Source organism: Dipteris shenzhenensis, chromosome 3, assembly GCF_047967505.1.
Source record: "Dipteris shenzhenensis isolate YYH24624 ecotype China chromosome 3, Dip_SZ_1.0, whole genome shotgun sequence".
Lineage (NCBI taxonomy): Eukaryota > Viridiplantae > Streptophyta > Polypodiopsida > Gleicheniales > Dipteridaceae > Dipteris > Dipteris shenzhenensis.
Window position 1 is genome coordinate 62,375,149 of NC_141598.1, and position 144,179 is coordinate 62,519,327.

Consider the following 144,179-nt stretch of genomic DNA (forward strand, 5'->3'; position numbering starts at 1 on the left):
TAGTTTAGATGAAGAGTAGAACTATAGTGATGGCTGTGGAAGGGCCTCGCAGAATAAAGATAGGAGATTTTCGAAATGCGGGATGCTTTTGGATAGGCAAGATCGAAGATGTCCAAAATGCGGGGATGCTTTTGGACAGGGAGGAGAAATAACAAAAGACATTCAGACAGGCATTGCGACTACAAAGAGTGGATGTTTTTTTGAATGTTTTCGGAATGAGATGCTTTGTAATTCTTGTGTACTGAATGAAGGGTGAGATTGAACTTACCGCACCTGGTTCTCTACTGAGGCTATGCCTAAAATGATTGTTGCACATACATACACTATGCACTCTGTAAGGCATCTGACTTTAGTCCGAGGATGTGCATGTGTGGTTCACACAATCCACCGTGAGTGCCATGTGTTATTGCATAACCATGCGGGTTAGCAGTAATGACCAGGGGTGTGCGAGGGTAGGTTAGCCGCATGGGTTGACAGTTCGGATCTCCAAGTGGTTGGGGTCTTCAACGACTGCTTCTCTAACCCCGTCAGATGGTTGTGTATGCATGCTATTACTAGCATTCCGCTATCATTCTATACACAAATGTTGTGCAAGCTATTGCTCTAGAATATAGAGTTCTTTGGTGTACTTTCATTCTCTTGCATATCTATATTCCATTCTCGTGGATGTTACACGTATCATTTGTCTGTTGTTCCTTCTAGAGTCTGTGCATATTTATGATGCTACAATTGGTGAAAGATACTATACGTTTTTAGGTTCACTTAAGCAAGAAAATAGAGGAATATCCCCCTTGAGAACTTTTACACTTGGGAATTTTTTACAATGTGCTACTTTCAAGATGTTCTTGGGCGATCTCCTTTATAGTTTGAGGCTGCTTCTTTAGGGAGCAAAGGAAATTACCTTGGAGAATTCATTTCAAATTCCATGCTTATATTTGGCACTCTTTTTTTTTTAATTTTACATGCTAGCATCTTATTGGCACTCTAGCACACTCTGAAACCCCTTGACTAACTCCCCTTTACTTTAACCCACATATGTGTGGTGTTAAGCTCTTTGCCTCATTTATTTACTACCTTTGCTATGGTCGATTTTAGTGTCACTGCTATGGTCGATTGCATGGTTTGGTGGGTAAAGGGTTCTACTATTCCTCAACACTGTGCACTCTCTCTTGCTACATGCTTGCACTTGGTGACCTCCTACTTATTAGACCAAGTATCCATCTGCTTTAAGTTAGTCTTCTTGGGCGTTAGAAAACCCCCGTATCTTGTTTAAACTCAACCTAACCCCCAAACCCCTACGCAAACTTAAAACTTTCCCATAAACTCTCCATCTCGGAAGTATGCCACCACCCATGTCACCTTATGGATGGATTCATAGTCACAACCTTGGCTGGTTCTATAGAGGGCTTGCCTACCTTCACAACCCGATAGGTATTCACTTTTTGCCTTGTTGTCTCCTTCATCTCCATAACTAGGTTGCCAAACTGCTAAGATGGCTTCAACATGCGTTCAGGTCACTATTTTCCTTCTTGTGTTTCTGTTGAGATTACATGTTTTCTTAGGTTTGCCTTGCAACTTTGGTTCTTATTGGCTCTTTCCCACGGCTTCCACAAAAAGAGCAGGGTATCCTCAGTATTATGCAGGGTTCCAAGGCTTTTTGTCACCTACATATATATCGGGGTTGTCATTTGTAGTATACGTGTAGCTTAGGACCTTGAGTTGTATTCTGATGAGAGACGTAGGCTTAAGTGTGGTAAGCAAACATAGTGCATGCATGTGTAAAAGGAACATGTATCATCATGATTGAGGTAATGAAGGCTTTTGCCTTCATTGGGGGTTGTAGGGTTTAGGAGGAGTTTCAGGGTTAGAAGGAGGTTCCAAGGTTAAGAAGGAGGTTCCAATGTTTAGAAGGAGTTTCCAAAGTTCAAAAGGAGGTTCCAAGGTTTAAAAGAAGTTCCAGGGTTAGAAGGAGGATCCAAGGTTCAGAATAGAGTACATGGTGGAGAACTCGTCTCCCTCATAGATCATAGAGGTTAAGGGTTGAGGAACTAAGGGTTTAGGGGAAGCATAGGAGTGGGAGAGGAAGAAGGTGTAAGAGCATGGGGGAAAGAAGAGAGAGGAGGGAGGAGGAGGAGGAGGAGGGAGGAGGAGGAGAAGCAGGGAGGAGGAGGAGGAGGAGGAGGGAGCAAGAGGAGAAGGAGGGAGGAGGAGGAGGGAGGAGGAGAAGGAGGGAGGAGGAGGAGGAGGAGGAGGAGGAGGAGGAGGGAGGAGGAGAAGGAGAAGAGGAGGAGAGAGGAGGAGAGGGAGAGGATGGGTTGCAAGGTTGGAGGAGAGGGGAGGAGGAATTGCAAGGTTAGGACATCTTTTTGGACATGGAGTGCAAGGAAGCATGGATACTTGAGACAATTGCTTGGAATACCAAAGTAGAACTCAACACAATGCCCCAAAGTGTGTGGGCTTCATTCCATTATGGGGTATTTATACAAGTTGGAGAGCTTCTCTCTTTGCATGTAGGAATTGTAAGACATTCTCTCTCTACATGTAGAACTTGCATATAGAAGTTGCATGTAGGAGTTGCAAGTTGCATGTTGCATGTAGGAGTTGCATGTAGAACTCGCATGTAGAACATGTATGTAGGAATCACATGTAGGAGTTGCATGTAGGAGTTGCTTCAAGGCTATACACCAATTGAAAAGGTGTGTTCCATGAACTGACCTTGAGTGTGGTTCTATATGCCCATAAGGCTGCATTCAATTTCTCTGCCCAATCAACACGCTGTGGTTCTACTACCTTGGTGAGGATAATGCATAATATTTTGTTGGTGGATTCAGCCTGTCCATTCCCTTGGGGTTAGTAGGGTGTGCTTTTTCTATGGATCACCATAAAGCCAAACAAGAGTTCTTAGATTATCTCATTGATAAAATGTGTGCCTCTATCCAACACAATTTCAATTGGACATCTGAATCGGGTGATCTTATGTTCGTATAGGAATCTTGCTATGCTTCTAGCATCTGCCTTTCTGAGTACTTTAGCTTAAGCCCATTTTGTAAAGTAATCAGTGGCCACAATGATGTAGCGTGCCTATGTATTTTTTGTTGCTGGATGGATGGGACCCACATAGTCAATACCCCATTTTTCAAATGGTTTTTGTGCAACAACTGTTGTTAGGGGATTGAAGTCTTTTTGTTGTGGTTTAGTAGTCTGTTGGCATACATCACAGCCTTTTACATATTCATAGGCATCTGCCCACAGTGTTGGCCACCAGTAGCCTATGAGGAGGACTTTTCTTGCAGTGGCTTCCCCTTGGAAGTGTCCTCCTGCAATGCCTTCATGGACTTCACTTAGGATTAGCATGATCTCATAAGGCATTACACATCTTCTTAATACGTGGTCCTTGTCCATCTTGTACACTTGTCCTACAATGAGTTGATAGGGTGTAGCCTTTAGAATTAGTTTCTGGCATCTACTGCTTTCATTTCATGGGGTGGTCTTCCTGCCATTAAGTACCCAATGATATCTCCACACCACTCTGGAACAGCATCTATTTGAAATAGTGTGGCATTTGGTAAGTCATCTTCTACTCCAATGGCTTCTTCTCCTGACTTGACCCGAGACATGTGATCGGCAATGTAGTGTTGGACACCTTTGCGGATCACTATTTTGAAGTTGAGTTCTTGAAGCAAGAGGAGCCATCTGGTTATTCTTCCTGTTGTACATGGATGGTTCACAAGATAAAGCAATGCTTGATGGTCAGGGTAGAAGACAAAATCATTTGCTAGTAGATAGTGCCGAAATCTCTTACTATACACCATTGCTAGGGCTTGTCTTTCTATGGTGGTATAGTTGATCTCTGCATCATTGCGTTGTCGACTGGTGAAGTAGAATGGGTAGTCTTTCTTATGTTCACTAGGTTGCCAAAGCACACTCCCAATTGCATACTTGGATCCATCAGTATGAACCTGAAAATCAGTATCCCAATTGGGAGATATAAGGATGGGTGTTGTGATTAGGTGCCACTTTAAAAGTTCAAAGGCTTGGTCACACTCTTCTGTCCATAAGAATTCCACTAATAATTTGTAAAGTAGTCTAGCTATCAGGAGACAATTCCATGATGATTTTGATTTTGTCCATGTCAGTTTTGCAATCCCATGTTGAGAAATGATGTGTCCTAAAACAACTTTGTGGGTGACCATGAACCGACATTTTGTTGGATTTAGGGAGATGCCATACTCCCTGCATTTGATTAGTACTGCCTCAAGACATTTAAAGTGATCTTTTTTGTTCAAATGGATGCACAAATCATCCAAGAATACTTGTATAAACTTATTCAGAAATGACTTGAAAGCTATGAACATGACTCGCTAGAATGTGGCCGGGGCATTACAAAGGCCGAATGGCATGACTCTATATGCAAAAATACCCCATTCTGTAGCAAATGTTATTTTTGATTGGTCTTTAGGAGCAATTTACACTTGGTTATAGCCACTGAAGCCATCCAAGAAGCTATATATTTCGAAGCTTGCCACCTTTTCCAACACTGTTTCTGTTAAGGGTAGGGGATATTGATCCCTAATTATGGCAACATTCACATTCTTTAAGTTTACGCATATTCTAAGCTTCTTGTTGTGCTTAGGTACAATGACAATGGGTGAAACCCAATCAGTGTGCTCTATCTCATAGATGATCCGGCATCTAGGAGTTTTTCTAGCTCGTCGTTTCATCATAAACCATGGTGCCATTCTTAGGATTTATGCGATAAGGTCCACATACCTTAGGGTGAGCACCTTCCCTTACAGGTATCATGTGTACTGCCACTTCTGGTGAAATTCCTTTCATCTCTTTGTATGACCATGCTAGGCAGTCATGGTATTCCATTAGGAGTGCTTTGAGTTTGGTTTCATCTTCTTGCCGAAGTTGTTTCCAAATAAAAGCCATTTTTTCTTCCTCTCCTTCAAGGGTGAGGTTTATTGTGCGTGTTTTTGCTGATCCCTCATATATTGGAGTTTCTCCAATGCTATCAATTTCTTGAACTTCAGATTCTCTTAGTGGTCTTGGCATTGCTATTGGGGCACTTCCACTTGTGTAATTCTTGAAGTACTGTGGCACTTCTCAAAGATCGGCTTCTAATGGTATTGAACTAGCCTAACATGTGCCATGTGTACTGGGTGGCATAGTTTCATTTACCAATTTGTTAGGCTCTTTCTGACTTTCTTTTTTTGAAGTCTCTTGATCGAGCTTCATCCGCACATGTGGCTTATATTTCCAAATTTTCTTACGTTGGGAACTGTGGGGTAACTTTTCCACTGGGTAAGGTGTTTCCCAGGTAAGGGTTTATTTGCTGCACATACTCCTTCCAATCCCTCAGGGGACCATTCAAGAGGTGGTGGTTTTGATTTTGAGGGAGCTAGCTTTGCAAGATACAATTCGACGATCCTTGTTTGGACTCATTTGAATTCGTTGAAGTGTTCGGTCTTGGCTTTTCTGCGATTTCCTCCAACTTTCTTGCGGGATCTTCTACTATTATTCAACTTTGGAGGTTCAATTTTTGGGAGCTTGACAGCCATTAGGGCATGCGAAATGGATGTGTCATTATCAAAGATTTGTTCTTCAATTTCAACATTCTTAGCCTTAGTTTCAAGGTCCCAAGGAAAATCTAATTCATCATTGGTATGGGACCATCCAGTCCCTCACGGGACCATTCAAGAGGCGGTGGTTTTAATTTCAAGGGAGCTAGCTTTGCAAGGTATAAGTCGACGATCCTTGTTTGGACTTGTTCAAATTCATTGAAGTGTTCAGCCTTGACTTTTTTGCGATTTCCTCCTTTAGCTTTCTTGCGGGATCTTCTGCTATTATTCAACTTTGGAGGTTTAACTTTTGGGAGCTCGACTACCATTAGGGCATGCAGAATGGCTGTGTCATTATCAAAGATTTGATCTTCAATTTCAACATTCTCAGCCTCAGTTTCAAGGTCCTAAGGAAAATCTGAGTCAGCATTGGTATGGGTACCTTCTTCAGGTTCATTATCCCACTCAAGGTTAGCATCCATAAAGAATGGCATCTCTAGATCGATTGGTTCTTCATGTTAAGTGGAGGATCTACCTGTAGTGCCTTAGCATCTCTCTGTGAGAAGATGGAGTCTAATGAATGGCAGTTGTTGATGGTTACCAATGTTTGTATCTAGTTATTGACATTGCTTTGTGAATCGCCCGCTATGGCATGCTGTTGCAGGGGAGCTGATCTGCTTGACATTATTGTTGAAGATGTGTCATCCATCACTCTAGACATAATTGGTTTTATATCTCCTGTCCCCACATTCACTCTGACTGTGGTGACGCAATTATGGATTGTTAGTTTATCAGTTTCCCAGTCATGGAGGACTAATGCTTCCCGTAACCAAGGATGTCCCAGTAAGATTTGATAGGATTTTTTGGGGAGATCCAAGATTGTAAATTGAAGGGAAAAGCGGGCTCCTGCGACCTTTGTTGACATACCATTCACTATTCCCAAGGGTTTAGTCTATGAATCATTGGCAAGGCATATGTATAAATTAGCCTTTTGCATTGGTGGGAAACCCCATTCATCGTAGAGCTCCTTTGATAGGACATTTGCACCTGCTCCACCATCCACTATGGCTTGGAGTTCATTTTAGGCCTTGTGGATCAAAGGCATAGTAATGTTGCATATGTCATCTCTCTCACCCATCTGCACAGGGATATCTTTGATGTCGTTCATAGGTGAAGAGGGATTTGCGAGTTCAATCGATCCTTTGAAACTCTCCTAGAGATTGGGGCAATTCCGTAGGAGGATTCCGATGGGAATTGACACATGGCAACTCAGGATGCTAGAGAGTGTGGCTCCTTCAAGTTGACGTGGCAGTACATTATGTTGTGGAGTCTGTTGTTGGAACAGAGGCTCAAGTACATTATCAATACTTTGTGGGCGGTACAGTTTGTTGTGGAGTCTGTTGTTGGAACAAAGGCTCGAGTATAGTATCAATACTTTGTGAGTCATGGATTGGGTCTTGAGCTTGTTTCTCAACCTCAAATTGAGCTTATTTCTCAGCCTCAAATTGAGCTTGTTCCTTATGTACCCATTGTTGAAGTGCTTGAAAATGAGCCTTCTCCACTTCTCCATTTGGGTATGGAGCTTCTTTTATTTGAGGCTCGAAAGCTGATGTGGATGAGCTTGGCTACTCATTGCTTGGTGGGGAGGTGGAGGCACTTGTGCTTTCTTTTTAAGAAGTTGCTTTGGTTGGATTGGAATGTTAGGGTTCTTGGTGGCCTCTTTCTGTTGGCATGTAATTACATTCACAGGTTGTGATATTATGCTTGCCGACCCCAAGCTTTGATGGTCCACCCCAATGATGCTGATTGGGACGTCAGGCTTAACCTCTGTTTTTTGATGTGGGACTTTATTTTTCATGGGACAATCCATACAAGCATGTCCTATGCCACAATCTCTGTAGAATGGTTGGAAAGTAGCAAGCTACCACGATGAGGGCACTCTACGATCTAGTGATTTTCTCCACAACCATAGCACTTGCTTGGTGTTCAATATGTGTTGGGATGTACTTGATTTCCATAAACTAGTATTAGTCCCTCTGCGCCTTCTACATAGTATACTGGGTACTCTGCTTCATACTCAAATGGTGAGTCTACTTCCTCGGCTTGTAATTGATGTATTAGAACTGCCTGAGGAGCAAGATTTGGTGCTCTTGGATATGGTCGTGGATTCGGATTCCCAAGTAATTGTGGGACTTGTGTCTGAATAGGAATATGATTTAGCCTCTCTGTTGGGGGCACTTGTGCAAGTGCCAGTTGCATGTACACTGGTATGGGTGATTGCTGAGGTCGAGGTAGGTCGTTACACATGTTGAAGATGCAATTGTTTTCATCATGGCCGTCGATGGTGCAAATATGGCACCACAACCTTGGCGGTGGATTTGCTTGTGTAGTGATCCTCGCTCTTAGGACCAAGCACTCATTTGCTATATGATTGGCCATGCAGTGTGGACACCAGACATTTTCTCGCCGTGGATATGTCTGAGTTGGTGATTGAGACAAGTTAAGTTTTTGTTCCATGGCCTGCATCATGTCTTCTTTCAACTTCATGGCCATGGCCTCTAGGCGATCTTCATCTAATGTTTTGGCAGTGGACTTGGATTTGCCCTCTAGGCGATCTTCATCTAATGTTTTGGCAGTGGACTTGGAGTGCTTATCTCATGCACTGGATCTGCCATCATCACTGCTAGTGTCAAAGTATGTCATGCCATCCTCGATGTCAATGGCTGCCACATGAGCAACACTGAACGCTTCATAGCTGCTAATCTTTTTCATATCCTTTCAGATTTTCTTTCTTAGTCCCACAATGAACGATGCCATGATGTACCTTGCATCGGGGTGTGGGTCACATTTGGTGATTAATCTTTTCATCTTGCCTAGATACATGCATACATCTTCTCAACGGCCTTGTTTGATCTTGCTTAGTTGGAGAGCGGGATCATCTTGTAGCCTCTCCATTTGAAAGCGTCTTTTAAATTCTATTTGAAGCAGGTCCCATGTGGCTCACTCTTTCACTAGAAGGTTTAGGTACCATTCAGATGCTTCACCAGTTAAGGCCATGGGAAACCAAGCCACCTTGGTTTCATGGGATTGATCTCCATCTACTCGGCATGCCGCATTGAAATGCTGGAGGAATCGGGTTGGATCTCCCCTACCATTATATTTGGGAAGTTCCAGTTTTCCCAAGGGGCATCTGCCTTGATTGTTATTATTTTTGCGATTAAAGAAATTATCAGCCTCTGCATTGAGGTCAATATCCCCATCATCCTCACGACGGCGTCCAGCCATGTTGTGGCATGGAGGAGTTAAAGAGATTTCTGGAATTTCAGGGGGGGATTTAGGGTATAGGATTGTCTGAGGCAGTGGTTCCAACAGAGTTGTATGTAGATTTGGCGAGCATTGGAGTCCGAGGCATTGGCTGGAGCATAGCTGCATGCAGATTAGGCGAGAGTTACAAAGGGTGCCTCTGTTGCAAGTGCGGGTGTTGTAGTTTTGTTTGGAGGGTTAGAGTGGTTTTAGTTTTATAGGGACGGTCATCTTAATAATGTGCATAAATTATCCCACATGTGTAGGGAAATGTGCCGATGCAAACGGATCGTCAATCGAAGGTCATGGCGTAAAGATATGAGCGAATTAGTGTGAAACGAGGCCCACACGGGGGCACGAATGAGCGAGTGCTAGGGATGCTGAAATGGTGTGTAATGGGTTGGAAATATGTTACGTAGTGTGGTGTTTTTGTGTGTAAAATTTTAGTTCAAACGGGGTCTAGTTTGGGTTTCAAACGGGCGCGATACGAAGTGTTGAAGTAGGGGTAAAATTGGCCTTTTGGGGGAGGGGGTTGCAGGGTCTTAAGGTTGGTGTGAATGGACTTTAAGTCTAACTGAGATGTAGTAACTAACCTAGCTCAATTGCCCTAACTAGCCCAGTTAGTCTAACTAACCTAACTATCCAGTTAGATGCCTAAAAGTTAGTCTAACCTAATCACTAGGTGTAAACTGATTACAGTTAACTAAACTAACCACTATTAGTTGAGCTAACCTAGTACACTCAAACTAACCTAATTGCCTACTTAGTCTAACTAGCTAACACTTAAACTAACCTAACTTTAAGTAACTATTCTAAAGTAAATTAACCTAAGTAGGGTTAGATATAGGGTTAGGTTAGGGTGTTTTTTTTTTAAATTAAAAATAAAATTAGGGGGGGTGGGGGGTCGCACGGCGGCCGCCAGGAGGGGGGTGGTGGCTGGAGGGGAATGGGGAGGGAGGTGTGGAGAGGATGATGGTGTTTGGGGGAGATGGAGGAGGATGAAGGGTGGAGGTTGGAGGGCGAGGCGAGGCTGGAGGAGTTCGGGGTGGGGCAAGGCTGGCAGGGCAGGCGTGCGCCGAGAGGAGGCGGGCATCAAGGGCTTATAAGCTCTTGCTAATATAGGTAAGGGCTAAAGCCCTTTAGGTCAATGTAAGGAGAGGAGCGGCCGGCGAGGGGGGGTAGAGAGAGAGAGAGAGAGAGAGAGAGAGAGAGAGAGAGAGAGAGAGAGAGAGAGAGAGAGAGAGAGAGAGAGAGGGAGGGGGAGGGAAAGAGAGAGAGAGGGGGGGAAAGAGAGAGAGAGAGAGAGAGAGAGAGAGAGAGAGAGAGAGAGAGAGAGAGGAGTAGAGCACCTCTACCATGTTGCTACACCCTTATGGCTATCCTTCCCTTGTGGCCAACTGCCTTCACGGTTCTCCACACCTTAGCCTTCAACAGTGTATTCAAAAAATTTGGACTTGTCTAAAGTCCAATTTCAAAACTAGACTAAAGAAAAGTCCAAAAATCTTGAATACACTCCTAATGCAGTTTTTAAAGAAAACTTTGAAAACCAACTACTTGATGATATTACCAACTAATTGAACATTAATAGATTGACCAATTCTCTTGCAAAGGTGGTATACATATATGACGATATCTTATGTAGAAATACACCCTACCATAAGAGCCACACATGATGCGAATTTGCCACCCAAAAACAAAATATTCTTGAATTTCTAATATGATATGCTTAGCCCCACCATGCTTGTTGCAGAGAATGCAAAATAAGATTAGCAACTATACTATTACAGACCACACAGGCCTAGACCACAAAGGTCGAGATATAAAAATTTTAGACCACAAAGGTTGAGATATAAATTTTTTGATATAATCTGCTCAACCCCACCAGGCTTATTGCAGAGAAGATTACCAACTATATTGTTACAGACCACATAGGCCGAGACCACAAAGGTCGAGATATAATGCCACACAAGTCGAGACCACATAGGTCGAGATATGCCACATAGGTCGAGACCACAAAGGTCGATATATATTTCCACACAGGCTGAGACCACACTAGTTGAGATATGGTGCTACACAGGATGAGACCACACAGATCATGATGGATTGCATAAAATAATAGGCTCATCACATAGATGAGTTATGAGTTTCTAAGGTGAAGCTACAACACATGCAACTAACATAAGAAGACCTATCAACAGATGGTGACACACTCCTTCTATACAGTAGCGTGTCATGAGCCAATCGATATCTTATGAAGACTAATAGATTTGATCATTAGTCTCTTTTATCTACTCAACAACCCACTCTTCCACTAACCCCACATCTGTATCCTCAATATAATTACAATGAAGAAAGAAATTCAATCAGTCACAAATTGTTTATTTCTTTGTGAGGCCATTATTGTTTCTTCAAGATTCGCATCAAATCGCCCATACCGAGTGCTACGATAACGAAGGTTACTTAAAAAGTCGAACAGATCTTGTCATGCTTTTATAATATTCCCTAAAGTATTTTGCTCTTTGCTATCTTCAAAGTCTCCTCCCTCTCTGCACGCCTTTGTGCATCAAATTCCTCTCTCTCCATGTATGTCAATGTAGAGCCTTGTCGAATTTTGGCCTCTCTCTTTTAGGATTGATCAGCAATCCACTCTATAAGACTATCAATTTTTGACTTTACATCTCCTACGATTTGGTATACATCCATAGGTGGGGGGATGGAAAAGGAAAGTGTTTGAAAAGGAATAGGATGGAGGAATACTTCTCTACCTCAATGTGGAGGTAGTGAAGTGGAGAGAATAAATAGAGAGAGGATGAGAGAATTGGTGAGCACTCAAGTGTATTCTCTACCTCAATGTGGAGGTAGTGAAGTGGAGAGAATAAATAGAGAGAGGATGAGAGAATTGGTGAGCACTCGACTGTATTTCCACTCAAGTGTATTCGCATAGAGGAGATGAGGATGGTTGAGTGTGAAGTGAAAGGTTCATAATAAAGTCAGTGGAGCTTTGGTAATTGATACTTGGAAATGAATGCTCTACTTTTAATAAATGGAGCATTGAGAATGCTCTACTTTCAGTGAGTGAAGCATTGGGAATCGATACTTGAAAGTGAATGCTCTACTTTTAGTGAGTAGAGCATTGGGAATCAATACTTGGAAGTGAAAGGTTACAAATATATTTTGCTCATTACACATTTAATATTTCCTCATAATCACATCATTGATCAAAGTAACTAATACAAAATAATATTTATTCTAAAATTTCTTTTACATTGAATATTTAAAGCTCTTGCTCTTAGTACCAAGCAAAGGCCCTATTTAAAGCTCTTGCTCTTGAGTACTAAGCACAGGCCCTTGACTACTAGGGTCCTGACTAATAGGCTGCTCTAGGTGCTCTAGAGGATTAGGATCCGTGCCACTCTTTAAGCTTTTAGGCTTAGGCTCTTTGTTTAGTATCCCACCTGTTCCACTTTCTTGACCTTGAGGGTTGGGATCCTTGCCAGTCTTCCCGCTTCTAGTTTCAGTCTCTTTGCTTAATATCCTAGCTGCTCCACTTCCCTGGCCTTCATCTAAGACAGTCTTCCTGCTTCCAGTTTGAGTCTCTTTGCTCAATATCCCAGCTGCTCCACTTCCCTGGCCTTCATCTAAGACTTTGGATGGCTTATAGGGTATTAATTTCTCTACACTTTCCACTTCTTTAGCCTTCCCTTTGCCTTTGATGTGGTGGACTACTTCTTGCCTCAGGCCCTCTTGTATGACAAGTGGAACCTCCTTTGCTCCCTCTGATACAAAATCACTCTTCCTCTTCATGCGTAGTTCAAGCATGTGATGCCCACCACTAGATGAAGAGCTATCCACCTCCTCATTACTTGCACTAGAGTCATCAATCTTTGAGTCACCTTCTTTGTCTCCTCTCTCTTCTTCGAAGGCCATAGTACAACTGTAAAAGTGCATCAAAATATTGTATTTGATGGGGCATATCAATGATATTTACATTAATACCTTAGCGTAGTAGTTTTTTAGCTACAAAACCCATTCAATACAATGCTACCATCCACCCATTCAATAGGTTGGATACCATCTCATCTATCAATTTAGGATGCTTTGGCTTAATTTACATTAATACCTTGGCGTAGCATTTTTTTAGCTACAAAACCCATTCGATACAATGCTACCATCCATCCATCATTCAATAGGTTGGATACCATCCCATCTGTCAATTCAGGGTGCTTTGGCTTTCGATAGTCCACCATTGATGCATCTAGTTTAGGCCTTTCTTCCTCGTTTTGTAATAAAGCTCTAGAGCATTTACAGGAAGTTGAATTAAAGGACTGCCACCCCTATTTAAGAAGCAAATCAAGTATGCATTCAAGACTTGAATACATGTGCCTTCTAGCATGATCAAGTCATAGTGCAACACCACCATGAAATATTTTTGTAAGTGGATATCCAATAGATGTCAACCTAGCAAAGAGGGGATCCCTTTGTGCTTTTGACACGAACATGACTAGTGTTGATCTTTTCTTGTCTTCCAAAGGGCCATGTATGATAAACTTTACAAGTGCAACTATCCACGCCACTCCAAAGTCTTGCAACTCATCCAAGATAAACACACACGGTTTATCCCAAGCATCACTGCTCATTGCCATGAAGCGCTCTGTATCAATGCCATTGACACGTACAGATTTTGTATCCTCCTTTGATAAGAGGATGTCATAAGAGAAGCTGAAGACTGAACCAGCTGCTGCTGCTACAATACTTTGCAAGTTTAGTGCCAAGGTATTCTTCTTGATCTCTGCATACTCCTTCTCTAAAATCTTTGGCATCTTTCCTCTTGCATCCTTTATTGGAGTGCCATTTACGTCTAATGAGCACACCCACTTTTTGGCCCACAACTTGTCAATCATTTGACCAACAAGACCAAGGATTTTTTTGCTTATCCACATTGGCAACTTTGCCAGCCAACTCTTGATCTGAATTTAATAAAAACATTACTGCCGAAAAAGCAACTTTGCTTCTAACCATTCTTGCGAATACTTCATCCAAGTGACTATGCTTGCTCTTCTTTCCAAAGAAGTAGTCACCATCAAGCAACTGTGGCATGGCATACATCTACCACATGCTCTGGTGCCTCGTAGGATATCTTTCCTGCTTTATATGCATTACAAACATCCAATATAATCTGAAAGATTGAATCTTCATGGAACACTATGCAGGTAAGGTCCTATACCTTTCAACTGCGGTCTTCAAATCCTACAAGGGTGACTATGTATCATTTACTATGCTTTTCAAGCATCTGTAAAAATGAGTCCGCTTCATATTGTATTCAGCGGTAGGTCTCCTTCCCTAATCGCATCCGATCCATAACTGCCTTGCCTTTGTTAGGATCTCGAAAAGAGTGGAGTTTTTCCTACTAGTCAATGGAACTAGATTCAACATTTCGGATTCAAGAATATATTTTGAGTCATCATTAATAAATAAGCATATGTAACAGATGACCCATTGAAACTTTTGTAGATACTTAATGTAATTCAAGTTTCCTTTTCGTCCCTCTCCAAGGGCGATTCTACAAGCTTCGCAAAAGTGCTGCCCATCAATGGGCTCAAACCTGCATCTATCAAGGAACCTGTTCTTTGCAAGCATATATCTCTTCTTGATGTCATTTCCATAGAATTTGGGCATTGGAAGAGGAGCGTACTAGTGCTCATCCCGATCCCCACCCATGTCTTTTTCATTACACGCTTGGAACACATTCACGAGAATGGTTCTCTGAGTAGTGTTCGACTCAACCGGCGAATAGATTGCCGATCATTGGGTGTGCCTTCTAGTTCTATAGGTCAACTCTTACAATTTTCTCATCCTTGCACAGATAAATTCTATTGGAGGCCCAATGCTAGGTCTACAGCATGCATAAAAGGTCTACCTAGGATGACATCATAGCCATCCGAGTTGCCTATGGGAAGTCCATCACCACAACCAAACATGGTAGGTGAGACAAAGTTTTGATCTTTATGTCCCTTAGGACTCCCACTGGCTAAGCTATCGCACCATCAGATAATTTTACAACAGATTGATGCTTTCCATTTTGGGCTTTTCCCATTTTGCCTAGCACTACTTCACGATGATGCTAACACCAACTCTGCCATCCAAGATACTATGGCCTTCTTATTTTGGCAAAATATCATAATTACAGCATTCGTGTCATCGCTCTTGAAGTATTGCTGCAGCTTATTGTCTAATATTTTTGGCACATTGGGCTCCTCGTGTGGAGCTTTGATGATCTCAATGTCCACTTCTTCAGGGTTGACCATTTGCCCATTCATCCAATCAAAGAGATCTCTCCAAAGGATGGGATTCGCTCTTTTTTTTTTTGGCAAAAAGGAGACTTCTATTAAGAAAGAAACTCGCTAGAGCAAGCTCTGTGCAAAAATACAACATGCTAAGCATGTAATGAAAACACCTCAAAGGAATGAGGTAGAAAATGCCAAGTCAACCCTGTAGAAGTCTCAACAAAGAAGGGAGAGTCTCTCTAATCTCTGAGAAAAGTAACTCTCCTGGAGGAGGCTGCTCGAGATGAGGGTTGCCCAAATGGCCATCAGAGTGTGTACCGTATCTGTCCAAGTACTGGCCAAGATCTGAGAAGGGTGAGCCTGAGAACCCTTCAGAGCCTCAGTGCATCTGGCTCTCCAAATGTGCCATGTTGCAATGCTAGCTAAGATCTCCCATGGAGAGTCAACCGAGGAATGAGCAGCTCTGAAGAGAGTGGTCGGAACATCCTCTAGAGAGCACGACTCCACAAGATGTCATCGGATGTGAAGAGCCCAAGAGGAGTCAAGTCTCTCAAAGAAGACCTGGGGCCCTGAAAGAGTGAGCCAAGCCACTGATCCCTAGGTCATGAAGAAGAGTAGGTGAACAAAAGTGTTGAAAAGTCTTGCAATACCCTTCCATATGATTCTCGCCTGTCTACAATCCCAAAGGCAGTGCTGTATTGTCTCCAAGGCAAGAAGGGTCAGCTTCGAACCTAGATCTACATTGGTTCACTGCTATCCAACCATGAATAGAAAGCCAAAAGAAGAGAGTGATTTTTCTATTCCGGTGGGATTTCCAGAGCCTTTGCCAAAAAAAATTTTGCAAGTCCGCAGAAATCTGAAAGTTCTCCCAATGATGAGCTCTGGTAGGCCTCCAACCCCTACAATTGAGCTAGAATTTCCTGGCATTATTGATCGTGTAATGAAAGAAGGGGATGCCCTTCTCTCCGTGCCCTTCATCTATCCATTACCATTCCCCAGGGTCCCACTGCAAAAACTTAATTGGGACACCTCCATAGAGCCACAACCTCCATAAACCCAGGGCGATGAGAAGCGGGTCAGGATCCCAAGTACCACTGTGAGAGAGAGCCATGCTCCATGAAGCCCGCTATCCTGACTGGCTGAAACGGTACCTCCAATAAGATATCATCTGGATAGCTTGCCCCCCGAAGAAACATCAAAGACTAAGGCATCCTCATGAGTGTCACGAAAAGCAATCACTTGTAAAGGAACTCCCAATCTAGAAAAAGCCCCCATCCAGGTGGAGCAAGTAATAGGCATATCATCTATGTCCACCCAATCCAAGGGCAAAGCTGCATCAATCTGTTGGACTCTCCTTGCACTCCCTCTAAGATTAAGAACCAATTGGGCCTGTCAATCTGCAAGAAGCTTCTTGAAGGCTTTCATCCACCTTGGCTCACTTTTCCTCTTAAAATGTAGGCCTTTTTTACACTCCACAAGGTCCAACACAATTAATAACAATATCCAATAGTATAACCCATTTGAAGTCAACTAATGCATGCATTCTAGTTCTTGCACTAAACCTAGTCATTGAGGGCACCCCCACAGTGCACAATAACCAATGCAACACAAAGGAAAGTAAGCTTGCTCTAGTTGACTAAAGTCAACTCTCTTTGGTCGGAGTCAAAAAAAGATTTCTCTTTTTTTCTTGGAATAAGTACAGTTTCGTGACACTCCAACAACCTTAAGATACACTTTGACCATGCCCTTGATGCAACTCATTCAAGCCACTAGTCTCGTGAGCTATCGACCTCCCTTGGAGATGATGCAATCTCACCCATGCCTTAGACAAATAGTCACAAATAGCACCTCATCCGGGAAATATGTGATGTGACACAAGATGTTTGAGAAAGACGCTACCTGGCCTCAAGCTGTAGATGAGGATTCTACATCATTGTAGGGGTTTAAAGAACCCCAGTCTGAGGGCCGAGAACCAGTGGGTCAATTGTGGGAAGTGGTTGTGGGCTCGTAACATTCTTGTCCACAGAGATAACAATGCCCATAGTTGCCCTACTAAGAGCGAATCCCCTACCATAGCCCACCTCAGATCTCCCTCTTCCCCTCTTATGGTTGCTATCCTGAAAGCATGGGCCATCTTCAGGAGTACTCTTCGCAGGATTCCCCCTTCCACCTGTGAAGAGATTGAAAGGCAGCCTATCATGTGGAACGAAAGTATTTTGGATGAGCATGGTAGACCACTGTTTAGGGAAAGGGCCCATATTGACATGTTCTAAATCTAGCTTTTATGGGTGCCTTTTTCTAAACATCACCTAACTAGAAATTTTGCAGGATGTCCATAATTGGTCCAAATAACCCACACAATTCCCAATAAATCGAGGCTCATTTGCACAGGGGATCCTTAAACTGGGACCCCTAGAAAAAGGTCGCACACTTTCACTGAGTGTCTAAAAATTCTTAGTGAAAGAGTGCATTTGAGATTTTTAAGGGGTCCATCAAGGGCATCCCTCCTACATAATACCCATTTTTTGGAACTATGTTGTATAAGGTGACTATGCATAAAGGCTATACATAATAATCTCTTATTTTTAGTATCTATGTATGAAATAAAGTCTTTGAAATAGAGTCAAATATATTACACTTTCACGCTTTTTTTCTGCCCCCATCAAGCTCTTCTCATTTTTGTGATGCTTTCCAAAGTCTTTGCATGCATGGTCTTGCTTCAATTGTCTACAACTTCAACTAGTATTTCATAACTTTGCAAGCGAGCGATCAGGATAAAATCTGAACTACTTTTCCTTATATACACGTTTGTGTAGTCACCCAACTACAGTCAGTTGGCTTTTCGTTTGCATGTCTTTCTATTAGAGCGCTTTTATGTGCCACATCATCTTTTATTGGATCCTTTTATTGCGACTCTTTGTGATCATGACTCCTTATATTCATGACAGATACATTGTAATCATGAAGGATACATGTGCCTCATCATTCATGACCAATACATGCTCTAAATCACATGAACATTCTTGCCATATTTTTATTTTATCTATGCTAATTCCACTTATAGTTGTCCCAATTCTTCTTCCATTGTAGAGTTTGGACTCTTAATCCTTTTTTTTAATTCACTCTGTGATGTAAACTTTTGCCATATCCCAAAACACACCACTATGGGTGCACGTGCATGCGTGTGTGTGTGTGTGTGTGAGTGTGTGTGTGAGAGAGAGAGAGATACAAATATGTAGATATGCATGTGCACGCACACCTACACAAGTGCGCACTAACATAATGGTTTTCTAAAAATGCTTTTAGTTTTAAAAATGAAGGTGAAAACAAACACACACATAGACACATATAGTATGTATTCCATGCATGTGTATGCATGCTATGCTATGGAAAACATTTTTCTTTACTAAAAGCAATGCTAAGGTTTAACCAAGAACCAATTTGAAAATTCCCTAAAAAACATGCTTGAGATTCAAAACCTAAAATTTAATTCTTTGAAATTAAAGGCAACCTATGATCCCAATGTTGAGACCTGATAGAGGTGGATCATCCCTAACCCATCGTAGGGTAAGTCCCAAATATGAGTTGTTTATTTTTTTTTCACAAAAACAAGACTGATATTATTGATAAGGGATGGTCAGTCCCAAAAAAAGACTAGTACAACCAAAAATCGGCTACCAACTTGGGCACAGTACTCATAGCCTTCCCTACAAAGCAATAACCAGAAAACTATATCTGACAACAAACATTCAAAAGGAAGTTTGGCAATTACATCCTCCTTTTTACTGATCAAGACCCCTACATACTGCAGATTTTCCTTAGCTTCATTCATTATCAAAGACAATCTTGCACCGAGTGGCATAGAGCTACGAAAAACTAAACAGTTCCGAGTTGTCCACACAACCATGAGCAACACTGCTCAAAGGTATGGCCACACAATTTTTCCAAGCAACACCAACCGCCATTTGGAAGATATAGAGAATCCACTCATTGACCCAGCAAAATGAATCGCATACTCCATCCTCCTCCACAGTTCTTTGATCCTAGGGCACTCCTAGAAAGTGCCGAACCCGTTCCCACAAAAGGCACACAATGGATTGATTTGCATCCACTTGGCTAATCTGCTCTGAACAGAGACCCAGTTATGTATCATCTTCCATAGTAAAAGCTTGAATTTCTTGAGCAAATCATTCACCCAAATCTTCCTTAAGCATACTCTCCACCAACCTGGACTCCTACAAACCGCCCACTTTCCATCTAAATTATCCACCACAGATTCAATCTTAGTAGCTCCGGTAGGTGACCCTATCTGCTGCTGCGATCTTGCACAGCTTCATGTGGCCTATCAACCATTGGTTCACCCTCCATTGCTGAGAGGGAAAGGGGTTATTGGCCATTGCATTGGACAAAAAGGCCGCCTCTGCATTTGACAGCCCAAATTCCTACACAGCACAACTTAACAGCTTCCAGAACAATTGTTTCAGATCCCATACATTCAACCAATAGTAGAAGGCTCGAATCTCCTCTCAGACCATCTCTTCCCTTCCATCTCAAAATTGGGATACACTGTTTCTAGGCCTCCACAAGCCCAGCAATTAACTCAGAACCCCTCACTTTTAGTGGAAACCATGAAACCAGCTTATCGTACCACCAAGAAAGACCCGGGCTTCCAATAGCCTTCCCAGCACTCTTGTCCACAAATTCACAAATCACTTTTGACCAATGAGCTGCACAACTCAATAGTTTAGGCAACCACTTGGACAATAAAGACAACTTCTTGAGGCAAATATCCAGTACAACAAAGCCTCCCAAATTGTTCAAACTTTTCAAGAACTCCCATGGTATGTAATGCAGACGTCTAACACCAGAAATGACCATAACTACTTCTCAATCTCCATCCAGTGAGAATGCTTGAAGTGCCACACTGATGCAACATACGTGGTCGAGGCAGCTAGGACATGCTTTATTACCAGAATCCAAGCATTCCATCCAAGCTTCAGACCACCCCACCCATGCAATTTCATTTTGATGCTATTATTTACCCAGTTGAAATGTTGTCTGAGACTGAGCCCTAGGCGCAACGGTGCCCCATGATAACACACAATTTGTCTAGAGACAATTTGTCCTCTAAAGACCCACTTGATTGGCATAGAGGCCGCCCACTCTGATATTTCACTTAGCAAGACCCACAAAGCATAAGTTTTATTGATATCGCAAACAGAGCCAGACACATTGCAAAAGCATTGAAGCACTTGAAAAAGAACATCCACACTTTGTTTGGACCCCTCCACAGAAGTGACAAGATCATCTGCAAACATTGTAAACTAAACTGCTTGCCAGAAGGTAAACTAACCCCTTTAAAAGAGCCCATTTCTAACCCCCTCTTGATGAAACCAATTAGTGGCATAGTGCAAATGGGAAACAGGATAGGGGCCAAAGGGCACCCCTGCCTTATCAACCTGCATAACCCAAATCTCCCTCCTACTACCCCATTAATGCACAATATTGTAGACGCACTGCCAAACAACGTGCTGACCATTTTGACCAACATAGGACCAAAACCCATATGTTCCAGCACTACCTTAATACATTCCCACCATGAGACCTGGTCATAAGCCTTATTGAAATCTATACCCACCAGCATACACTTCTGTCCCGATGCCATAACACAGAGGAGACATTCAGAATATTTTCTAAGATATCCCGGTCCCTTCTGAAACCATTATGCTCTTTATCAACAAGCTGTGTGCAAATGCTTTGAATTTTGACTGCCACCGCCTTAGCATATAGTTTAAGTTGGCATTCATATCCTCTGAGACAAACACCCTCTTTTCACTGCCTCATTGGCCATCCTTACCAAGTCAAGTTTTAGCAAATCCCGAAATTGCAAAAAAACTGTGAACCCATCAGGGCTAGGCAACTTATCTTTCTTTGTCTACTTTAAAGCCTCCTCCAATTCTTTCATAGAAAATAGATGAGCCAGCCAGGTTTTCTGATTGGCAGGAACCGTCAATTTAACTGGAGAGAGAAGTTTGTTGAGGTTTTCTCTCCAATTATTGCCCAATGGGTTACCACAATAGCTACCTTCTTGAACACTCCAGCCACATGCCAGAACTCTGTCACTAAATTCCCATTGCAATCCTGAACCCCATCAATGGTTTGCGGACATGCTTTCTTTTCACCGATTGAAATAAAAGTTTTGAAGGGTAGTCTCCAACCTTGAGCTAAAGCTGCCTGCTCAGAATTTTGGCCTTTTCTACTTTGCAATTCTCCACTTGCTTGATAGCATCCTCACATTCCACTAATAAGGTGAGATAAAATCACATCCCGAGGAGCATCTACCAAGGCTCTATTCAAGCAACCTTGCACTATGGATAAATGAATGTCCTCATTGCAGAGTCTAGTCCTAGTTTAGCAAACATATGAATCCCCCAAATGCCAGCATCCCATCTCAAGCATGGGTCCACCACACTATCAGTGCATTCGTTCCACTTAGCTTTAACCTGCTGCAGAAATCCTTATTCAATAACCAAGAATTTACGAACTTGAAAGGTACATCAAGGGACCACCCTATCCAAGAGGCAGAGAGAAACTCCAAGACACAGGCATGGTCAGAAACACTAGTACACCAGATATATTCCCCGCTCATTGGTCCCTTCATCCACCATTCCTACCCAAAACTATAAAATCTATCTAATCGTCCAGCCCTAAAATCTGCCCCCTTTCTTCACTCTAACCCTTTTGGATCAAACTCCATGCAGTCTGTCAGGACCTAGGCTAGAGTCAAGTTCTCCCAGAATTATAGCACTGGAATGAGATTGATCCCCTTGGTCCACAACCATATTCTAATCACCTCCCAGTAACCAATAGCTCGGCTTTAAGGGCATTCATACGCAGACCAGAATGCATTCGAAGCATAGACACTACCCACACAGAATGAGAAGCCTTTGATCAAAACTTTAGCGGCAATAAACCAGCCTTGGGCATTGTAGCAGAGCTCCTGCAACCCGATGCCAACCCTAGCCAGAATTGTTGTACCCCCCTCTAATGGGGCAGTTGGTCAGCACCGAGGGTGGACATGTCAGGTTGTATGAAAGAAGAATGAGAAGACCGGGCTCAATGAACTCTCCCCCTATTTAAGTGCAGTGCAGACACAACTAAGAGCCCGTTATGAAATCTAGCCCCGAAACTCTATACAATCCACCTACTGTAAATCTATGGCATACCCAAAAGACTTTGGAATGCTCATGTTCTATCTGAGAACAATGTTGGATGACCAGCCCTGCTTGTTTGAAAGAAAACCAGAGAGCATCATCAACACCACACTTACACTCCCAGAGGAGCACTATATCCAATCTTTTCTTGATCACCAGTGCCAAGCACTGTCTTTGCTTCAGCTTACTGCAGTGGCCTCTCAAATTCCAACAGACTAAATTCACCTTGGTTAGCTTGTCATCCATTTCATTGTGCGAGGGCCTTGACTGCATTACATAGATAATGCAAGCACTTCCCCTTGCCCCTAATTGACCCCTTGCAGCATCCTTGATTCTCTTGGAGAAGTTACACACCTTTTGCTTTGCATCACTTGCCGCATTCTTATTTTGGACTTCCAGAACCCTTATGCGATTCTTAGCTTCCAACATTTGAACATCATTAATTCCAGCATCTCCAACATCCAAATCCACTTCAATGGGAACATCAGCCCGAGCATACATCCCAAAATTAATGGCCTCACCATACACAGGCATAACTCGACACTTCTTGGAAGCATCACCACCCTCTTGCCTTTGAGCGTTCTCGCTCCCAGACTGCAAAGCATCCGAACCTTGGCCAGGTCTCTCATGCATGTTTCATTGCAACCTCGAGTGCTGTGCATGGTTACCACTACACAACCAATGTTGGTAGACAACTCCTTAGAGAAGGGTTGGCCGCTATAGATCTCCACCACCCTACCCTTCTTCGTGACAAATTTCAAAGTGTTGATGAATCTTGATGGATCCAACTTCTGTGCATCCTTCAGCGATGCAACCATCTGGTTAAGCTAATTCACCTGCTCCTTAAGACCCGCTCCCCCCTTATCTTCAAGCCCCTTAGAAGCCAGCCCGAGAACCTCGTGCTGGGTTACCTCTTTCGTAGATGACACCGGAGCATCCTCAGCATTCTCAATCTTATCAGAATGATGAAGGAGGGGGTTTCTGACTTCCCCATCCAGAGGCCCTCTTGCTAGCCGAGTATCATCCACCTTTTGGGGGCATTCCTTGGCAAAATGACTAGTCTGCTTGCACATGTAGCAAGCATCCGGATAGGGGCCGAATCGCACCCGTTGACAAAGGGAATCACCGTCAGGGAAGGCAATACGCACGAAGTCAGGACTTCAAGACTTTTGCCCCACGTAATCCACGCTTTTTGCAAACCATCATCTCTCCTTCAGAGAGATGGAACCAACAACATCCTACCTAGCGTAGCAGCCACCCAATCCACCGCTCTTCCTGGCCACGGCGCCAGCCTGGGGAACTCAAGCCATACAGGGATTTCGTGGAAAAGAAATTCCTGAAGATTAAATGTTGGACTCCAAGGAACCACCAACACCATCCTCAAGGACAAAAGACTTAGCAATAATATCTTTACGCACCGATTCCCACATACATCGCAAGAGAAAGAAGCCTTTCCCCACAAAACAAGCTATGAACTGGGAAGCATGCAGGTCACACTCAGAAAGCAAGAACTGGTTAAGCTCCCCTAGCATGGGAACTCTCCCAATGAGAAGAGGTATATCTCCCCTCTAGCCATACGCTCAAACTCCCATCACATGCACTTTACCACTCTAATAGATCCTTTCTCTGGGCTTCACTGCTCTCAACGGAAGCAAAATGGAAGAGGGAGAGAGAGAAACAGACAGCCACACAAGTTTTTGGTGGGTGCAAAACACCTTAATCTTCTTTTTCATTCATTTATATATGTGTTTGAGTATTGTACATAACCGTGGTAAAAGCACGGTGACCTTTAATCCCCACAACCTCCCACTTAAAGGATAATGTGCCTTTAAGGGAGAACAACTAGTGAGCATACTATCCAATGCCCATCAATATACGACAATACTCAAACCGCTATCTAGGTAGACTCTTCGTTAGCATATCTGCAGGGTTATCATTTATATGAACCTTGACAAGCTCTATGCGCTTGTCCTCAAGTACCTCCCTGATGAAATGGTATTGACCTCAATGTGTTTGGTCTTTGCATGAAAGACTGGATTCCGTGTTAGCTGAATAGCACTCAAGGAATCACTATGTAATGTCGGTACATTTGTATGAGTCCCCAAATCTCCCACTAGCCGATCAAGCCATATAGCCTCCTTGCAACCCTCTGTGGCTGCAACATACTCAGCCTCTCTGGTAGACAAAGCAACACACTTCTGTGCACGAGACATCCACGACACTACACCACCTGCAAAGGTGAACACATAACCAAAAGTGGATCTCCTACTATCCACATGCCCTACATAGTCTGAATCTGTGTATCCAAGTACATGCATGTCTTCTCTACCAACGCAGATGCACATCTCCTTGGTACCCTTCATGTACCTCATGATGTACTTAACTGCCTCCCAATGCCTCTTTCCTGGATTAGCCATATACCGGCTAACAACTCCCACTGCAAATGCAATGCCTGGTCTAGTAGCTATCATAGCATACATAAGACTCCCAACCGCTGATGCATAAAGAACCTTGGCCATCATGACCCTCTTCTCATCTAATTTGGGACTATTTGTATGTCTCAGTTTCACATATGGAGGCAATGGAGTACTCACTGCCTTCCCCCCCTCCATATTGAAACGCTGCAATACTTTTGTAACATGCTCCTTCTGTGAAAGCCAAAGGAGTTTCCTACTCTGATCACGCATGATGCGCATACCAAGAATATGACCTGCAAGTCCTAAATCCTTCATATCAAAGGCCTCATGCAACTTGGCCTTTAATGTATCTAGCTCATAAGTATTCTTGCTAGCCAATAGCATATCATCCACATATAGTGCCAGGAGTATCAGGCTATTATCCTTAGCCCTTTCAGTGTAGAGGTAGCGATCAATTTCACTCCTTCTAAAACCCTGGGACTGAATGAAAGCATCAAACTTCTAATACCATTCTCTAGGGGCTTGCTTAAGACCATAGAGACTCTTCTTCAGCTTGCAAACTAAACGCACTTTGCCCTTTTCTTCAAAGCCTTCCGACTACACCATGTAAATTTTCTCATGCAGATCCCCATGCAAGAAAGCTATCTTGACATCCATCTGCATAAGCTCTGTCACTAGGCCAAGCATGCATCTAAGTGTGGTCATCTTCACAACTGGAGAGAATATCTCATCAAAGTCCACACCCCTCTCTTGCTTGAACCCTTTAGCGACCACACGGGCCTTATATACCTAGGCACATCATCACCTGTGACCTTCATCTTGTAGACCCATTTACATGGCAATGCTTTCTTTCCATGTGGCAAAGAAACCAAGTCCCAATTCTTATTCTTCATAAGTGAACTCATATCTAATTGCATAGCATACTCCCACTTGCATTGATCCTCGCGCATCATAGCCTCTTTGTAGCAAGAAGGCTCCCCGTAATTAGTAAGCATCACATAGTCTACCCTTGGAACAAACCTATCAGGCGGTCTAGACACTCTAGATGATCTTCTCAAGGGCATTTTAGCTTGCTGTCCCACCTGCATTTCAGCCACATTTGGCTCATCATTTCCACCAATAGATGATCCATCATCTACCCTTGTATACCCATGGGAGTACTTGGTGGTACCATTTCTTGTACATTTGGTGCATGGACAACTTGTTGTCTATCAACATATGCAGGTGGATTCACATCCTGGAAAGTGATTCTCCTCATTTCCACATCCCTCATGAGTGCCTTATGCATCTTCTTCTCATTCAAGGCTACATCATGGCTGTGTATGATCTTCTTTGCTTCTGGATCCTAGAGATGATAGCCCATCTCTCCACTTTCACCATAACCCAAAAAGATGCATTTCCTAGACTTAGGATCTAGCTTCTTTCGAAGCTCTTTTGGCACATGTGCATATGCCTCACACCCAAATATATGCAAATGAGAGTAAGAGGGCTTCTTGCCACTCCATGCCTATTCGAGAATACCACCATCCAAACTCTTACTAGGTGATCTATTAATCACGTGCACTGCAATCTTCATTGCCTCAACCCAAAAACCACTAGAAAGACTTGCATTGGAAAGCATGCATTGCAACCTTTCTTGAATGGTACGGTTCATCTTTTCTGCAACTAGATTTTACTCTAGAGTACGAGGGAATGTGAGATCCCTCTTAATCCCACGTGTATCACAGAAATGCTGAAGTCATGAGAGACATACTCTCCACCATTGTCAGACCATAGGCATTTAAGCGTTCTACCTGACTGATTATCAACCAAGGCCAGCCATTTCTGAAATACCTGGAACACATCACTCTTACGAGCTATAGCATAAGCCCACACTTTCCTAGTTGCATCATCAATGAATGTCACATAGTATTCAGCCCCGCCTAATGATCGTGTAGGCCTAGGACCACATACGTCTAAATGCACCAAATCAAGCTTTCTTTCCCCTTCTTTTATGGGCTAATTTAGTCTGCTTCCCATAGAGACAGTGCTCACAAAATTTAAAATCAGAGAAACTTAAATGCGGTACATAACCCAAATGGCATAAGAGTTTCATCCCATTTTGGCTCATATGGCCCAATCGGCAATGCTATAAAGAAGTGCTTGGCTGCTCCGTTATTGCAACAACATGATCAAACACCCCTGATACATGTAAGGGATACAAAGTCCCACACTTGGCACCCTTGGCCAAAAGCATAAAGCCCTTCTGAATTTTCCAACCCCTAGAACCAAAGATGGTCTGAAAACTAGCATCATCTAGTTGACTCGTTGAAATGAGACTCTTGGTCAGCTTAGGCACATGTCTCACATTTTTCAAAATAAATGCAAATCCATTTGCAAAAGAAAACTTTATGTCACCTACTCCCACGAATATGCATCATCTGAAGTGGTAAGCAACTCTATAGATAAACTAGACATGAAGAGAATGTCATTGTCACTATCATGTGTGACTGCATTGATCTCCTCGATCTTTACTTTTCCTTTGTCCTCCCTTGGACTCTCTTCCTTCTGATTTGCACCCCAATTTGCATTCTTTTTCTTATCCTTTTGCTCTCTTTTAAGCTTGTAGCAATCCTTTTTCATGTGGCCCTTCTTGCCACAATAGTGACACTCAATGTTTCATGCCCTGGACTTGCTACAGGCCTCAAAACATGGGCGCCATTGCATAATCGGACTCAATAAGACAATCTGCAAATATCTCTCTTCTGCTAGAACTCCAAAATCCCAAACCGATGAGTGAGAAATGGGAATCAACACTTATTTACTACCATGTGGCATAAATCCAAGGTTTCAAAACCTTAGAATGAAAAATCCATAACAGAGAGACGAAATCAAATACATAGAGATCTATAACTCTGAAAATACTCCACCGAATCGCGCAAGAACTGACACATAGGGGTCTTTAGGCATCCAAACGCAATGGGATAGATGGTTTTGGAAACCGTGGTCCCAATCACTAGGTCCAACACATGGACTGAAAAACGTTTTTGGAAATTGAACTGTTTGTAAACTCCATCGAAGTGCGAATGATGAGCAAAATAGAAGTTTTAGGACCTCCTGAGTCCATCGAAACTAACAAATCTGCAAATGGTTGCTCCAAACTTGAGTTCCAACACCCAGGCAGAAAAACGTCGAAACTGACACAGTGAGTCAGAAATCCAACAAAATGATCCCAAATTCAAGAATGAAGGTGTTTCCAAGCTCTTGAAGTGAAATGGACACCAAAAGCAGGCAATGGTTGCCTCTACAAGTCAATACGGAGTCTCTGTCGTTGAACAGAACAGGGAAAAGGTTTAAAAAGGACTTTTTCTTTGAAAACACTTAACAAGCTCTCAAAACCACTTCACAAAATCAAAGTGACTTTTCCAAAGGTCCCTTCAAGGTCTCTATGCACTCAGATGCAAGTAAAGTCACCCACAAAGCTTTCCACTGAGCTTCTCCTTCCTCCCACAGAGCTGCTGAGCTTCCAGGCATTCAAGCACGCCTAGCTAGATCACCCGGGCTCTAATACCAGTTGAGAGTGCTCTCAATGGAAGCAGAACGGAAGAGGGAGAGAGAGAAATAGAGAGCCACACAAGTTTTTGGTGGGTACAGAACACCCTAATCTTCTTTTTCATTCATTTATATATGTGTTTGAGTATTGTACATAACCAGGGTAAAGGCACAGTGACCTTTAACCCCCACAACCCCAGCTCTTGCTTTGAGAAGCAAACGGACTTCAAGCATGAGACAGGGGAGCGAAGCCTCCTTGTGGTTTTTCAGTCAGAGCGTCAGCATATGAGTGTCCCTCCTCGTGGTTAACACCAGCTTTGCCACTCTTCTATTTCTTGGAGCTCACACCGTCAGACACTCGAGTAGTCTTCTTTTTAACCGTCCCCTTGCATCGGACCAGAATCCCCACCTTTCCATTCCTTGGAGCTCACATCAACAAACACTTAGTAGGCTCCTTAACTCCATAGCCCCCTTGCACCAAATTGAAAGCTCCGTTCTCCACATTCATTAGACTCCCTTCGAAACACTCAAGGAAAGAACAATGTTGTCATTTCACGCCTTTTCCTACCCAAACATCCCTAGCTACTTCCACGGCTTAGCACACATAGTTTCATCTCACACTCTCTTTCGAATCCTGATCATCTCCAAAGGGGAGGTCAATCTCATTAGTTAGTGTTAAGCCAATCCCCAAAAATGAGTTGTTGATCAAAGTCATGGTTCACAAGATAAACTTTTTATAAATAACCATAGAACACTATTAAGAGCTATGAGTTCTTGATATGCTGTGCTAACTTGCAGTGGCACAAATACATTTGTGATCCAAAACAAAGAAATTTCTATGCCTCCTTGCAAAAATAAAAAATAAAATCTATGCCTCACGAGTGAAGTATACTACCCAAAATAGGGTAGAGAGCTAGCTTGAGACCACATAAAATATAAACTAATTTTGCCTTAGGTCTGTAACACACTACTTTGAAATAAGGCAATGCCAATCTGAAAACTACAAATGACACAAACACGATCCAAAAAAATGGTAAATGCCTCAAGACTACATCACACTACGTAGATTGGCAAAGTACCAATATCTACATCCAAAATTGAAATGTAGCACTGACAACCAAGCATTCTAGCAAGTCCAGAATGCCTATATTCATGCCGTGGCGCTCTAGGGTCCTAGCCACATCAGATTTTTTAGGCTGCAGGTTTGAATGTCTAGCTGTAAAACAGTCCAAAACCATGATTTGGACACAGGAACATGCCTTTATTTTGTGTAAAAAATATTTGCATCTAGAACCTTTGATATTTAGATACACTAATGTTTCTAGTGATTGTCTTGTGTTCGTAAACTACCATGTGTTGGAGCTTGCTCTCGGCCATCTTTACTCAAGCTCCTGGCTATCTTGACTGACCACTAACACGAGTTTTTCCCAAACCTCTTCCGTGGCTTGGGAAGTGGCAATGTCGACAGGTTTCGGGATTCGAGAGGAATTCCTACATGGAGTAGACACATGCATCCGTAACAACCACCACGTGTTAGGGGCTTGCTCTTGGCCATCTTGAGCGACCATCGACACGATCGCTGGTGATGGTCGGAAAGTTAGCACTGGTTGCACATTTTGGCCGGTCAGACGGATTTATTCCTAACGTCAAAGTGGCCATACCTTTTTGGCCCTACAAGGGTCCATTGGGTTTGTAGGGGTATTAGTGGCCATCCTAGAAAATCATTTAATTTGAGTCAATTTGACTCGAATTATAACGATGATTAGTGTTTAAAGCATGATGGTTAGTGTTTTAAATAGGGTAGTTAGTTTTAGGGTTAGTGTATTACGTATTGTTAGAGGTCTTGTCTCTTACCTTTTGAAAGCTTTTGTTGCTTTGTGGCGACGTTCGTCTAGGCGTGGTGACACAGGAGGACGATTCGGCTCACTCGTTTGGGCGTGGCGACGCAAGAGTTTGATTCGTGATAGCGTGTGTATATAGGGATGTAGTGATGTAGCGATGCTTGAAGAGGGCAGCCATTCTTGGCTTGCACCTCTTCAGAGAATCGGAGAGCAAAGTATGGGGGATCATCTCTACCAGCCAGATTTTCATCTACCGTGACAGGAGGTAGGAGCACTTGCATGTTTATAAAATGCATGTATGCTTGTGGTGCAGCTGCAAGATGGTCGTGTATGCATTGTGTTCATCTTGTTGTGAAGATTTCGATACGAAAATGGTGGATTATGAAGGTCTGTGCTCGAGTGTTGGTCTACGTATATTTTCATCGTCTCTGGAGTGTAGATTCGTCTGTAAAATTCGATGCAACCATGTCTGGGAAGTTTTCACCGAGTTTCGATTTTGGGTTCTGAGATGAAATTTGTTGTTGGAGTGCGTGGACGTGCTGCATAAAGCTGTAGGTGGGTGTGGAGTGTGTTTTTGGGGTGCATGAAGAAGCACAAACTGGAGAAGAAGGACCAGCATGTGTTGTGCGTGATGATCTGGGACGCTCCCATGATAGTTTGGGCTGTGTATCTGCGTGATGATTTGGAAGGACACGATGATGATCTAGGAGGGCGAGATGACAGTAGAGGGTTGTGTAAACTTGGTCTGATTGTGAATGGTTCAAATGGTCATCTTGTCTGTGTGTTTTTGGTGCTAGAGTCTTACTGTGTGTGTGTGTCAAGTTCTGATTTCGGGTTTTGAGATGAAATTTTTGGGGCTGTGTATCTGCGTGACGATTTGGGAGGGCGCGATGACAATCTAAGAGGGCACGAGGATAGTAGAGGGCTATGTAAACTTGGTCCGATTGTGAATGGTTCAGATGGTCGTTTCATCTGTGTTTTTGGTGCCAGAGTCTCTGTGTGTGTGTGTGTTTTAGATAGACATTTTGCGTGAGGATCTGGTAGGCAGTGATCAAAATTTGGCGCTAATTTATGTGTTTGGGGGGAACTAGATGTTCTGTCGATAGGTGCGATGGGTGGAGAGATTGAATTTTCCGTGGATACCTATTATGGTTGCGATGGAGATGCATGATGTGTGTATTGGGTAGACATTGCGATGGGCATGGTTTTTGAGAATCTTGTAGTGTTAGTTAGTTGCAGTCAAAGGTCGAGGGGTGCGTGAAGCATGCCGCTTAAGAATTACGTAGTTAGTTGCAGTCAAAGGTTGAGGGGTGAGTGAAAAATAGCAAAGGTTGAGGGGTGCATAGAGTTTTGTAGAGTCAAAGGTTGAGGGTGCGTAGAGTCAAAGGTTTTGATTTTTGTTCCTTGGAAAAATAGCATGCTTTTTTTTTTGAATCTATGTGGATATAGTGTGTGGAAGTTTTATGTTGCTGTTGAATATGGTTTGCTTGATTGCACTGTGCATAAATGTTTAAATGTTTGTAATGCTTTCATTACTTGAGTCTCATATAGGTTGATCCCCCACATTTTAATTCCTGCAAACAAAAAGGAAAAAAAAACATGCAATCATTCAATAACATGAATTAATGCAATGCTCAAAAAAGATGAAAGAATTATTTATTTAATGAAAATAATTACACTACCAATGCTTTTGTGTTGAATGAAATGGATGATGAATCGTATACAATATTGTGGTAACAATTACGTGAAAATAGTAATAAGGAAATTCATGGTGATTTTGGATTAATCTATACTTTTTTTTAATAGACTATCGATAGCGGCATAGAATTCTAATAGAGCAATTTTTCTTGAAACATATGTTATCCATCCTGAAGCCAAGAAAGACAATGTCCTTGGAACTAAAAAATCCCCTTTGAGTGTGCATGACGTTAGCCCTTCACTTGTAGGTGCAGTCACCTCTCTTATGAGTTCTTCACCATCCCGTGTCGTGAAATCACCCAAAACCAACAAGCCATGCCCCAAATGGAAGATCATTGACATTGATCTTTTGGATGACAAGAAACTGAAACTAGTTGAAGTGAAGGATAATCCCCACCTTGTGTAGAGAATGTCAATGTCCATGCTCTCCACGAAGCGCACAATTGGTGTGGTCCAAAAATCGAGCCAGTACTGAAAGTATTGCAGGTTTCAGAGATTGATCTAACAATCAAAAACTGTGTGTTTGATGGGAAGGTGTTGAATAAGTGTGGAACATATATGCTCACTAGTGCCAATTATCAGAGATGTTTGAAAGTTGATCTCGTTGATAGGGTTGGCCTAGGTTTCATAACCTTGCACATTGACGAGCTTTTCTATGGAGAATTTGTAAAGTTTCTTAACATAGGTGACTGCATAAGAGTCAGCAACTTCTCTGTTTGCTCTAGAAACCCAAGGAATGATGGAGGGACCACTGACTATAGCATTGCCTTTTATCCTTCCACTCAGGTCGAGAGGATAGAACCGTTTGCTGTAGTTCCAAAAATCTACCCGCAAGGAACCATCTATCAGTTCAAAGAGAGGTGTAGAAATCTCATAAACAAGGGAGAGGGGAATCAGCTTCCTTTGGCAACCTTGGCCGCAACTGTATAAAGTTAGGCACTTCGTACAACAATGAGACGAGCTTATCGTAGGAGATGGGGACCTTCTTGAAGATCTCATTACAATAAGATCTATGCATTTCAAGTACATTTAGTGGTTGCTCTTTCATCTTTCATCGGCCCTTTCTTACTTCCTCCGATAGCAAATATCTAAAATACTTGTCGCCCATTGTGTATGTGCAAGAGCAACTCACCTTTTGGAGCAACCGATGGTCCGACTATGTTAAGATTGCAGAAAAGTTTAAGTTTTTTGGAGAGGCAAAGTTTATATTACACAATGTCGGTTGTAAGAAGAACACTCAGCCTATCGTACTCAACATGCTTGATATCACAATAATTGTGCCCATTAAAGACTCTTCACTTGCAGCATATCTTTCCCATGTTTTCAATGCTCACATTCAACACATTGGTTATGGTGATCAGGTCTGACTACCCAATTTTTTCAAATGTCCTTCCAAGTTTTCCTACATACCATCATTAATTTGACCTCTCCATAGGGGATGTTGTATAGGTTATCTGCACTTTGACAGTGACTGGTGTTAACTCTGCCTTGTATGAGAATGCATGTGGAATTTGCAAGGGAACGAAGATATCAAGAAATGCTGATAATGTGCATGCAACAAACCATCTTCCCTCTTAAAGATCCCTAAAGTGAAGGCACTTATAACAACAGTTGATGGAGTGTTGATTGATGTCACTTTGAAGGATGCAATTGTAGACAAAGTGTTAAAGCTTCCTCAACCTTTTTTAGAGTTGCTTCATGGAAACCATATTTATTCAGCAAGAAGGTCGAAGGGCGTTTCTTAACAAACAACTTTGGGTGTTTGACTGGTTATATTGCTCCTATTGCTACTGACCAATGCACCTAGAGCATGTAGTTGCTATTATTAGAAGTCTAGCTTGCAAAGCCCATCGAGACATGTTCTCATGAACTTGCAATTTCTACATATTGTTTGCTTTACAATAAAGACTTCTATGGAGTGCTTGCTTTGTTGACTATAGTTTTGCAATCGAGTGCCTTGCACCACAAAATTTGAATGGCATAGTTGCCTTGTAGGCCCAAAGATCAAATGAATAATATGGAGAATAGCTTTCTTGATGTGGAATTCAAACAAAAATATCCAAATAATAATTGTGTTTTGTTATGGGTTTCATATCTCCTTCACTCACATATCACCTCGTTCATTGAAAGCTTCCATATGTCACAAAGTGAAGGCCTTAATAGCATCACAAACCTTAAGCTTCAATGAATGGAAGAGCCATTTAGCAAATCCAATGTTTGATAACATTTATCCAGGAGTGGAAGACTTTGAAAGCTATGTTCATTGTATGGAGGATGAAGATTTCACACTTAGCCCTTTTGATTCATTCGCACTCTCCACATTGGTTTTTGTAGAGATAAATAAATAACATTGAAAAATTTTGTAAGTATTGCAATTATGACAATGGGAGCTTCACCATGCAAAATTTAATCCAACATTTGCCTATGGCTGTTTACCCATACAAGCGTGTAAACCATGCACCAAAAAGAAGACGATGGTCTCCAAACATGGATGAATGCTTAAAGAAATTTGTGCTTCAAGAAGGTGAAACAAAATGCAAGTCTTAGATAATATATGCAAGAAGCTTTTCCCTCTTACAACATATCCATTTCGACTCTTAGGCATAAGGTTCTAAAAATAAAACAAACCAGGGATGAGACGACTAATGAATGCAATCAGGAATCACAACCTCACAAGGAAGAGGTGTTGTCTTTAACACCAATTGTTAAAACAAAACCGAGGTAAAAGATTTCCTTCGACAAGTTCTTACAAATGTTTGACCATTGCTCACATTAAGTAAAGAAATATAACAACAAAATTAAAGACACCCCATCATATGATTGCTTCTCTTGTGAGAGATTGCTTTTCAAAAAACAAACAATATATCTTAAGAAGCAAACATTTGAATGGATCCAAGGAAGAACACAAGATAGCACTGTGGAATTTATAGAGAAGCACGATAGAATATGTTACGAATGGCAAAAGGCAGTAAAAGGAAACATTCTTCCAAAATTCTTCGTCCCCTCAAATATCTGCTTGAATACACCGTTGCTCGAAGTGTCCGAACTAAATGATGTGGAGGAATGCTTGGTTGTACCCATAGTTGCTTTTGTCCAAATAAGAGAAATGACTTTTAATGGTCAGATGGGCATTAATGGAAGCATTGTGAATGTGATGGCAGACACGAATAAGATACAAGTAGTCTTGCCACGCTTCCTAGATGATGATCATGCCGTAATTGTTGGGATCAAAAGAAAAATGCAACACAAATCAACATTTGCAATGGGTAGAGTGTGACCATATGCTCTTATGAAAGCATTAAAGGCACTTGTAGATACACCATTGTACAAATCCAATCACGACACAATACACAACAATTGGTACAAAGAAGTGGTTGAAGGAACAATACCACAGGTTCATTATGATGTGAGCGAGCAAGAGGGCAATGTCATTGTAGGGGAAGAGGACGATATAGAGACAGACACATTGGTGCATAACCTGGTAAATGCAAAACAAGTGATACATTTCGAGAGACATGCAATTTATGTGGCCCCGTCTGAAACTAGAAGGCATTGGGCATCTTCAGAGATAAGCATAGTAAGGAATTGAATTTCCCATCCCTTTTTTTCGGGTTTCCTAGAGAGATTAACAATACCAAGCTGACATACTTTGATATAATAAAGTGGGAAATGTTTTTTTCAAAGCGATAAAGGTTTTGATCCACCAGGTTATGCAATCTATATGGGTGCATTTCAGGAAAGGCACACCAAAGAACAAGCTGCTGTGTGCACGGGACGTTAAAACCAACACCAACATTGAGCAAGTACTGAGATTAGTAATAGGATATAGAGACTTCGAAAGCCTTCACACTTCCCCTGACCACAAGGAAAAACTACGGAAAGAAGCATTTGTAATGATGCATCAATTGGGACAACCATGCTTCTTTATTACCTTCTCATGCACGGAGAGAATGTGGTAGCCCACACTCAAAACGATGTACAACAAAAGAACATCAAAAGACATTGAACTAGGAGATGCATCAGCTATTGTCCACCTCATAAGACAAAACCCTACCTTGTGTGTGCGTTACTACACACAAACTACGAAGCATGATACAACTACTACGCAAAGACAAGTCTATAGTTGGCAATGTTGTTGATTACTTCTTTGTGATAGAATTCCAATGCAGAGGTAGCCAGCACGAGCATGGAATCTTATGGGTTGAAGAAGCACCAAAATATCTTTCAAACCATGAAGAAGACGTCATAGCATTTGCAAATACAGACCCACAAGCATACAAGGACATGTTCCAAAGGCAAATGGAGATTTTGTAGGTTTTATTATCCCAAGCCACCCTTACATTCAACAATGATACTTACTCTGCTCGATGACGTTGACAAAAGCAACAAAAGAGAAACCTATCTCCGCATTTGCCAAGAAATACAAAATATTGACACAAATAAAAGGAACACATTCTTCCAATGGTTGGAGTCTTTGCACATCACCTTGGAAACATATATCCTTTCATTAAGAGCTTCAATAATGAAACCAACATTGTTTTTAAAACGTGAACCAAAAGACATCTTTACAAAGTCTTTCAATAAAAAGATTAGCTACCTCTGGCAATCAAATACGGATATACAATTTATTATGGATCTGTACGTTGCTGCATCATATTGCACGTCATACATCACAAAAATGGATAGCACAATTACACAATCAATGAGAGATACACTAGCCACATGCATGCAAGAAAATAATCCCATGCAAGAGAGATTGCGAAAAATGGGGAATGCTATTCTACATGCACTACAAATCAGTGCACAACTTGCTGCGTTCATCACTTTTTCTCTACCGTTGCACAGGTCAAGCAAGGACTTCCAATTCATAAACACAAATGAATCAGGCAAAAAGGCATTCATTCTCAAATGCAAAGAAGAAATGCATAGACTAAACAGCAGCGTTGCATGGACTACAATAGAGGCATTGCAAAAGGAGCAACGGCAAAGCAAAAACACATTGATAACATCACTAAACACAAGATCACTGTCAAAATACATCCTAGGCATTAAGGCAATGGCCACTCTTATGGACTCAGACATTATTTGCTTGCAAGAGACCAAAAGAACACACAACAAAGAAATCTTACCACTAGGATTTAAGATCATCGACAATTTCTCTCGCATGGGCCAATGCACACTTCTACAAGAGCACTTGTCAATACACAGTGTGGAAAAATATGCAGAGCAAGGAGTGGAAATTATGTCTATCGATATAACAATTCAAAACAAAAGACTTTAAATCTTTAACCATCACAAAAAAGTAATATGTTCGTAAATTGTTTAGAAAAAATGATAGTTGCAAAAAAAAATTCTAACATCTCGATCATAGTGTTGGGCGACTTCAATATAGACAACGCCAAAGCATCACCAAGAGCCACTAACTTGACAAATATAATGCATGCCTTGGGGATGCAACTACAATTGAATGAAGCCACAACAATATATGGTTCCCATTTGGATCACATTTGGACTGACATACCATGTGACAATATTCTCACGGGAGTTTCTCATGCATATTGGACAGACCATTTTGTTGCTTGGGCATAAATCGGGTAGGGATATTTTCTCTAAAAATAAAGGAAAAAGAAAAAGCACACTATGCAGGGCCCCTGTGGGTTCCCACCGTTTTTTCTGCGATTAGTCAGCTCACGAAACTTGATTATGCGCACGATCGCTTTCTGTTGAATGCATCCGATCCTTGTTCACGTTTGCGAAGCCCAAAATCATGTTTTGAGCGCTGGCATGTCGATCCTTTCCCCCATGCAATTCGCTTACTCCTCCTATCTGATGTGGGTGCTTGAGCGAATCGCCTCTTTGCTGTCCTCTTCTTCTCTGGAAGAGCCGGGCGAGACCACCTCGCGCGCTGAGGTTGACCCAGAGCTAACGCAGAACGCGGGCGTGTCACCCCGAGTGAACCAGAAAAAGGCACGGCTCGCGCAGAAGCTCAAGGGTTATTTTGACCTTGCAAAAGTGGAGATTGACAAAGCGATACGAGCGGAAGAATGGGGATTGCCAACTGACGCCGTGCACCAATATCAAGCTGCACAGCGAATACTCCAGGAGGGCTTATCAACACCCGTCTTCTTGGCATCCGACAGGTTTCATCTTCTTTCCTGTTGAGGACTGGCAGACTGTCACAAACCAGCCTGAGAACGAGTTCATTTTCCTGAAAAGGTTGATCGTCAATCAAAAAGCATAACACGAAGATCTAAACTTTAGACTGTGTAATGCTGCTTATCTTATGGCGTTTTTTTCCTGATTGGTCCAAGGATTTCCTGTTTCCAAGACCACCCTTGTTCAACCATCGAATAATTTTTGTTCTTTTTTTATAGCTTAGTGCTCTTGTGGTAAGAGCAACCTATGGACATAAAAATGCCAAAAGAGTGGAGAAACAAAAACACTCTTAGAGAAAAGTCAGCTTGCAGGGGCGTTGACACCTTGCTCTGCCCTTAGCACAATCCATATGTGGGGTAGTGATGTGTATGCTGCCCTTTATTATCTCTGACAAGATCTCCTTTGTTCATCTTCATCCTCTTCATTTGTGTGAACCCTCTCACGTGGTATTAGAGCCAAGCTTTAGAGAATTCACAACTCATGCACTTCACACATTCAAACTCCGAGAACACACAGTATACTGAACTGTGATCTCATTACAGCAGACAAAATAGTGAACTATCTACAAGGTGTCACCGTACCGTTCCGACAATGGAGAGGAACCTCTGCTGCTAAGAATTCCACCTCAGGGAGAGGCTTAGGTAGCCTAGGGTAGGCAGGAAATAGGGTGGACAGGCACTGAAAGTGAAAGGGAACCGGATTAAGAGGCTGGGGACAGAGGGCATAGGGGCTGGCGAGGCCTCCTGATCCAGGTCTGCTGGACGATTGGCCTGCAGCCTATAAAAAGGCTCTCAGCAGGTCCTTTCCTCCATGAGCGGGCTGCTTCCATGCAGCCTTCTGCAACTTCAGGTGCAGCAAAAACAGGGTTGACAGCCCTCTCAAAAATGAAGAAGGCATACATCTTGGTCCCCACTGAAGGGCTATGCTGAGGCTATTGGGCTGTTCATGGCTTAGGATATGCTGGCTGCTCTGGGTCTGAGGCCACAGCTGTACAGTGTAGGGAACCGTGTCCATGAGAGGAGGGTAAATGGGGATTGGATCTGTTACCAAAGGAGTGAGTGCTGCTACTGGTCCATGGCCTGTGGCAGCCTCTGGAGCTGTAGGGACTGCTGCGACTGGTGCTGTTGGAGCTGCTAAGGCTTCTGGATATGTTGCTTGGCTGACTGGTACTGCTGTGTGTGCTGGAATGCTGTACTGACTGCTGCTGAGGTGGAATTGAAGCTATGTAGGAGATGGTACCGAATGAGGGGAGGGGCTTCTTCTATTAGGCCTTGAACCTCCTGGAACTGGTCGAGATAGGGGAAGAAGGGAGGAGAAGGGGTAGGAGTGCAACCAAGATACTATGGACCTTTCTGGATCGTCAAGAAAAATTCACCTTTAAGTTACAAATTGGAATTACCACCATCATGGGGTAAAATCCATCTGACATTTCATATTTCTTGGCTAAAGACGTACGTTCCAGGCGATGAAGCAGTTCCTCCTGCAGGTGATTATGTCCCAGAAATCGAAGACGATTATGTTCTCCTTATTCCTGAGCGTATTCTAGACCATTGACAGCGAGAGACTCGACATCGATGTATCACGGAATTCCTTGTTCTTTGGCGAGATCTGGACGACTCCGACGCTACTTGGCAATCTGATGAAGACTTACAGTAGTACCCTGACATTTTACAGTAGTGTTTTCAGAATTTACCGTGATATTTTCTACATCAGTTCATTATCTCCACCAGGGTCTTATTTTGAGTGGGAGGGGATGTCACGATCTGTGACGTATTCCTTTCTCTATATCTTAGACTTATGGATGGTTTGATGAATGGACACTTGTGGAAGGGAACCTACTATAACTCCTTGACCTCCGCACATGCTCAGTAGATGGAGGCAGTGGCACAAGCTTGACTCACTCTAATTCACATCCCTGTAATCAATGCACATGCGGTATGATCCATCCTTCTTCTTCACCAGAAGCACCGTAGAGGCAAAAGGAGAAGTGCTGAGAGATGAAGTTCTTCTCAAGCAATTCCCGCACCTGTACTGCCACTTGCTTCCGCTCAACCTTAGAGAGATGGTATGGGGCTTTGTTTATGGGCTTACTGCCAGGCTCTAGAACAATGGCATGATCCACATCCCTCTTGGGAGGCAATTGGGATGGCATATCAGCAAATACATCAGCAAACTCTGTTAGCAACTGCTGCATATCACAATCCTCAACACAGGGAATGCTATCCCTCTGAGATATTGACACATTCAATGTGTAGAGGGCATGCTCTTTCCTGAGCTCTCTGGCTGACTGCCTTGCTGAAATGACCTGCAATTTAGGAGTGGCAAGGCTGAGTGATAGGGCACACTTAAATCCATGCTGATTTTACCCAAAGATTTCAGCCAATCTTAGCCCATATCGAGTGCCAAGAGATCCCCAGCAAAGTCATAATCCTTCGAGAGCTTGGTCCTTGCATCTTGGCAACAAAATTTACTGACCAAATGCTGTCCATTTGCCACCTCTACTCTCAGCCCATGATCAATCTCAGTAGCAATCAGTCCCACCTTCTGTAAGGTCTTAGAATTGATGAAACTATGAGTGCTACCGCTGTCCACAAGCATGTGAACAGTCCTGCCATTAATTTGTCCTTTCAATCTAATAGTTTCAGCACTTTTGGCACCCATCAAGGCATGAGAAGAGATAGCATAAATTGCTTGCTGCACATCTCAATAGATCTCCTCTTCGTCCACAAGAGCATTGCCATTTGCACACTCTCGCGCAAGAAAAGGCATAGCAACCTGATGCTCCACATGAAAGACTTTAAGCCAACGGCCTCGGATGTTACATATGGGCTGAGTGCCATCGGAATGTATACCATGCATATTATTTTCATTAGCACCACCGGGATCAAAGGGGAAATCAGCCCCCTTCGTGGCTCCAACACCTGGAGCTTCTTCCATGATTTGTGCACCCTCTGAATCATCATGAGTGGCATCCAAAGTCTGAGAAGCATCCATCAAATCCTCATCATCCGATATCTCAATAATCATGCTGAGTTTTGTAGTACCACTGTTACGCATTTTGCAAACTTCCGGATGCTTAGGAGTCCACTTCTCACCACACGTAAAGCATAAGTTTGCCCTCTTTTTGCTGTTCATAATAGCCCTGGTGTGGTGTTTACATTCTGATTTTTCATGTCCAACACTTGGCTTAGCTCCTGGCTTAGCATCAAATGACCTGTATGGCTTAGCATATGGCATCTTGCTACGTGTAACTGTGGGAAACCTTGGAAATGGTGCTGCTGCTGATTTTCTTTCATTCCAATCAGTCACCTTAGGCTTCTTCTTAGCCTCATTTGCATTCCCATATGCGCTGCCCGCTATCATCTTATATTTGCCGGCGTATTTGGGCTCAAATACCTCTGCCAATTGGGCTTATGGTGGTGCTGCTGATTTTCTTTCATTCCAATCAGTCACCTTAGGCTTCTTCTCAGCCTCATTTGCATTCCCATATGTGCTGCCCGCTGTCATCTTATATTTGCTGGCATATTTGGGCTCAAATACCTCTGCCAATTGGGCTGCACGCTCAATTGTTTGAGGGTTATGTGCCTTCACATCTGCAGCAAGAGAAGGACTTAACCCATGGATGAAACACAGCAGATTTCCTTTTTCAGATACGTCCTGCACAAATAGGGAAAGCCTTCAGAAGCAGTGCAATTACTCTTGGACCGTACCGGTTTGCGACAAGGCATATAATTCAGCCAAGTACTGATCCAAGACGAGTGGGGATACAAATGTAGTGACCATCAATTCTTTGGAACCCCTCCAGGTGGTTGGTCTCTGAGGTGAATCCCTCATGTATCGCCATTATGTGTGGGCGTAGTCCTGCATATGCATACCTGCAAAAATGATGCACTCCTCCTCAGATTTGGGGTAAAAGTGGAAATAGTCTTCCAGCTTTGTGAGCCACTCGTCCAACTCATTGGGAGCGCGAGTGTCCCCTTTAAACTTATGCACTGTGAATTTGTCCTTGATATTCTTGGCTGCATAATTCTTGTGTGTATAACCTCTAGAAGTGCGGACATCATCACGCTTGAGGTTTACATAATCGGAGAAGGACATCTCAAGTTTGATGGCCTCAGGTAGGGCCTTATATGCAAGCAAAGAATCCACCAACATGTCATCAAAAGTGGCTTGCTGCCCACCACCAACCCCCTGTTGCATAGTAGTTACTGCCATCTGATGCACTGGCTGCATCTGGCTATATGTCGCTGGCGGAGCGATAGGTGCATGAACCCCGGGCTGGGTCTCTCTGCCAATGCATCTCTCTGAAATGATGGCATACCAAAGGGCTGAGAAGAGGATTGACCTCTCTCCCAGGGGTGTGGGCTGCCATATAAACCAAAGCCAACTCTAGGAATACTCGCTGGTGCGGTGAAAGGAGCACTAACGGGATGCACACCAACGGGTCGGCCCAAAAGAGATGGCTCAGCCTGTATAGATGCAGAAAGCTGTGAGCCAAAAGATGGCCTTACATCCTGCAGAAGGTGCTCTGTGGCACAGAAAATGCATCATCTAAGTTCAGATAATCCCCGTGCTGGGGTACATGCAATGGTCCAGAAGACTGATGCTCATAGGCACGATGGGCATCTACCATAAAACCCCTGCGTGGAGCAGACAAAACATCCTGATTGTCTGAATGGTCCCCTTGTTGGGGTGCGGGCTGCTTACCCTTATCCTGCATAGCAATGGCAGATGTGATTTGCTGGCCAATCTGCTGTCGCATCTGGGCAAGAGCGGTATCCTGCATAGCCATGGCTGTGGTAAGTTGCTGGCTGAACTCCTGGCCGATCTGGCGGAAAGCACCCTGGAGCATAGAGGAAAGGGCATCCAGAAACTGCGTTTGCGCTGCTTGCGCTTCTCAGGATGCAAGAGAGAGACGCTGACTAGAATTAACCTCCATACCACCAGTGAATGCAACCACTGTGGCAAGCACTTGCTCATACTGAGCAACCTCATCACTGTCATGCAATATATCACGAGGGGCTCGCTTCGATGGCATGGTGATTGGCCCTGGAGAGAGAAGCTCGAACGTAGACAAAGAGGATGGATAGCAAATCCTTGCTATAATGAGCACCTGAGATTGTTTTTATAAACGTGAAAAAGGTCGATGGATAGGCTCGGAAGATAGGTCGTTGAAGAAGCTTCGAAACGGGGTTTGAATAAGCCAAAGTAGGGCTATGGAAACCCCCTTAAAGAGGCTGGAAATTTTGGAGTTTTTTTTTTTTTGAGGGGGGGTTCCCTAAGTCACCTAGGACACTTTAGGACTCCTAACCTAAAGACTGGTAAGACAGTTAGGACTTTGACCTAAGGTAACCGAACTTGATCATTTAACCCTAGTTAGCACTAATCTAACCTAGCCCAACTAACTGATCCTAAACCCAACCAAACTAACTAAACCTAACTAAAGTAACCCAACCCAACCCAAGGTTATCCTAGCACAGGGAACCTTAGAGGCTAAGGTTTGTAGGGCGGGGAGGATGTTGCGTAGGGCGGCACAACGGGATGATTACACAGTGGGCACCGGGTTCTAAACGGGGTAGCATGTAGCAGGAGCTGGACGGGGAGGTCGCGAAGTGGATAGCGGGACGGGAAGATCACGTAGCAAGCGAGGCTCGACGGAAAGCGACGGGTAAACGAGCGGAACGGTTGGGTAAATGGGCGGAACGGACGGTTCATGGTGAGGTCTTTGCTTGAGTCGATGTTGCTGTCGGGATTGCCTTGTGGCTAAGTTTGTAGTCGTATGGTCGGTACCTTGTGCCAAGTTTGTTGGAGCAGCTTCAGTCGTGGGCGTTGTTGACCGTAAGTGTTGTGGAGCTGCCCGGTGCGTCTCCCTGTGACAGACGTGCTGACCTAGTGAACGTCGTTGGAGTGGTCTTTCAATCCACTTGACGTTAAGCGACCTTCGAGAGAGTCAGTGCTGGAATTACGAATTTCTCTTCTCTCTACAATGATCGACAAAGTCTGATATCACTCCATGAAATGAACAGGAAGAAGAGAGAGGTACAAAGCCCAAGGAAAGGGCTCTGATACCAATGTAGAAAAGGGGGGGGGTAGGGGCAGATTTGGAGGAAGAGGATAGACTAGCAGAAGGGGAAGAGAGATAGGGGAAGAAGGGAGGAGAAGGGGTAGGAGAGAGAGAATGAGGTAGGAAAGAGAGGGAGTAGGGAAGAGAGAGAGCGAGCGAGCGTAGGCAGGTAGGAAGGAGGAAGGGAGAGAAGATAGGATTAGATGTCACATAAAAAAAGTACATAGTAGGGGGTGGATGGAGACTTATAGTCCCTCCACATTTTCCACCTAAAGGACCTCTAACTTGGCCCTTTTTCCCCTTCAGTACATAGTGTTGCCATGTAAGTAGTCATGTCATGGACTGCAAATGCCCATGATACGTAGGCATGCGCTGATTAACCTTCTCCTTTAGTGCTAGCGGCTGAGTCTGCCCTCCACCTCTGGAGTGTCGACAGAAATCCAGTACGAAGGCCTTTGTATAAATGGATGCTCAAGTTACTGTGGGTGTGTGGATTTGTATGTGTGAGAGCATATGTTTATACTATGATCGACATCCACTGTTGGGCGTTGATGGCATCAGTGGGGATGTCCTAGTAGCTAGTCCCTGCTATGCGTGATGGAGTTTATGGTTTCAACCTTATGAGTGACTTTCATGAGATTGGAAACTGCACTATGTGTTGTATTTTTAGAGGATGAGTATGGCATGATTGTGGATATATATATGTGTGTGTGTGTGTGTGTGTGTGTGTGTGTGTGTATAGGCTCACATGTGCACTATGGGTTGATCATTCCCTCTTGCTATCTGATCACTTTCCAGTATGCTTGACATTATCTATAGCATGTTTGACAGATGATATGCCTTTTTTTGGTCGTCGCCTACTCCATGTTAATAGTGCTTATTTGCTTCATCAACAATTTCAGAACATGGTGAGAGTGGCTATCCGCCCCCTCCACTTACATGCTCAGGAGGACATGGATTTCGCTTGGATCAGTCTTGCCCATCGTTTGCAGGCTGTTATTCAAGATTATGGAAGGAGTTACATGGGAAACTTCAGGCTTAAGCTGAAATGGGCTCAATCTCACAAGCAACAAATGGATGTAATCAGCTCTTATAGGCAGCTCACCTCCTTTGAACAGGATTCTTGTGCTTATGCGGTTCACATCATCCATCAAAATGATCTTCGCAAATTAAAGAAGTGGCAAATCCGAGCTCGCATGAAACCCCTTTTGGATAAGGGCTGCTCCTCCAAAGCCTTCTTTAAAAGCCTGCATGCGGATAGGCGAAAGGAGAATATTTGCAGGATTAGGCAAGATGATGGCACCTGGACCACCTCCAAATCAGAATTGGAATCGCAATGCTCTAGTCATTTCCAGCATCTCTTTTCTCCTCAGCCTGATCATTCAATGCAAGTGAATGCAGCTAGGTCTCAATTTCTTATGCATGTTCAGCCTATATTGTCTCCGGAACAGGCTCGTGCATTGGAGCAGCCCTTTATGCTTAATGAATTGGATGATGCTTTGAGTCATTTACGTAAAGGCAGCTCTCCTAGTTGGGATGGATTGACTGTTGAATTTTTCCGTGTATTTTGGGGTGATCTCAAGAACACTCTGCTTCTTATGATCAATCATGCTTGGGCAGAACAATCTCTTCCTCCTTCTTGGAAACATGGCCTTGTCAAATTGATCCCCAAAAAAAGGTTGTGTGAGACAATGGCTGATTGGCGGCCCATATCTCTTATGCCAGTCATTTACAAACTCATTGCCAAAATGATTGTCCTTAGGGTTCGATTTATCTTGCAAGCAGGACTTCATCCCAGGCAGTATGGGTTTGTTCCCAGAAGACAGATTACTGGCAATATCTCCAATGCTTTGCTTGCAATTGAGTATGCCAAATATTCTAAACAAGATGTTCTTATTGTGCAAGTGGACATTGCCAAAGCATTTGATACTGTCCATTGGGATTTTATTTCTCAGACTATGCATAAATTGGGATTTGGCCCTCGGCTGGTCCATATTATTTACTGGTTCTATTCTCATGCTACTGCGCAGTGTTTGCTTGGTGGTGGGTTGTCAAGAACATGGACTATGACCCGCTCAGTGAGACAGGGTTGCCCTCTTAATTCGCTACTGTATGCCATTGCTACTCATCCGTTATTGTTGCATATGGACCATCTTGCAGATACAGGGCAGCTTCATGGCTTGCAAATTCCAGGGGCATAGCCGTTTCTTGCACAGGCATATGCTGATGATTCATATTTCATGCCTAGGAATTCTCAAAGTGACCTCTCTCATTTGATGCATACTTTGAATGATTTTGGCATAGCTGCTGGACTGCATATTAACTTTCAGAAATCGAATCTTCTAGCATTGAAAGAAGCTGATTGGCATGCACTTCTCTGGCCAGGCCACATTCTCTCTTCCCATACTATTGTGAGGCATTTAGGGTATCCCATTGGCTGGAATATTACCCCTCAACAACAGCTCAAATGGGTGCTTCAAAAGATCAACAAGAAGCTGGAATACTGGCATTTGTCCACTTGGCCTCTACATGTTCGACTTCGGATAGTATAGTCTATCATTATGGCATATGTGCAATTTTATTTGCCTCTACTTCCCTGGTCTTTTAAGCATTTGGCTTCCTATATGTCCCAGGCTATGGAGATATTTTGGAAAAGTAAATCTCACAAAAAGGCTTTGCGACTACTTCCCATGCAGTCTGTTTGTTCTCCTAAGACTCATGGGGGACTGAATATTCTCAATCTTCAGTTTCATATGTCCCACCTCAGTAAATATAAGTCCCCTGGCTGGGATGGCCTCACGGTGGAATTTTATATTTCTTTTTGGGATGATTTGAAAGATGTACTTTTGCAAATGATCAATGTTGCCTGGCAAGAAAATCACTTGCCGCCCCTTTGGAAGCATGGCATAATCAAACTTGTGCCCAAAAAACATCTGTGTGACCATATGTCAGATTGGAGGCCTATTACTTTGATGCCTGCAGTTTACAAACTCATTGCCAAAATGATTGTGTATAGGCTTCACGGGATACTGAATGCGGGCCTTCATCCTCATCAGTATGGGTTTGTGCCGCAAAGACAAATCCATGACAATATCTCCAATGCATTGACTGCAATTGAATATGCTAAGTACTCGCATCAAGATGTGCTCATATTGCAGGTAGATATTGCTAAGGCATTTGACACTGTTCAATGGGATTTTATCTCTCAAATCATGACAAAGTTGGGCTTTGGTCCCAAGATAGCAAATGCAGTTTATTGGCTGTATTCTGGCTCTACTTCTCAGTGCATTCTTGGGGGTCATCTATCTCGGTCATGGACATTAGGTAGATCAGTTAGACAGGGCTGCCCTCTTAGTGCTCTCTTCTATGCTATTGCGATCCATCCCCTCTTGAGATCATCTTACAAACACAGGACAGATGACTGGTCTCAAAATCCCTAGGGCTGCATATTTTTTTGGCACAAGCATATGCTGATGATTCCTTCTTTATGCCACAGAATTCTCCCCAAGAACTTCAAATGCTTATGACCACACTATCATTGTATGGATTAGCAGCGGGATTGCATGTCAATTTTGACAAATCTAAATTGCTTCCCCTGAAACAATGTGACTAGCATTCTATTCTTTGGCCAGGTCAGGTGGTGCATTCCAAAGATGTAGTCAGGCATTTGGGATATCCTATAGGATGGCATATCACCAGGAAGCAGCAGTTAAAATGGATCTTCCAAAGACTTCAACATAAACTGGAATATTGGAAAATTTCTACTTGGCCACTTTATGTCAGGCTCAGAATAGTACAGTCCATTGTAATGTCCTATGTTCAATTCTTTTTGCCTTTGCTACATTGGTCCCCCAGAGATATTTCAGCCTTTATGTCTCAAGCTATGGAGCTGTTATGGAGGACAAAAACTGCTGTGAAAGCATTGAGACTGATGAAGATGGAAATGGTGTGCTCTCCTAGGATGCATGGTGGACTTAATGTTCTCAATATAAGATATCATTTACTTGCAAGGAAGGCGACTATGCTCCATACTTTTTTCCGTCAACAATAGCCATGGACTTGTATGATAGCATCCATGTGTGTCAACATGAGGACATCTGCATATGGCCATTGGACTACTGATCATTGGGAGGTTGTCATTGGGAGATTTGTAGGGAAGATACCTGGCTTCCCTTTCTCTACTGCTCTGATACTTGACTGGAAACAAGTACTTTCTAAGGTCAAATGGGCTCCCGATAACTGCTCGGGGACAAACTCAATGAGGAAAGAAAGTGTTCATTGGAGTGCCATCTTTGACATTCCACTTGCTTTACAGGAATCTGTTCGAGCATACAATCTCATGAAATTGGGAATTAGATACATAAATGATGTGGTAGATGATCAGGGCTATGTCTTATCTTTTCCTCAGGCCACTGCTTCCTATGCATTGGGAATGCATCATAGGTTGATATGGAAGAAAATTGCTGATTTGTTACATCCTCTTCTACATGTTCCTCCTCTGGCTGGCACAAACAGGCTTATGGATTGGCAATTGCAACCCTTTGCTACATACTCTCATCCTGTTCCTCGGCCTGCCTTGACCTCCATCAAAGCCTACATGCTTCTTCAGCCTGCTCCATGGATTCTGCAATATGCTAATACTCTGTGGCATATCAGGAAGCCCCTCTCATGGTGGCGGAAGAATCTCCGGATATTATGGAAGTGTAAAATGCCTTTGAAACAAAGACTTTTTCTTTGGAGATGCATGACAGGCACATTGTCAGTGGGAATCACACTTGCCAAACGTCACATTGCACCATCCACATGTTTACGATGTCAGGCTCCTTCAGAGACTGTCCCTCATTTGCTTTGGCACTGCCCGTGTTCTAGGAACCTCATTGGGAGAATTTCCGATCATCTTCGGCTCCGTTTCCCGAGTCACAGATTTGGGAAACATTTTTGGTTATTTGGCAGATTCATGAGGTCTTTGTCTCACTATTCACTATTTCTCTCATGGGTGAGATATTGGGCTCTTTGGACAATCTGGAGTGAGCATAATTTGGCATACTTGGGTTGCCAGATTCAAAAGTCATATGAATCTTTCCGAGCCTCATTGCGGCAATCCTTATATGATGCCTGCCATGAGGTTGATATACATGCTTCTTGCATAGAGCTTTTCTTTTTATATTTCTGATCTTTGGGATACTCTCCATTTTGGAGACTTCCCATCTTGTAAATTTATGAGAATATAAATACATTGCATTGGATTTTACAAAAAAAAAGTGTGTGTGTATAGGCGCTGCCCTAGTATTTCAACAAGCTTGTTCACTAGAGAGGTCTTGAGGAGGGCACTTACAAGAAGGTAGGTGAATCACCCTCAACTCCATGTTTGTTTCTAGAGAGCAACCTAGAAATACGTTTTGAGGTTTCGTTTCTGGTATCTGGTGACTGAGCGCTCATATAAATTGCAACTTTCAGAAAGTTTTTATAATCACGTGTTGAAGTTATAATTTTTGTGTTTAAATGATCACGACGAGCTTGTGTAATGTGCTCTATCAAGCAATGTGCATCATCCAACAGAAACATTGTATGTTCAGTGCATATTGCACAACAATTTGACATTTTGTCGACGATGAGCTCCGTTTTTCTATATGCTAAGGTCTATCTGTTAGTGTCGTGCTGTATTTTGACTAGACTTTGTGGCCTTGCTTCAGCGATTCAGATGGGGCAAATTTGTACCGAGAAAAGATGTTGAAATGGCAGAGTGAGGTTTCTGAAAGGTTACAAGTTCTCTCACATCGATCAGGTAGATATGTGTGGCATTAAGGTTTCCCAAGAGACATAGCGTGCTAGTCCAAACTAATAATGTTAGAGCATGGCAATCCACATACATATCAGCTTGCAGAAATCTTTTTGTCTGTGTAAATTTTGCTCAAGGTTTGGAGCAGGATTTTCCTCAAGGACTTCCAGTTGTAGGGTACACATACTGATCTGTTTCTGGATTTAATATTTTCAGATTTGCGGTCAAATTTGGCTGCTCTGGGGAAGGTACTTACAAGCTACAAATGTCTTCCGGTTTATTTGCTCCTTGGTGCGAGAATCAACTGAAAAATGCCCACAAAACTTGCAGTGAATGTTCTTGGCTATTAACTTACATGGGTCCAAAGTAAGTTTGAGACTGGTGCTTGCAGACTTCGTTGAAAAAACCAACCCATTCACAGGGTAGTGGTACAGCAGTCAGACCAGCTAAGCCAGCGCCTTTGGCTAAAGGAAGAAATCCTTCTACTCATAAGTTGGGTGTTTCTGCATCAAGTTCCTCTGCTGGTGCAAGGCACCCTTTACGCAGTCAAGCTTCAGTACCTAAGGGCATTGAACCCAAGCTCTTAGAGATTATCGAGAATGAGATTCTGGACAGAACTCCAGCTGTCAGTTGGGATTCTATAGGTGCCTAGAATTTGCTGTGAATTTTGACGGTTTTCAAGAAGATGGCCATCAAGAAGTATTAATATCATACTTTGTCCTTGATAGCTGGACTGGATAAGGCAAAGCAGACGCTTATGGAGATGGTCATTCTACCTATAAAGAGGAAGGATCTTTTCACTGGCTTGCGACAACCTGCTAGAGGTCTCTGGTGCAAGTTTCTCTTTCCTGAGAGAATTTCAACACAATTGAATTTCTGACATATTGTGAGGTGCATTTGTTTCAAAATTATCATATCTTTTAAAATAATTGTAAGTCTTAATCTTTTAGGACTCCTGCTCTTCGGACCCCCTGGGAATGGCAAGACGCTGTTGGGAAAAGCTGTTGCGTCCGAGTCTTCAGCAACCTTTTTCAGCATCAGTGCATCATCTCTAACGTCTAAATGGGTATGAAATCGGTTTTGGATAATGTTTTGGTAAAACTCTAGTCATACTTTCTGTATGCATTAGCAAAGTCTCAAAGCATGATAATGGCCACAGAATAATTGATCCATTTGCTGCTTTTCCTTTGGGTTTGGAAAGCTACATGTTGTCATTCCTATACAAAATTTGAATGCACTCTGTCCCCTCTTTGCTTGAGATGGTAATTCATGAAAAGAGATAGTGTCCATTTTCACTTCCTTTGCGTTCATGTTTTTCTCACTGCTACGTATTTCAAGAGAAAGTCCTTTCTTGTCTGAAGAGAGCAATGCAGCATCTGAAGTAAGGGACCAAACCAGGCTTTTATGTTTTCCTAGATACTGAGGTGACTATAAATGTCTGCCTAACCGGCTTTGGGATTGCAGACAATATAGATAGAGCCTCTCCTAACTGAATGACGTGCAGGCTTGTAAATTTTGATTTGTTTTGTGCCTAGCATACATTTTTGTTTCAAGATCAGCCTTGAGTGATCTCAGGATCCCAATACGTGGGCTTGTCCTATTAACATTATGGGACACAAAGTGGCCAAATATTGGCAGAGTTGGACTGGAACTTTGGTGTTTCTTGGACTGGAACTTCGGTGTTTCTTCTATAAGATCAACTTACTCTACCCTCAGTAAGGGCTGGTTATCACTTTTCCCTCCAGGTAGTATTCTATGTCCTGTCAAAATGCTTGTGTGCTTTGTTGAAGGATCAGGGAGAGAGAGCGTAGAGTGCACAAGAGAACTAACTGTACACTATGTTGTATTCCAAAGAAACTGAAATATACACATGTTAGGGTTAAGATTGTCCCATGGACCCTATAGATGGTGCTGTTTACACCATTCTCAACACCCGGTCTTAGATTGCACTGGATAACCAAAGGGTGCTTGTATGAGATCTTTTTGGTTTTTTTGGCAATCAAGGCTGAAAAAGAAACAACTGAGAATATCATAGTATGCACATGTGAGCACAATGACTATGTAGTCGAAGTTTGTACAATGACTTAGATACTGCACATTAACTTTGACTTTCCTCTCTCCTTCTCCGCCTCTCCGCTAGCCTGTCCGCTCAGGCTAGCCTCCGCTCAGCCTCTCCTGCCCCTCCCGCTAGCCCCTCTGCTTAGCATCTTCACCTCAGCCACCCCTCACCTGCTCCGCCTCCCCTCCGCTCAGCCTCTCCGCCTCAGCCCCCGCTCAGCCTTTCCACCTCCCCCCCCCCCCCCCTCTTTCTCTCTCTCTCTCTCTCTCTCTCTCTCTCTCTCTCTCTCTCCCCCCCCCCCCCCGCCGGTCCGTACCTCTCCCGCCCGTACAGCCCCGTCCGTATAGCCCGTCGCTCGTCAACAGCAAACACACTAACCCTTACCCCGAGTTGGGCTAAACCCCCAACCCAACGTGGGGGTTAGGTTCAGCTAGGGGGTTCAACAGAAAGACAATTATGGATTGGCCTACGCTCTCCTCCAAGTCCCCTTCAACTCCTTTAACCTCCATCAGGATTCGGTACTCTACAGTTGCAGCCATGACACCCTCTCCTTATGCACGAAATTACCAACAACGACGCTCAAAACGACCCATCCTTGGGCAACAGGATCATATTTTTTATCTGCAGCAGGCAGTGAGAGAGCTACAATTGGAAAGGGCAGAAGTAAAGACTCGTTGTAAGGATTCCCCCCCTACCCTGCAGCTAGTCTCTACAGTCAAAGATCTTGTTCACATTGAAGTACAAACTGCTAAGAAGGAAGTGATTGTGGAAGTGGACACCAAAGCAAGTAAGTCTGATATTCAAGTAGTGATCAAAGAACACGAAGCTAGAAGTGATAATGCGCTAAAGATTAGAATAGGGGGACTCCCAGAAGATTGGTACAAAGAGGACACATATAGTGAAATATTGACAAAGATCAAAGCAAGCTTGCCCAACATTGAATGGGTGGATGATGATGAGCAGGATGATGATGACTCCAGGCCAACTTCTATTATGCACTATAAAGGTCATGCAATCCTCACACTGAAGTCAAAAGATATGCGGATCAAGCTTCTTTGACAATCTTACAAGCTGAAGGGTACCAAAGTATGGATATTAGAGGAGCTTACATAGGCTCAACTCACGAATAAGGCAACTGAATTAGCTAAAGTCAAGGCTGCCAGAAAATGGGCAGTTTACCGTGAAGGATTAGCCCTAAACAAAACCAAAATCAAAACCAAAAGTCTCTTAGTCTTAAACTGATGTATGGCTGTTTACTCTTTCAGACTATTATATAGGCACTCTAAAATAATGAGGGTTGCTTTTTGCACTCCTTGGGAGCTGCCATTTGCACTCCCTAAAGCAGATGTACTAGAGGGTTTCTTGCTGTCCCATAGATCTTTTGGTCTCCAGTGGACGTTAATAGGCTTTCTTTCTTTCTTTCTTTCTCTCTCAAGTTGTAGATTATCCTTTGCCTTTTGACAACAAAACCCAAACAGTAGGCTGAAGAAAAGATGGAACTATGCCAAAAAGAAAGAAATCTTTGTGGATCAAAGATTGGTCGTTTAGTCAATGACTGCGTGCTGTTGATGGCTGAGCATGTCCTAAGTCATTGTGGATTGTGAAGATTTGTAGAAGCCGCTAGATGTGAAGCTGATCTGGATAGTTGTGAAAAAATACTAGGTGCTACAGCAAGCACTTGACCTCTGGCAGCTTGGGGTGCTATGCAATAATGTTTGGTTTACGAGGATAGATTAAGTGGATATAGCTCATGTTGGATGCAATGTAATGGAAGACAACAAGCTGAGAATGCAAATGGATTGTACTTGCAAATGGATGATGAAAAAGTACAATAGTGGCCAATATATGGCCCAACCAAGGATGCGTCAATTTTACGAGCAAAAACCTATGAGCAGGTTTATCCGAGCGTGTTTTTCAAGAGATTTTTAAAAATGTTTTTCTTTAGGAAACATGGTTTTTACACTTTTATTTTCACTAGAACTAGATCCCTTTATCATAAAAATATATAGACTAGTCACTCATTCATTTTTACACAACATTATTTTCTTATTTAGAGACATCCCTTTGTACCCCTGTTATTACCTTAAAAAAGTGTTGATTCCTTTAAGAAACATTCCTCATAATCACTCTCAATGTAATAATACTATGCATATATACTTACTTATTAACACATTTATATCATATGGCAATATCTTTTTAGTGTTTTTATAGCATATTTATGGACATGTTTCTAAAGAAGTTTAAATTACTATAAATAAGTATTAACTTGGGCTTATATATCACTCTCATAAAATACATGTAATATTTAATACTATATATGAAAGATTTTCCAAAATATAACTCCATAGATGTGCTCAAATGGGGTGTTCCGATCAATTTGAGTGGTTAAATGACTATATTTGGACATTGGATATGAAAGTTATGTCACTTTTAAAAGTGCTGTCCAAGGTAGTTTCGCTAGCGAAACTACCTTGGAAGACTTGCTTCAAAGGGTTTCGCTGGCGAAACTACCTAGATGGCTTGCTTCAATGAGTTTTCTTTGAAGAAACTCTTTCATGAAGATAGGTTGAGAGAGGGTTTTCAATGTCACCCCCTATTAAGTAAAAGTTGTAAGAAGGATCATAAGGGAATTTTCATAGAGAAGTCTACTCTACATGTGGGTTTCTTCAAAAGCCATCCCATTATGCTCTCACCATTCCTACAGATTCACCTAAAGATTTTTGTATAAAATAGGCATTGCTATAATACTTTCATATTTCTAAGTGAAACTATGTTTTCTTCTGATCGATTTTTGCCATATTTATGCATAGTTGGAAGCTTTTTTTTTCCGTCGCTCGGACGCTCGGAAGATTTCGCTTAGAAAATGCTCGTCCCCGCCCAACCAACTTAGGATTTAGTGTCCTAAGTGAACTAACTAGGAGTAATTTGTAGGTGTCCCAAATAGACCAAGTGTCCTAACAAGCCTACAATGCCATACCGAGGCTAAAGCCAGGAGTCAGGATTGTGCTAGGATGTGATGGATGCAATGGATCTTAATTTGGGGCACAGAAGCGTGGCTGATAGAGGGGCGGCACACTTTTCCCGTTGTGATTGTTTCTATGGCCTATAGGATAGATGGACTTACTGCTACCTGACAGAGGACAATTGAGTGTCACCCGTTGGGACATTCACAGGACATGCTCTGCCCTCTCAGTAGACTTGAGCCCCTTGCCTTGGAGATAGTTACTAGAATCACTACCTGGAATATTTGTATAGTTTAGTGATGGGGGGCAACAGGTAGTCATGTAGCCAACCTTGTGAATATCTAGCATGATTTCGATACTCATCTACACCTTGCAAGCCATGTGAGAGCAAGGTACAAAGGGGGCCGAAAGGCGGGAGAGTTTTGCAAGGCCTAGCCTATAGGTACTATCTGCATTTTCACAAATTACGTAATCCGTTGGTTATATAGCCATCCACCATGGCTAGTGGTGTTCGTTTTCCTAGACACCCTTGAGATGGGATGTTAAGAAGTATACTGCATAGTAGCCATGATTTTCTCTTGGTCAAGGCCTCATGGATTGCTGATCTATAGTGGTTGTTTTCCCAAAGTTTTCTAATAGATGGTTCTTTTCTCTGGCAAGAAGACTACTACGTGGGTAATGGTTACATGTATTTGTAGGGTAAGCTTTTTTACCACTCCTTTGTCCTTGGTCTGTGGGGGTCAACGCCCAAGGGTGCCCTTAGTTTGACCTTGAGCACGAGCCTGTAATAGCATTAGGTAAGAAGCCATGTAGACTTACAGTGAGGGCCCCTTACCATGTGCTTGACGTCTTGTGTCTTGCTAGAACCTTCATTGCCTCCCTGATATGCTTCGTTTTTGGTCCCGCATCCCTATGATCTCATTTTTTATCGCGCCTGGCTCTTTGTCTAAAGGTTACTTAGTGCTCTCTATGTGCATCTACCCCATGCAGATGGAGTTTTTGGGGCCTTTTCTTGCCACAAGGTCCATTCTGTGCTGAAAAGCTGCATGATATTTTCAATGTTTAGTAGCAAACATGTTCATCCAATACCATCATGTTATTTCTTATGTTTTCCTTTTTTTTGGGGGGGTTCTAAACTAGCTTATACACCATGTTTACTTGCCATCCTTTGGAATAGAAATTACTTTTGTATAGTGTTAGCAGTCATTGAAGCTATGTACATCACTTGAAATGTGATGATAAGCTTATACTTCATATGGATACAATGCATGACTAAGATAAAGGTGTGTTCACCTCATGTTTACTTTTCAGGTTGGCGAGGGAGAAAAATTGATGAGAACATTGTTTGGTGTTGCCAAGACCAGACAACCTTCAGTAATTTTCATCGATGAGGTTGGGCTTAGCTATCACAACATTTAAGTTGCTTGTCAAATTATTAAAATTGTTTGTTTGAATACTTGTGATTTTCTCTATTTTGTTTGTTTTAACTTTTTGACCTGCATTGTGACATGTGTAGATAGATAGTATCATGTCCACCAGAAGTTCAAGTGAGCATGAAGCAAGTCGCCGTTTGAAGTCAGAATTTCTTGTGCAATTTGATGGTGCCATGTCAAACGACAACGATCATGTTGTTGTCATGGGTAAGGGTCTGTGCTTGATCGATTGTGGGGATTGATAGATTTCAAATTGTTTTGTTAGCATACAGCTTCACATTTTTAGTAGACTTTGTCTTGTGAGTTGAGCTGCATGCATTTGAATGATGCGTTGAATAGATTTATGCTAAGGATGGATGTTTTATTTTTTGGGCAATGTAGTTAGAAGATCTTAATATGGATTCCACACAACTGTAATGTTGCTTCAAGCATTTTTCTTAGTTTGTTTACCCATATTTTTATAGTGAGCCTAATTGGCATACTAGTTCATCTCTAGTTTCACGAAAAAAGGCTTGTTATTCTTGTTAAGCCGCTTGAGAGAGCCTGTCATGCATTTTTATGTTCAGTAAATGATTTCTTGCAATTAACATGTGCAATTGCAATTTCATTGAACGCTTCAGGAGCAACAAATAGGCCCCAAGAACTCGATGATGCGGTTCGACGCCGTTTGGTACTTTTCTTATCATGATCTGTTTTGCTGTTAAAATACATTATGGATTCCTATAAATGGTACTCTTAGAGGCTATCCATTTGATGCATACTAAGCCAATTCTAAAGTAAAGGGTCATTGTTGGAAAGTGTATTGAGTTTACTATAGCTAGGATCATAGTCATGAGGCCACTTGTAATCTAGTGGGAAATTGAGACACAAAAGTAAGGTTTCTAATTAGGTGTTCCCTCTTTGCTTACAGCAATGATATTTTGTAGGGTACATATGTCAACACGCCAGAGGAGGATCAATACTTATATATCATCATCATTTTGGAAGGGTTGTTGTCACCACTAGATGCATGTTAGATGCTTACAACAAGCGGACACTACACGACAGTGAAAGTGACTGGAGGAGAGTCCAGGTTGCCTCGGCAGTCCACCATATAGACCCTATTCACCAAAATCCTTTGTGTGCTCCATCTACCACCCATTACCAGAATTCTCTGGGTCTTAGAGGACTCATGTACTGCCAAATAAACTTTCTCACCTTCTTCAAATTCAATTTTTCGTCTGTGGATTCAGATAACTTTAATTTTTATCTTGAGCCTTTTAATACTATCCTAGGCATGCTTCAACTTTTGATGCATGTCCTGGAGAAAGTCTTTGGCCACGTGCACCCTTTCCTTTTCATGTCCTACAGATTGCGGAGCTTTAGGCTGAGACCCATACATGAACTGAATGGACCCTAGCCTGTTGCTAAATGCTTTGAAATATTATAGGCAAACTGAACTCTTCCCAATCGGTCTTCCTTTTACTTATATAAGCACAGAAACATATATTTCAAAGTTTGATTGGCAGACAAAATTAGTTTGCATTTGGCTGCTGAAGGTTGATAGATTACCTACAGTCTGTATGTAAGGCACCTATGGACTTGAGCAGTAGCAACTTGAAGTTAGTCTTAGTCTGTTTCGGCTTCAAATCAATGGGTCACGCATGAATAGTTAATTGAGTGGGCCGTTCAGTCCAAGATCGCTTCATCATGTGATGCTAGGGTTTCTAAGTAGGAAAGTATCTTTATGGACTTTACTGTTGATTACATAGCCTATCGTAAGGGAAAGGCATACGCATGTTTAATTTATTCAGCATACACCTCGGAAGGACATGCATGCAAGGATGATCTGAATTTTTCTTGCATATTGAAAGAGTGGAGTGAGGATAGTGGACACAAGGATTATTATTTACGTGATGGATATCTTTATAGTCAGAACCGTATTTGTGTTACAAGGAAGTTGAGGCAGAAGGTGATTGAGAAATGGCATAACCCACCTTTTGTTGGTCATAGAGGACATAGTTACAAGGAAACGTAGCAAACGAAAAACATTTGTCTCAAAAAAGCTTTGTATCAGGAGTGGTGCTGAAACAAATGCATGCCAAAAACACCCCCGCTCTCAGATTTTATGACTTCAGGACTCTACTTTCATAAACATAAATCAGAAATCACAATTCCAGGCATGAAAATTCACAGCAATCATTAAACCATGGCCTGTCGATAATATCATGATACAACAAGAATGCAGTCAGTATCCTACGATCTATCAACTTTCAGCTTTCAACCTTTAACAATTTGTAAATGTGAAACCAGGATTCAAAGTTTAAAGTGGTGAAACTTATGTAATACGAACTTTCAAGCTTTGAAATGAAAATTCAAGCTTTAAATGATAGAAGGCACTAATCTCTCATCAGTCTGGACCATGAAAGTTGACCATTGAAATTTGACATCAGCTAAGTTTTACAAGAAATGTGAATATGAATCATAGACAGGCTGCACTTTGCATGAGTTATGTGTAGGCTGTATGATTGCAGTGGAACGAAAATATAGAATTTACATCGTACATGCTGTCATCTGAACAATGAAGCTGAAAACAGAAATGCCATGCTTAGCTGATCTAAGAAGCTAACTTCTAAGTAGCGGTGTGTGAGGAGTCAGGACATAGCCTTTTTGGTGTAAGGATGAAGCTTCAAGCCTCCTCTTCACATGAGTCATCATCATCATCTTCAATGGGCTGCTCCTTCTCTGCATCCAAATCAGTATCAGATTTTGAGTCACTCTCTTCTTGATGCTTAGGCAAGCTTGCCATTGGCAGATCTCCTTGAGTGGCATGAGTGGCTGTAGCAGCATTCAAACTCTCTTCCAAGTTCCCTCTTAACTGCTCCATTGCAAAGAGGTGGTCCTGATCCTTGTCTTTTTCCAAATCTCCATTGTTGCCTCCAATTTCTCAAACCCTTTCATTTGTTCTTAATAGAAGTTATAGGTTTGTATGAAGGAATATCAACTTTTCTGTATTTGCTGGCGTCCATCTATTTAGCTTTTTCATGTGGATCAAAGAAAATGTTCTCCAGTCCCTCTGACATGAAGAGGATGTACTACCTTTTGATAACACACGAATAGCTAGAGATTGAAGATAGAAGTACTTGATCCAAAATTCTCCCAGCACTTGACTCCCAAATTCATTTTGCTCTTCACCTTTGCAACTGGTCGAGCAAACATCCATGCTCATTGTGGTACATATCCAATTGATCTATCAAAGTCCCCTACAAAGTCAAATTATTTATTGAGCATTTTCACAATGGTGGTCATTCAACCCTCCTGCAATTCTTTATCCTTCTCTTGCCCCATGTTGGAGGTAGAGGGTCAGTGCCCCACCTGTGAGCCCTCAAATGAGGAGGGCTCAGGGGGTGGACACTACATAGGTATGTGGGTAGGGGGAAGGGGTGGGGCTGCCATGTGGGCAGCATCATGGCTGCCACATGTGCATCAGATCATAGTTCTTCTGTGTCATTTTAGGGCGCTGACTGTCTGCCCACAATTAGAGCAGAATGTGGGGCTGGAACAGACCCAGCCATGTGGCCATCCAGAAGGCCTTGGGGCTGGTGCAGGACCAGTAGAACAGGAGCATCTAATGGGGGGGCTGGGGCTATTTATAGGCCTGCCCCAGTCGGCAGAACAGCAAACAGGTCGGGGCAGCCGAGGTTGCACACGGCGTGCTCAGTTAGTACTATAGTTGTGAAGGCTGCTTTGTACTCAGGCTCACAAGAAGGGGTGGTCATAGAGAGGTGTTTCTTGCTCAACGTAGATATGCATGAGCTGCAACAATTTCCATTGGTGGACTGTCTACCCATGCCAGTCTGAATCCCTGAATGCACAGAACTGAGAGTCACCCCACGTCCCCTTGGGGCGTGAGAGTTGTTAGGTTTTAAAATAGGTAAGGTTTGGTGTAAATGAGTGATGGGGTTTCGATACGAGTGATTTGGGGATGTAGTCACGGGAGGAGCGGATGGTGATATGGACAGACTGTTATTTTCTTGTTTTTTTTGGTTGTATAAAGAAATTTGTTTTCATTGAGCTTGATCGCCTCTCCCTCCTTCACCAATGCTTCCCATGGACGAGGTTCTTTAAATTTTCAATCAGAGTGAGGATTGTAGAGATTCTAGAGTCTTTCAAAACCTAGATGGCAGCTTATGCTTGGGTACTGATGAGAACATAAGTGTAGCTTTGCTTACTACGTTATCTTTTTCTCGTTTTCAAAGACTTATAATTTTGTATAAAGGCACTTACAAACTCCCTTCTTTCCTTTGTTCTTTAAAAAGCTTTAATTTCTAAGATTGGATATATTCTCCATCTTATGAAGGTATTAATGTATATAAAAACAAAAATGCACTTCACTACCTTATCATCCAGTTTGCCTCTCATCTGCTGAGGCATATGTGCATATGCTATGCAGCCAACACCCTAAGGTAATCAACCTGGGGTTTCTTGTCATGCCAAGCCTCAAAAGGTGTTATGGTTTTCAAGGCTTTGGTGGCACACATAATGGATTCCATCCAAAATTTATGTGGCAGAGTTTTACACTTGATGATACATCTGGCCATCTCCATCAGAGATCTGTTTTTCCTTCTCATTAACACCATTTGGCTAAGGTGTATATGTCATTTTAGGGTGGTCCTTGATGCCTTTTTCCTGCAAATATGCCTTAAAAGCATTTGGTAAGTCCCTCCCTCCTCTGTCTGATCTCAAAGTGTGCATTTTGCTCCCTATTTTGATTTCAGTCAATGCTGACACCACATAAATACATCGTATTTTTCCTTCAAAAGATAGAACCATGTAAATCATCAATAAAGATCAGAAGATTCTTTCCCAAGGATGGTGTCCTTATGGGACCAATCAATATGTATGAGCTACAATTTTCTGTCAGTTTTAAGTGATCCATACCTTCGAAAGGCATTCCTGTGCATCTTTTTCAAAATGCACCCTTCACAAATATGTTTTGGAGGGGTCTCCATTGTAGGCATATTCGATATCCTATTATGGTCTGCACCTACTGCTGGGCACTGATGACGTTCAGTGGGGATGTCATAGTAGATAGTCCCTGCTATGCGTGATGGAGTGTTTTCAACCTTATGAATGACTATCGTGAGATACTATGTGTTGTGTTTTAAGAGGATGAGTTTGGTCATGTTCCTGGATTCATCTAGATATATTCAACACCATGTTATGCCTGTGTTTCACATGCCAAATTCGGTTTGCCACAATTTTGCATCTTTCATTGCAGAAGGTACTATTGCCACACAAGCATTATGCATGCTGCTGTCATGTGTATCTAACTGATATAAACCATGATGTAAGCATGTAGTGCCTATTTGATAGTCTTTTCTCTAATTCTTACAATGTACTGATCATCCTCAAATGTGACAGTATACCCTCTTTTACCAAAAGAGGAAACAGAAATTGAATTGTTCTCTATTTCATGGCATCTAGAAGACACAAATTAGTTCCATCTACTGATGGCAAAATAATCTTCCCAACTCCCTTGAGAGGATATGAAGAGTCGTTGGCACAGGATACTATTTTACCCTTTGGAGCAGGCTGCAACTAACAAATCAATGTTTCATGAAATAATGTGCCTAGGTGCACCAATGTTTCATGAAGGAATTTCATGGTTGTCATGCTCCTGGTTCTGTAGCTGGATGGCCACGTATGTGAACCGGTTGGCATAATGGTTGACCGATGCTAGGGGCCCCTGGAAAAGCTCGAAGATCTGTGGCTCCAATTGTGTCTTGTTGTCCTTCAGGAATATCATCCACGGGTAATGGGCTAACCTACCACTGAATATTTGTCCACAGCCCATTAAGGAATTTCATGGTTTTGTCCTGCTTCTTGTTATGTAGCTAGATGGCCATGCATGTGAACTGGTTGGCACAGTGGTTGACCAATTCTAGGGGCCCCTGGGAAGGCTTGAAGACCTGTGGCTCCAAGCAATCCAGGTGGTAAGGAATTGTGTCTTGCTGTCTTGAGGAATCCTGTCGACATGTAATGCTGTATCTCCACCAAAGCATCATAATGATCCACCCACCACTTGTGCGACCATGTGACGGCTTCACTTGATAGATGTATGGAAGCCAAAATACACTTTCTCATTGTCCTTTGTGGGGACCGCTGAGAAGCGTCTTTCGAATGGATTGAGCCACGAAACACCCATGGGCCAGTATTATTATCATACCTCTAGAATTCTGTTTCCTTGAAAAGTTCAACTTGGTAGCTTTATAACCAGTGCCCGATTGTGTGCTTCCTTTTCTTCTTGCACTACTTGAAGGCGCTCTTCCTTGTCTTCTTGCGTTACTCTTTTGCTTCTTGGGCCTCTTGGGCAGCTACTCTTGCTTCCTAAGTTGCCCGCTCCCGATCATCCCTCAGCTCCTGGCATTGGAACATCTAGGCAAAAAGGTTTTCTGACTGCTGAACCTGTGGCTGAAGGAGATACCTGTGTCTCCATTGACAGAGGTGTTGCTGTTGGAGGTGTTGTGGGTGGGGCTGCCTCCTGTGTTGAAGCCACCTCTTCCTCCATGTCTCATTGGGAATGTGCTGCTGCGTTCATGGTGGATCTGTTGGAGCATGTCTGTAGAAACTGGACGTCCTTTCTTGATCTGAGCCTCAGACTCTTAGGAGAAAATGCTGAAGCTCTGATATCAATATAATAGGTGAGATGACTACCTTGCTCTCTCTCTAGCTTCTTATCTTTTATTAGCAGAATGCATGAATTGTAAAGAGAAAAACACACAAGAACTTATGTGCTATGCTGTGAGTGGGTGTGAGAATGAAGTGGGATTGAGTTGCAATAGGCCCCCCTCCGAAGAGAATATCTACTGTATTATTGAGCCAAAAGGCTGATTACACCTGTGGCCTGTGGGCATGAATACAATATGAAGGTTACCCTTCCTGTGGAGAGGGAGACGGAGTGCTCTTCTACTCCTCTGTTGCACTGGTTGAGGATATAGGCTGCTGGGAGGCTGGAGCTCATGCAAGGAGCTGATCCTCGAATGAGGAGGAGAGGAGCCCTTTGTATAGGAATGGACCCCCTGCTGACAACTAATTGGATGAGCTGGCCGACTCCTCCTGGTGGACCCTGACTCGGCTGCTGCTCTCAGCTCCCCCGACCTGCTACATGGCAGTTGGGTGTTGGCTGTGCCTGGTAAAGCCTACACAGAATACCTCATCAAATGGAAAGGTTTAACGGAAGATGAGAATTCTTGGCAACCTGAGAGCATTGCGCAGGACTACCCCTATCTCCTACAGAGCTGACCAGCCAAGGTATGCTGCAATCCTTTCGTTAATTTGCTTTCCTAGGCTTAAAACTTGCAAAGATTTTCACCGAAGCATGCTTTGTAGTTTGGCAGGATATTCTAATGAATACGTTCTGCTTTCTAAAATTCTTGTAGAGGTATACATGTTCTCTTCTTCTGTGTTATAATTTTTTAATGCAACAGTGTACACGCAGTTTTAGTACTTTAGAAGCTTTTTGTAGAACTTACTCTGTGTGCTCTCTATTTGTATGGAAACACCAACTGTCATGGGACATGCTAATTTTGTTTACATGAAACAGGTAAAGAGATTATATGTGCCTTTGCCAGATATAAATACGCGAAGAGATCTTCTCAACAAGCTTCTAAAGGGGAAAGCCTACTCTTTGCCTGGTAATTTGTGGGAGCGTTTGTTTCCTAGATGTACATGTTGCCAAGCTAAATTCTCCTCAAAAGAAATAGGCAATCGATTCTCGTGTCCCTGATTGATGAATGGAAATTTTAAAAGTCTATGCTGCTCATTAGATTTGCTCTGTTAGCATGCAATGAGAATATTATACAAAAACGGACAGTAGAGTGTCTAGCCCTAGTTGATAAAGAGACCCTGATGCCTTGCCCGCCTTTATACAATCCAATACACCAATGCATTTCCCTCAAAACTGAGTATTGCAAGTCTGGATAGACTGATGCAGCCTCAAAATTTCCAGCACCTCTTTGACATGTTGTAAGTGCTTCTGTTCCCGCACCGTTGAATTTATCCAACATGTCATCAATCTTGGGGATTGGAAACACGTTTTTAATAGTGGCCTCGTTGAGATCTTTGTAATCAATGCACATGCTGTACGACCCATCTTTCTTTTTCACTAGAAGTATAGGAGAGGCAAAAGGAGAAGTATTGTGAGAAATGAAGTTCTTCTCCAACCTTTACCTGCTCTTCTACTTGCTCCCCTTCCACCTTAGAGAGACGATGTGGAGCCTTATCGATGGGCTTGCTGCCAGGATCTAAGCTATAGCATGGTTAACATTGCTCTTCGGAGGTAAAAGTATCAGCAAATTCTGAAAGTCTTTGCTGGATATCAACATCTCCCACCCAAGGGGTACTCCCTATTTGAGGTTCAGTCATGACACGACCCCAACACTCCTGAAACCTTTGACCTACAAGCAAACACTAGAACACACGAAACATGAGGAATCTGAGCAGACTGCTCACCACCCAACCATGACATGTACGAGATAAGATCCCGAATCGTGAGATGTCCCCTCCGACTGAGCTACTGGCACGAACTCCCAACCAGATCTTGACCAGCCTGGTGTCCCATACCACCAGGCGGCGCCTAGAGGCCTTGGATCTGCTACTGGGTCTTGGGCTACTTTGAGTTCTAGGCGCGCGTTTGCGATTCGATCTAGGATCAGAGGTAGCACTAGGGAACTAGACTTGTTCCCCTCGGCTCCCTGAAGACTGAACCTCTTATAGACTTGGGCCCAATGCGGCAAAAATAGCGGAGACCCTATCTGGTTCGTACCCTTGCCACTCAACCCAAGAATCAAGCTTGCCTAGCCCTAAGTCTCCCTAGGCTACCTGAGCTAGTCTTGTGTACCTCAGTACACATCAGATACCAATCCTTGAACTCACTCCTGAGTTCGTAAGAAAACAGAGGAATGTCCTCTGGAGGTTAGGTAATGTCTCCCATGTTGTGTCCTCCTCAACACGATCCTTCCACTTGATCTTGTATTCCGTGATAGTTCTATTTCTGATCTGTCTTTCACGAAATTCAAGAATACTCTTAGGTTCGTGTGGAATAAAAGTCAAATCAGTAACTTTGATTATTTCTTGAGGAGAAACAAGCTGATCATCCGCACCCAGTAACTCTTTCAGTCGACTGACATGAAAAATTGGATGTACTTTAACATCAAGAGGCAATTCTAGTTTATATGCAACTGGTCCAATTCTTTTAATAATCTTGAATGGACCACAGTATCTGGGGGATAATTTTGGAACCAAACCAGTACTTAGGCTCTTGGATTCCTTGGGAATACGTAAATATACCATTGTTCCGTCAGAATACTCTCTGGGTGAACAATGTCTATTAGCATAAAATCTATCCCAATCCTGGGCACTTCTAATAGACTCCTTGGCAAATTGCAACATTTCTTGCATTTCTTGCAAGAATGTCCTTGCAGCATCATTGTTTATTCCCTTGAACCCAACCATAACTTGTGACTTAGGTTGAAACCCGTACAAAAGGACTATCACGTAAAAATAAGCCCATATTTGGCAATATGAAAAATTTAGGGTGAAACTGGAAGTGTACTTGCCACTTGTGTAACCAAGTGTCGACCACTTTCTAAGTCCCGGATTTTTGATCTCTGGGATAGGGATCTGGTGTAATATTCGGACCCAACACTGAAGCTAAAGCGTCAACATGTGTAAGCGCTTGGACAGTGACAGTGCTGGTCAAGAGCATGATAGAAGTCTGAATTTCTCGGAGTTGCTGTGTCAACCCCGTATTATTCGAATTAACCAGTTCAAACTTTGCGTCAAGAGCGGAGGTGAATTCATTGAAGGCCGTCTTTGTAATCAGATTGTCATAACGACCCTGGTCGTCCCCTCCTTGAAAATCCATGTCATGATCTCCCTCGAAAAGCCGGGGTTCAATCGAATCAGCCATGAGTAGATCGTGGCAGAGCCATGAGTAGATCGTGGCAGAGGAAGAGAGCGTTGAAACTGAATTCGGAGGAGAGAGCAGTCTAGGAAAGAGGAAGCAACAGTTGGGTTCAAGATTTGAAGTGAGCAGCGAATTAGGAACTGCCAGGGAAGTATCTAATATGTTGATGGTGGGAGCACAGCAACAAGAGAATGCCCAGAGCAGAGAGAAGATAGAAAAGTTGTAGAGTTTGTTGATTGCAAAAACTAGTATGGTTGAGGATATACAGAAGTGGCTAGTAGAGGTCAAAAGTATTCTAACTGAACAATAAATATCTTGATGGAGGGACATTCAAAAGTGTCCATTGAGAATGCAATTTTACAAGCAAGGGTGGATGCACTAACAGAGGTGGAGGCTCAGATCAAGGTCATGAATGATGAGGATACACTTGAGGTAGAGGGCGGAAACAAGGGAAGAAAGAAAACGGCAAGGCCCGATGGAGGAATGAGGGCGACTGATCTGAACTATGGAAAGCAGCAATTTGACCCTGATTGACGAGGATCGATAGAGGAGACGGATGAGGAGAGTATTGGCGCACAATTCTTCGGGTCTAGGGGCTGGTGGAGGGAAGGAATCCAGAATGTTTATAGGCTAGGTGAACCCTAGCTTTTAGAAAGCCAAGCTTTCTAGAAAAGCCATCCGCCTAACTTGAAAGGCTTTCCGCTTGTTTTAAGTTTCCAAGCATCGAACCATTCTCGGCCCAATCCCGATCTGATCAGCTCCCATTGTGCACCTCCTCTTGCCCTCTTCTCTCAACGCCAACCCTACTACTCTCAGCCAGACATTCCAGTGTAGTCCCCCCATTTCCGCCATAGCTTGACGCTCCAGATTGGCAGCCCTACTCAAGCTAATACTCCCGCCATGAGATCATTCCAACTCCGAATCCCTAGCTTCGAATCTATCTCTCCATGATCCTTCCGCGAATCTTCCTAACTCACCCTGCTTCACAGCGAATCCGCCTGGGCTATCTTCACGAATCCCTTCTATCCCAATCTAGACAAGCTATAACCCTAACTGACGAATCCACAAGCCCTTTCAGGATATCCCAAGCAATTTCGAATTTGAATCTTACCTGGAGGAAATCACGTCCACTCTTTCTTGCAACACAGATTCATACCTCAGGAGTTGGCTCTGATACCAATTGACACGACCCGAGCACTATTGAAACCTTTGACATGCAAGCAAGCACAAGAACACACGAAACATGAGGAATCTGAGCAGGCTGCTCACCACCCACGAGATAAGATCCCGAATCGTGAGATGTCCCCTCCAAGCCACTAGTTGAGCTACTGGCATGAACTCCCAACCAGATCCTGACCAACCTGGTGTCCCGACTCCCATACCACTAGGTGGCGCCTAAAGGCCTTGGATCTGCTGCTGGGCCTTGGGCTACGCTAAGCTGCAAGTGCGTGTCTGCGACTCGAGACCTAGCACTAGGGAACTAGACTTGCTGCCCTCAGCTTCCTAAAGACTGAACTTCTGGGCCCCTTTTATAGACTCGGGCCCAATGCGCCAAAAATAGCGGAGACCCCTATTTGGTTCATACCCTTGCCACTCAACCCGAGAATCAAGCTTGCCTAGCCCTAAGCCTCCCCAGGCTACCTGAGCTAGTCTTCTGTATCCTAGTACACATTAGACACCAATCTGTGCGCATGACAGGTTACATACAATGCAGATATGCCAAACTCTTTCTTGAGTTCCCTGGCCACTTGTGCTGAAATCAGCTGTAATTTTTGGGATCATCACACCGTGCAACACCACTGTGTTGCCTCTGTGTGCCAAATGGAGAGTCATGGCATTCAGATTAACATAAACTCCCCAAGAGATTTCATCCAATCACATCCCAAAAGTGGGATCCATGTCCAAGGTACTGCAAAAGCATAATCCTGTGAGACTTAGACCTATCCATCTTGGCGACATAGCTGCTAATCATGTGCTGTCCATCGGTAACCTCAACTCTCCATGGTCAATTTATGTGTGGCTACGAGCTTAACTTTTTGGAAGGTCTTAATCAACGTTGGTAAGACTACGGGTACTCCCATTGTCCACTAAGATATAGTCCTTCCATCAATAATCACCTCTCAACCTTGAGTGTTTGGGTCGACACACATTTGGACATAAGTGGCTAGTGTTACCGACGCTTGAGGTTAGGTTAAAGCCATGTAACCTAACCCTAGGACAATTGGGACATGGCACCCCTTGGTATAGTTAGGATAGTCTTAGGGTGAGAAAACCAGGACACCCTATGCCTATACAAGTGTGAGCCTTAGCTCATTCATCTATTCTTGGGAGTGAGGCTTCCTTAGAATACCCAGCTAGCTCCCTAATAACATCCATGCACAAATGGGGCTGCATGGTATGGGATGTCTAGTCTTGTTGGAAGTACAAGATCAATGCCCCACTTGGGATTTGCGAAATGAGGAGAGCAAAGGGGCTTGGCACCTACACGTTACTGGGTGTAGACTGTCAGGTAGAGGGAGTGAAGACGAGTCACACGTGGGGAGCCCTCTAGGAGCTGGTGCAAAGATGCAGCCACATGGGCTGCTGTGCAGGTCCGCATAGGCTCTAGTACATGCCCGCACACATGCCCGCACAGTGGGCAGCCTGTGATAGGCAAGAGGAATTGAACATCATGTTGACAAAATTGGATGCTTTCAATGCGTACCGTTTGATGTTAGTGCGGTACTAAACGAACTAAAAAATCTTGAGCATGCATCCATTCGATACACAAAAGAAAGACATTGATTTTAGAGTTTTAGAGTAGGTACTTGTACATGCTTTTAAAATTTGTTGAAACACAAACATGTTACATAGGTGCTTAATGGAGAGGAAGAGAGATGGAGATGCTTGGTGAGATGTGGAAGGGGAGGTAGCTTCACTCTTGAGCCTTGCCACTTGATAGCGATGGAGAGGGGAGACTCAAGAGTCAAGAGGTAGATGCTTAGGGTGAGGTCACACAGTGAGGAGAGAGGGGGTTTATATGGAACTTTTCCATTTGGGAGGCCCAAAATCAGTTTGGCACCACCACCACCACCAACAACAAAACAAAACCACAAAAATGTGCCCCCCCCTCCGCCCCCACACCCCCACCCCTTCCCGTTCCTTCTTCTTTTTTGTTGTTGTAAGGGACTGATCCGGATACCAATGGCAATAAAGGCCATTAAGAAAACAAAACATGTAAGTTGGAGAGAGCAAGGACAATTGAGAAGTTGAGCTTTACAGAAAATTCAGAAGCTGCAAGGCGAGGACACGGTCACTAATGTGTGGCAGCCCACAATGCCATTTCAACAAAGCAAGAGTGCATCCGACAAGGAAGCTCTGCCAGTGTCGGAAGAACTATTTGGTGAAATCCGAGAAAGACAATTTGAGGAGACAATCTGATGAAATCTGAGGAGATCCTGAAGCTAATGTGAGTGTGTGTGTGAGAGAGAGAGAGGCACACAAAAGTGAGCTCCATCACCTTCATGCTGGAAAGTTCACCTCCCCATCTGTAAGCCCCCAAATGAGGAGAGCATGGGGGAGGGAGACCTAGGGCAACATGTGCCCAGAAAAGAGACACATGGGCAGGATAATGACTGCCATGTGGACGTGGATCAGATTCGGGACAGAAGGTGCCATTGTACACCCTGTACAGAAAGAGACACGTCTATGATGGAGCTTGGACATGGCCAGGAAGGTGGCAGACAGGAGGCGACACTTGCAGATTCAAAGGGTAATGGCTGGAGGTAAGGTTTGCACCTGGTTTAGGGGCTGGAAGAGCCCTTAACAGAGGCAGGACCAGCAGCAGTGGAAGGCCCATAGGTGCAGCAGGAGGCGGGGCAAGGCAACAGCCTGGAAGGGCAAGTGAAAACCCTTATATAGGGCCCTGGTAGGGGAAGACAACCAGGTCGGCTCTGGTCGGCCAGCAGTAGGGCCTAGTCAGCCCACATTCCAAGGGGCTTGGATCTCCTATGAAAGGGCCCCCTTTGGGGCTCATAGATCATCACTTGTAGCAGCAGTTTTGGAGCAGACAGGAGCAGCAGGAAGCCCTCCTTTGAACCTACACATAGGAGGAGAAGGAGGCTGACAGGGCTGCCAGACCTGGACCGCAAGGTGGAAAGGATCTGGATGAAGAGTCTACATACGTTCGAGGTGGAGCATGCGGGCTCAGTGCTCTAGAGATATCTGGCAGATAGCAGAAGTACCTTGTGGTAAGATCAAAGGACCACGCTCTGGTGGGACTTTGGATATGTATGTGTCCATAGCTTTGGACGGAAATATATATTCTTTTGGTAGCTTCATATCTGACTGGATCATTGTCTATTGTTGAGTTTGCACATCTATTTGAAGCACATAAGTTCAAGTTTGTGATTCCACTCCCCAGACACACTGTGTGAGCTCCTGGGCTATTCTATCAGTCTTTCGCTGTGCGTACCCTCTGTTGGTCGATTTCTAACACTTCAATCCATCTTCTTCTTCTTCATTGCTTCTCCTTCATAAAATTCTCTCTTGGCCATTCTCTTTCTCACAACAATATAGACCTTAGCTTATGGTCTTAAGGGTCAGTTAACACCACACACACACACCCATCATACAATATGTACAATAGGGGTTCTCAACACTCCCCCTCAAGCTTAGAATGAGCTTGCACATGATATACTCCCCATGCTCCTGAGAAGTACTCGAACTCCTCTTTTCCAACAGCCTTCGTGAAGATGTCAACCACTTGATCATCTGTCTGCACATAGAATGAAGTATTTGCATATGTAATCACAAAACCAAGGCTCGCAAGATACCTGGTGACCCTCTCACGCCATGCTCTTGGTGCTTGCTTCAAACCATATAGAGCCTTTTCAGCCTGCATACAGATTTGGGATATCTAGGATGCACATAACCCTTAGGTGTACATATGGTTCATCCTTCAACTTACCATTCAAGAATGCAATTTTCACATCCATCTGCAATAACTTCCAATCTTTACTTGCAGCTAACGCAGTCACGGTCCTCACTGTTGTCATCTTGGCTGCAAGGCTGAATGTTTACTCATAATTCAACCCATGTATCTGAGCAGAATGCAATTTTCACATCCATCTGCCATAACTTCCAATCTTTACTTGCAGCTAACGCGGTCACGGTTCTCATTGTTGTCATCTTGGCTACCAAGCTGAATGTTTCCTCATAATCCAACCCATATATCTGGGCATATCCTTTGGCTACAAGTGTTTCCTTGTATCTTTCCATTGAACCATTTGCATTGCACTTCACTTTGTATACCCATTTACATCCGATTGCACTCTTTCCAACTGGCAATCTCACTAAATCCCATGTCTCAGAGCATCCATCTCTGCATCCATGGCTTCTTGGGACTCTTTCTCGCCCATGGCTTCCTGAAAGCTACTTGGTTCCACAGGCTGAACTCTAGATGTCATGTATGCATTTGCATACGCATATATCCATTGTATGTCAACCTCTCCACTAGGTGCTTCACCCTTGATGATCTTCTCAATTGCATCTCACCACTTTTCACATTCTCCTCTCTTGCATGTGGAGGCACATACTTTTGCACATTCTTTACCCCCGTGTCCTTACAATAGGAATTCCTAATCCATGCTTTCTTCACCTGAACCCTCTCCAACTAGCTTCTTCCCTTGCTTTATTTCAGCCAGCTTTTGGGTTTCGCGCAACCTTCCACTCCATGGATTTACACTCTCTGTACTCTTTGAAAGCTCATGTGGTCCTGTAACATCCTCAACATGCTATCTATCATCATGTGCATGCTCTCTATGTCTATCCATATGCATGTGGGGCTGATTTCCTTCATATGCATCTTCAATTTTCACATGTTGTGGTCGGTACCATGACTCTAATTCACTGAATTTGACATCTCTATTGACATAGACCCTCTTATTCACCGGGTCATAGCATTTATAGCCCTTTCCAATGGGTATCCTAGGAAGATGCACTTAACAGCTTTTGACTCTATTTTTCTTCTCACCTCATCAGGCACATGCACATGATAGATGCATCCAAACACCTGCATATATGTCACCGTTGGCTTGCTGCCATAAATCCTCTCATTCGATGAGATGTCATGTATGATTGCAGTGGGTGTCTTGTTGATAATGTGTACTATCGTGTGTACTGCTTCTGCCCAAAAATGCAGTGGCATGTTCATTTGGTTCTTAAGAGCCCTAGCAACCTTAACAATCACTCTATTCTTCCTCTTAGCAACCGGATTTTGCTGACGTGTATGCCATTCTCCCTCAAGTAATCATCAAACTCCCTGAACAAGTATTCCCCACCATTATTTGACCTTAAGCATTTTACATATGCACCAAACTCTTTCTCAGCTATGCTTCTAAACTCAAATGAATTTCTCCAATGCTTCACCTTTATGCTTCATAAAATAAACCCATGTCATGCGAGTATGATAATCATAAAACTGGTATAAAATCTAGCTCCATCAAGTAACATGTTTTGGCATGGATCCCGTATATCCGTGTCCACAATTTTCAAAGAATGACTACTCACTTTCCCCATCTTTGGAAATAGGAGACGGCTTTGCTTGCCAAAATGACATGCTTTGCAAACATGTTCACAATTTATGTGACCAAATCGACAATCTGTAGCAATCGTTGGTTCCCACTAACCCATCACTGTGAGGATCTGGTTCAAGGGGGGACGAGCATTTTTTGAGCGAAATGTTCCAATCGTCTAAGCGAAGGAAAAAAAAAGCTTCCAACTATGTAAAAATATGGCAAAAATAGAGTAACATAATGGGATGGCTTTTGAAGAAATCCACATGTAAAGTAGACTTCTTTATGAAAATTCCCTTATGATCCTTCTTACAACTTTTACTTAATAGGGGTGATATTGGAAACCCTCTCTCAACCTAACTTCATGAAAGGGTTTTTCCAAAGATACCTCATTGAAGCAAGCTATCAAGGTAGTTTTGCTAGCGGAAACCCTTTGAAGTAATACTTCCAAGGTAGTTTCGCTGGTGAAACTACCATGGACAATACTTTTAAAAGTGGCATAACTTTCACATCCAATGTCCAAATATACTCATTCAACCACTGAAATTGATTGAAAAATCCCATTTGAGCAACCTCATCTAAACTTCCAAAGAGACCCTCTCCATGGGAGTAATTTTGGAGTACAAGTATTCGAGCCGCATTGTTGGTCTCTCACTGATCTTTCAGTATCTTCTAGCCTAACAAGCTATCTTCGCGGAACGTCATGCAACCGTGGCTGGTTCAGCTCAAACACCAATGTGGTTGAGAACCCATTCTTTGACTTGCGTTGGACTTGCTTGCTCGATGCATCCATTCGATCCAAGGCTTGGTCTCCACACCATCAGTAATTTCGCACAATCGTATCTTCTAGATAGGATAGTTAATCCCATCCAGCTTCCTCTTCTCACCAAGCTAGGGATAGGCATATGAGATACCGTGGATGTCCCTGTAAATTGCGTCAACCAGAAAGCTTTTGCACTCACTAGAAACCTCAATTGATTACATGACTGAACTGAAGTCACCCTCCTCTCTCAAACTGATTGGGGAGACAGTGGGTTCTTGAGGAGACACTTAGTTGCACTTCACCTTGAAGCCTTGGAACTCAATAGTGGTGGAACTCTATTAATACATGCAAGTTGTCAGGGCTTCAAATTTTAAAGCACCAAAAGCCATGTTGCTGCACCAAAGGCATGCCAAGTGTCAGAGGGTTCTACCGTCCCACGAAGCTTGCCACTTCCAAGTGACAAGGCGGCCAGTTTAAGGATCGATATAGGTAAACAGAAATGTATGATGTCAGGTCTGACTGAGCCTAGTATACACATAGAATGAAATGGAACAGATGTTTCTGCACAGTCCTTTTGCTGCTTGTGCAGACTTTCTGCAAAAGCATTGGTTAAAAGCACATTGATCTTTGTTTATTGGTTTTCAATGACTTAGTCACAAATGCTGTGATGTTTTTTTCTCAATCTTAGTGTATCACAAATCTAAAGAAAGCTCTAAATATTCTATGTTAGAAGAAAAATGCAAAGAGTTAAAGTTCATACCTGTATGGAGTCTCTCACTTTCCTCTGAGTGCACCCCTTTTGTACAAGCCAACGCGTCTGCTGACTTTTGGTGTGGCCTTGCTATGAAACTGTAATGGTAGTGAAATGATGTCTTTTCAACCAAGGCATTCATTAAGCATATATGTGAGGTTTGCAGTGGAAATTCTACATAAACTTTCCTTTGTTCACCTGTCCTCTGAGTGTGCCCCTTTTGTACAAGCCAACATGTCTGCACAGTTTTGGTGTGGCCTTGGTATGAAACTGCAATGGTAGTGCAATGATGCTTTTTCAACCAAGGCATTCATTAAGCATATTTGTGAGGTTTGCAGTGGAAAGTCTACGTAAACTTGTCTCTTTCAAGTATCACTTTAGGATACTTCTAACTTCTACAGATTTGTGTGGCTTGCATGGTTTCTAGGTTCAGATATAGAACGCATTGCTCGGGATACTGATGGTAAGTTGATTTTTGTGACATTTGTTTCCTGCACATCTTAAAATGCTTGGCACAATGCTTTTTCATTACCAAAGGAAACTAGTTTATGCAACCCCTTTTGGCAGGCTACTCAGGCAGTGACCTTCGTGCACTATGCCAAGAGGCAGCTATGATCCCAATTCGTGAATTAGGCACACGAGTGTCGACAGTGCAGGCACATCAGGTAGGCCAGCTGATTTTTCCTGGCTTGGAAGCAATTGATCTGATACCGAATTGCACCATTGGGTTCTATATATACATACCTTGCATGGTGAATTATCCTTGCTATTATATGTAGGTTGGTTACTTGCTTGTGTCAATAAAAGCAATTGTGAATTGTGTTTTGCTTGGTTGTGAACAGGTTCGCTCTCTCAGATACACTGACTTCCAATCAGCCATGAGAGTTATAAGGCCAAGCGTGTCAAGGGATCAGCTACAACAGTTCGAGCTTTGGAATGAAGAGTTTGGGTCTAACTAGTTGTAAAGTGTCCCCTTTCATCTATGTAATTGAAAAATGCGTCTCCGTTAGTATTTATTGATTCGAGGTCAATTAATAGAATCTGGACGTCTAAGCAGCATTCGGGCTTAATGTATATCGTGCATTGATCCAACAATCAATTGCAAATGGGCCCTCTTCACCATGTTGAAGTTTGAAAGGAATGTTGGGGTGTTACTTGGAAACTCCTTATATTCTATACCATAGCAAGTGTTTGGAATTTGTTTACGTTTCCTGTCATTCCTTTCAAATGAATACTGCTTGCATTTCATGGTATTCTCATTGATGTTATAATTTTCAGTAATTTCAATGCAAATGCACACATGATAGTTCACTTCACCTAAAAATGTAAAGCAGGATTTCATAACCCCATCTATTTGGAGACATGAAGTGAAAATGTGGTATTGATGTTGAAAAGACCATCCATTGTGTAATCATTCAAAATTTTGTTGTGAAGCGATGACCATAGCAAAACATAGTTAGGCACCATACACATTGGAAACTGCAATAGAACATCCAAAAAAAAACCCTCTGTGTTAGCTAACTGCTTATAAGGTCTGTAAATGGCGGGACCCTATACATCCTCCCTTGCAATTGGCCTTGTAGAAGACTTTTAACTTAGGGGAGAGACCATTCGGATATCCATTAGTGGTGCGCGATCATCTTTTTGGACATACCTACAAGATCTTAGCTAAGATCTTAAATTTGTGGTTGTACGCACCCCTCACTAACATTAGTTATGATATATAGAGAGGTTTTGACTATAGGGGTTCTTCTCATACACTACCCTCATTGTTCATTGTTTATGGCTAGATGTGGCTGCCTACATTGGGTTCTGGTCCCACTTGTGGACTAGCCTCTGTTTGTAAAAGGTTATGTATTAAAATTTATCTAGATGGTGGTGGCCCATGGGGGTGCACCTATCGCCTTGTGATTGAGTAGATGGGAGGTGCCACCACTGTGTAGTTAGGGACCTCAAGACAACTTTGCACTACCTATGTACTATGTAGCATAGAAGCCCTCTGGATCATGGCTTCGATGTTGAGGATGCAGTGGGGCTTTACTGCATCTTGGTTCAAAGGGAGGTCATGCCCTTTTGATAGAGTGGGTTTCACCAGCCTACAGGAGAGTTGGATAGAGAGGCTTTCGAATCAAGGTGCAAGATATGATTCCTTCTTATTACAAATGGCTTGTACCCTCACTCAAGGATAGTGTTTGGGAGATGGCATCAGAGATTACTACTTCGAACATTTGGGTAGTCTGGTGATGAGAGGTGAGCAAGTACATCCAGTAGCCAACTCATTGCCATTTGGTAGGATATTATCTATATGTTGCATGCCATATTGGAGTGAGGGATGGTGAATTCTTGAATGACCATAAAAAAGCATGCACTCTTTTGCAAGGCTTGGCTTGCAAGTGTTTTCTACATTCATGGAGCGAGGCATCTGTTGTTGTATAGTCTCCCACCTTGGTTGTTGGCCCGGCCTACAAGTGTTTTCTACATTCATGGAGCAAGGCGTCCATTGGTTGGATAGTCCCCCACCTTTGTTCTTGGCCCTATTTTTGAGATCCTCTAGGCAGGGAGTTGGGTTCTCTAGAAACATGCATATGATACCTTTCTTCCATGATCAATGGTAGCTGATGCGTATGGTTGGTTTTCTTTTAATCATTAATAAGGGTTCTTTTCTTTGGGTGAAAAAAATTTCACGATTTTAGGTATAGGTTAAGCATCAGTTTGAACATCTTTGCAATTGGAGAGGAAGATTTATTCCTAGCACTATCAAGCTCAAAGACATTGTTAAGATAATCATCATAGAAAATAAAGGGACGTGTTCCTCACATGCCTATTTGACTAAATACTTTAAAGAAGCTTGAGGAACCAATTATAGATATTTAGCACCTTGGATAGAAGAGACGGAGTACTCATACAAATTGTTGATTAAAAAGAAAGTTGTCATTTTCAAGCATGCATGCCCATTCTTTCCAAGGAAGGTATCATCAAATTGCGTTTTCGAATCTATTGATTTCATGCATAATATAAGAGTAGCCATCTTTTACTAGTGGATAACAAACAAACCCAAGTTCCTCATTTTCAACAATTTCTTAGATTTCCTTAGTTTATACTAAGAGAGTGCTTTTTGGATTCATCCTTTCCATTTGATGATTGGAGTGGATTGCCCTTTGAAATCAAAACTAGAATTAATTGCTCTTTTGGCAGTTCAAGTGTGCTAATTAAACAAGATGAATTTCATTCATGTGGCTTGCCCTAGATGGTGAGCGGAACAGGGGGTGAATTACAAGCTGTGAGAGAGAGAGAGAAGGAGAAGAAGAAAGAGAGACAGGAAAAGGGGGAGAGAAAAAACAAGAGGATTTGAAGGGATGAAGAGGAGAGAGAAGAAAAGGTGGAGAATTTCATGGGATACTCACATGCTCCTCCAATCAATACATGCCAAAAAAAAGTGAACATAAATTAACTAAATAGTTGATTTTTCTCTTTGAAGGCCAAACAATTACTAAGGCCTACCCATTGGGGGTAGGCCTTGAATTTCTTTGGGACGTGGAGGAATGTTGGAAATATGCTTTTTAGGGATGCAATATTTCTTGACTTTGAACATAAGGGACTATCCATGTGTGTGAAATGCAAGTGGTCACAAAATATTAAGTTACTTCTTACCCCATGACAACTCTTTATTTCAGACATGGGCAGGTTCCAAGAAATTACATTTAAAAATTACTTCTTGTGGAAAATCTACAAATGAATAGTTTTAGTTAATTTTTGGAGGGGTTTTCTTCAGACTCAAGTGGTCTCATAAAAATGCTCATTTTGGGAACCTTGGATGTTGATTATTACAGATGCGAGTGGTCCCCAAAAAAGAAGCCCAAAAAGCATCATTGTTTTGCAAAATGGTTATTACTTATTTCAGATGTTAGCAATCCCTAAATGAACTTTTTGAAAATATTCATTCTTAGGCTTGACACTTGCTACTTTATTTCAGACACGAGTACTACTTTACAAAACCTCCAAGAAATTTCACAATTTCTATCTTACATTTAGCTAATGTTATTGACCCTCAAAGGAGAAGATTTAGTAAATTTTCAAGTTAGTATTTTAAAGCCGTGAGTGTTGTGGAAAACACTCCAAGCATTTTATCAAATTCCAGCACAAAGCTCTCATTTCTTACTATTCCATTGCAAAGATGCTAGCTACGCAAAATCACAAAGGTGAGAATGCTTGGTGGTTTGATTGAGGTGTAAGCAACCACATGACTCTAGGAAAGGATTGGGTTTTAGAACTACATCGAAACAAAAGTACCAAAGAGAATACTATAATGGGTGATGATACACCTCATAAAATTAAAGGAATTGGAAACATAACGTTGCATAATGATGTAGATATTACATAAAGTATTGGATTTTCCAACAACTATGGCACAAAATCTTCTTTGTATGATAGAGAGTGATATGGAGAACTTAGGAACAAACCTGATGTTTAGATCCATCAAATTTATCTTCACAAGAAATTCAAAAGAATCCTCAACATAGAGAAGGTTGGTCATCTCTAGTGATATTGTTATTCATGAAACTTCATCAAATTTCTGATGAAATTACAATAGTCTCTTTACCTACTCAGTCATCAACTCTATTGATTCAAAGATTTACCTTGCGAGCACCTTCAGACAATCCTCAATCGATAGTGTTGATTCAGAACAAAGGGCAAGTAGGAAATGCGAGAATTTAGTGGCACATCAACTAGTACATTCATCAATGACACACCAGAAACTACAAAGTAGAAGTATCCTCATGACCAAAAAAATTAGATAATTGGACTTACACAACCTTTGCCTTTATGGAAAATTTATGGAAATTCATAAACCCGCAACTTCAAAGAAGCAATTCAAGTACTTGCAACATGCCGTGCATTAGAAATCAATCTTGGACATTATTTGATTCTACTAGAGAAAAAGGCCATTGGATGCAAGTGGGTTTATAAAGTCAAATTGAATCATAATGGTACTTGTCCTTGTTGCCAAAGGCTATGCACAAGTATATGGTACAAAATGTGAAGAAACCTTAGCACGAGTTGCAAAAAAGATGACTCTTATAATAGTCCTCTTATAATAGTCATTACTTTAGCATCACAATTTGCTTGGCTATACATTTGATGGATGTGCAAAATTCCATTTTGAATGGTTTTCTACATGAATTAGAAACTACATGCAAGGCTATGTTGTCAAAGGCCAAGAACAAAAATGTTTGCAAATTTCTCAAATCCTTATATGGAACGCAAAGCTTAGAATCCTAGGACCATAATTACTTTATCAATATGGGTTCTCAACCATCAAACTTAGATTCTTCCTTGTATATAAGGAATTCTCCCAAGACATTGTTCTTGTTGTTCCATAAGTGGATGATCTAATGATTGATTATCACAAAATCTACTGGAAAGCTTATTTAAGATGTCAAAAGTTAGCTCACGTCCAGATTTGACATCAAAGACTCCACTATTTTCTTATAAATTTGGAGGGATACAAATGGTATTATGAGGACACAAGGCAAGTGCACTCAGAAAGTTCTGGAGTAAAATTGCATGCATGATTGCAAACCCTAGCCTATTCCCATGGAATCAAACGTAATGATTTAAACTTATGATAGGTCATCATTTGTAGATCCTCAATAGTATAGACAACTTATTGCAAGTTTGATTTATTTGACCATTAATAGGCTAGCCATTTTATACCTTGCCATAAACATAGGGTTCATGGGACGAAACCAACTCCTCCCACATGCACACATGCGTGCACGTACACATGCGCGCGTGCACACACACACACAGGTAAGTGGACCCTGACCTCAGCAGAGCCTAGACTACCGGATGGATTCGATACTTTTTACCAGTTGCACTCATAAGGATCCATATGTCAAATATATAAAAGTTTTTTCCACCTTTTATCTGAGCATCGTGTGCCGTGTTGTTTATAGGTTTCTATTTTAAAAAAACACACACACACACACACACACACACACACACACTCGTCTGAATTCTACCAAAAAAATCTATTAAAAAGCCAATAAAAACAATTTTGTCAAAAAAGAGAAATTTTGTCTGGTAAGGCTTCATTGCTCTCATGTATGCCCATGATGAGTTAGAGCTTCCAACACCATTCTAGGAGTCTAGGATAAGTTAGAGCATCCAAAGTCATTTGGTAAGCTAGAACCAATTTAGGTATTTTTCTCGTACAAGGGAAAAGTGGTAGAGTTGTTTATTCCATAAAGTTATGTTGTTTGTACTTCATTCTCAATGAGGAATAAGACTAATTTCATTTGGTTCATAGTTTTTTTGCATGCATTGCTTTTTCCTATTTTGATTTTGGTTTTTATGCTTGTTTCTTATTTTGAGTTCTCATTAGCTATAGCTCCTCTCTCTTACCCATAGATATTCTTATTCACCATATCCTAAAAAGGTGTGAGGAGTTGATGTCAACAAGCTAGTGAGATTCATTCAACAATTTTAAAAATGTTAGGAGGTGGGGATTAATGTTTGTGGGTATATGAGGTGGGGCTATTGCTAGAAGGTGGGGGATAGAGTTTATGAGTAAAGGAGCTAGGGGCTATTGTCTTGTGGGTATATGAGGGAGGGAGCTCAAACCTTACATGCTTTACAAAGAAACATATGAGTTTCTCATGTATGAGAGGTGGGTACCTTGAGACTCTTGATTAGCATTGAATGCAAAACATTAGGATATGTTGTGGATATTAATCCTTGATAATTATGATAGATTTGGAAAATACAAATTCTTTAGGCCCCTTTTATATCCTCTTCTTAAAAGTTCTTCCCATCACTTTCTGATCTTTTCTTCCTAACTTTTGAAAGCTTCCATGCTAAAACATTTTTGAATTTACCAAATTTTCATCATCTATAAGTTCCAAAGATTTGATCTATTGAACTTTAGCATAAGAACATTACAAAGGGCTTATCTCGAGGGGTTCACCTCACAAAATGTCAGTGTACCACGTGCATTCAAAAAGAGGGATTTTTCTAATTCAAATTTAAGAAAAAATTTAAATAGGATTACAATAACATAAGGGGTTTTTTAATTCAAATTTAGGGGAAAATAATCTAGGTCATAAGTAATGCGGGGTGATTCTATTGCGAGAAATGTTTTAGGTAAGGCTTTGTAGAATACCCCTTGAAAACATGTGATACCTAGGGTCTCTTAGTTATGCACCTCTTGAGGGACCTATAAAAAATGGTTTAGAATTGACAAAATGCAAGTAAAGAACCTTTTTCACATGTTAGAATATAATACGCCTTTGTAAATTTAGCACCACTAAGAGTTATTGAGAAAAACACGAACCTAAGTTAGGAAACTAAATACAAGTAATATCCTAAAGTAGTGAAAAGAATAAATACCATGCATCATAGGATAAAATATTAAAATACGTGGTGGCTGTAAAAAATGAGACTTTATATATAAATCAAAGATGGATAACCTTTGAATACTTAGGCTTCCATCCAAAGGACATTTTTTTCATTTGTTAAGGATGTCATATAGGGCACAAGGGCAAATCCTAACCCTAACCTTATGGTGTTCATGTAGTATATTCGTGTGACAGGGTTAGAGCAAACAGGGTGGCCCTAACCCTAGGTCAATATTGTGCCATCTGGTTGATAGGCTTATCAACAAGCCATGTGGTACCCATGGTTGATAGGCTTATCAACAAGCCATGTGGTAGCTAGTGCACATTATCATGTGAGTCACTAGTGGCACATTAGTAGCTGCATCATTTTGTTGCATCATCATGCCCATTCACACCTCTTTATTGCACATCATCACTACGACCTAAGCACACAATGCCAGACATGCGCACTTTTCTAAGCAACATGTGAACATACACTACCACATCATCATATAGGGCCACATCATCATTTTGAAAGTTTGGCACAAAATGGCCAAACATTAGGATTTGTTGTGGATATCAAACCTTGATAAATGACAAATCACAAAAATTTTGAGCCCCCTTTTGTAGACTTTTAGATGGTAAATTTAATTATTCCCATCACTTTCCTATTGCTCTTCCTAAAATTTGGAAGCTTTCATGTCAAAACATTTGGAATAGTATGGCCATCTACTTTGCACTTGTGGCACTAGAGCTCCTTGTATCCTCATCTATTTTAGAAGACTTTTTAGCTCCTCATTTTTTATCTTCGTGTATTTTTTGACAACCTCTTGACAATTAAATCATCATCTTCTTCTTCTTTGCTATCCACATCATGGAAGACAATCTTGTGCTCTCTAATGACACTGGTTCCTTGAGCTTTTACTTGGTTTGGTTGAGCTTTAACAACATGTCTTCCTTGTTGAAGTCATGTTGAAGCCTTTTCAAGAAGACCCTCATCAATTCTATCCATGTTGTGAATGACCATCTTAATACTAGTTAAACTTAGTGGCTTTATCTATGTACATGGTGTGAAAGTACATCAAGTACTCTTGCTCTGTAATACAATGTAATATTGCACTATTCATAGAAAAATTTACCAGTGGGAATGAGGATTCTCACCCTCTTGTCCCATGTATCTTTGGAATTTGATCTTTATCTTTGGTCCTCTCATTGTTGCTAGATTCATTCGTAGATTTATTGGTGGGGTTTCAAACAATTGCATCCTTTGGAGTATTGAACTTGGAAAGTACCTAAGTTGGATTAAGAGAATGAGACAGGCTAAATGCCACCTCACAAAGTACACATTAAGATAGACATCTTAGCACATCCATGGTCACATGAGGCATGCTAACCAAAAACTAACTGATAGGGGGAAAAACCTCCAACACTAAGTGGAGTGAAAGTGCTTCTATCTAGGTCCTACTGGATCACCTGGCACTCTCATAACATATGCTTACAAACCCCTCTGGGGCGATATAGTGATCGAGTACAATGTATGAATGGTGACATCAATCTCCTTTTTGAATGGTGACATCAATCACCAAAAGGAAGCAAGTCGAAAATGTTGAGAAAGCTTTCAAACTTAAAGCCTTGGTATTTACATCTGCCACATATTGTGTGTAGGCACATACTTCATGCTGATCTCTCCTGCAGAGAATCTCTCCTCGACATAGTGATAGTGTATCTCGATGTACTTTGTGTGAGCCATACACACTCAATGGTAGTTGTGAATAATTGTCTGAGCCAAACTAGCATATAAGTGTCTGAACAATACACAATTAATGGTAGTGTTGAGTGCTACCATGTATTCAAGCTCACAACTAGAAGTGGCCACCACTAAAGGTTACTTCTTTCTTAACTAAGAAATGCATGAACTATCCAAGAAGAAGACAAAATCATAAGAGGACACATGTGTGTCAAAGAAGCCATCCCAATTCAAGTCACAAAAAGCATGCAACTAATCGTGGTGACTAGATTGGTATGCCTAAGGCTTGCATGTTCGAGGAGCAAGTGCTTGCAAGCAAGGTTGGGAACGAGAGCTTCTTCCAACGTTGCATTTGTTCATGATAGTTGAGAAGTTGCCTTTGTTTCTCTTTGTTGGTTAGAATTTTTATCTGCTACGTTGTCAATAACACTAATAAATTAAGTTTTTGTAGATAGGCTACCCATTGAAGAACTTGCCGCATGGACTCGGTTTTCTTAAGTCAAGCAAAAAAGAGAAGTGAAAGATTCCATGGAGGGGTGGGTGGCAATGAGGAGCGCAGTTCAATAATTACATTGTCTCATTGTACCTGAAGGTTGATGGGACAATAGCAGAACTTTTGGTAGGCGCTAGTTTGTTTTTGTTGTTGCAAGTGGAATGGATCGACATGCCATTGCCTTCAAGAGGACAATGGATTTATACGTTTGGCTTGAAGATATATTCTCTTGTATTTGAGATGTGAATCTACATTTTTCATGCATTTCTTTTTTGAGATGTTAAATTCCACTTTAATATGTAGTGCTCAAGTGGTTGTTTGAGCATATTAAACAATGCTAGCTTTCTTTAACATTTTTAGTGGGATTGGCATGCTCACCAATTCTGCTCACTACTACTCTCTATAATCTGCTTCCCCTTATAAAGATGTAACACATGGAAAGGTATAGACGATTGTGTTAAAATTGTAAAATTTTAAAATATAAAGGATATTTTAACGTTTGCTTTATGGGTTTTGAAAGAGTGATCCCCACGAGGGCAAAGTTCTTGCTTGCCATGAATCTACATGGGCAATATTATAATAACGCATTTGCATATTTTGCTAGTTGGGAGTCCTTCCAAGGCTTGAAAGCACTCCAAATGGCAACAAAAGAAGTTACATAGTTTCCCATGGGCTTGTAAGGATATGCACTAGGGTTTCCTTCTAAATAGCCAAGGATTCAACGATGGACTTGGGTTAGTGGACTTGGGTTAGAGGTGGACACGTTGAGTAATGAGTCATATCTTACTGCCTAAATATCATATATGGGAGGGATCAAAGTTTGACATGGGGTCCACGGAATATAATGTTCATGCATACGCTACTTGAAATGCATAGGAAGTTTATAACACCTATTTTCAAAGCATGAATATGGATGCTTGCCTTGAAATGAGGCACCATGGCCTAAATAACATCGACTTGAGTAACATGGTAAGAATTGACTTGCTCAAGTACTTCAAGTTTTTGGATTTTTGAATAAAAGCCGACCGTGTTATCTGTTAAAAAAGAAAAGAAGATGAATGATATGAATCATTCAATAGGCTTGCCCAAGAGGAGGAAGAAAGAGAGAGAAAGGAAGAGAGGGAGTCCGGACTCGGAGGGAGAGAGAGAGAGAGAGAGAGGAGGGGGCTAAAAATGTGGAGAGAGAGGAGATCTCTAGATTTCTACCAAGTAGCGCTGATCCCATGGAAAAATGAGCTTCTTGAAAAGCCGTCGTCGGCTTTAGTTAGGCTACCACATATGGAAGGCCAAAAAGTTCATCAAGTTTACATGGTCAAAAGGACGTCTAGACTAGCACCAAAAGAAGCTCCCGAACCGTGTGTTGAAATATGGGTGAGGCACAAACACCCTACATGTTTTGTGAAGATTTCTTACGATGTGTAATGTGTGTAGAGATGAGCTGGTTTCTCACCTCAATAGAGTCGCCGACTCTCTACATACTTACTTAAACCCTTGAGAGAGCTTCAAATCTCTGCTCTCTTCGCCTCTGTGGCTTTTTCTTCTTCTTCTCCATCTCCATCTCCATCTCCATCTCCATCTCCGAAACGGAGCCCTTTTCAGCTTCCCGCTCTCCCTCCCTTCCATCCCTCGCTTCCACCCCTTGCCCTCTCTTCCTTGACCTCCCTCACGGAACCCATCCCTTGCAGATCTGCCCATGTCTGTCCCTGACGGTGTAACTCCCCGCATCCGGGAGGTTTGGGCCCATAACCTCCTCGAGGAATTCGAGCTCATCCGCCAGATCGTCGACGACTACCACTACGTTGCCCTTGATACCGAATTCCCCGGCCTTGTCGTTCGACCCGTCGGAGTCTTCAAGAGCCACGACGACTATCATTACCAGACATTGAAGGCAAACGTCGACATTCTCAAGCTAATACAACTGGGTTTCACCTTTACAAACGAGGACGGTTCTTTGCCCCACTGTGGCAACAGCGAATATTGTGTTTGGCAGTTCAACTTCCGGGAATTCAATGTCAGAGACGATGCCCATGCTCCTGATTCAATTGAGCTCTTACGACGGTGTGGGATTGATTTTGAAAAGATTCGGGAAGAGGGTATTGATTCGCAAACGTTCGGAGAACTTCTTATGTCTTCAGGTGTAGTGCTGAATAAGGATGTGCATTTCATAAGCTTCCATGGTGCTTACGATTTTGCATTCCTGCTCAAACTATTAACCTGCAAGAGCTTACCTTCCAGTGACGCAGAATTTTTTGAGCTGCTTAATCTTTTTTTTGGGCCTTCCTATGATGTGAAATACATGATGCAATTCTGCAATGACATGCACGGAGGGCTGGATAGGCTGGCACAGGTTTTGGACGTGAAGAGATTTGGGGTGTCCCATCAAGCAGGTTCTGATAGTTTGTTGACATCTTCCACTTTTCAAAAGCTGAAGGATGATTTTCTCAACGGGGCCATTGAGAGATACGCAGGTGTATTGTATGGTTTGGGTGTTGATAATGCCCGTGTATAGATTAAGGGTCAAAAGGACAAAGTCCACATTTACACTGTTCTTTCTTGCAACATGACGGTTGTGCATTTTGCCAACTTTTGAATTGATTCCCATGTCGTCTGGTGCTGTGGTGAGTAATTGGGTTTATTTCAACCTTCTATGGTGATGTGCTTAAGTCCTTGTTCAAACCACTAAAATGCTGGAAAGTCTTACTTTGGCATGGTCTATATGCCTCACATTCATAAGTTGGCGCGGGCTTACCTTTGATAGTGTGCTGGACGTTTTTTCAACAGGTCCATTTGAAAAGTACTGATGCGTTTTTAAGACGGCGAATTTCATTACCTTACCCTTTTTTTAAATTTACTTTTGGTGTCTGCATGAACTTTTATAATTAAGTTCATTAAATTGACATATTGATGAAATAAGGTCTACACCAAAATCTCAAAGCAGTTGCGTTTACCCCCACCGCTGATTTTTGAAACAAACTGAAAAGGCAGAAGATTGTCACAAAAACAAGATGGACTCTTCAGTGCTGTCTGCAAAATATAATCATTCAATGACCTCCAGGTTGAAATCTGGGAACTAATGAAACAAACAAGGTCTCAGGCGCTCCATCACTTGACAAAGTTTCCTCGAGTCCTAAATTAACTGTAGATTCTGCCAAAAAAATCATATAACAAGTACATATTTGGTTAGATACTCCATTATAACTTAATTGGATTGAACGATTCGGATATCAGCTGACCTCCACGACTGACTTTTAAGCAACCTGGACGTGCGGAAGATTGTCACAGGACAGAAGGGGCAATGCCATCCTTCTTGTATTCCAGACTTTAAAGAAGGTGGTAACAATGGACAAGAAGGTAGAGGCCCCAAGGTGTCCCATCTCTTTTCGGTATTTGTAATTGTCCTTAGAATGAAACCTCTGAAGGAAGGCCATACTGGAGAGTTGGAGAGTGTCACTAAATATCTCTGAGTGCTAGGCCCTGGCATTGTCACACCCAACCAGTTTGTCTATGCGGACTGAATCATCTGCCTGTTTCTGAGCTTGTGGCAAAAAAGAACATATAGACGCATCTACAATGATGCGTCCACAAACGCTGCCCATGTATTAAGCCTGCAATGGATTATCTACAACCCTTTCCATGAGGTCTTTTTGCATCCTTGTGCAAGCTACAACAAAAGGCTGTTACCAACGTTCAGGACATCTGGGCTGAGGACCTGAGTTTACGGATTGGGAGAGTTCCACACGTTAGCAGTGTGCTCCATGTGTTGAAATTGAAAGCACTTGTGCCAATTTTACTGAACACAAAGAAAAATAAGTGTAATTGAACTTATGGGAAAAAAAATCTAATTGAAATTGTATGCTCCTTTCAGATTCCGATTAAAATAAACGTCAGACAATTATAGGGTCCTCCCAGGAACTGACACCTTGTTATTTAACTTTTGCCCTAGTGCTTCTGGGCATTTGATTTCTCGTAAACACGTGCATGTCTAGCGATGCCTCAAATATGCTCCGAATATCCAGTAGACCTATGTTAAGTATACCAGTTATAGCATTTAAATTCGTTCAACAAGACGATGAAACAAGAGAAGAAAAGAAGGAAAGGTTAGGGAAGACGAAGAAATAAGATTCAGGTTACTTGACCAACCGACCGTCCTAGCCTCCCGCACATCCTCGGCAGTTCAATCTGTTGTCCTTCTATCGTAGTTGATCGTTATCCCAACAGAGCCTCTCAAATGACGTGTTCTCCCCATTCAAGAGGAAGGGTTAGCCGCTAGTTTAGGTGAGTTTAAAGGTCTTCGATGATGACCCTACTCTCCCCTCTTAGGGAGGGAAGCTTTATCCTGCATAGTTGATACACGGAATCTGAAAGCTCATCGACTTGATCAACCACTTACTATTTACCGCGACTGCAACTTAAGAAAGGCATCAGATACGCTTATGCTTATGCTACTTGTTTTGAGAGCCGGCTTTGCTGTGTAGGCACTTACACCCCGATAGTTCTACGTTCCCATCTTTCATCAATGCTTTATTGTAGCTATTTTGATGCTATTTCTGTTTCCGGATCTTACCTTTAATTCATGGGTATCCGCTCAAAATTGTCCACCTCTGCAAATCATGTCCAAATTACCTCAGGGTTTATCTACTGGGAGCTTTCCATTTTGGGACGGTGGATATCGAGTAGAAGCCTCTAAAACCTTTGTAGTGTGGTTAAAGAGATTGGAAGAACCACTAAATTTAAGGACGATCCACGGTAAGAAATTTGCTCTTCTATTGTATGGCAGCTATTGTTTGGGATCAATCACCTTTTTTTAATGAGTACTCGGAGAGATTTACTAAGGCCCGATTCACACACATCTGTGGACAAAATGAAAGAGTTATGCACATGTCCGTAGCGGTCTAAGCGATTGTCCGCTGTGGGATTCACACAGCGCGGCCAAGTTTTTGTTTAGTACTGGGATACCCACGAATCAGAGATGGCTTGTTGGTAGGGTCTATGGGCTAGTGCATTGAAGTCGTGGGTTCAAGTCTTGACAAGAACCAATCATCTCCCACTTTTGAAGGCGGACAAGCTCACGGGCGGCCTTGGGAGGTTGCCCGTCAAAAATTCATTTTTTTGCCCGCCACGTAGGAATGGCCGTTGCCCGTCGAAGGACATGTGTGAAAGGCCTGCAAAGGGGCTCTCGAATTTCATTAGTGCAGATCCCTTTTTTGCCCATGTCCATGGACGAGTGTGAATCCTACCTAACATGTCTATTTTAGCTTGGATGAAGACCTTGTGGGTTGATCTTTTATTAGCCTTATCCTCAAACAATAAATTCCATCATGATCAAGTTTGCCTTTTAACTTTTATAGACAAAAGCTCACTGCATAGAATTGTTTGTATCTTGGTCTACACCCATCATTGGCTACTAATGATGAGGATTCTTTGCTATGCGTGATGTAGTTTATGGTTTTTACCTTCTGAATGACTATTGTCTTAGTGCTACCTGAAAGGCAACGCTAACACTCTAAAAAGGGTCCTCCCAACTTTTCAACAGGAATCCCATCCTACCAATCAAATTTGGACACTCATCCCTTCCATTAACTCTCTCTATTCTTGGGCTCTCTCTTTCTCTCTCTCTCTCTCTCACACACGCACACACACACACACACACACACACACACGCACACACACACACACGCGCGCGCGCGCACGCATGCACGCACGCATGCATGCATGAAGTAACAAAGCCACCCCTCCCCGTACCCCCCCCCTTCTCTCTCTCTCTCTCTCTCTCCATCACCTATCGATCTACTCCATAAAAGTTAAAAAGGCAGCGCTGTTGAGCACATCATGTGCTCCTTTGATTTATGATCCATTTGAGTGTACTTCTTAAGGAACACATGCATCCATTTGGTTGCACCCTTCTTAAGAAGTACACTCAAATGGTATTCAACCTATGTTCATTTCTCTAGGTCTAAGTAGGCATGGACGTTTTAAAGAGCTAATTTATTACAACTATGTTGATTCTAAGCACCATTTTTAGTCTGAGGTGAGCAATCCATACAATGGGACTGTCAATTGACCTAGTACTTGGATAACAACTCACCCTACTAGAGAGGGTGCCCTTGCAACTAAATGCATAGCTTATATAGGTTGAATACCCTTGTAACTAAATACTTTGTTTTTATAGATTGATGTTACCTGTTATGCTTGCCTACAAATAACTAAGAGGCAACATTTTCAAAAGGGGGAACTATGCTTGAAAAACCAACATGATGGGGTGGGTAGACTATGTTTCAACACTTAAGAATTCTACTAAATAAGAATCATATTCCTAATATTTTTCATTCTCTCTCTTTCAAACCCACAACGAGAAAAGCTCTATAGTTACTCAAATCTGAAGTAAGAGCTATATAGGGAAAAGGTCTCGTTAAAATGCTTCTAACATATGTTTCATAGAAAAATGTCATTCTAAGTTTTTGTATAATCTATTCAAAGATGGGGGGCTTATTTTGTCCAAGCATGGTTTATTATTCACACAAGGTCATGTTTAACCAAAGACCCAAAATTGGATGTAGGTTTTAGCTCATGTAGAATTGGTGGTAATTGATTGTCATGTAACCTACCAATAGATTTGCTGAGAGAAACAATATCACAATCGAAATCTTGTGAAACAAAAACCAAATCAAGAAGCTGACATAATGATGGAATGGTGGGAATTTTTTTAGTGTTTAAATATTTTCATAAATGTTAAGAGTAGCAAGGCCAATGTACATTTCATTGAATGGTCAACAAACATTTTCTTTGCTTAGATAACAAACCTAACACTTAAAAAATTGTAGCAATTACGTTGGTAACAATTTATGAATTAGAATTTTTGGTAAATTGATTGAACCTAAAGAGCCACAGCTTGAAAATGTCAAGATAGAAGATCATTTGACTTAAGAGGCTCAACTAGAAAATCTCAAGATAGAAGATCATCTGACTTATACCAAAATTCTCAAATACAAAATCATAGGAATGGGCTCTACAATGAAATATCCAATTTTTGGAGATGATCATAAGAATTATATCCTACATCATATGACAGTCATCAAAGGTGCAACTTTGCCAAATTGGATCATTGTGCATGTTGCACTTTTGATTCACCAAAAAGCAAGAAGGGCGGGTGAGAAGCTCGTGAGAAGGGGTCCACTTAGTAAATATTCAAAATGTCACGTCCATGGATAAATTGGAAGAAATAATTTTCTCCACATGGTAGAACCCTTGAAAAACCCTTAACATGTGCATCGGAGGCCCTTTTAAATAGCTCTAATCCCTTACTATATGATGGCAAAACTCCTACCCATTAAGTACATGGCATATGTCAAATCCCTAATAACCTTTTTTTTGGCAATCATGTGATATGTGCAATGGGTAAGTAAAATGCCCCTATATGTAACAAAGATATAGGTTTAAAACAAGCTAATATATTTCGTGGTTTGCCCAAGGTTATGCTCATCAACCCCAAGGGGAGTTTCCTAACAAGAATAGTTCAAATGAACAATTTTGCAAAATAAGAGACGTCCATGGTGATATGCCCATTTCAAAAAAATATAAATAAGAAAATAAAAAATATCAATATAATTATAACTAAATAAATATGAATATGAATATGAATATAAATATAAATATAAATAAATCAAAATATCCAATTAGTGGAAGTCCATCCACATTGCAAAAGAGTGTAGATCAAGTTGCATGATGAAGATATAGAGGACATCGGCCTACTTAGACAAAAGGTGCATGAAGCTAGGAGCATCTAGTCACATAAGATTAAAACTTATCCATTTAAATAAATCATGCCATTGGATAAAGCAAAAGATATATAACTTGGAGATGGATGTAAACTCAAGAAGAGTTGACTATAAAAGGGAGTGTAAAAAAATGAGTATTTTCTAGTAATGCCATATGGATATACTATTTTAGAAGCGAAATAATTTTAAAGGTAAGTTTGGCACATGGCAATGGGATGACAATCTATTTTAGACATTATGATGTAGGAGCATCTACACACATATGATTAAAAATCATCAATTTAAATCAATCATGTTGTTGGATAGACCACAACATATATATTTTGGAGATGACAATAAACTTCTAGTAGATGAGACCACTAATAACATGGTACATCTAATTGATGGTCCATAGAAGAACATCTATTTCATGATATATGTACTAGGACTAGCAAATAATTTATTATATATGCCAAAATTTATAGATCAAACACAACCTTCTACTTTATTGCTAAAGATTCGCAACGAGTCATGCCGAATACTTCTAAAGCGAGTCTTTAGCAATAAAGTAGAAGGCTACTGTAATCGCCTCTTTGAGCTAACTTTTTTCCTTAATATATATATATATATATATATATATATGATAATCGAGAAAAAAAGAGGTGAAAATCAAGAGATCGCATAAGAAAGCAGGAAAGAGGATGTGGAAAACGTGTCTCGAGCCTTCATCGAGACTGTGACATTGGCATCAGAGCCGGGAACATAGCATATCAAGGCCAGTTGACGTCTCTTTCGGGAGCCCTCAGGCTTACGGAGAGCTTCGGCCCTCTATATGCGCCTCTTGCAGAGCTGAGTAGGGACCCTTGAACACCAAAAGCAGACTAAATGATATTTCTTCTCCAACTGTTGGGTGCCATAGTGTTGGTGTGGGCTTTAGTGTGCCGTGTGGGTCTTTGTCCTCATTACAAGCCATCTCATGGTGGTCAAGGATTAATCTATGGCTAGGATCTCATGCTAGCAAGGGTTCCCAAGGGTGTGAGGTTCACAGAAATGGGATAGTCAAAACACATATCACATGGCCTACATCATATGGTGACCAGAGGTGATTTACATAACATATTCTTTTTGGAGTACTACTCTAGGCAGAGAACCTCAAAATTTGACCAAGTGATGATAAACAAAAAAGACAAAGTGCCTAAAAAGCATAGTCTTCATTTTCTTCATTTGCTGATGGCATTCTTCCTTCAAGCATAATTGCTTTGTTGTTGAAGTAGTCCTTCTTGTCTTTAGATTTTTCTTTTGTAGACTTCTTTCCATTCACAACATTCTATATCTTCTTTTTCATAAGCATAAACTTGGCTTTTGTTTGCCAAGTATGGAAACTAGTTCCATCCAACTTCTCAAAAAAGGTCTTAGCTTCCATGCAAGGTCTTACCCAAGGGCAGTGTCTAGTGCCTTACAAGTGAAATATGAGCAATAAAGAATAATCCTTCAAAGTACAAGCATTTAGTGTAGCAAAGACTTGTAACCAAATTCCATACTACAAATCAATGATGCTTTCACTTGCATGCTTCATAGAGGTGGCTAAATGAAAATTCATTATTTAAACTGCTGTAGCAACTGCTTCAGCCCAATAATAATCTAGTAGATCTTTCTCATTTAGCATGGCCCTAGATACCTCTCCAATATGCCTGTTTTTCCTTTCTGCAATTCCATTTTGCTGTGGGGTATGACTGCATGAATATTGCTGCTTTATGCCATGCTCCTGCAAGAACCTTGCAAACTCATTTGAGAGGTACTCTCCCCCTCCATCTGACCTTAGGCATTTTATTTGCAGGCCTGTTTCTTTTTCAACCATAGCTTTAAAAGCTTTGAAGTGCCCAAACACTTCACTTTTCTTTTTCATAAAATACACCCAAGCTTTTCTGCTGAAGTCATCAATAAAAGTGACAAAAAAGTGACAGCCTCTAATAGATGCAGCTTTAGTAGTCCACACATCAGAGTGGATTAATTCCAATGGCTTTTTACTCTCTTCAACATGCCTAGGAAATGGTTTCCTTGCCTGTTTTCCAAATTGACAGGCTTCACAAACCTTATGCATTTCTGCAACCTTGAATTTAGGCAATCCTGCAACAATATTTTGGGCTTGCATTGATTTAAGTCGCTGTATATTAACATGACCAATGGATTTATGCCAGATATCAATATCTGCAACTACACTGGTCCCGTGTGCAAACATTGCTGCACTCAATTCAGGCATGTCTGCATCCAACGTAAACATCCTGCCCTTCTTCTTTCCTTTTGCTACCAAGCGACCGTTATTTTTCATATCCTCAACAAAGCATCCATGAGGGTTAAATCTGACCTGCAAGCCCTGCTCAACCATTTGACCAACAAAAACCAAGTTCTTGGTGATGTTTGGGACATGAAATACATTAGACAGGTATTTCTTTTTCCCATCCTGCATAGACAAAGGAATTTTACCAATCTGCACAATAGGATGTGCAGTATCATCACCAGTCTCCACAAATCCTGGTTTTTCCATTTTCCTTGCATCATGCATCCATTCTGCATGACCTGTCATGTGGTTTGATGCACCTGAGTCAACATACCACACATCATTTGGTTTTTCTGCACTTGTCACAGAATTGGTCATGTGCTGCACCATAAATAGATGCTCATTTCTGTCATCGCCCTGTCTACTAGAAGATGCATAATTACCTTGCTGCAATTTTCCATTCATAATGTCATTCTGCTTTTTGTAGCAGTCCTTAGCCATATGACCCATTTTACCACAGTAGTAGCATTCAACATTGTTGTTTGCATTTTGGCCTCTCTGCCATCCACCACGGCCTCTTTGGCTCCCCTTGCCTCTAGAGTTACCACGTCCTCCTGCATAGGACTGGTTTTCTTGAGTTTGCTGCATATTCTGATTTCTACCACGGCCTCCAGATCAACCTCCTCTACCTATGCCTCTACCTCTTCTAGCATTTGAGTAGAAGACAGTTTCTTTTGAAGTTTCGCCTAAAGAAGATGCACCCCTATTTCTCTGCTCTTCAGAAATTAGAAGAGCAAACAACTCCTCAAAATCAAGAAATTTTTCACGGACTGCAATGGATGTCCGAAACTGTGCATAATCCTTTCCTAGACCATTCAAGGTCACAAAAATTAGATCATCATCTTCCACTGGCGACCCAATGGAAGCAAGTGCATCTGCAATTTTCTTCACCTTCATGTGGTAGTCATTTATGCTCAAATTTTCTCTCTGCACATTGTGCAACTCCTGTTTGAGCTGCATTTTCTTGGCTTGCGTATTTGTGCTATACATTTTTGCCAAAGTATCCCATGCCTCCTTTGGCATACTTGCATCCTGAATATGCACAATCATAGAATCCGAAATACTGATAGACAGCCAGTACATAACTTTTCTGGCTCTTTCATGCCATCCTTTAAATGCCTGCATTTCCTGTTGATTGGGAACATTAGGAAGAACTGGTTCTTCTTAATTTCCTATAATGAACTCCCAATAGACTTTTCCCATAAAGAAATTCGTCATTCTAAACTTCCATGCCTGGAAGTTATTCTTGTCAAGCTTTTCTGTGACAATCTGTGAAAGAGAATCAAACGCCATTACAGAACACTACAAAATATTCTGTCACTGCAAAAAACACAGCTTTTGCCTTACATGGGCAGATTTGCAAAACTGACGAAAGTGGTATTTGACCACACTTCCTAGTGACGATTTTGCATCAACATGCAACAAGGATGATTCTGCAACTCCGAATATCTCTACACACAGGCATATGATGCGATTTCTGTGGCAACTTTTCACCGACCAGCCGAGCAGTGGTCGCACAGCAAAAACAGGGCCTTTTTCTAAGTGCCTGCGAAGAACTTCCGCCTTCAAAACGGGCCCCGAAACGGCCTCGAATCAGAAAAATAAAGTCACCAAGGGCTTTGCCCAATCCCGCAACATATACTGCCCTCTCGCCACACTGCGAAGGGCGTCTCAATCTGAGACAGTGCACTCTTGCACTTCTGGCTGTGCTACCTGCAGAGATTTGCTCCCAAACTCGAAATAGGAAAGCAACACTGGTCCTCTTACCAGGACACCACGAACTTGGTTTCCTTTCTTGAGCTCGTTACCACGAACAAGGCTCTGATACCATGTGAAGATAGTGGGAGAGAGGGAAGGATCTCACTTGCGGCTTTCTCACATGCACAATGGGGGAATACACACAAAGGTGGAGGCTGAAAATAGTTTTTCTCTTCTTAGTTGTGAAAGCCAAAAGAACTCTAGTACAAAGAAAATAGAAGAACCCTATATGTGGGTCTCAAACCAAACTCAACTAAATAAGGTGGCATACTAACTGAGCCACAAACTAGAGTAGATAAGGATAGCTGTCATCCAGCTATTATTCATGGGCGGTGTACCAACCATATTTGCAGCTAACAAGTCGGTGACATAAATGCACAACGGTCACCCTGGCATATCACGAGTGGAGCTCGATATCTCAACACCCGTAGGCTTAGGTGTGATGCTACAGATGCTTGTTGCATAGGCTTGGTGCTCCTATAGATGCTTATTGCATAGGAGTAGAAGGTGCTAGATATCAATGCTCCACTCTCGTGTAACTATGTGGGAACCAGCTAACTCTACTTATAAGCCCCCCATATGAGGAGAAGGCATTTGAGTAGCTAGGTTATCCGATAGGTCCTGGTTTGGACACCAGATGGGGGCCATGTGTGGTCTGATGGTTGGACGGCTTCAGATAGAGTTGGCACACTGCCAACTAGGCTACATGCAAGTGCAGGAAGGCATCCCATGACTGACCGCACTGAGGGTAGATGGAGCATTTCCCGAAGCAGCCCACTCGCACGTTGTGGGGCCTGTTTGGAGCCCCAGATGATCTCAGATGGCTCTTGGCTAAACGGTTCTAACATGTGGTTGGTGGCCTATTTCGGGACTGACCTCTAGTCGACTGTTTTGGGCCGACTGGGTCGATCTCCCAATTGGGTCTAACCGACTATAACTGGTGGCTATATAAGAGCAAGCTCATGAAGCCCATCATTATCACTGGCTAGAACAACCCTGATTCCTTAGCATCCAACCTCCGTCCTCTACGGTTTTCAGCATGCCATCGAAGCTTCTCACACAGGAGTACATGGTTGGGAGGTAGCGCCATCTATTGTATCAGTTTTATAGTAATCAAATATTTGATTCTCCATACTATCTGCTTTTCTCTGAGCACAGACGTTGTATTTTTTTCTTACATGGTATCAGAGCTTGGGCTCTAGCAAGAAGATTTGGTAAGTTGTTTATGTTTGCAAGCAGATTGTGAGAGATGGCCCAGCTCACAAGACTGCGAACCCCACCATTCGGTGAAAGCGGAAAGTTGGATAGCATTGACTATCCACTCTGGAAGTTCAAGATGAAGACCATCCTAAGCACATACGAGCTTTGGGATATTGCTACTGGGGTGGATGTGAAGCCGGTTGTGAGACCGAATCTAGCCAATGCAAGACAACAGATAGTACCAATTGCGGATGAGATTTTGGCATGGACAATAAGAAATGCAGATGCACTGTGTTCTATTGTCTGCAGTGTAAGTGATTCTGTCATGGCATTAATTCAACATGTCACCACAGCGGAGGAGGCATGGATGGTCTTGAAAAATTAGTACGAGACCACGAATCAGACGTAGATTTAGAATCTAGAGACTCAACTTGCGAACGAGAAACTGTCTGAGTCTAAAATGGCAGAGAAGTTCATCACCAGGGTGAAGAATCTACGCGATCAGATGACTGCGAATGGCATCACCATCACTAGCGAGAATCTAGCACGAAGGTGCATACGGATTCTCCCACCAAAGTACGATGGTCTTGTTACGGGCTGAATATGTAGAACAAAAATCTACCCCTCAACTTTGAGGATTTCAATGCGATGCTTCTAGAGGAGGAGATGCATCAAAAGATGAGGACTGGAGAAGATTCGGCTTTCTCGGCTGAATTAAAGAAATGTAAGGGTAAGGACTCTAGTAACCCATCTTCTTTTGATGATAAAAAGAGAAAGAATAAGATCAAGTGCTTCTATTGCAACAAGGCAAGGCACAAGCATAATGAGTGCTAGAAGAAGATTGCAGATGAGAAGAACGGAGTAAAGAAAGGGTCCAGCAAGAATGCGCATGCAGTACCAGTAGAGATGTTCGTAGAAATTGAGGAGATTTGCATGGAGGCAATTCATGTACTTGTGGATGAACCTTGGATTATTGACAGTGGTGCGTCGCACCACATGACCAATCGGAAGGATTGGTATACCTCTCTTCATCTGGTAGGGAATGACATCCTGGTAGCAACCGGCAATGATGCAAAATGTCGAGCAAAAGGAAAAGGTATGATTGCTCTCAAGTCAGATGGAGTTGTAAAACAGTTGTTCGATGTTCTTTATGTGCTAGACCTTTGTGTATATTCCCCCATTGTGTGTGTGAGAAAGCTGCAAGTGAGACTTCTTCCTTCTCTCCCACTCTCTATACATGGTATCAGAGCTCCAGTTCATGGTAAGGTTTGTGATTGACAAGAAGGTAGGTCTCGAGGGATTTGGCTTACACGACTTTGGCGAGGGCCAGGGATCAAGCGTACCTCACAAGGGCTAGGCCAGCATGACCACTGTTGAGATATTGAGCTCCACTCGTGATATGCCAGGGTGACCATTGTGCATTTATGTCACCGACTTGTTAGCTGCAGATGCGGTTGGTACATCATCCATGAATAATAGCTGGATGACAGCTATCTTTATGTGCTCTAGTTAGTGGCTTTGCTAGTATGCCACCTTAGTTAGCTGAGTTTGGTTTGAGACCCACATATAGGGTTCACCTATTCTTTTGTACTAAGAGAGTTCTTTTGGCATTCACAACTAACAAGAGGAAAACTATTTTCAGCATCCACCTTTGTGTATATTCCCCCATTGTGTATGTGAGAAAGCTGCAAGTGAGACTTCTTCCTTCTCTCCCACTCACTTCACACGGTATCAGAGCTCACGGTTCGTGGTAAGGAGCTTAATAAAGCAAACCAAGTTCGCGGTGTCCTAGTAAGAGGATGAGTCTTGCTTTCCTTTTTTTCAAGTTTGGGAGCAAATCTCTACAGGTAGCATACCCGGAAAGTGCAAGAGTGCACTGTCTTAGATTGGGATGCCCTTTGTGGTGTGACGAGAGGGCGGTATATGTAACCACTATTCCGCAGGCACTCAAGAAACTGTCATGTTTTTGCTGTGCAACCACTATTTTGTAGGTCGGTGAAAAGTTATCGCAGAAATTACATCGTATGCATGTGCGCAGAGATATTGGGAGTGACATAATAATTCTTATTGCCTATTGATGCATAATCGTCACTAGGAAGTGACTATGTGGTCAAATACCACTCTCATCAGTTTTGCAGATTTGCCCTTGTAAGGAAGAAGAAGTTTTTTTTGCAGTGACAGAATATTTTGTAGTGTTCTATAATGGCATCTGATGCTCTTTCATAGATTTTCACTGAAAAGCTTGACAAGAACAACTTCCAAGCATGGAAGTTTAGAATGAGGAATTTCCTTAAGGGAAAAGGCTATTGGGAGTTCATTACTCGAGCTGAACAAGAACCAATTATTCCTAATGTTCCCAATCAACAGGAGTTGCAGGCATTTAAAGGCTGTCATGAGAGAGCCATAAAAGTTATGCACTGGCTGTCTATTAGTATTTCAGATTCTATGATTGTGCATATTCAAGATGCAAGCACACCGAAGGAGGCGTGGGATACTTTGACAAAAATGTATAGCACAAATATGCAACCTAGGAAAATGCAGCTCAAGCAGGAGTTGCATAATGTGCAAAGAGAAAATATGAGCATCAATGACTACCACATGAAGGTGAAGAAGATTGCAAATGCACTTGCTTCTATTGGGTTGCCAGTGGAAGATGATGATTCAGTTTCTGTGACCTTGAATGGTCTAGGAAAGGATTATGCACAATTCTGGACATCCATTGCTGTTCGTGAGAATTTTCCTGATTTTGAGGAGTTAATTGCTCTTCTAATTTCTAAAAAGCATAGAAATGGTGCTGGATCTTCTTCATGAGGAACTTCAAAAGAAGCTTCCTTCTACTCAAATGCTAGAAGAGGTAGAGGCAGAGGTAGAGCAGGCCAATTTGGAGGCCAAGGTAGAAATCAGAATATCCATCAAATTCAACAAAACTAGTCCTATGGAGGAGGACGTGGTAACTTTAGAGGCAACGGGAGCCAAAGAGGTCGTGTTGGATGGCAGAGAGGCCAAAATGGAAACAACAATGTTGAGTGCTACTACTGTGGTAAAATGGGTCATATGGTGAAAGACTGCTATAAAAAGTAGAATGACATCATGACTAGAAAATTGCAGCAAGGCAATTATGCATCCTCTAGTAGACAGGATGATGACAGAAATGAGCATTTGTTTATGGTGCAGCACATGACCAATTTTGTGACAAGTGCAGAAGAAAGAAATGATGTGTGGTATGTTAACTCAGGTGCATCAAACCACATGATAGGTCATGCAGAATGGATGCAGGATGAAAGGAAAATGGAAAGACCAAGATTTGTGGAGACTGGTGATGATACTACACATCCTATTGTGTAGATTGGTAAAATTCCTTTGTCTATGCAGGATGGGAAAAACAAATACTTGTTTGATGTATGTTATGTCCCAAATATCACCAAGAACCTGGTTTCTATTTGTCAAATGGTTGAGCAGGGCTTGCAGGTCAGATTTAATCCTCATGGATGCTTTGTTGAGGATATGAAAAATAAAGGTCGCTTGATAGAAAAAGGAAAGAAGAAGGGCAAGATGTTTATGTTGGATCTGGACATGCCTGAATTGAGTGCAGCAATGTTTGCACATGGGACCAGTGTAGTTGTAGATATTGATATCTGGCATAAACGCATCGGTCATGTTAATGTATAGTGACTTAAATTAATGCATGCCCAAAATATTGTTGCAAGATTGCCTAAGTTCAAGGTTGTAGAAATGCATAAGGTATGTGAAGGCTGTCAATTTGGAAAAGAAGCAAAGAAACCATTTCCTAGACATGTTGAAGAGAGTAAGAGGCCATTGGAATTAATCCACCCTGATGTGTGGACTACTAAAGCTACATCTATTGGAGGTTGTCATTATTTTGTCACTTTTATTGATGACTACAGCAGAAAAGTTTGGGTATATTTTATGAAAAAGAAAGGTGGTGTTTGGGCATTTCAAAGCTTTTAAAGCTATGGTTGAAAAAGAAATAGGCCTGCAAATAAAATGCCTAAGGTCAGATGGAGGGGGAGAGTACCTCTGAAATGAGTTTGCAAGTTTCTTGCAAGAGCATGGCATAAAGTAGCAATATTCATGCAGTCATACCCCACAACAAAATGGGACTCCCATTGGCTCCCATTACTCCCCCTCTGCCATTGGACCCCCATCCCTCACCCAATCTTCCATTAGCCCTCCCCCCATCCATCCATTTCTTCTTCCTCCCCATTGCCACCACTCCCATCCCACATTTCCACCACGTCCCATACTCCTCCCATTTCCCAAAATCCCGTATTTCCCCATCTCACCCTCCTCTTTTTCATCCCCTATTAACTCCCTCACTCATTTCACTCCTTTATTATCCTACTCCCCTATTACCTTCCCCTCTCCCATTCCATTCTTCCCTCCCCACTCTCACTTCCACTTCCCATTAATCACTTGCCATTTGAAAACTATTAATATATTATTATACTATTTTTTATACTTATTATCATACACCCCTATTACTTCCCTCTCCCATTCCACTCCTCCCTCCTCACTCCCACTTCCACTTCCCATTACTCACTTTCTATACACATTTGCAAACTATTAATATATTATTATATGATTTTTTATACTATTTGCAAACTTACATGTGGGCAAAATCACAGGTGTCAAAGCGATCCTATTGTGGTCATACAACAACTGTGCTTTTATTCAAGGGCGTATTTATCCTCATCAACAAGCTTATTTACTCAAGGTATGAAGTGCATAATTTGTGCACTAGGTGTTTACTTTGTTGTATCAAAATTGTTTGCCACACACACACACATATACACATACCAAGAATTTTCTAATATTATTGCATCTACAATTCTCCGATGGGCACAAAACTTTGTACACGCCTCAACCTAGGTCTTATTGACTTGCATACAAAGTGGTGCACCCATCCCATAAGTACTTGTTCGGATAACACACCTCCAAACATATTTTATGACGATTGTGCATAACACTAGGAACAAAATGGTGTATCATGTGAGATTGACTATGCAAAGCATATCCAATGGACACAAGACTTTGCACGTTCCTCAACCTAGGCAGTATTGACTTGTGTACAAAGTGGCGTCCCCATCCGATAAGTACTTGTTTGAAAAATACATCTACGATCGTGTTTTTTGACCGTTGTACATGACACCAAGGCCAAAAATGGTATTTAATACTCAATCTACCATGTAAAGCATATCCGATGGGCACAATACTTTGAACGTGCCTCAAAAGCGGTGGTATGGTATTCCATGCAAAGTGGAACGCCCATTCAATAAGTACTTTTTAGAATATCACACCTAGGACCATGTTTTTTATTGGTTGTTGTCCATGACACTAAGGCAAAAACGCTGATTTATGCTTAATCGACAATGCAATGCATATGTGATCATCACACTACTTTGCACACATCTCAACCTAGGTATTATTGACTTACATGCAAAGTGGCGTGCCCATCCCATAAGTACTTAGTCGAATAACACATCTAGGACCGCGTTTTTTGACGATTGTGCATGACACTAAGGCCAAAACCCTGTTTAATGCTTGTTCGACAATGCAAAGCATATCCGATGGGCACAGTACTTTGTACACACCTTCAACTAGCTGGAATTGACTTACATGCAAAGTGGTACGCCCATCCCATAAGTGCTTGATCGGATAACATACCTAGCAGCGTGTTTTTTTACGGATGTGCATGATACTAGAGCAAAAATAGTATTTAATGCTTGATCGACCATGCAAAGGATATCTGATGGGCACAACACTTTTTGTACGCCTCAACCTAGGTGGTATCGAAATGTTCTCAAAGAGGCACACCCATCCGATAAGTACTTGGTCAGATAACACACCTAAGGGCGTGTTTTTTTGCGGATGTCCATATCACTAGGGAAAAAATGGTGTACAATGCGTGATCGACCATGCAAAGCATATCCGATGGTGACAATACTTTGCGCACACCTCAATGTAGTTGAAACAGACTTGCGTGCAAAGTGGAGCCCCCATCCGATAAGTACTTGTTTAATTAACACACTTAGGACCATGTTTTTTCATGGTTGTGCACGACACTAAGGCAAAAACGGTGTTTTATGCTTGATCGACAATGCAAAGCATATCCGATGGGCACAATACTTTGCACACACCTTCAACTAGGTGGAATTGACTTACATGCAAAGTGGCACGCCCATCCCATAAGTGCTTGATCAGATAACATACCTAGCAGCGTGTTTTTTTATGGATGTGCATGACACTAGGGCAAAAATAGTATTTATTGCTTGATCGATCGTGCAAAGGATATCCGATGGGCACAAAACTTTTTGTACACCTCAAACTAGGTGGTATTGGAATGTTATCAAAGAGGCACACCCATCCGATAAGTACTTGGTCAGATAACACACCTAAGGGTGTGTTTTTTTGCGGATGTACATCACTCGGGAAAAAATGGTGTATAATGCATGATCGACCATGCAAAGCATATCCTATGGTGACAATACTTTGCACGCACCTCAAATTAGTTGAGACGGACTTGCGTGCAAAGTGTAGCCCCCATCCGATAAGTACTTGTTTGAATAACACACCTAGGACCGTGTTTTTTCATGGTTATGCATGACACTAAGGCAAAAACGGTGTTTTATGCTTGATCGAGAATGCAAAGCATATCCGATGGGCACAATACTTTGCATACACCTTCAACTAGGTGAAATCAACTTACATGCAAAGTGGCACGCCCATCCCATAAGTGATTGATCGGATAACATTCCTAGCAGCGTGTTTTTTTATGGATGTGCATGACACTAGAGCAAAAATAGTATATTAATGCTCGATCAACCATGCAAAGGATATCCGATGGGCACAACACTTTTTGTATGCCTCAACCTAGGTGGTATTGAAATTTTCTCAATGAGGCACACCCATCCGATAAGTACTTGGTCAAATAACACACCTAATGGCGTGTTTTTTTGCGGATGTGCATATCACTAGGGAAAAAATGGTGTATAATGCGTGATCGACCATGCAAAGCATATCCGATGGTGATAATACTTTGCACGCACCTCAAGGTAGTTTAAACGGACTTGCGTGCAAAGTGGAGCTCCCATCTGATAAGTACTTATTTGAATAACACACCTACGGCCGTGTTTTTTGACAGTTGTACATGACACCAAGGCCAAAAACGATGTATAATGCGTGATCGACCATGCAAATCATATCCGATGATGAAAATAATTTGCACGCACCTCAGCGTAGTTGAAACAGACTTGTGTGCAAAGTGGAGCCCCCATCCGATAAGTACTTGTTTGAATAACACACTTAGGACCGTGTTTTTTCATGGTTGTGCATGACATTAAGGCAAAAACGGTGTTTTAGGCTTGATCAACAATGCAAAGCATATCTGATGGGCACAATACTTTGCACACACCTTCAACTAGGTGGAATTGACTTACATGCAAAGTGGCACTCCCATCCCATAAGTGCTTGATCAGATAACATACCTAGCAGTGTGTTTTTTTACGGATGTGCATGACACCAGAGCAAAAATAGTATTTAATGCTTGATCGATCTAGCAAAGGATATCCGATGGGCACAACACTTTTTGTACACCTCAACCTAGGGGGTATTAAAATGTTCTCAATGAGGCACACCCATCCGATAAGTACTTGGTCAGATAACACACCTAATGGCGTGTTTTTTTGCGGATGTGCATATCAGTAGGAAAAAAATGGTGTATAATGCATGATCGACCATGCAAAGCATATCCCATGGTGACAATACTTTGCATGCATCTCAAACTAGTTGAAATGGACTTGCGTGCAAAGTGGAGCCCCCATCCGATAAGTACTTGTTTGAATAACACACCTAGGACCGTGTTTTTTCATGGTTGTGCATGACACTAAGGCAAAAACGGTGTTTTATGCTTGATCGACAATGCAAAGCATATCTGATGGGCACAATACTTTGCACACACCTTCAACTAGGTGGAATCGACTTACATGCAAAGTGGCATGCCCATCCCATAAGTGCTTGATCAGATAACATACCTAGCAGCGTGTTTTTTTACGGATGTGCATGACACGAGCAAAAATAGTATTTAATGCTCAATCGACCATGCAAAGGATATCCGATGGGCACAACACTTTTCCTACGCCTAAACCTAGGTGGTATTGAAATTTTCTCAAAGAGGCACACCCATCCGATAAGTACTTGGTCAGATAACACACTTAAGGGCGTGTTTTTTTGCGGATGTGCATATCACTAGGGAAAAAATGGTGTATAATGCGTGATCGACCATGCAAAGCATATCCGATGGTGACAATACTTTGCACACATCTCAACATAGTTGAAACAGACTTGCATGCAAATTGGAGCCCCCATCCGATAAGTACTTATTTGAATAACACACCTACGGCCGTGTTTTTATATGGTTGTGCATGACACTCAGGCAAAAACGGTGTTTTATCCTTGATCGACAATGCAAAGCATATCCGATGGGCACAATACTTTGCACACACCTTCAACTAGGTGGAATTGACTTACATGCAAAGTGGCGCGCCCATCCCATATGTGCTTGATCGGATAACATACCTAGCAGCGTCTTTTTTTACGGATGTGCATGACACTAGAGCAAAAATAGTATTTAATGCTCGATCAACCATGAAAAGGATATGTGATGGGCACAATACTTTTTGTACACCTCAACCTAGGTGGTATTGAAATGTTCTCAAAGAGGCACACGCATCCGATAAGTACTTGGTCAGATAACACACCTAAGGGCATGTTTTTTTGTGGATGTGCATACCACTAGGGAAAAAATGGTGTATAATGCGTGATCGACCATGCAAATCATATGCGATGGTGACAATACTTTGCGCGCACCTCAACGTAGTTGAAACAGAGGTACGTGCAAAGTGGAGCCCCCATCCGATTAGTACTTGTTTGAATAGCACACCTAAGACCGTGTTTTTTTATGGTTGTGCATGACACTAAGGCAAAAACGGTGTTTTATGCTTGATCGACAATGCAAAGCATATCCGATGGGCACAATACTTTGCACACACCTTCAACTAGGTGGAATTGACTTACATGCAAAATGGCACGCCCATCCCATAAGTGGTTAATCGGATAACATACCTAGCAGCGTGTTTTTTTACGGATGTGCATGACACTAGAGCAAAAATAGTATTTAATGCTCAATCGACCATGCAAAGGATATGCGATGGGCACAACACTTTTCGTACACCTCAACCTAGGTGGTATTGAAATGTTCTCAAAGAGGTACACCAATCCGATAAGTACTTGGTTAGATAACACACCTAAGCGCGTGCTTTTTTGCGGATGTGCATATCACTAGGGAAAAAATGGTGTATAATGTGTGATTGACGATGCGAAGCATATCCAATGGTGACAATACTTTGCACGCTCCTCAAAGTATTTGAAACGGAGTTGCGTGCAAAGTGGAGCCCCCATTCAATAAGTACTAGTTTGAATAACACACCTAGGACCGTGTTATTATATGGTTGTGCATGACACTAAGGCAAAAACGGTGTTTTATGCTTAATCGACAATGAAAAGCATATCCAATGGGCACAATACTTTGCACACACCTTCAAATAGGTAGAATTGACTTACATGCAAAGTGGCATTCCCATTGCATAAGTGCTTGATCGGATAACACAGCTAGCAGCATGTTTTTTTACGGATGTGCATGACACTAAGGCAAAAATGGTATTTAATGCTCGATCAACCATGCAAAGCATATCTGATGGGCACAATACCTTTCCTATACCTCAACGTAGGTGGTATTTAAATGTTCTCGCAAAGAGGCACACCCATCCGATAAGTACTTGGTCAGATAACATACCTAAGGGCATGTTTTTTTGCGGATGTGCATATGACTACAGGAAAAACGTTGTATAATGCATAATCGACCATGAAGAGCATATCCGATGGTGACAATACTTTGCAAAGTGGAGCCCCCATCCGATAAGTACTTGTTTGAATACCATACCTAGCAGCGTGTTTTTTTACGGATGTGCATGACACTAGAGGAAAAATAGTATTTAATGCTCCATCGACCATGCAAAGGATATCCGATGGGCACAACACTTTTCGTACGCCTCAACCTAGGTGGTATTGAAATGTTCTCAAAGAGGCACACCCATCCGATAAGTACTTGGTCAGATAATACACCTAAGGGCGTGTTTTTTTGCGGATGTGCATATCACTAGAGAAAAAATGGTGTATAAGGCGTGATGGACCATGCAAAGCATATCCGATGGTGAAAATACCTTGCACGCACCTCAAAGTAGGTGAAACGGAATTGCGTGCAAAGTGGAGCCCCCATCCGATAAGTACTTGTTTGAATAACACACCTACGGCCGTGTTTTTATATGGTTGTGCATGACACTAAGGCAAAAACGGTGTTTTATGCTTGATCGACAATGCAAAGCATATCCGATGGGCACAATACTTTGAACACACCTTCAACTAGGCAAAATTGACTTACATGCAAAGTGGCACGCCCATCTCATAAGTCCTTGATCGGATAACATACCTAGCAGCGTGTTTTTTTATGGATGTGCATGACACTAGATAAAAAATAGTATTTAATGCTCGATCGACCATGCAAAGGATACACGATGGGCACAACACTTTGCATACACCTCAATCTAGGTGGTATTGAAATGTTCTCAAAGAGGAACACCCATTCGATAAGTACTTGGTCAGATAACACACCTAAGGGCGTGTTTTTTTACGGATGTGCATACCACTAGGGAAAAAACGGTGTATAATGCATGATCGACCAAGCAAATCATATCCGATGGTGATAATACTTTGCACAAACCTCAATGTAGTTGAAAGGGACATGCGTGCAAAGTGGAGCCCCCATTCGATAAGTACTTGTTTGAATAACACACCTAGGACCGTGTTTTTTCATGGTTGTGCATGACACTAAGGCAAAAATGGTATTTTATGCTTGATCGATAATGTGTGGTGGGACGCCCATCCCATAAGTGCTTGATCAGATAACATACCTAGCAGCGTGCTTTTTTACGGATGTGCATGACATTAGAGCAAAAATAGTATTTAATGCTCGATCGACCATGCAAAGGATATCCGATGGCACAACACTTTTCCTACACCTCAACCTAGGTGGTATGGAAATGTTCTCAAAGAGGCACACCCATCCGATAAGTACTTGGTTGGATAACACACCTAAGGGCATGCTTTCTTGCGGATGTGCATATCACTAAGGAAAACATGGTGTATAATGCATGATCGACCATGCAAAGCATATCCGATGGTGACAATAGTTTGCACGCTCCTCAACGTAGTTGAAATGGACTTGCGTGTGAAGTGGAGCCCCCATCTGATAAGTACTAGTTTGAATAACACACCTAGGACCATGTTTTTATATGGTTGTGCATGACACTAAGGCAAAAATGGTGTTTTATGCTTGATCGACAATGCAAAGCATATCCGATGGGCACAATAATTTTCACACACCTTCAACTAGGTGGAATTGACTTACATGCAAAGTGGCATTCCCATCGCATAAGTGCTTGATCGGATAACACACCTAGCAGCGTGTTTTTTTAAGGATGTGCATGACACTAAGGCAAAAATGGTATTTAATGCTCGATCGACCATGCAAAGCATATCCGATGGGCACAATACCTTTCCTATACCTCAAAATAGGTGGTATTGAAATGTTCTCAAAGAGGCACACCCATCCAATAAGTACTTGGTCAGATAACATCCCTAAGGGCATGTTTTTTTGCGGATATGCATATCACTACGAGAAAAACATTGTATAATGCGTAATCGACCATGCAGAGCATATCCGATGGTGACAATACTTTGCATGCATCTCAAGCTAGTTGAAACGGACTTGTGTGGAAACTAGAGCCCCCATCCGATAAGTACTTGTTTGATTAACACACTTAGGACCGTGTTTTTTCATGGTTGTGCATGACACTAAGGCAAAAACGGTGTTTTATGCTTGATCGACAATGCAAAGCATATCCGATGGGCACAATACTTTGCACACACCTTTAACTAGGTGGAATTGAATTACATGCAAAGTGGCACACCCATCCCATAAGTACTTGATAGGATAGCAGCGTGTTTCTTTAACGGATGTGCATGACACTAGAGCAAAAATAGTATTTAATGCTCGATCGACCATGCAAAGGATATCCGATGGGCACAATACTTTTCCCACATTGCAACCTAGGTGGTATTGAAATGTTCTCAAAGAGGTACACCCATCCGATAAGTACTTGGTCAGATAACACACCTAAGGCATGCTTTTTTGTGGATGTGCATACCACTAGGGAAAAAACGGTGTATAATGCGTGATCGACCATGCAAATTATATCCGATGGTGAAAATACTTTGCACACACCTCAACGTAGTTGAAACAGACTCACATGCAAAGTGGAGCCCGATCCGATAAGTACTTGTTTGAATAACACACCTAGGACCGTGTTTTTTCATGGCTGTGCATGACACTAAGGCAAAAACGGTGTTTTATGCTTGATCGACAATGCAAAGCATATCCAATGGGCACAATACTTTGCACACACTCCACTAGGTGGAATTGACTTACATGCAAAGTGGCATGCCCATCCCATAAGTGCTTGATTGGATAACATGCCTAGCAGCGTGTTTTTTTATGGATGTGCATGACACTAGAGCAAAAATAGTATTTAATGCTCGATCGACCATGCAAAGGATATCCGATGGGCACAAAACTTTTTGTACACCTCAACCTAGGTGGTATTGAAATGTTCTCAATGAGGCACACCCATCCAATAAGTACTTGGTCAGATAACACACCTAATGGCGTGTCTTTTTATGGATGTCCATATCACTAGGGAAAAAATGGTGTATAATGTGTGATCCACCATGCAAAGCATATCCGATGGTGACAATACTTTGCATGCACCTCAATGTGGTTGAAAGGGACTTGCGTGCAAAGTGGAGCCCCCATCTGATAAGTACATATTTGAATAACACACCTACGGCCGTGTTTTTATATGGTCGTGCATGACACAAAGGCAACAACGTTGTTTTATGCTTGATCGACAATGCAAAGCATATCCGATGGGAAAAATACTTTGCACACACCTTCAACTAGGTGGAATTGACTTACATGCAAAGTGGCATTCCCATCGCATAAGTACTTGATCGGATAACACACCTAGCAGCGAGTTTTTTTATGGATGTGCATGACACTCAGGTAAAAATGGTATTTAATGCTCGATCGACCATGCAAAGCATATCCGATGGGCACAATACTTTTCCTACACCTTAACCTAGGTGGTATTGAAATGTTCTCAAAGAGGCACACCCATCCGATAAGTACTTGGTCAGATAACATACCTAAGGGCATGTTTTTTTGCGGATGTGCATATCACTACGGGAAAAACATTGTATAATGCGTAATCGACCATGCAAAGCATATTTGATGGTGAAAATACTTTGCATGCATCTCAAGCTAGTTGAAACGGACTTGCATGCAAACTGGAGCCCCCATCCGTTAAGTACAAGGTTTGATTAACACACTTAGGACCATGTTTTTTCATGGTTGTGCATGAAACTAAGGCAAAAACGGTATTTTATGCTTGATCGACAATGCAAAGCATATCTGATGGGCACAATACTTTGTACACACCTTCAACTAGGTGGAATTGACTTACTTGCAAAGTGGCACTCCCATCCCATAAGTGCTTGATCGGATAACATACCTAGTAGCGTGTTTTTTTACGGATGTACATGACACTAGAGCAAAAATAGTATTTAATGCTCGATCGATCATGCAAAGGATTTTCGATGGGCACAAAACTTTTCATACGCCTCAACCTAGGTGGTATTTAAATGTTCTCAAAGAGGCACACCCATCTGATAAGTACTTGGTCAAATAACACACCTAAGGGCGTGTTTTTTTACGGATGTGCATATCACTAGAGAAAAAATGGTGTATAAGGCATGATGGACCATGCAAAGCATATCCGATGGTGATATTACTTTGCACGCACCTCAACGTAGTTGAAACAGACTTGCATGCAAAGTGGAGCCCCCATCCGATAAGTACTTGTTTGAATAACACACCTAGGACTGTGTTTTTTCATGGTTGTGCATGACACTAAGGCAAAAACGGTGTTTTATGCTTGATCCACAATGCAAAGCATATCCGATGGGCACAATACTTTACACACACCTTCAACCAGTTGGAATTGACTTACGTGCAAAGTGGCATTCCCATCGCATAAGTACTTGATCGGATAACACACCTGGCAGTGTGTTTTTTTTTACGGATGTGCATGACACTAGAGCAAAAATAGTATTTAATGCTCGATCGACCATGCAAAGCATATCCGATGGGAACAATACTTTTCCTATGCCTTAACCTAGGTGGTATTGAAATTTTGTCAAAGAGGCACACCCATCCGATAAGTAGTACTTGGTTAGATAACATACCTAAGGGCGTGTTTTTTTGCAGATGTGCATATCACTACGGGAAGAATGTTGTATAATGCATAATCGACCATGCAGAGCATATCCGATGGTGACAATACTTTGCACGCATCTCAACCTAGTTTAAACAGACTTGCGTGAAAAGTGGAGCCCCCATCCAATAAGTACTTGTTTGATTAATACACTTATGACCATGTTTTTTCATGGTTGTGCATGACACTAAGGCAAAAACGGTGTTTTATGCTTGATCGACAATGCAAAGCATATCCGATGGGCACAATACTTTGCACACACCTTCAACTAGGTGGAATTGACTTACATGCAAAGTGGCACACCCATCCCATAAGTGCTTGATTGGATAACATACCGAGCAGGCTCGTGTTTTTTTACGGATGTGCATGACACTAGAGCAAAAATAGTATTTAATGCTCGATCGACCATGCAAAGGATAACTTGGCATGTCCATCTGATGAGTACTTGATCGGATAACTTCTCCCACCAATAAATTAAGTACTAATTAAAAATTATAATGAAAGAGTAGATTATTAAAAAGAGACTAATATTTATGTAATTGTTGCTACTGCAGCTTGCTTGCGAAGGACTCTCACAAAGGAGATGGCTATAGATTTTATTCCAGGGATGGATGTGATTTTATGTAGCAAAAGAGAAGTAGTTGCATTTGCTACAATCCATGATAGTGATCCCAATTCAGTTTGCCACTTTCGAAGACTTGGCGAAGATAAGGTGGCAGTTACTATATCAAAGATTCTTAGCGCACATGTTGAGCTAAAGTATAAATGTGGAGATATGGAAACACTTGGAGATGTTATGCCCTACAATACATCTAACAAATCATTTATAGCATGGGACAAAGATGAGACTTATGCAACAGACATTATCATGAATACAAAGTGCACCACCTTGGATTTTACTATAGGGGACATTTTACAAATGAGATCATTTGCAAATAAGACTGTAGCAAAAGGTGAAGTATTGGGATTTGAACAAGTGGAGCAATGGTCATTTGCACAGATGAGGATTCTAAAAGTCACTGATGATGGTATGGTTGATAACATAACATCCTTATGTGATCCCTACTATGAGGTAGGCAAGAATATGAGATGGAGCATGCAATTTTTAAACATGAGAAAGAGGCACGTGGTTTTCAATGATAAAGACAAGGTATACTACAATATCAAAGGACCTAAAAAGCGTGCCCATGTGCCAAGCTCTATCACTTCAAATGTGGATGATTTCAATATACTCAATTATAGAAGTGACATCTTATCTGGAGTGGATGAGTTCATTGGTTCCGAGAAACAAAATGATTTTAGAAGCGAAGCCTTATTTGGGGTGGATGAATTCTTGCACAGTGAGAAGGGCAAAGGTTTCAATAGCGATGTCTTGTCAAGTGTGGATGAGTTCATGCATATTAACAAACCTGGTGTCAATCAAGCTTGTGGATTTGTGAAAGCCATGCAAGATGAGTGCAAGATGTCCCAATGAGTGATGTTCTCTCAGGAGTGGAAGAGTTTCAAGGTTCTCGATACTCTCGTAGAATATTGAATTCATTGAATGGTCCTAAGAGTATGTTAAAAACGAGGATGAGATCAACAGAGGATTATTCAATATTTAACTTTGATTGTGATATGGACAAGGATGCAATGACCAATCATGGATGCTTGGTTACAAACAAATGTGATGACAAGAAGTGCATAAATACAGATAACAACGTGCACGAGGAACAAAAATGGTCATACATATGCATGAAGAGAAAGCGAAACCAGGCAGATCCACAAAAGCAACCAAAGAGGAAGAGAGTAATGAAGGAGGAGAACATGTTAAATGCATTGGGATATCTATGTTGCAAGCGAAGATGTATGCGCTTCATTGATCTTGCAGACATCAGGGAATGTAGAGGACACGTGTGGCAAAGAAGAGGAAGCGAAAGAAGTGAATACCTTCTCACAAGTCTCTCTTGCTTTCTTCAGAATGGCAATAAAAGGCTAAGTTCAAGACAAAAGATAAAACCTCTTGTAAATGGAAAAAGGATTTGCAATAAGGCATATCGCAATATTACTGGATTATCCCATGGTACATATTGGGATTTAGTCAACAAGGCAAAGGGCGGCAACAAATTTAGCATTCACGGTAATAGAGAAAGGTCCAAATCAAGAATCTCAACTGTCAGGGCAGCAGCAATTTTGCAAGACTTCATACATGAAAATGCTTTACCTCAACCCCATATATCTACCAAACTCCCTAACGGTGACGTGATCACTGAAATGCACCTTCCAATGGGCTTGACAAAGCTCGAAGTATTTGACTCTATTGCAGAAAAGCAAAGGCAAAGAGGGGATGTCGTAGCTTCTTCTCATACTTTGTATACTCTTTGGAAGAAGAACTTTGGATATGTTAAAATCCCAAGGAGGCAAAAAATGTCAAAGTGCAATGTCTGTGATGATTTAAAGCGAGCGATTGAGAGTGCAACATGTCCAAATCAAAGGGAATTATACAAAAAAAACCAAAAATCTCATCATGACCTTATTCGACATTCCAGACAAAAATATGCATTTTGGAAGGAGCAAGCTATTTCGCATCCCGATGACTACATGTGCCTTATTGTAGATGGCATGGATCAGAATACAACAACATTGCCTCGTTTTGTTGCCACTCCACCTAAATTACAAGGAAAGCACTTTCTAAAGACACATCTATGTGGAGTGTTAGTGCATGGAATTAAGTTCTTTGCAGATATATGGATTGATTCCTTGCATCTACATGATAGCAATCAAGTTGTAACATCTATTATGAAGGCAATTCGCAATGTACATGCAGAAAAAGGTCGCCTACCACCGACTTTGAGAATACAAGTTGATAATTGTTGGCGAGAAAATAAGAATGTACTCATGTTTGCATTCTGCTCCATGCTAGTTGCTCATCGAATCTTCAATGAGGTCGAATGTGGATTTTTGTATGTTGGGCATACACATGAGGATATCGATCAGGTTTTTAGCACAGTCTCAAGGGAGCTTAAATGCAAGGATGTGGAGACAATAGATGACTTGGTAAGAAGATGTGGCAGGCAAGTTGGTGGTCGTAAGGAAAGTACAGTATGTGAGAGGCTCGAAAGAATATATGATTGGAAGAGCTTCATTCTACCTTTCATACAAACGGGTGGTGATGCATTGACAGGTCATACCAATCCACACTACTTTCATTTTTTTTTTAAAAGATGAAAAACCCGTAATGCAATGGCAACAGTATTCTCATGATACAAAATGGGAACCTGAAGAACCTTACAGTCTCTTAACTTCAATTCCCAGCAAGGAAAGGTATCCAACATGGGCTGCTATACAAGAATTCAATGAGAGGTCTAACTGTGAAATAGAAGGATTAAAAGCATTTATTACATACAAAGAGAAAATGCTCCGAAGATATCCTGATTCGAAGCCTACTTGGAGAGAACACACTACCACTGTAATTAACAAGACACGAAATTTAATAAAGGACCTTGAGAGAATGCGAGGCTCAAAGGATGTCAAGGAAGAATGCAATATGTTTTGGCCAAATGTTCATAACAATTTGCACCCAGCTCCAGTCTTTGAAAATGAATTTGTATCATTACTCCCACATCCATATTGTGGACTGAAGAAGAGAGAGTTTATGCCACAAGTAGATATAGAGGTCGATTCTTTTGTTGTGGTTCAGCCATCGGATGATGAATATGAGAATGTGAAGTTTTGGGTTGCAAAAGTAGTTGATGTGCAAAGAGATGACCAAGGGAGAGCTACAACATTTACAACGGTATGGTATGAGCCAAAGGGCAGGAAGGAGAATATGGATAACAACACATTGTATACTAATTGTATAATGAAGGAGTGGGTCCCAAATGATGAAACGGTCTCTCAAGTTTCGACAGAGACAATCATAGTGTCTTGGCATTCAAGGGCAAAGAAATCAAAGGAGCGCATGGGATATGAGGTAGAAGGAAAAATAAAAATACCACAGCAAACTATTTTGCATATACATGAATTTTTAAGGATGCTCACCATGGAGGAAGTAGAAGGAGACAGCGCAAATGAAGAATGTCCATGATTACAGCTTTGTATTGAAGTCCATTGAAGGATTTTATTTGGGTACTAGGCAAGAAGCCAATCCAAGACAATTATAATCAGAGTCATCACCTCCTATGTCAAATGAGAGTCAAAATATGCACTGGATGTCACCCAAGGGTCAAGGCTTGCCAAGACAATAGGGAGTTAATGCAGATGGCACCTGGTAAGAGACTATCACATTGAGCAATAAGACAATGGGGAGTCAATGCACCCAAGGGGCAAGGCTTGGCAAGATAACTTGTGGGAGTTAATGTAGATGACACCTGTATTTTGCACTGGATATCACCCAAGGGTCAAGGCTTGGCAAGACAATAGGGAGTTAATGCAAGTGGCACCTGGCAAGGTACTATCGCATTGAGCAATAAGACAATGGGGAGTCAATGCACGCAAGGGGCAAGGCTTGGCAAGACAAGTGGGAGTCAAATTATGCAGATGGCACCTGGCAAGGGACTGTCGTGACATTGAGCAATAAGACAATGGGGAGTCAAATTATGCAGATGGCACGAATTGAGGCTCTTTAAGAGCAACAATTTAAATTGTAAACATATGTTCAATCTATATCATTTTGGATATAAAGACTCTCGCTGAGAGCAACGTCTCTCAATGTAATCATATAATAATAGCTATAATTGCTATTATACCTCTTTGGTTCAATACAAAACTTGGGTCTTATGGCATCATGTCTTTTGTCTATTTATTAAAAGTTTTAAAAATTTTGTGCATATTGCGAGTGACAATGTTATTTTCATGAAATATTTAAGTCTCCTTTCATGGATTTATAGATTTATCACGTCAAGGAAAAACGTCAAGGAAAAATATTAAAAATAATTAAATCAACAAATAACTTAGATATAGCTAGAATTTCTAATATAGGATTATTTCAAATTCTTGCATGTTGGTGCAAAAGTATAGATTGAAAAAACAATATTTTTATGTGAATATGACAGTGTCACAAAGTGAACTTTTGATTTGGGAAGAATATTTTCAAAAAGTAAAATTTTGATTTGGGAAGGATATTTTCACAAAGTAAAGTTTTCATTTGGGAAGGATTTTTGGGCTTCGTCCAAAAACAACACAAAAAGTCCAAAATTAATGAAATAGGTGTTAATTGTCAGTATGTGTGCTAGTATAGGCATTGATATATATTGATGCCTATACTGACACTCATACCAACTTTAATTTTGTCATCCACATGGACACCTTCCCCGCCCCCACCAATCGCACCAATAATTTTCATGCCCATGCATGCAAAGCGTCAGTAGGCAGCGTCGAAAAGAGACCCATGTTATAGTGTGGTTTCAGAACCATCTGAATTTGGAAGTCTTACATTTTCATTATGTTCTATCAACTGGATGCGGCTTTAGATGTGTCAAAACAAGTGATTCAAAGGGTTAAGACATGGTATTCTGTTGGAAGGACACAACTCATGTAGCCAGACATAAAATTAGCATAAGATAGAAATCGATTTCCAATCAAGGAAATATGGCTAGGAGGCCACAAAGAAGTATGCATCCCTTCAAATCTCTCTCTCTCTCTCTATGTGTGTGTGTGTGTGTGTGTGCATATATACACACATAACACTTATTTTATTAATTTTGGACTTGTCAATGTACAAATTCATTTTTACAGATACTTTTGGACTAGTTTTTGGACAATATCTAAGAAAAGACCCACTCTTCGAAAAAAAGATGAAAATATAAAAACAAGCAAATTTTTAGAGTTTTTTGAAGGAAATTAAATCAAAATTATCAAATTTAACATGACACACTTTACATAAAAACCACTTGTAGACTCTCATTGATAGTTGAATTAAAAGAATTAATTTTTTCTTAATTAGTTACTTAATTTATTATAATTTAAATATATAAAAATAATTTAAATGCATGAATTTAAATTAATGTATGTATGTATGTATGTATGGCCCATGCATGATATTAATTTACTATAAGAATCCTCTAATGTATGTGTGGCCCAAGCGTGACATCAATATACCATAAGAGTCCTCTAAAATCTTCGAGATATCGTAATGGTATCAATAAACACCATTTGAGAGTTTAAAAACTCTAAAATCTCGTAGATATGAACAACGTTGCACATGCATGCATGGAAGGTACATGTCCTTGCTTCATCAATGGAAGGACATTAATACATATGGCACGGGATTGGTGCAATGCACTTGTCCACATGGCATAGGCATGCCCATAGGGCTTTTAGTTGATCCTTGTCCATGTGGGATTCATGCTGCGACTGTTGACAGAGGGGAGGGAGGGGGGAAGAGAGAAAGGGAGGAAAAGGAAGGGGAAAGGGGAGGGGAGGGAGAAAGGAAGGGAAGGGAAGGAGAAAGGGCAGGGAAGAGGAGAGACAAATAGAGAGAGAGAGAGAGAGAGAGAGAGAGAGAGAGAGAGAGAGAGAGAGAGAGAGAGAGAGCGGAAGGGGGACGGGGAGGGAGAAAGGAACATGGAAGAGGAGGTTGAGAGAGAGAGAGAGAGAGAGAGAGAGAGAGAGAGAGAGGGGGGGGGGGGGGGGGGGAGGGGAGGGGAGGGGAGTTGAGGGGAAGGGAAGGGGGAAGGGGAAAGGGGGGGAGGGAGAAAGGGGAGGGGAATGGGGAGGGGTAGGGGAGGGAAAGGGAGAGGGGTGAGGAAGGGAAGGGGGGGGAAATAGGGATGGGGAGGGGCGGGTAAGGGGGAAGGGAAAGGATGAGAGGGTAGTAGGACCAGAGTAGAGGAGCACAGAAAGGGGGCAAACCTGCAGTAGGCTAGAGGACAAAAGTAATTTGTCCAAAAGGTCCCACAATGGAGGGAGAGGGCAGTTAGGACCAGAGCAGAGGAGCAGAGAAAGAGGGGGCAGACCTGTAACACACCTAAGGAGAAGAGAAATTCGCCCACGAGGACCCACAAAGACATAAATGAGATTTGGGGATGATTTGGGGTGGGTGCACATGGGAGGGGGTCAAGCATGGGTTAAGGGGGGGAGGATGGTTTGGGTGGTCCCCAATGTAAGAGGAATAGCCAATAGGGGATCTCTACATGCCTGCCATCCCTCTACCTCAACATACCATTGCCCCACACAAAGGAGCTCTCTCATTGGTACACCTCAAATACCATTGGTACAAAGGGGTAGACCTATAGTAGGCTAGAGTACTAAAAGAAATTCATCCAAAAGGTCCCACAATGGAGGGAGAGGGCAGTAGGACCGGAGGAGAGGAGCAGAGAAGGGGGCAGACTTGCAGATTTTTCATGGTCATTTTCCATCATTGGAACTTTGTCTCTGTCAATTTGTCCATTTTATAGGCTTGCAAAGGTACTTGTGCCATCGTAACAATCGTCCAAATCTGTGTCACAAATGAGTGCTCTGTTTTTTTTAACTTAAGAAGGTTTTCCTCCTATCCTAGGCATTGTACCTGTTTGAGTGCATTTCATTTAGACTTAGGCAGCTTAGTTCTTCAATTTGATTAGTATTGTGATTAGAATTATATTTCTTGAGCTGAACTTTTCCAGCTCTGGTACCTCGGAAGCTTGTGCCATTAATGAGAGGACATACCACGAACTCCATGCCACATACAGGATGCACCAAATACAGAGGCATGCACCTTGGCGTGGGAGCGTCACCCTAAATGATCTCACCGTCCTCGCTGCTATATATCTCCTCCCCTCAATTGATCGATCTTCGTACCGCATCGCGCAATTGCTTCCTCTTCCTCCTCCTCACATCCACGCTCTTCTCTCTCTCTCTCTCTCTCTCTGTCTCACCCTGCAATGGCTCCCACAGTCATGGGCGGAAGCTTCCGCGACCATGTTAGGGGCGTGAAAGAAATGCTCGACGATGGCATCAAGGAAGTTCCCGCCAATTACATCCGTCCTCCCCATGAACGCCCCAGCTTTGAGTCACTCTCCACCGAGGAACAGATCCCCGTCATCGACCTTTCCGGCCTCGACGGGAAGCGCCACGGGGAGATCGTTTCGCAGATCGGCGGCGCCTGCGAGGAGTGGGGCTTTTTCCAGGTCTACGCTGGCTGTACTATCGTTATTTGTGCGGGCATGAACCCTCCGACCATCGTTTTTAACTGAATTTACCAGCTGCCTTGAGTTGCATGCTTTACCAGCTGGTCATTTCTTATGTAGCTTGAGACCTCCGACTTCCAATGCTTACCGGCTGCCTCCAGTTGCATGCGCACGTAAAATTGTGTGCTTTGTCATTGTCCCTGTTCGTCCAGTTGACGCTTTCTTCATGAATTCGCAGGTGCTGAATCACGGCGTGGACATCGACAAGATGCTGAAAGCAGTTAAGCGGTTTTACGAGCTACCTGCGCACGAGAAGAAGCAGATGCCGTCACACAATGCGGACAGTGGCATCACCTTCGCCACCGGTTTCAACAATGCGCCAGGCCAGGCTCAAGACTGGAAAGATGCCCTGGTGATCAGACGTCGTCCGGGAATATGCGACGGCTTCAAGAATCCCCCTTTAGTTCTAAGGTCGGTACTTCAGAGCACAGCCAAAATTTGATTATCGAAAGCCAGGAGCTTACAATTTGCAGTGCGATAAGGATCGAAATGAATGTCTGATCCTTATAACGGACTTGTTTGTGTTTGCCTGCTGCGTTCCAGAGAAGAGCTCCAGGAGTACCAAGCCGCAATCGATAAGCTCGCGGAACGTCTCTATGAAGCCATCTTCGAGAGCCTGGGATTGACCCCGGAGTACATCAAAACAAATCTTCCGGGGGTCGAGCGTTTGGTATTGGCCATCAATTTCTACCCACCTTGTCCGGACCCCAGTCTCGTCTTCGCCCTCAGCGCCCACTCCGATGTCAGCAGTTTCACCATCCTGCTGCCAGACGAAGTGCCTGGCCTGCAAATAAAGAAGGGAGACAAATGGGTGCCAGTCCATCCTGTGGGAAACGCGTTTATCATAAACATAGCAGACCAGATAGAGGTGCTCCCGAATCCGCCTTCCCCTACGCCTAATTTCTCGAAATTGCTATAATTCTCATGTGATCTTTAACTGGTTGATAAATAATTCATTCAAACCACTAAAGAACATGTTCGTATATTGCTTTGCAGATCTTAACCAATGCCAAGTATAAGAGCGTGGAGCATAGAGTGGTGGCCAACACTGATAGGCCCAGGACGTCTTTAGCTGCCTTCTTCGGTCCGACAGAAGAATCAAAGATAGCTCCAATCCCTGCGTTGGTCAGCGAGAAGAATCCACCCGTTTTCAGAGAGGTAATCTTTGGGGAGTATCTGAGGGACTACTACTCCAACAATCTGCCATTGTACAAGACTACTCTCAACTACGCTGGCGGCACCTACAGTGGGCCTGTGGCTAGTAATTAGCATGCGCCGATGACCAGTAGAGATGGTGGACATAATACATGTCCGCAGCTTTGCTACTTAAATCCTACCTTGAGTTACTCTACGCATAGGCTTTTATGGTCTTGTAACCACGCAAGCTACCTTGTTTAAATCCTCCCTTGAGTATGGTCATTAACAAAGTAGACGCCCCGCATGATCTCTTTAAGGAAGTAGACGCTTATTATGAGCTTCTCTTATAGAAATAATGTTATGTACCTTTTAATAATTGGCACTATACTTTCCATGTGTAACCTTATTTGATATTCGATGCTAGTTCCAAAAAATAAAAATTTAAAATCTCTACTTCGTTTGGTCCAACATGGATCTAGTGGAGTTTCTTTAACCCAACATGGATGCCAAATGGATCTCTACCAGATCCACCCATCAAACTGAGCTTTAATAGTTACTTACAAGGAAAGTTTATGTATATCAAATAATGGAGATTGACATTACATTGTAATGCACTAAAGAACCACTAACAAAATGCATGAGGAAAATAGACAATAAAAAATAAATATGCATATGTCTTTGTCATTAACCTCCTAAGCATCATGCACCCGAAAATTAAACATTACTCCAAAGCTTCCATGGCTCAATGTAGAGCTTAAAAGCTCCTTAAAAGGTTCAAGCTTTGTCTCTAAACAAAGACATACTAAAAATTTTACATACATTACATACATTACTTCCTCTTTCAATGATATTATGCATATATTGGCTTGGACAAGGCATGATATAATTAAGTTAAATCTTATATAATAGGATTTGATTATAAACTAGGAAACATAATTCGTACCTTACTGTATATTGCAAAAATCCTAGTGTAAATTTTCATTTTAAATAAATTCAATCCTTCTTAAAAATGAATTTTTTCTTAACTGATTAATAATTTAAATATACAAAAAACCATTAAAATTACATACATACATATATGTACACACACACACACACACACACACACAGAATTTATATATATACATATATACGTATATATAAATATAAATACAAAAATATATATATATAGAGTTAAGGCCCATGCATGAGATTAATTTCACATGAGAGTCCCGTAAAATCTCCAAGACTTAATAATGGTGTTAATAAACACCTCTCATAGTTTGGAACTCTAAAATCTCCAAGACTTAATAATGGTGCCAATAAACACCTTTTAGAGTTTCAGAAAGCAACATTGGTAAAATCTCAAAGAACTTTATAATGGTGCCAATAAACACGTTGCAATAGTTACAAGGTTTTAAAAGGTGTTCTTGCACTGAGTGAAGCACACACCTTCAAATGAAACATCTTGATGGAAGGGGAAAGAGAACGAAATAAGGAAAAGGGAGGGAAAGGGGGAGAGAGATTGAATGAAGGGGGAAAGAGAGGGGGGAGGCTCAGGGAAGGAAAGAAGGGAAGGGGAAGAGCGAGGGGAGGAGGGGGGGGGGAGAGAGAGAAGGGGGTGGGGGGGGGGGGAAGGGGGAGAGGGAAGGAAAGAGGGAGAGGAGAGGGAAGGGAGGGTATGGTAGCTCTTGGACGCACGCGTGCACGAGCGAGAGAGAGATAGAGAGAGAGAGAGAGAGAGAGAGAGAGAGAGAGAGAGAGAGAGAGAGAGGGTGGGGGAGGCACAAGGGAATAGAGAGAGAGGAGGGGGGGAGAGAGAGAGAGAGAGAGAGAGAGAGAGGGAGGTAGGGAGGTAGGGAGGGAGGGAGGGAGCAGGGGGGGAGGCACAAGGGAATAGAGAGAGAGGAGGGGAGAGGGAAGGGGGGGGGAGAGAGAGAGAGAGAGAGAGAGGGAGAGGGAGGGAGGGAGGGAGGAGGGAGGGAAAGGGGGAGAGGTAAGGGGAGGAGAGATTGGAGGGGAGATCTCTTGCGTTACCACGGTAGCCAAAGAAGAAATACCAAAAAATCCAATCTGGTCATTGGTGATCAAAATAAAAGTTGATGTTGCCAACAAATACCAAGGATTGAGGTCCCAATGCATCCCCATCAATGTAAATATTGAAGTCATACAAGTACAAGTTCAATTTGTAAAAACGTGTCATTATTTGATAATCAAGCTCATATAAATCAATCTCTATGCAAAAGGGATCAAAGTTCTACTCTAGTCATTGGTGATTATTTAAAAACCCCTCAACTAATCTTTCTCCCCCAATAAAAGTACCCCACTTTAATTATGAACTAAGTGATTTTTTTTTAAAGTTGTATTAAAAAAACCCCTCCCCTTACTATGATCCTATTAAATTTTTGCAAAAAGTTAAATTAAACTACCCCTCCTTTTGAATGCACATGGTACACTAAAATATTGTTTAAAGGTGAAAACCTCGAGAAATAAGTTAAGACTGAAAGCCTTAATGAGGCCTAGCAAGCCTAGTTGTATATACCAAAGAGTGATGGTTAGGGGAATAAGACAATGAAAACATGCAAGCCTAGTTGTATATACCAAAGAGTGGTGGTTAGGGGAAGGAGACAATGAAAACAAGGATTTGTTCAAAATTATTAAAAAAAATGATGGAGGAGAGTATCGAGGAGCTTATAGATGACAGAAGTAGTCATGAAGAGACAAAATTGCTGAAGATAGTGTCAAAGAATTTTAAAAGTATTTTGGTGGAATCTGAGATGTTAACACCTAGGAAATTGGTGGCAAGTAACTTGTGCGATAGGACCACGCCCGAGAATGTCTCTAACTTTGATTCCCTTTACCTTGACAGAGACCCAACACTAGAAGAGTTGGAGGGTGCAGTTAAGTAAATGGCCAAAGGAAAAACCTACAGAGAAGATGGCATAACCGTAGAGTTCTATCAAGTCTATTGGGAAGTAGTTGGTTTGTTCCTAGTTTTACTTTGGCAAGAATCCTTTCAAAAGGCCATATCAACCCATGAATTAACATTGGAATGATCCACCTCATTCCCAAACGGGTTCAGGAAGAGGACCTTAAGAATTGGAGGCCTTTCTTTACATATGCTAAACATCTACTATTAAATCTTTGCCAAGGCCCTGGCACTTAGATTGAAGCTAATAATGCAGGATTGGATTAGGGAGGAATAGAAAGGTTTCATCCAAGAAAGACACATTTTGGAGGCAATCCTCATGCTGTGGATGGGCCAAAATACGCAGATGCATAGGGGCAAGATATTTACTTCGCATATGATAGGATGGGATGGGAGTTCATTCAGAACACTCTTGAAAGGATGGGGTCGAGGAGAGAGTGGAGATGAGGAGAGAAGGTGCAGCTAGAGAGCACACCACAAATGACTAATTATACACTTGATTTAGTTGAAAATGTAGAATATATACAAACCCTTTTAGGGTTAGGGTTAGGGCATCTAACCCCTTCCTTTATAGCACTCTATATCTGTTAGTGCTATGCACATATGATCACATGATGTTGAGCATGGTTTCTCAATAACTTCCCTCAAGATCAACATCATGAAGAAGTAGGCCTTCCTTCAAGATGATGATTCTGGGGAATCGAAGAAGGAACGAGCATTACATTACATCACTCCTCTTTAACGGGAATGTACTTCCTCTGCGTCAAACCAAGAGCTTGTCAGTCAAAAGCCTCTTTATCGAGTGGTTTGGTAAAAATGTCTGCAACATTCTCTTTGCTATCACAATGTTGCAATGTGATGTCACCAAGTAACACTCTTTCTCTGATGAAGTGCTCTTTGCCATCAATGTGGTTGGTCCTCGAGTGATATACTAGATTCTTGGCTAATGCTTGAGATGATTTATTAAACTACCCCTCCTTTTGAATGCACATGGTATACTAAAATTTTGTTTAAAGGTGAAAACCTTGAGAAATAAGTTAAGACTGAAAACGTTAATGAGGCCTAGCAAGCCTAGTTGTATATACCAAAGAGTGGTGGTTAGGGGAAGGAGACAATGAAAACAAGCAAGCCTAGTTGTATATACCAAAGTGTGGTGGTTAGGGGAAGGAGACAATGAAAACAAGGATTTGTTCAAAATTCTATCACAATGTTGCAATGTGATGTCACCAAGTAACACTCTTTCTCTGATGAAGTGCTCTCTGCCATCAATGTGCTTGGTCTTGGAGTGATATACTGGATTTTGGCCAATGCTTGAGCTGATTTATTATCAGAGTATATTGTTGTTGGCATTGATTCATCAAAGTAATATAGCCTCACATTACCAATAATCTTTTGAGCCATATAGCCTCACATGCACCTGTAGTGAGTGCCCTATATTCTGCTTTAGTTGAAGACAAAGAAACGGTTGGCTATTTGTTTGACAACCATGATATAGCACCCTGAACAAGGAAAAATGCATATCCCTATGTCGATCTCCTGGTCTCATGATCTCTTGCATAGTCACTGTCACAGTATCCATGCAACCTTGGATGAATTCCTTTATATTCTATTCCAACCTGTCTTATACCTCTGATGTATCTCAAGACTCTTTTGGGTACATTCCAGTGAGATGGTTTTGGATTTGCCATAAGTTGTGATAATGAACACAAATATATGGCCGTGTGATAGTCAGATATATAAGAGATCCGATGAGTTGTCGATAGTACCTACCATTGACTGTAGGCTTTTTTAAATCTTAGTAAGTTTTAAACTCTATTCCATGGGAGTGGCCGCAATCTTGCAATCTACCATATGAAAGCTGGAGAGAGAGAAATAGGGAGGGAGAGGAGAGGGAGGGAGGGGAGGCACATAGAAAGAGAGAGGAGAGGGAGGAGGAAGTGACGTTGCCATGGCAGTGTGCAAGAGAGAGAGCGAGAGAGAGAGAGGGAGGGAGAGAGAGAGAGAGAGAGAGAGAGAGAGAGAGAGAGAAAGAGAGAGAGAGAGGGAGGGAGAGGGAGAGAGAGAGAGAGAGAGAGAGAGAGAGAGAGAGAGAGAGAGAGAGAGAGAGAGAGAGAGAGAGAGAGAGAGAGAGAAGAGGTAGGTAGGGAGAGAGCCCACTATCACGCCAGTGCGTATGAGAGAGAGAGAGAGAGAGAGAGAGAAGAGGTAGGTAGGGAGAGAGCATGCTGTCACGCTAGTGTGTATAAGAGAGAGATAGAGAGAGAGAGAGAGAGAGAGAGAGAGAGAGAGAGAGAGAGAGAGAGAGAGAGAGAGAGAGGAGAGAGAAAGAGAGAGAGAGAGTTGCTGCGGCAGTGCATACAAGAGAGAGAGAGATAGAGAGGAGAGGGAGAGAGGCGACAATGCACAAGAGAGAGGTGAGAGAGGGAGAGAAAGAGAAGAGGAGATGGGGAGAGAGAGAGATAGAGAGAGAGGCAGCGAGAGAGTGAAAGAGAGAGGGGAGAGAGAGAGAGAGAGAGAGAGAGAGAGAGAGAGAGAGAGGTAGGGAGAGCGAGAGAGAAAAGGAGAGGGAGGGGAGAGAGAGAGAGGTAGGGAGAGAGCACGGTGCCGTGATAGCACACGCACGAGAGAGAGAGAGAGAGAGAGAGAGAGAGAGAGAGAGAGAGAGAGAGAGAGAGAGAGAGAGGTAGGGAGAGCGACAGAGAAAAGGACATGGAGGGGAGAGAGCGAGAGAGAGAGAGAGGTAAGGAGAGAGCACACTGCCATGATAGAGATAGAGAGAGAGAGAGAGAGAGAGAGAGAGTAAATGGAGAGGTAGGTAGGGAGAGAGCATGCTGCCACTGCAGCACGTGCGTGTGCAAGAGAGAGAGAGAGAGAGAGAGAGAGAGAGAGAGAGAGAGAGAGAAAAAGAGAGAGAGAGAGAGAGGTTGAGAGAGTGAGAGAGAAAAGGAGAGGGAGGGGAGAGATGCTGAGAGATCACGCTCAACATCATGTGATTACATGTGCATAGCACTAACACATATAGAGTGCTATAGAGAAAGGATTAGATTCCCTAACCCTAACCCTAAATGGGTTTGTATATATTCTACATTTTGGACTAAATCTAGTGTACAGTTAGTCCATTTGTGGTGTGATCTCTAGCTATGCCCTCTCTCCTCATCTTGACTCTTCTCCTCTCCCATTTTCATATTTTGTCATGGTATGAGAGCTCCCTTGCGTTCCGCTGAGGCATTGCGATCCTTGAGAGTGTGAGAGAGATTGTAGGATTGAGAGTTCTCTTGAGTGTTCTCCGTGAGAGTCCACTTCCAGTGAGAGTGACAAAATATGAAGAGGGGAGAGGAGAAGAGTGGAGATGAGGAGAGAGGGCACAGCTAGAGAGTACAACACAAATGATTAATTGTATAGTTTAAAATGTAGAATATATACAAACCCATTTAGGGTTAGGATTAGGGCATCTAACCCTTTTCCTTTATAGCACACTATATGTGTTAGTGCTATGCACATGTAATCACATGATATGAGCTTTACATTCCATCACATCCCTTTAATGGGAATGTCGTTCCTCTACGTCAAACCAAGAGCTTGTCGGTGTTTCTCAAAAAGCTCTTTACTGAGTGGTTTGGTAAAGATGTCTGCAACATTCTCTTTGCTATCACAATGCTCTAGTGTGATGTCACCAATAACATTCTTTCTCTGATGAAGTGCTCTCTGACATCAATGTGCTTTCTGTGGATCCCGTAGGATAGAATAGATGCATCTTGTAGGAGGTGTGAGAGCACAATGAAAAAAAGTTGGTAGATCTCTATTATGATTGTGAGAGAGAGACTCTCTCTTATAGAAAGGGGGAGAAGGTTATACCTTCCCTACATAGTGGCAATCAGCCGCTACATCAGTGGGAATCAATCCCTACATCAGTGGGATTTCCTTTGTCTTACATCATCACTTAGGTCGCAGACTAGACACATCATAGCACTTGATGTGCCTTAACAACACACACAAACACACATGAGACTCCCCTAGATGCACACATGCACCATAGAGCAAGCCCTTGATCATACTTACCCAAAAAACCTCCCCTCAAGGGGTTGCCTCTTGTAGTGTCAAGGATACATCTAGTCTCATAGTTTCTCAAGCCATCTCATGGTGGTCAAGGATTAACCTATGGCTAGGATCTCATGCTAGCAAGGGTTCCCAAGGGTGTGAGGTTCACAGAAATTTGATAGTCAAAACACATATCACATGGCCTACATCATATGGTGACCAGAGGTGATTTACATAACATATTCTTTTTGGAGTACTACTCCAGGCAGAGAACCTCAAAATTTTACTAAGTGATGATAAACAAAAAAGGCAAAGTGCCTAAAAAGCATAGTCTTCATTTTCTTCATTTGCTGATGGCGTTCTTCCTTCAGGCATAATTGCTTTGTTGTTGAAGTAGTCCTTCTAGTCTTTAGCTTTTTCTTTTGTAGACTTCTTTCCATTCACAACATTCCATATCTTCTTTTTCATAAGCATAAACTTGGCTTTTGTTTGCCAAGTATGGAAACTAGTTCCATCCAACTTCTCAAAAAAGGTCTTAGCTTCCATGGCAAGGTCTTACCCGAGGGCAGTGTCTAGTGCCTTACAAGTGAAATATGAGCAATAAAAAATAATCCTTCAAAGTACAAGCATTTAGTGTAGCAAAGACTTGTAACCAAATTCCATACTAAAAATCAATGATGCTTTCACTTGCATGCTTCATAGAGGTGGCTAAATGAAAGTATTTCAAGCAAATCTAGGTATAGTAGCTTAAAGTAAAGATGTAGCCACAGTTGTGCTGATGTTATTCAACAATTTAAAACATCAAAAATGCTAAAGTAGCATCAAACTCACAACATTGTCAAAACTATCCAAAATAGAGACCAGAACTTGGAGGGCTTGTATCTCACTCTTCAAAGCAAAGAAAAGAGGGCTTTCTAGGTAGAAACAAAGCTGGTATACTAGAGAAGAGCCACTGAGGAGGAGAGGTGAAATGCCATGTCATGTCGCCATAGCTAGTAGCTTGAAAATCGACTAGTTTTTTTGCTATTTCTCCCTCCTTGGTGGACCATTTCCCTTCAAATCTAGATAGGAGCTAGCTCATACTATTGTGCAAGCTTGGCTTAGAGGAATTTTGGAATGGCTGCTCCAGCAAGTCGCATTGCAAGAAAAGGCATCAGGATGAAAACGACTGTTGCACAGTTTCATGGGCAGCATTCTCTAATTCCTCTAACGTGGAATTGAGGCAACTAAGCTACAGATGCCTTTAGAAACTTTGTTGAATGAGCTTATATGGACCTTGCATGGGGGTTTGGTTGCCGAGATGCTGGAGAGATCAAAAGCACCAGAACTATTGACGCTGCTCGTCAAATTAGTCCAACTAGCCTTTCGCAAGCTAATCTCATCCTACACCACCAATAAAGAGCCTAAGCATGAAGGAAAGGGAAGGAATAACTCTAATGAAGAGGTAGTATGTAGATGGAGGCTAAGTCGTAGCTCAGTTTGTAAGATCCCTTGAGCTCCCCTTGAGGCTTCCCGTAGGCTTAGGTGTGATGCTATAGATGCTTGTCGCATAGGCTTGGTGCTCCTACAGATGCTTATTGCATAGGTTGATATTGCATAGGAGTAGTTGTAGGTGTTAGATATCAATGCTCCACTCTCGTGTAACTATGCGGGAACCAGCTAACTCTACTTATAAGCCCCTCATATGAGGAGAAGGAATTTGAGTAGCTAGGTTATCTGGTAGGTCCTGGTTTGGACACCAGATAGGGGCCATGTGTGGCCTGATGGCTAGACGGCTTCAGATAGAGCTGGCACACTGCCAACTAGGCTACATGCAAGTGCGGGAAGGCATCCCATAACTAACCGCACTGAGGGTAGATGGAGCATTTCCTGAAGCAGCCCACTCTCAAGTTGTGGGGCCCGTTTGGAGCCCCAGATGATCTCGGATGGCTCTTGGCCAAACGGTTCTAACATGTGGTTGGTGGCCTATTTTGAGACCGACCTCTAGTCGGCCGTTTTGGGCCGACTAGGTCAGTCTCCCAATTGGGTCTAACCGACTATGACTGGTGGCTATATAAGAGCAAGCTCGTGAAGCCCATCATTATCACTGGCTACAACAACCCTGATTCCTTAGCATCCAACCTTCGTCCTCTACTGTTTTCAACATGCCATCGAAGCTTCTCACATAGAGTACACGGTTGGGAGGCGGCGCCATCTATTGTATCAGTTTTATAGTAATCAAATTTTTGATTCTTCATACTATTTGCTTTTCTCTCTTGCATACGAGATCCTGTTATCTGTTGAGCATAGACGTTGTATTGTTTTCTTACATGGTATCAGAGCTTGGGCTCTAGCAAGAAGATTTGGTAGTGTGTTTCTGTTTGCGAGCAGATTGTGAGAGATGGCCCAGCCCGCAAGACTGCAAACCCCACCATTCAGCGAAAGCAGAAAGTTGGACAGCATTGACTATCCACTCTGGAAGTTCAAGATGAAGACCATCCTAAGCACATATAGCTTTGGGATATTGCTACTGGGGTGGATGTGAAGCTGGTTGCGAGACCGAATCTAGCCAATGCAAGACAACAGATAGTACCAACTGTGGATGAGATTCTGATGTGGATAAGAAGAAATGCAGATGCACTGTGTTTTACTGTCTGCAGTGTAAGTGATTCTGTCATGGCATTAATTCAACATGTCACCACAGCGGAGGAGGCATGGACGGTCTTGAAAAATCAGTACAAGACCACGAATCAGATGCAGATTCAGAATCTGGAGACTGAACTTGCAAACGAGAAACTGTCTAAGTTTGAAATGGCAGAGAAGTTCATCACCAGGGTGAAGAATCTACGCGATCAGATGACTGCGATTGGCATCACCATCACTAGCGAGAATCTAGCACGAAGGTGCATATGGATTCTCCCACCAAAGTACAACAGTCTTGTTACGGCGCTGAATATGCAAAACAGAAATCCGCCCCTCAACTTTGAGGATTTTAGCACGATGCTTCTAGAGGAGGAGATGCGTCAAAAGATGAGGACTGGAGAAGATTCGGCTTTCTCGGTTGGATTAAAGAAAGGTACGGGTAAGGACTCTGGTAACCCATCTTCTTCTGATGATAAAAAGAGAAAGAATAAGATCAAGTGCTTCTATTGCAACAAGGCAAGGCACAAGCAGAATGAGTGCCGAAAGATGATTGCAGATGAGAAGAACGGAGTAAAGAAAGAGTCCAGCAACAATGCGCAGGCAGTACCAATAGAGTTGTTCGTAGCAATTGAGGAGATTTGCATGGAGACAGTTCATGTACCTGTGGATGAACCTTGAATTATTGACAGTGGTGCATCGCGCCACATGACCAGTTGGAAGGATTAGTATACCTCTCTACATCTCGTAGGGAATGACATCCTGGTAGCAGTCGACAATGATGCAAAATGTCTAGCAAAAGGAAAAGGTATGATTGCTCTCAAGTCAGATGGAGTTGTAAAACAGTTGTCCAATGTTCTTTATGTGCTAGACCTTTGTGTATATTCCCCCATTGTGTATGTGAGAAAGCTGCAAGTGAGACTTCTTCCTTCTCTCCCACTCTCTTCACATGGTATCAGAGCTCGGTTCATGGTAAGGTTTGTGATTGAAAAGAAGGCAGGTCTCGAGGGATTTGGCTTACACGACTTCGGCGAGGGCCAGGGATCAAGCATAGCTCACAAGGGCCAGGCCAGCATGACCACTGTTGAGATATTGAGCTCCACTCGTGATATGCCAGGGTGACCGTTGTGCATTTATGTCACTGACTTGTTAGTTGCAGATGCGGTTGGTACATCGCCCATGAATAATAGCTAGATGACAGCTATCTTTATGTACTCTAGTTAGTGGCTTTGCTAGTATGCCACCTTAGTTAGCTGAGTTTCGTTTGAGACCCACATATAGGGTTCACCTATTCTTTTGTACTAAGAGAGTTCTTTTGGCTTTCACAACTAACAAGAGGAAAACTGTTTTCAGCCTCCACCTTTGTGTATATTCCCCCATTGTGTATGTCAGAAAGCCGCAAGTGAGACTTCTTCCTTCTCTCCCACTCACTTCACATGGTATCAGAGCTCGTGGTTCGTGGTAAGGAGCTTAATAAAGCAATCCAAGTTTGCGGTGTCCTAGTAAGAGGATCAGTGTTGCTTTCCTTTTTTTTCAAGTTTGGGAGCAAATCTCTGCAGGTATCATACCCAGAAAGTGCAAGAGTGCACTGTCTTAGATTGGGATGCCCTTCGCGGTGTGGCGAGAGGATGGCATATGCAACCACTATTCCACAAGCACTCAGGAAAGTGCCCTATTTTTGCTGTGCGACCACTATTCTGTAGGTCGGTGAAAAGTTATCACAGAAATTACATCGTATGCTTGTGCATAGAGATATTGGGAGTGACATAATCATTCTTATTTCCTATTGATGCATAATCGTCACTAGGAAGTGACTGTGTGGTCAAATACCACTCTCGTCAGTTTTGTAGATTTTCCCTTGCAAGGAAGAAGTTGTGTTTTTTTGCACTGACAGAATATTTTGTAGTGTTCTATAATGGCATCTGATGCTCTTTCATAGATTTTCACTGAACAGCTTGACAAGAACAACTCCCAAGCATGGAAGTTTAGAATGAGGAATTTCCTTAAGGGAAAAGGCTATTGGGAGTTCATTACTCGAGTTGAACAAGAACCAATTATTTCTAATGTTCCCAATCAACAGGAGTTGCAGGCATTTAAAGGCTGGCATGAGAGAGCCATAAAAGTTATGCACTGGCTATCTATTAGTATTTCAAATTCTATGATTGTGCATATTCAAGATGCAAGCACACCGAAGGAGGCGTGGGATACTTTGACAAAAATGTGCACAAACACGCAACCCAGGAAAATGTAGCTCAAGCAGGAGTTGCATAATGTGCAGAGAGAAAATATGAGCATCAATGACTACCACATGAAGGTGAAGAAGATTGCAAATGCACTTGCTTCTATTGGGTCGCCAGTGGAAGATGATGATTCAGTTTTTGTGACCTTGAGTGGTCTAGGAAAGGATTATGCACAATTATGGACATCCATTGCTGTCCGTGAGAATTTTCCTGATTTTGAGGAGTTAATTGCTCTTATAATTTTTGAAGAGCAAAGAAATGGTGGTGCATCTTCTTCAGGAGGAACTTCAAAAGAAGCTGTCTTCTACTCAAATGCTAGAAGAGGTAGAGGCAAAGGTAGAGCAGGCCAATTTGGAGGCCATGGTAGAAATCAGAATATCCAACAAATTCAACAAAACTAGTCCTATGGAGGAGGACATGGTAACTTTAGAGGCAGGGGGAGCCAAAGAGGTCATGGTGGATGGCAGAGAGGCCAAAATGCAAACAACAATGTTGAATGCTACTACTATGGTAAAATGGGTCATATGGTGAAAGACTGCTATAAAAAGTAGAATGACATCATGACTGGAAAATTGTAGCAAGGCAATTATGCATCCTCTAGTAGATAGGATGATGATAGAAATGAGCATCTGTTTATGGTGTAGCACATGACCAATTTTGTGACAAGTGCAGAAAAAAGCAATGATGTGTGGTATGTTGACTCAGGTGCATCAAACCACATGACAGGTCATGCAGAATGGATGCAGGATGAAAGGAAAATGGAAAGACCAAGATTTGTGGAGATTGGTGATGAAACTGCACATCCTATTCTGGAGATTGGTAAAATTCCTTTGTCTATGCAGGATGGGAAAAACAAATACCTGTTTGATGTATTTCATGTCCCAAATATCACCAAGAACCTAGTTTCTATTTGTCAAATGGTTGAGCAGGGCTTGCAGGTCAGATTTAATCCTCATGGATGCTTTGTTGAGGATATGAAAAATAAAGTCGCTTGATAGAAAAAGGAAAGAAGAAGGGCAAGATGTTTATGTTGGATGTGGACATGCCTGAATTGAGTGCAGCAATGTTTGCACATGGGACCGGTGTAGTTGCAGATATTGATATCTGGCATAAACGCATTGGTCATGTTAATGTACAGTGACTTAAATTAATGCAGGCCCAAAATATTGTTGCAAGATTGCCTAAGTTCAAGGTTGCAAAAATGCATAAGGTATGTGAAGGCTGTCAATTTGGAAAAGAAGCAAGGAAACCGTTTCCTAGACATGTTGAAGAGAGTAAGAGGCCATTGGAATCAATCCACTCTGATGTGTGGACTACTAAAGTTGCATCTATTGGAGGTTATCATTATTTTGTCACTTTTATTGATGACTACAGCAGAAAAGTTTGGGTGTATTTTATGAAAAAGAAAGGTGGTGTTTGGGCATTTCAAAGCTTTTAAAGCTATGGTTGAAAAAGAAATAGGCCTACAAATAAAATGCCTAAGGTTAGATGGAGGGGGAGAGTACCTCTGAAATGAGTTTGCAAGTTTCTTGCAAGAGCATGGCATAAAGTAGCAATATTCACGCAGTCATACCCCACAACAGAATGGACTTGGAGAAAGGAAAAACATGCATATTAGAGAGGTATCTCGTGCCATGCTTAACAAAAAAGACCTGCCAAATTATTATTGGGCTGAAGTAATTGCTACAACAGTTTACATAATGAACATGACTCGCACTACAGCAATACATGGCATGATGCCAGAGGAGAGGTATACTGGTAGGGAACCAGATATTTGTCATTTGAAATTTTTTGGTTGCATTACCTATGGTCATGTGCCAGATGAGTTGAGATCCAAGTTGGATCCAAAAGCTAAAAAGTGCATCTTTATTCGTTATTCTCTATAGCAAAAAGGGTATAGATGATATAACCCTTCTACTCGTAAGTTACAATGAGCAGAGATGTTGTTTTTGATGAGATGAGCAGATGGTATAAACCAGTAAATGTGATTGATGATGTAGATGGACAAAATGGTAATGCTGCACAAAATTCATAGCAGCAATCGGAAAATATTAGTGGACCTATAGTGTCCTCTAGCAGTGGTTCACATACTTCACCATGGATAGGCAGATTGAGATCAGGAGGATCTCCTCAAAGCAATGCAGATAGTGGTATGCAAGTATCATGAAAAGGAAAAGAGAAAGTAGATCAGCCCATGGTTGATGTGAATGTAGGTCACTCTTATGTGGATGGTGAATCTAGTGGCTCAGAACAGAGCCTTGATGACGAGTTGGGTATTCCTTCTACTGTTACATTTGGAGTAAGGAAGACAAGGGATGTTTTGAGAGCACTTGGTAGTGAGCCTATTTTGCGCATGTCTACTAGAGCTAGGTATCCTATGGATAGGCTGAAATATGGTGGATTTATAGCCATTCACTATGCCTATATGGTCAAAGTGATACATGAACCACAACCCACTTGTTTTGAGCAAGCCATGGGAAAAGAAAAATGGGAGAAAGCCATGGATGAAGAAATGGATGCCTTGGAAGCAAATGCTACATGGGAATTGGTGCAAGTTAACCTAAACATGGTTAGATCAATCTGATCTTGGGTTAGGTCAGTCAACTACCACCGAGTCAGCTATCTAGTTAGCACTACCCCTTGTAGGCACACTGTACCCCTAGCAGTCACACTACATGTGAATCCCTATGCCACCTCATCACGTAGTGCCCCAAAGGCACACCCCTTTACAGGCACAGTCATTGCATGTGACCCCCTGACTACCACATCATCATTGAGCACATTTGCACTCCTTTTGCCCGCACACACTAACCTTACATCATTATACAGGATAAGGAGAGGAGTGAGGGAGCACATGCACCACAACCACACTTTGAGGCAGATGATCCTCAGGATGATTCTCTAGAGGAGGAAAAGATTATGGTAGATATGATGGATTCTATTTTTAAAATCACCACTGGTGATGGGGGCGAGATGTTTGAGCTTGAGACCATGATGTGGGATTTGGCATCAAGACGCTTGTATGATGGTGTGAGGATGACAAAACTATGAGCTTGCCTTTTGATTTTGAATTTGCAGGCAAAGTATGGATGGTCAGACACAAGTGTCCCAGCCTTGATGAGGTTAATGAGAATCATGTTTGGATCTTGTCCCTAATTGTTTTAACTGGTATCTCATTCTTAGTGTTTCTTGCATATGCAAATTGCAATAGATTGCTCCGAAAAATGTTGCCTACCCCAAATACCATGCTCAATTCCAAAGAGGAAGTGAAGAAGATGTTGACAATGATTGGGATGGATTATGACACCAAACACATTTTCCCTAATGATTGTATTTCTGTTTCATCATGAATGTGGTGATTTGGTTACTTGTCCAAAGTGTGGAGCATAGCGCTATAGAGATAGGACTTGTTGTTGGGGTGAGATGATCCCAATGAAGGTCTTGAGACATTTTCCCATTGTCCCCAGAATACTGGACATGTTTAGATGCACATCCATTGCACAAATGATGATATGACACACTACACACCGGTCCACGCAATTCACATCTCAGGCTCACAATGGATGGGGTGGACCCTTTCGGGTTATGCTCGACATCTTGGTCTACATGGTGCATAGTCTTGGTGAACTACAATATCCCACCATGGCTAACAATAAAGAAGGGACACCTCATGCTTGCTCTTCTTGTGCTAGGGAAGTAAAAGGCCAAACACATGGACTTGTAGATGGCACCCTTGATCGAGGAGCTGTAGACCCTATGGAGGGGCATACATGTCTTTGATATTTCTAGAGGGCCGTAGGAATTTTCATAAAGGGAACACATCGATTCAAGGAGAATCACCTATCATTGGGCTAACTTTGTACAAGATAGTCGAGCAAATGCTTCTAATACCAATCTTCTCTCCTCTCAGTTAGATTATTGTGGGACCATACGTGACATCTATGAAGATGTTTTAGACGATTTAGTATTTTCATTCTTGATGTCAAATGTCAAATGGTTTAGAACTATCTACAATGGTCCCAATGCTATAGTCGGGAGAGACAGCAATGGTTTTATTGCCGTTGACTCCACCAAAACCTGGACCGATTAAAAAGATATTTTTGTTCTTCCAGAGCACTGTGAATAGGTACATACTAATGAATTGATTAAAAGCTAATATCTTCATTTTCAAACAATTATTGGTAGATCATTACTACACACGGGCCTTATTCCGACGGTTAAGTGCCGATGTTTAGCACGCGTAGGGTGCTAATCATTTGTTAGAAAAGTGGGTTTAAAAATGTGTCTATATATAGCGAGGTTCTATAAATGTCGCTACATAGAGTCCTTTATAAAACATCGCTATATGGTGACGTTTGCCAAACTTTGTAAAAGGTCGTTATATAGAGACTTTGAGACACACTTTGAGACACTTTCCTATAGTGATATTTTACAGAGAGCATTTTTCCCCATGCTGACCTTTAAAGATAGTTTTTCCCAATGACAAAAAAAATTTCTTTTCATACTTGTTTGATCCTTTGAAAGAATAAAAGTACAAGAGCATGTACATTGAGTTTGAAGCTCATATATTCATGTCCAAGTTTGAGATGAAAAAAATCAATGAAGAGCATTTACATCAACGGCTTCATCCTGAGCTAAGTCTAGCATACCAAACAAGTCTATCTCCAACTCTATACCGATTTGATCTCCTATATCATCATCGTACTCTGGCATTGTACATTCACCTAAGACTTGATCATCTTTTTCAATAAAGTTGGGTGATTCTTGATGATCGTCATTTTCTTCCTCGATATCGTGATCTCCGTCTTCCTCCCATACGATCCCATTATGTGCATCTTCCTGTAGGCTCATATTGTGATCTTCGTCTTCTTCGCTAGATCCATTTGGATCAATTGGATCTGGCATTGGTAGTGGCATCTCCATATCCACATCTCTATCTTCAAAAATTTGCTTCCTTCATGATGCAACTTGGATCACATACCACCATCTTGGATCAGAATGATTCGGATGAAAAACCACCTATATTGAAGATGTGTGTCAAATGCGATCAATTATATGAAATTATGCTTAAGTACATGTACCAATTGATCTTAAAAAATGAAAGCTTTGATTAATTAAATCATTAGTATGCACTTGCTCACATGCTCGTCGGGAAGAACAAAAGTATCACTTTCATCGGTCCAAAGTTTGGTGGAGTCTATTGCAAAGAAACCACTTCTGGCTTTCCTCACTCTCACATGGGGACTGTTGTAAATAGTTCTAAACCATTTTACATCAAGGACGAAATACTAAATCATCTGAAATCAATTTAATAGATTTTGCGTATCGTCCCACAATAATCCAACTGGGAGGAGAGAAGATTGGTATCCAAAGCACTTGCTCGGCTATCTTGTCTGAAGTTAGCCATGACTCCACAATAATACGTGACTCTCTTTGCATCAATGCATTCCACATGAAAATTTTTTCCATATGACCATAATGCACTGTACTTTTTATACTGCAAAAGAGCATCATAAAACAATGAGGATGCATCTATTTTATAGTGTATATTGCCACAAAGTTTTAGTTAATAACATCAATAGGTAAGAAACTTACATTGCATCATACATCCAGATGATAACTCTCGCTCGCACTCGTTTATTGTCTCTCCATCATGTTTAGCTTTACGAAGAGCCAGTTGTAGCCAATCGAGTGACATGTGAGTGGGGGAAGGGCAAGATCCCGTGGATATGGTTACAATCACTTGTACATTACTCAGAATCTCTTCCTTGGATTTATTCTTTTTGCTTTGGCCACTTCATATCTCTCAATCCACTTCTGCATCTCCTTGCTATTGAGGATACAAAACTTATTGAATTTCTCCATTTTCTCTTCACTCATCTTTCTTTCAATCCCTTTTCCTTGGGAAACCTCACCAACGATGTGATCATCATCCTTGTTATGCCAAGCTTGCAGCATATCAGGATCCATGGATGCAAGAAACTCCATGATATATACTAATGACTCTTGCACAAGCCATCCCTCTAAGATGCTTGCTTCCAATCTTTCTCTCTACCTTACAAATCCCCTCAAAGTTTTCATAAACCGCTCGAGAAAAATATCCACCTACTATGAACAATACGTGCAATGGCCACCTCATCAATTATTTGCAGAAGCAAGTGCACTTGAGCCAATCATGGGACTTGAGCCCACTAAGCTTATTGTCCTTTGAAAATGCTCCTTTCAAGCAACACATATACCCTGTCGATGTTTGAAAAGAGGCAATGTCTGCCTTGACCATTTCCTCCTCTCTCTTGGAGAGGATCCATGCTTCTTTCGGGAGGACAACTTTACAAACTCGCACTTGGGGCCACAAACGAGGCATCCTATTCATAGCACACAAGTCCTCTCACACTCCTCTCGAGTCTTTGGAACCAACCAAGTGTGCCCAAATAGTAGCCCCCACATTCTTGAAGATATGCATGGGATCCAAGAGATGATTGATTTGTAACTGAACGCAATAAGGAAGATCGTGAAAGATGGATAGCCTCTTCATACCACGAGGAGGCTCCACTCCATTTGCCCCCCAAGCCTGAATCTAGTCACTGGCCTTCAAATTGTGAAGATAGTGGGAGAGAGGGAAGGAGTCTCACTTGCGGCTTTCTCACATACACAATGGGGGAATACACACACAGGTGGAGGCTGAAAACAGTTTTCCTCTTCTTAGTTGTGAAAGCCAAAAAGAACTCTAGTACAAAGAAAATAGAAGAACCCTATATGTGGGTCTCAAACCAAAATCAACTAACTAAATTGGCATACTAACTGAGCCACAAACTAGAGTAGATAAAGATAGTTGTCATCCAGCTATTATTCGTGGGCGGTGTACCAACCGCATCTGCAGCTAACAAGTGGGTGACATAAATGCACAACGGTCACCCTGGCATATCACGAGTGGAGCTCGATATCTCAACACTCCCCCTCGAGCTCAAATCCCAATTCTTGCACACCAAGCAAGTCTTTGAACTTGCGCAGCTTCTCTGTGCCCAATGCCTTCGTGAATATGTCAGCTACATGATCCTCTATGCTGACATAAACTAGATCAATAAGACCTAGTAAAACCTTCTCCCACACATAGTGATAATGCACCTCAATGTGCTTTGTTCTAGCATGATAGATTGGGTTATTTGCCAAGTGTATACTACTCATGTTGTCACAATAAATGACAACTGGCCCATTTGTAGACTGATGCATATCATAAAGTAGCTTATGCAACCAAGCTACCTCACATGTAGCCATTGCTACACCCCTGTACTCAGCCTCTGTGCTCGACAAGGCAACTATAGGCTGTTTCTTGCTGCTCCAGGTGACTGCAGCACTCCCAAAAGAGAACACATATCCACTAGTAGATCGTTTATCAGAAATACTACTAGCCCAATCAGCATCAGTGTATCCATGCAACTGTATCTGAACCCCAGCCTCATAAAATAGTCCATACTGCAATGTGGACTTCACATACCTGAGTATGAGTCTAGCTGCATCCAAATGTAGTTTTCTTGGAGCTTGCATAAACTGACTTACCAACCCAACAACATGGCTCAAATGTGGCCTGGTAATAGTCATATAAATCAAACTTCCTACTATGCATTTGTACAAAGTAGGGTCTTCCAAAAGCTCACCTGCATCTGCGCTCAACTTCACATTCTGCTCCAAAGGAACCGAAATAGGCTTACAGCCTATCATCCCATATTTGGACAGCATGTCCAATCCATACTGCCTTTGCAAGAGCCATATCCCACTTGTGGATCTAATCACCTCAATGCCCAAGAAATAATGCAGCTCTCGCAAATCCTTCATCTCAAACTTCTACTTCAATAGCATTTTCAGATGAAGGATATCTTCATCACTATCACCTGTGATGATCAAATCATCAACATAAATGACAAGCAGCATAATCCCCTTCTCTGTTTATAGAGTGTGAAATTTATAGAGTGTGAAATCTGCCTTGGAAATCTGAAAGCCAATAGTGACAAGATACTGTCCTATCTTGTCAGACCATGCTCTAGGTGCTTGCTTCAAGCCATACAAGGCTTTCTTCAACCTGCAAACAAACTCAGGATGAATAGCATGAACATAACCTGCTGGCTGCTCCATAAAGACCTCTTCTTGCAAATCACCATGCAAGAAGGCATTCTTTACATCCATCTGATGTAAAGACCATCCCTTTGATGCAGCCATAGCAATGACTGCTCTTACAGTTGCCATCCTTGCAACCAGAATGAATGTTTCTTCATAATCAATGCCATATGTCTGTGCATACCCCTTGACAACTAATCTTGCCTTGTATCTATTCACAGAACCATCTGCATTGTGCTTGATCTTATAAACCCACTTACAGCCAATTGCATTCTTGTTTTTAGGAAAAGGCACCAATTCCCATGTAGCATTTGCTTCCAAGGCATCCATTTCTTCATCCATGGCTTTCTCCCATTTTTCATTTCCCATGGCTTGCTCAAAAGAAGTGGGTTCTGGTTCCTGTATCACTTTGACCATATAGGCATAGTGAATGGTTGTAAATCCATCATATTTCAACCTATCCACAGGATACCTAACCCTGGTAGACCTGCGCAAAATAGGCTCACTTCCAGGTGCTCTCAAAACATCCCTTGTCTTCCTTACTCCAGGTGTAACAACAGAAGGAATACCCAACTCATCATCAATGCTCTGTTTAGAGCCACTGGATTCACCATCCACATAAGAGTGACCTGCATTCACATCAAACATGGGCTGATCTACCTTCTCTTTTCCTTTTCGTGATACCTGCGTACCACTATCTGCATTGCTTTGAGGAGATTCTCTTGATCTCAATCTGCCTGTCCATGGCAAAGTATGTGAACCACTGCTAGAGGACACTGTAGGTCCACTGATATTTTGTGATTGCTGCTGTGAATTCTATGTAGCATTACCATTTTGTGCATCTACATCAATCATCACATTTACTGGTTTATACCAACTACTCATCTCATCAAAAACAACATCTCTGCTCACTGTAAACTTACGAGTAGAAGGGTTATAGCATCTATACCCTTTTTGCTGCAGAGAATAACCAATAAAGATGCACTTCTCAGCTTTTGGATCCAACTTGGACCTCAACTCAGCTGGCACATGAACATAAGCAATGCAACAAAAAATTTTCAAATGAGAAATGTCTGGTTTCCTACCAATATACATCTCCTCTGGTGTCATGCCATGTATTGCTGCAGTGGGCGTCCTGTTCATTATGTAAACTGCTGTAGCAACTGCTTCAGCCCAATAATAATCTGGTAGATCTTTCTCATTTAGCATGGCCCGAGATACTTCTCCAATATGCCTATTTTTCCTTTCTGCAATTCCATTTTGCTGTGGGGTATGACTGCATGAATATTGCTGCTTTATACCATGCTCCTGCAAGAACCTTGCAAACTCATTTGAGAGGTACTCTCCCCCTCCATCTGACTGTAGGCATAGTGAATGGCTGTAAATCCATCATATTTCAGCCTATCCATAGGATACCTAGCTCTGGTAGACCTTTGCAAAATAGGCTCACTTCTAGGTGCTCTCAAAACATCCCTGGTCCTCCTTACTCCAGGTGTAACAACAGAAGGAATACCCAACTCATCATCAATGCTCCGTTCTGAGCCACTGAATTCACCATCCACATAAGAGTGACCTGCATTCACATCAAACATGGGCTGATCTACCTTCTCTTTTCCTTTTCGTGATACCTGTGTACCACTATCTGCATTGCTTTGAGGAGATTCTCCTGATCTCAATCTACCTGTCCATGGCAAAGTATGTGATCCACTGCTAGAGGACACTGTAGGTCCACTAATATTTTGTGATTGCTGCTGTGAATTCTGTGCAGCATTGCCATTTTGTGCATCTACATCAATCATCACATTTACTGGTTTATACCAACTGCTTTGCTCACTGTAAACTTATGAGTAGAAGGGTTATAGCATCTATACCCTTTCTGCTGTAGAGAATAACCAATAAAGACACACTTCTCAGCCTTTGGATCCAACTTGGACCCCAACTCATTTGGCACATGAACATAGGCAATGCAACCAAAAATTTTCAAATGAGGAATGTTTGGTTTCCTACCAATATACATCTCCTTTGGTGTCATGCCATGTATCACTGCAGTGGGAGTCCTGTTCATTATGTAAATTGCTATAGCAACTGCTTCAGCCCAATAATAATATGGTAGATCTTTTTCATTTAGCATGGCCCGAGATACCTCTCCAATATGCTTGTTTTTCCTTTCTGCAAGTCCATTTTGCTGTGGGGTATGACTGCATGAATATTGCTGCTTTATGCCATGCTCTTGTAGGAACCTTGCAAACTCATTTGAGAGGTACTCTCCCCCTCCATCTGACCTTGGGCATTTTATTTGCTGGCCTGTTTCTTTTTCAACCATAGCTTTAAAAGCTTTGAAGTGCCCAAACACTTCACTTTTCTTTTTCATAAAATACACCCAAACTTTTCTGCTGAAGTCATCAATAAAAGTGACAAAATAGTGACAGCCTCCAATAGATGCAGCTTTAGTAGTCCACACATCAGAGTGGATTAATTCCAATGGCTTTTTACTCTCTTCAACATGCCTGGGAAATGGTTTCCTTGCCTGTTTTCCAAATTGACAGGCTTCACAAACCTTATGCATTTCTGCAACCTTGAATTTAGGCAATCCTGCAACAATATTTTGGGCTTGCATTGATTTAAGTTGCTGTATATTAACATGACCAATGTGTTTATGCCAAATATCAATATCTGCAACTACACCGGTCCCATGTGCAAACAATGCTGTACTCAATTCAGGCATGTCTGCATCCAACGTAAACATCCTGCCCTTCTTCTTTCCTTTTTCTATCAAGCGACCATTATTTTTCATATCCTCAACAAAGCATCCATGAGGATTAAATCTGACCCGCAAGCCCTGCTCAACCATTTGACCAATAGAAACTAGGTTCTTGGTGATGTTCGGGACATGAAATACATTAGACAGGTATTTCTTTTTCCCATCCTGCATAGACAAAGGAATTTTACCAATCTGCACAATAGGATGTGCAGTATCATCACCAGTCTCCACAAATCCTGGTTTTTCCATTTTCCTTGCATCCTGCATCCATTCTGCATGACCTGTCATGTGGTTTGATGCACCTGAGTCAACATACCACACATCATTTCGTTCTTCTGCACTTGTCACAGAATTTGTCATATGCTGTACCATAAATAGATGCTCATTTCTGTCATCACCCTGTCTACTAGAAGATGCATAATTGCCTTGCTGCAATTTTCCATTCATAATGTCATTCTGCTTTTTGTAGCAGTCCTTAGCCATATGACCCATTTTACCACAGTAGTAGCATTCAACATTGTTGTTTGCATTTTGGCCTCTCTGCCATCCACCACGGCCTCTTTGGCTTCCTCTGCCTCTAGAGTTACCACGTCCTCCTCCATAGGACTGGTTTTCTTGAGTTTGCTACATATTCTGATTTCTACCACGGCTTGCAGATTAGCCTCCTCTACCTCTGCCTCTACCTCTTCCAGCATTTGAGTAG

At 42.0% G+C, this 144,179-nt stretch overlaps 2 protein-coding genes and 1 pseudogene across 2 annotated transcripts; all 3 read left to right on the forward strand.

Moving 5' to 3' along the window:
* The first annotated feature begins 37,524 nt into the window (after positions 1-37,524).
* Positions 37,525-75,555, forward strand: LOC147904138 (AAA-type ATPase family protein). Its single transcript, XM_087372707.1, has 13 exons — positions 37,525-37,992; positions 49,766-49,857; positions 50,068-50,099; positions 50,243-50,495; positions 50,580-50,675; positions 50,802-50,917; positions 56,185-56,265; positions 56,390-56,513; positions 56,927-56,976; positions 63,892-63,982; positions 74,751-74,786; positions 74,891-74,988; positions 75,166-75,555. Exons 1-13 carry the CDS (start codon positions 37,580-37,582, stop codon positions 75,280-75,282), a joined length of 1,599 nt encoding a protein of 532 aa, XP_087228833.1. The 5' UTR covers positions 37,525-37,579; the 3' UTR covers positions 75,283-75,555.
* A 9,760-nt stretch (positions 75,556-85,315) lies between these two features.
* Positions 85,316-86,513, forward strand: LOC147904139 (putative CCR4-associated factor 1 homolog 6 pseudogene; annotated as a pseudogene).
* Positions 86,514-119,241: 32,728 nt separating this feature from the next.
* LOC147904140 (flavanone 3-dioxygenase 2-like) lies at positions 119,242-121,247 on the forward strand. The gene is made up of 4 exons (XM_087370919.1): positions 119,242-119,601; positions 119,840-120,072; positions 120,205-120,529; positions 120,658-121,247. Exons 1-4 carry the CDS (start codon positions 119,356-119,358, stop codon positions 120,928-120,930), a joined length of 1,077 nt encoding a protein of 358 aa, XP_087227045.1. The 5' UTR covers positions 119,242-119,355; the 3' UTR covers positions 120,931-121,247.
* The last annotated feature ends 22,932 nt before the right edge of the window (positions 121,248-144,179 follow it).

Excerpts from the sequence above, each read along its gene's own strand:
- LOC147904138 (XM_087372707.1), top strand. The coding sequence starts at position 37,580 with ATGCATCCGATCCTTGTTCACGTTTGCGAAGCCCAAAATCATGTTTTG. Across the intron at positions 50,100-50,242 it reads ATTTGGCTGCTCTGGGGAAG|ACTTCGTTGAAAAAACCAAC; the intron begins GTACTTACAAGC and ends TGGTGCTTGCAG. Across the intron at positions 50,918-56,184 it reads CATCTCTAACGTCTAAATGG|GTTGGCGAGGGAGAAAAATT; the intron begins GTATGAAATCGG and ends TTTACTTTTCAG.
- LOC147904140 (XM_087370919.1), top strand. The coding sequence starts at position 119,356 with ATGGCTCCCACAGTCATGGGCGGAAGCTTCCGCGACCATGTTAGGGGC. Across the intron at positions 120,073-120,204 it reads AATCCCCCTTTAGTTCTAAG|AGAAGAGCTCCAGGAGTACC; the intron begins GTCGGTACTTCA and ends GCTGCGTTCCAG. Across the intron at positions 120,530-120,657 it reads ACATAGCAGACCAGATAGAG|ATCTTAACCAATGCCAAGTA; the intron begins GTGCTCCCGAAT and ends ATTGCTTTGCAG.